Here is a 117367-nt window from a genome sequence, read left to right as displayed (position 1 = left end):
TGCCTGGCTTGGAACTGCAAGGTTCTCTGCTACAGAATTTCTTCTGTTAGGCTGGCGGTTTCCTCCCTTCCATATCCCTTTCCTCTTTCTCAAGGTCTGAGATCTCCGAATCGACCCAAGTGCAGCCTTGTGGACCAGCAGTAGCAGCAGCACCCCCCAGGGCTATGTAGGAAGTTGAGAACCTCAGGCCTTCCCCCAGACCCTGGAAGTCAGAATCTGCATTTTAAGAAGATGGCTTTTCTACAAGGAAGATCTGAGGAGGTTAGGGCCAACTCTCTACCAGGGCCTGACGAGAGCCTGCAACCACCTGGTGGGTCAGGCACCCTGAGGCAGGCCCAGAACCTGCCCCTTGAAGCAGCCCTCCGGGGTGGGCACCTGCACTCAGCTGTGACAGCGTGGTGACATCTCTGCACTTGGGTCCTTGGGACTCCACCCGTTGCCTGGTAACCGGTTGTGCAGGGAGGGATGCGCGAGGGCATCTCTGGAACTACCTACAGAACGGTGGGTGTGGGACGTGTGAACTGAGCAATATCGACTAGGTTTCCATCACCAAAAAAGATTTATTTGGGGAAAGGAAAAGGGCTGCAACCCAGCACCAGCCTGAGCAGACCCAGCCGGCTACGTGCACATCTTTGCTTGTGTGTGAAGATGGAGGGTATTTAAGGCAGGGAGACAGGAAGTTAGAACCACAGGGTTTTATGAAAAGGAAGAGAGTCTTGTTTTTCCTTACTTGTTAGCAGACCATGGGAGTCAGAAATGACAGAATGATAGATCATAGTAGTGGGTCATTTACTGGGGTTTTTTGGTCACTTATCAGTGGTCAGACAAAACCTGATTCTCACAGAAGCTAAAAGGAAAACAGCTCTCAGGAACACACACCCAAGATGGAGTAAGAAGTCCCAGGAAGGTTTTGAGATGGTGACTGGGGCAAAAGACGGGTCTGAGAAGAAACCTGGCGAGTTTCTTAGCTCTGGAGGTAAGCTTGAGGACAGACTGACAAGCAACATCCGACACGTCAGAAAGCAGACAGACAGACGACACATTAGAGAATCAGATGTTCGAAGCCAGAAAATAGTTTCACCAAATTAAAATACAGCTCTAATCGTGTAGCCACAGCCCCAGAGGTCTTATTCTTAGGAACATACACACACACACACACACACACACACAATGCTGAGGGTGTCAGTGAAACACCAGAACTCCATGAAGTGTGAACTTGCTTCCCACTCACAGGCAGGCGGTACCGTGGCGGGCAGGGCAGCAGGGGTCTCAGGTGCCCCCCAGTACCGTGGTGAGGGGCCCATTCCAAGACAGTGAACTTCCAGCTCCATCATGGCCCTTCAGCCAAACACAACTGCCCTTAACAAGTGGGTTTCTTACTCTGCATGGCACCTGGGGGCCTGCAATGTCTTAGGATGGGGCTGTCCGGAAGAACTATTATAGGACTTGAGCTTCGGTTTGGGGAAGACTGCCCCAGACTGGACACTGGCAGAACACGGGGTAACTGCATGACCGAGGTCCCTTTTGGGTGGCAGGGTGACCTTGTCTGTGTTAGACGAGACCATGAAATGGCCTTGTCTTATTGTAGCACGGTCTCTGAGAAACCTGGTCCGTCGCTGGGTTCTGTGAGTGACATCCTGCGGGGAATGTCACCGGCTGCTGTTCTTCCCAAGAAACGAGCTCCGGAGGGGTTTCTGCTCAGTGGGGTGACTGGTAACAGTGAGGGCCTCCCAGGAACCTGGTGGGGGGCTGGCCACCCCAACCATCTGGCGCCCCTCCCCGACCCCACTCCGAAGACCCTGCCCCATGGGCCCTTTCTGCTACTTAAGTTTTCTTCACATTGTTGATTGCCCCAAATTTCAATCACAGAAATTGGACCTTGACCTCATTTCAACAAAATGTGTCCACTGAAGTCAGTGTGGTCCTGTTACAAGACCTAGTGGGTCAGGAGTGCCTTGGGGACAATGACCATAGTCGGTTTGTTCTCACACTGCTTTGCAGTAAGTGGTTCATCCCACTCAAGGAACTTGTACATATCGAGGGGCACCAAATGTATTCATTGCTATTACAGTAAATGATACTTCTTCAAATGCACTCTATGTTCTCCTAGGCTACTCCTCACACAGGCATCAGGGTTACTTACTGCACAGTAACAGCCATGTATTCAGAATAATTGGTAGAGATTTCCATATTTTTAAATTCCTATCCCTCCAAGAAATCACACTTCCTTAAAAAGAATAGTCAGAAATTTCCAAAATCACACAAGTATAGGCTATTAAGAAAACTTCCAGCTAGGACAACTGGTTGCCTCTTCACCCATACTTTGAGCTACAGGTTCCACAGCGGGAACAAAGCAACTGGAGAACGGGGTTCAGAATTGTCTCTGACCCTAGCAGTCACCAACGGCGCCACTGCTCTAAAAGCCCAATAAAGCAGTCTGAATCCATGAGCCAGAGCTGTCACTGAAAACCCCACAGTCCTTGATTTCCTCTTAGCTGACCAAGGACACATGTTGGCCATCATAGAAATTTCTTGTTAAACCTGTGCAAATGCTACAGAGAAACTACGGATCTGTGATCAAGCTCAAAAGGGGTGCAGTGAGGACGAAGCTACCTAATTCTGGATCGTGGGACTGAGTGTCATGGCCTGATCTCAGATCTGGGTTCTGGGCTGCAAGACCTATTACCATCAGGGAGCAAGAATCAGTTTCTCTCTGAGTTGCCTGTGTGACAGTTAGTCGATGTCCTGCGTGTCAGTGCTGCCTGGCCACTGTTGGGACAAGCGGGTCACTGGCTCCTCCTCCAGTGGAAGAAGAAGGAAGACACACCCTGACTCAACCACACACACCTGCGGCTGAACCCACAAAATCCCAGCCCTGGGGAAATTTTGATGAGAGGTCAAGTCCCGGGGCCTGACTTCATCTGACCTTGGCCACAAGGGGGACTGAGAAAGAAAGTGCGAGACAGTTGCTTCCTAAGGCCCTGTATTGAGACACTAGAGGTTCCTGGTTGTGAGTTCTCCACGGCTGCCACGAGCTCAGCACCGCCGGCTTAACGGCCGGTATGCTCCTGCTGCTCTCGGGCCGCACGCCGTCCCCACGCGACATCTGGGCGGACGCCATACCCAGCCGGGGCCTGAGCCCCAACACACGGATGGCGGGCTCTCTCTCCTCCGCCCGTGGACTGGACAGAAGTGGTGTCCCTGTCTGTATCCACGCTCCTCTCACGTGTACTGGTGCATTAGCTAGTCACGTGGGGCCCGGGCCCAGCCTGTCACCCCCACGGACAGGCAAAGCCACAGGACTCCACACGGGACCTTCCGAATTACTCATTGTCCTCACCCAGTTTGTTACAGTTGAAGAGCTTTCCAGGCCTGTTCTTTCCAGTAAACAGAGTCACTCCGTCCCTCCCACAGAAATGGAAGCAGCTGTCGCGACTACAGCGGAACGTGATTCTCCTGGTGCTGGCGTTCCTGGGCCTTGGTGGACTCCTGTCCTACATCAGCGTGGCGGACCAGTGGAAAGGTATCAGCTCCGCGAGCGCCTAGACGACACGTCTTGTCACCTCACTGGCAGAACGGTCTTGCCGTGGACCTCACAGCTCCAGGGGACGTAAAGGGCAATGATCTGGCCGGAAATCCAGGGCAGAAGAGGCGTTTTTAGCCACCTTGCTAGACCACGACGTCCGTGTGACGACGTGACGGCCTCCTGAGTGGTGGAGGGCTGGCCTCGCTGTCCTCCATCCTGAGGTGGCACACTTCCTCTCAGTGCATCCCGTGAATGTCAACACACGTGGCCGTGTGGGGCCGCGACCGGCAGAGTCCCAGAGAGGACGCAGAGTCCTCCTGAATTCTTCTCAGGTTGCTAATTTTAGGAGGGAAGCTAACGAGCTGCTGCAGGTCGCCAAGTAATCTGCCTGTCGGCCACCATTTGTACTTCCTGGGTGGGAAATACTTGGGGTTGTGGGTTGGGGATAAGGACAGAAGCTGCCAAGCGCTTCGAGAAAGGGTCGGTTCTCTTTGGCCGTTCTTGAACTCAGGTCAGCGGCTTTCCCGAGGTGACCTGGTGTCCTTCGATGTCTAGCTGTGGTCTGTGAAGCACTTGGAGTCTCCTGAAAGCCTTGTGGCATATGTGAGGTGACACGTGTTCTCTGTTCAGCTCCGAACGGCAGGTCGGCGGACGAGCAGAAGATGAGGCCGGCAAACCCACCCGTCCTGCCAGCTCCCCAGAAGGCAGAGGCTAACCCAGAAAACGTCGCGGGAGTGCTACCTCAGGTACTTCCAGTGAGCTGTAGGTGCACAGGAGCAGGCAGGTGGCCGCATGTGTGTCCTACAAGGAGAAGAGAGAGAACCTGGGCCCGGCCCTTGGGTCAGGGAGGGACACTGAACTGCAGTCTGAAGGCTGAGGATGGGGAGCTGGGATTCACAAGGGCCTGCATGGGGCAGGGCGCAGGGGGCAGCGCAGGCAGCCCTGGAGGCTCCGTCAGCCAGCGGGGGCAGGATGTCCGACATTCACTGTGAAGACGCTCTGGGCGCTGGGTGGACATGGCGGCAGAGTCAGGAGTGGACGGCAGGAGGCGGCAGAGCACAGCTGTCTGGACTGGGAGAGCCTGCGCTTGGAGAAGTCTGGGCAGGACGGGGCCTGTGAGGGGAGGGAGCGCCCCTGGGGGAGGGGCCAATGGAGGCTGAGAGGGGCCCGGTTGGGAACATCGGGAGCTCCTTTCTGGACCTGCCCCACCTGTGTGAGGTGCCTGGGGCCTCAGGAGACGTGGGTGGTGGTGTCAAGGTCAGAGTCAGGTGTGGGAGCCCCCAGGGACCGGTGTCTTCTAGAGGGTGGAGGAGGAGCCAGGCCTAGTCCTAGGTGGGATGAAGGAGGCGAGGGGCCCGCAGGGGACCAGAAAGCATGCCCTCTGCAGAGAGGGGTCCCGGGAGATGGCCTCTGAGACCGGGGTGCTCTACGCCTAGGGACGCCCTGTGTCGCTCCTCAGGTGTGTGGGTGGGCGCCGCTGCTGGAGAGGATGCTGGGCCAGCGCTGGCCTCACACCCTGCGGGGCTGCCCCCGCTGCCTCTCTCCAGCATCTGTGTGCAAGAGAGCGAATTTCCTCTTCGTGAAGCCGACTGGCGTTCCCTTGGCTTCTTTCGGCCGCTCTCTGACACACGGACTCATAACCGTGGGAAAGCAGAATGCGGCATGTCCCCCCAGAAAGTCGCGGGCCCACGCTCATGACGTCCACGGTCCCGTCTGGCGTCCAGGGAAGGCCTGCACGGTCAGGGGTGAACGTCCCCATCCCTTTGGTGCAAGAATCAGGGGTCCCTTTGGTGCAAGAATCGGGGGTGAGGCCCTTCCACTTGTCCCCTGGACACGTCTCCCACTCAGTGCTGGTCCCCAAGATGTTTTTGCGACGGTGCTTTGTTTTGGCCGGACCCGAATCTCTTGACCCCCGCCCCCCCTTGAGTCGTTCGAATCTGTCTAAGGAATGTGTTTGCGGCTTCTATGGACGTTGAAAAGCAGAGATTGCACCTCGCGGGTCGGCCTCCTTCCTGTCCTCGGGGGTGCTGTCCCTGGGCACACCCACCGTGGAGGACTGGCTGAGAGGTCGAGGACGAGCGCTGCGTCCACGTTGTCGCTGAGTCTGGCGCCTTTGCCATAAGTGCTGAGGATAAGGAGGGCGGCCGGGGCCAGGCCTGCAGCAGTGTTCTCAGGGCTGTGTTCTTGGGACGTGGTTTTAACTCTTTCGTGCTCCCGTCGGGCCTATGACACGCACCCTTGCCCCCTGGACATGAGTGTGGGGCACTCCAGCATTTTCCCTTTGCTTCAGGGTTTTGGTGGGGGTTCTAGTCCTCTCCCCTGCAGTTCAATTGCATGTTTCTGGGCCTGGCACCTCGCAGCCAGCAGGGGACCTGTTCCCAGATCACTGAGCCCAGCTCACTGCTGCGGCCATGAGCGTCGGGCCATGTGAAGCCAGCCAGCTCACGTCTGTCCTCATGCAGTGATTCACCACAGACAAAAGGCAGAAGCTACTCACATGTCCACGAATGGGTGAATGCATAAGGAAATCATGGTATCTACATGCAATGGGATGTTATGATGTCCAGATACCTGCCATGACCTGGATGGCCTGAGGTCATTGTGCCAAGTGAAACGAGCCTGTCAAAACAGTCACATCCATGATGTCTCTATAGTGGGCGGACCAGGTTAGCAGCGGCTGCAGAAGGGGAGTGGGTGTTTCTAGTTAGTGGGTAAAGTTTTTTGGATGATGAGCTAGTTTGGGAAATGGATAATGATATTGCACAATGTTGCGGATGTCCTTAAAGCCAGTGATTTTCAAACCGGCTGCTAGGGTATAATTTCACACACACACGAGCGTGGCCATACCCAGGTGCAGCGTGGGTCAGAGCTGAGAGCACAGGGCCTACGTAAGGGTTCCCCGGCCCCCATTGTCACCCCTGTTGCTGGCAGCTTTGAGGTGTAAAAGGGGCAGAGCAGGTGGTAGTGGAGACCAGGCCTGGCTCCCCAAATCTGTGGACTGTGGAGGGGGACCAGGCCCCAGCCTTGTCCCCAAAGTTACTTGCCCCATGCAGTTGGAAGGAGCACTTCTGGAGCCCCCTACGTACCTGCATGCTCAGGGCCACCAGGTGAGGCAGGACAGTCGGAGAGGAGATGGACATGCACCTCTGGGCCTCTCTGGTGCCCCCCAGGCCTGGAGGTGCCGCCTGCAGGATCTGGAGGGGGTGACACGGTGGGTCTGCGGGGGGGCTTGGCGCCAGGCTCCTGAGCTGAGGGGACAGTGTGGGATCAGCCTGCCATCCGGGGAAAAGGGGTTGCAAGTCTTGTCTCTGGTCCCAGCCCCACCCTGCAGAGGCCATGGGGGCCCTCAGAGGGCAGCTCTCTACTTAACACAGGCAGCCCTGGGTGGTACGGGGACACAGGAACAGGGACAAAGGGACACGGGGACATTGGAACCTGGAGACACAGAGACAGGATGGGGACATGGGGACACAGGGACAAGGACATGGGGACATGGGGGCACGGGGACAGGGACACAGGAATGGGGATATGGAGATGGGGACACGGGGACGGGGACACAGGGACATGGGGACACAGGGATGGGGATATGGGGACATGGAGACACGGGGAAGGGGATACGAGGGTAGGTACAAAGGGACGGGGACACGGGGACATGGGGGACACTGGGACACAGGGAAGGAGACACAGGGACGGGGACACAGGTCCATGGGGACAGGGACAGAGGAACATGGGGACATAGTGACACAGGGACAGGGACACCGGGACATGGGGTCACAGGGATGGGGGAACATCACATAGGATGGGGACAGGGCCTGTGGTGTGGTACTGAGTGACCACAGGGTGACCACACCCATGGTGTGACATGATGGACAGTCATTGTCACCACTGGTTGCCTCAGTGACAGTCTTGGGACCATGTGAGGCATAGCCAAAGGGCTGACTCAAGTGGCCCATCCTCCCACTGAGCCCCAACCTGGCCAGGGGCCTTGGTCCCCCAGCTGCAGCGAGAGCCCAGCACCCCAGCCCAGGTCAGGGCTGGGCAGAGACTGGGGGGTCACACTGGCCAGGGACAGTCTTGGGAGTGAGGACCAGGGACGCCCCATCCCTCTGCAGCCTGGGGCAGGGGTGGCTCTGCCTGTCTGGTCCCCTCACCCAGGTTCTAGACTGGATGCCAGGTGCAAGGTGGCTCTTCTGTACTTGGCATTGGCAGGTCCTGGGGCCCCTGCGTCACTGAGGAGCCAGTGAAGGGACTGGCCAGACAGGGAGAGGGGAGGGGCCAAGCTCCCAGCCGAGGCCTTGGCCGAGCCTCTTGGCCGCCTGAACCGGACTGGGCTCCAGACCCCCCATCGACCCCCCATGCAGACCCTTGGTGTCACTTGGACTAGCTCCTTTCTCAGGGCCACTGCCCTATGAGTGGGATATTCTTCCATCTTCCCAAGGCTCCCTCCATCCCTCTCTGCTCTGGAGGCTTTCCCAGACCTGACTCTCAGAGCTGCCCCTCCCCCGTGGCAGAGGGCCTGGGCAGTGGGGCAGGTCACTTCCCACCCAAGTGTGTGCTGGTAACCTGTCCACCTGGCACCCTGCTCGAGGAGGACCAGCCTGGGCAACCAGCAGGGAGGTGTGGGGAAGGCCAGGCCCTCAGCCATGGTCACTGGAACACAGGTTGGCTGGGCACATGTTTCCTGCCCCAGTGCCAGATCCTCGAGAGATCGCCCTGTGTAATGTGTCCCCATGGCAACTGTCTCCGTGGTGACACAGTGGCTGCCAGGAAGCTTGAGCAATGAACAGAAAAACAGAAGCTGCCAGTGGGAGGGAAGGGCCAGCCCTGCGCAAGCTGTCACATGATTGCGATCCTCGGTCGTCATGTGACCTGCTCACGCCGGTCAAAGCAGACATGAACCCCCAGGCGCGGTCGGCGCTGCCCTGGGCCCTCGCCCTGCTGCTGGTGCTGGGGCTGCTCGGCCTGGAGGCCGGGGGTAAGTGCTGCCCCGCGGGTCCTCCCCTACCGCCCCTGGGGTCACGTCCGCTGAGCATCGCCCCTCCAGCCCACAGAGCCCCAGACCCTGACTTCCGGGAAGACTACTTTGAGCAGTTTCTGGACCATTTCAACTTTGAGAGGTTTGGCAACAAGACCTTCCGCCAGAGGTTCCTGGTGTCAGGTGAGGTTGCCCAGGGATGCCTGGCTCTGGGGTGTTCTGTCCCACACCTCACCCCGCTCTTCTTCACCCGACAGACAAGTTCTGGAAAAGGAGCGAGGGGCCCCTGTTCTTCTACACGGGCAACGAGGGCGACGTGTGGTCCTTTGCCAACAACTCAGGGTTCATCCTGGAGCTGGCAGCGCAGCAGGCAGCCCTGGTCGTGTTTGCAGAGCACGTGGGTACCCCGCGGGTACTCAGCAGCGCGGTGGGCCAGGGGCAGGCCGGTGGGTGCGCGGGCGTGGGGTCAGTGTCTGCCCATCGCACGCCCACAGCGCTACTACGGAAAGTCGCTGCCGTTTGGTGAGCAGTCCACATGGCGTGGGCACACAGAGCTGCTGACCGTGGAGCAGGCCCTGGCCGATTTCGCCAGGCTGATCGGAGCGCTGCGGCGTGACCTCGGGGCCCAGGACTCCCCAGTCATTGCCTTCGGCGGGAGGTGGGTCCTCTATCTCCTTTCCGAGGAACAAATGTGCACCTGGCCCCAGGGCCAGAACACTGTGGTGTTCTGGTCCTTCTTGGGGGCGCTGGGGGCTGAGGAGGGCAAGGGGAAGGGGGGGTTGGCGGCGTGGGCCCAGCTGGTGACAGGTTGCTGCCTGAGTTGCTGCGGCCCTGGGGCTGGCGGGTGCGCTGGCGGGAGGGCCGCAGCCTTGACCCTGCACCCCAACAGCTATGGTGGGGTGCTCAGCGCCTACATGAGGATGAAGTACCCCTACCTCGTGGCGGGGGCGCTGGCGGCCAGTGCCCCCATGGTGTCGGTGGCGGGCGTTGGTGACCCCCACCAGTTCTTCCGAGCCGTCTCTGTGGTGAGTGAGGGCATGGGGTGGGGGCGCGGCATGGTCCGCCCAGGCACGGGGGCTGCTGCCACAATTGGTCTGTTCTCCAGGACTTTGAGGACCAGAGTCCCAAGTGTGCCCAGGCCGTGCAGGATGCGTTCCGGCAGATCAAGGACTTGTTCCTCCAGGGAGGTGAGGAGGCTGTCCCCCCTCCCCCACCCCTCACATGCCAGCAGCCTCCAAAGGCCCTTGTCCTACCCACTCCTGGCAGCCTACAAGGTGGTCAGCCAGGAGCTTGGGACCTGCCAACCACTCACGGGCCAGAAGGACCTGGCCCAGCTGTTCGGGTTTGCCCGGAACGCCTTCACCGTGCTGGCCATGATGGACTACCCGTACCCCACCGACTTCATGGGGAGCCTCCCTGCCAACCCCATCCAGGTGAGGCACCTCTTCCCATGCCCAGGGAAGGGCCAGCCCCAGGGCCACCTCCCACTCTGCAGCCTGGGACCAGGGGCTAGCTGGGGAGTGGGCTGCAGGCCGCGAGGGGGTGTCTCATGCTGAGGTGCCGCACTGCTCCCCTAGGTCGGTTGCGACCGGCTGCTGAATGAGAGCCAGAGGATCCAGGGTCTCCGAGCACTGGCGGGTGCGTCTGTCCGTCAGCCCTGGGCCGGGTGCCGAGTGTGGGGGCAGATGGCCTGAGGAGCAGGCAAGGGCTGTGGGGGGGGGGGAATCCCAAGGGGACCTCAGGGCCCAGGATACCCTGCCATTGTTTTTAGGTAGGAAATGGCCATCCCCCTCCTGGCCCAGCCTGGGGGTCACTGCTCCAAGGGGCTCTAGGAGGTCCAGCATGGATGGCAGATGACAGTGCACACCCCAGAGCCCCTGACGCCTGCAGGACCCCTTGAGGGGGCAGGGTGGGTGTCCAGGCGCTTGGCCTTAGCACCCCTCTCCCTGCAGGGCTGGTGTACAACTCCTCGGGTACCGAGCCCTGTTATGACATCTACCGGCTGTACCAGGCCTGTGCGGACCCCACAGGCTGTGGCTTGGGCCCCGACGCCAAGGCCTGGGACTACCAGGTATAGAAGGCGGGGGGCCGGGAACTGCCAGGAATGGGGTGAGGGCTGAGACTACCAGGTATGGAGGGGAGGGCCTGGAACTGCCTGAAATGGGGAGGGGGCCTGGGGCTGCCCAGGCTGCTTGTTGAGTGAGGTACCCTACCTCGGCGGCCTGATCCAGCGTGGGGGGGGGGGGTCCTGCAGGCCTGCACTGAGATCAGCTTGACGTTCTCCAGTAACAACGTGACAGACATCTTTCCCGACCTGCCATTCACTGAGGTGCTCCGCCAGCAGTACTGCCTGGACACGTGGGGCGTGTGGCCCCGGCGGGACTGGCTGCAGACCAGCTTTGGGGGGGCTGGTGAGGTTCAGGTTGGGGTCAGGGGTAGTGTCTTTCCCTCTACACTGAGCAAGCTCTGCTCTCCCCACTCCCAAGGTCAAAACTGTGGTCTGATCTGCCCCATGGCTCCCAGATCTGAGGGCTGTGCCGGTCCCCGCATCACCACTTGCTCTGTCCCTTTCAGATCTCAGAGCTGCCAGCAACATCATCTTCTCCAATGGTGACCTGGACCCCTGGGCAGGGGGTGGGGTGAGTTGCTCAGGGCCGACCCACTGGAGCCTCGTTAGATGGTAGCAGTGTCCTGTGCAGAGTTGTCCTTGTGGGTTCACAGAATCTTCTCCAGGAACCCACTTTGCCTTTGCCGATGTCCACACCTTCATTATTTCATCCTTTCCCCTTTCTGATTCTTTTCCTGACTTAATGGGACCTGGCCTCTGGCTCACCTATCCCTTATGATGGGGCCAATCCTGGCTATATAGTTGCCCCGTGCTACTGCTTTAGCTGCACCCCACAGCTGGGGCATGCAGGAGGGCTGGGGGACTGACTGGCCTGGGGCTTGCCTCCACATGGAATGTCCCTTGACTGACACAGATCCAGAGTAACCTGAGTGCATCGGTCCTCGCCATCACCATCCGTGGGGGAGCACATCACCTGGACCTCAGGTATGGTCCTGCCCTGGGAGGGGGCATTGCACCCAGCCTGGGCCCATGGCTGGCTATGGGCTGGGGTGGGGGTGAGCCTCGGGTCTGCCTGCCATGCTGAGTGACTCCCCCAACCCGTGCCTGCTCCCCAGAGCGTCCCACCCATTAGACCCCACGTCTGTCCGGGAGGCACGTGAGCTGGAGGCCAGCATCATCCACGAGTGGGTTGCGGCAGCCAGACGTGAGCAGCGGTTGCAGCACGCATGGCACAGAGACTAAGGGGCACTCCCCCAGCTAGGACCAGGACTCACAGGGGAGCATCTCCAAGGGACTCCAGGGTGAGGAGCCCAGGCCCATCTTCCTGAACCCACTGGGCCACAAGGCTCAGTAGGGCCTTGCCCAAGGTTAGGGGCTCAATAAACATCTGGTGGCCCAGCCAAGCCTCTTGTCTCAGCTGTGGTCCCTGCAGGGGAGGAGGGAGTGTGACATGGTGAATACACTGCCCAACCTCCCCAAACCAGCCACATGTTTAATAAAACAGAATCCTCAACTCTAAGTTTGCTGTTTGGGGGGGGTCGCCTTTCCCGTGGCCAGCTGAGCTGTTACACCAAGAAATGAGAGGCTGCCAAGACTTACCCACTGATCTTCCCTGCCCTTAGCTTTGCAAAGTCACCACCTTGCGAGCATCCCTGGGGAGCCCCGCGGAGTGGCTCTGCCTCAGCACGCGGCCACCCCCAGCCCACCTGCTGGGAGTCCAGGGGCAGGGAGTCTGCCTTTTGGGTTGCCTCGGCCCTGTGTCCCAGCGGACCTGAGGTGGACTGTCAGTCCTGCTACACAGCTGCCGAGAGCCCCTGGCCAGGAGGGGCCAGCGGGAAGCATGCCACGCTCTCCAGCTGTGGGGGCTGTGCAGGCGGGCAGCCAGCAGCCATGAGGCTGGGACAAGAGGCCACACCCGGGGCAGGACCTGCACATCTGTCCAAGCATAGGACGTGTGGGGTTGGGAGCCGGGCCTGGGGTGATCGTTGGAGAGCGAGGAGCGGCCACCAGGGCACCTGCACATGGGGAGCAGCAGGGAACACATCCGAGAACCCTGGCCCTGCCTGACATGGAGGCTGGACCTCTAGAGACCTGTCTGGCGCTTGGAGAGGCCCTGGCTTTTGACGGACACGAATCTTCTAGAGATGATGAGGGCAGTGGGCTCCTAGCTTAACACGAGAGAAGAGTTGGGCCTGTCCTACAAGATCATCCGGTCCTAGGGGGCAGGGGACCCCCCTGCCAGGGCCCAGGTTTGTCTTCTCCAGAAACTGCCCCAGGTCAGTCCTAAGGGATGGACTCTGCAGATTACACTGTAGGGAGAGAGGACTCCCCCACATGCGGGAAGAAGGCAGAGCAGGTGCAAGGCCAGGCCCACTGTGCCACTCACACCTAGGCACCTTCCTGTCCCCTGCACCAGGCCAGGCACTCACCTCACCGTGCTGACACTTTCCATTCTACCACCTGCAGGTGATGGCAGGACGCAGACCTCAGTGGACAGAGTGAGGGGCCCAGACCACTGCCCCCAATTCCGAAACCCAGACATTTCAGGAAACAAGACTCCTGCACACACGGGAGACACCAATTAGAGCAAATCTTTTATCCCGACTGAAAAGTCCATTCCATCCGGGTGGCCTGGGAGCGGGGTGAACTTGCCACCCACCCCTCAGCCCTCCCCGCCCTGGCAGGGTGAGGAGGGTCCCTGAGTCCAACACGTAAACACCACAGCCAGCCAGGAGCCTGGATCCCCATGCCCTCCGGTCAGCGGTGTCCAAAGACACCCCCCCAGGCCTCGGGTCAGCACATGTTCACAGGCCACGATCCTGGGGGAGTGGCATCACCATGTCTGCTCGGCTCTTGTCTCGGAACACAACACAATGGCCCCGGGGTCCCCAGGAAGCCCTGGTACCAACTGACAGGAGGATGTCCAGTTTCAGGAATGTAGGTCACGATTTGAGTTTTCTCAGGGGGTACGAGGCAAAGGGAGGCTGGATCCCCTGAACCACAGCACTGGCTCCTCCTCCTCGTCCCTAACGATGTCCGTGTGGGAACCATAGACAAGGAGCCCAGGGACAGCGACCACCCCAGCAGCTCACGGGCCCTATGACATCCTGACCCAGCTGCCTGCTGCCCTGTCACAAGCCTGGCCTGGAGCACGTCCAGCCAGCTAGGTGGGTACTGCACAGCTAAGGTCAAGGAGGGCGGACCTGGCCAGGGCGAGGGTCCTGCTGACAGGGTGTGGCCGACAGGCCCCAGGCAGTGCCCACTCCTAGGCAGGGGTCCAGATGGGTAGTGGGTGAGCTTCGGTGTTGAACACATAGGCGTCCAGGCTGAGCAGGTCCGCGTCGTCGGAGAAGAGCAGGTACAGGTACTTGAGCGTCTCCCCCAGGAAGAAGCTCTCCATCTTGTCCCTGGGCTGGGGGTTGTGGGGATCCTGGACGTTGCTGATGGAAGAATAGCCGCCCGAGGGGACCTGCAAAGGCCGAGGCGTCACGGCTGCAGGCACAGCCCACCCCACACCCAGGACTGGCTGTTGGCCAGAGGCGCCCCCTCACAGGAGCAGCATGGTCCCAGGGCAAGGTCTGGGGTGGAGGGAACAAGGGGACTGGCTGCCCCGGGGGTCTGCCACAGCTCCTCCAGACGCCCCGGGCGATACCAGCTGCCCTCAAGTGACCATGCGCTCTGCCTGCAGAGTCCTCGCAAAGGCCCTGAGGTCGCCTGATGGTTCCAGAACCCGGTGCCTCATACACCACAGGGCAAAGGTCAACTGTCAGCTGTGCTGAGCGGCCGGGCCGGAGAGCAGTGGCCCTAGGTCGTCCCAGCTGGGACAGAGCTGCCCAGGCCATGAGGAGGACTCAGGAGGGACGCATTCTGTGGACATTGGGCCCCCCCCACCTGGCTGGTAACCTCGAGACCTGACCGAGGGATGCCCGGCCCAAGACCCTGGGTCCCAGGGGCCCTGAACCCTGAGGAATGTCCGCTCAGCCACCGCGGGGGAGGAGCAGCGAGGAGGCGGGCCTCACCCGTGTGTAGGTGTTGAAGCTTTGCAGGAGGGCCCAGCCCCAGTCTTGGTACTTGGGGTCCCCGGTCAGGCGGTGCAGGTAGAACAGGCTCTCCGCCGTCTCGGGGCGCAGCAGGTTGTGCCTGTCGGCTGGCTGGGGGCACAGGCTCCGTGAGGCCCCACAGCACTGCCCTGCCCCGCCCCCGCCCCCGCCCGCCCGCCTGCTCACCTTGACCTGCACGTCCTTCTGGGCTTTCTGTGGGTGCAGGTTGAAGTGCACGATCTCGGGGCTCAGCCCCGTCTCCATCTGCCTGTTCATCTGGTAGCAAGTGTCCATGAGCTCCCGTGCCAGCTCCATGTGGTCGGCAGGCAGGCCATGGTGGGCGCCCAGAGCCAGCGTCCCTGGCAGGAAGCACACCAGGTGGTCCTGGAATTGGAATGCTCTCCTCACCACTGAGCCAGCGCGGGAGTCACAGGCCTGAGCCGTGTCCGCCTCTGGACCGGCCACTACACTACAGGCCGAGCACCAGGGGCTCAACAGGGGCAGACAAGCTGGTGGAAGGTCACCCACGTCCTGGGTACGCCAACACTGACTCGAGCCTCCCCCAACCCCTCAAACACCAATGGAGCACCAGCTGCAGGGGGAAGGAGGTAGGGAAGGGGAACAGACCCTGGAGCACGAAGGGGGGTCCTTCTTGGGGTGAGGGAAGCGATGGGGGGAGGCGAGCTGGGCCCTGGCAGGAGGGGAGGGAAGGGGAGAGGAGAAGACAGCCCAGCCTGCGTCTACCCGTGACACCTCACACTCCTTGGCCGCACCCACTGTTCTCTCGTCGCCCTGACTCAGAGCCCGGGCATCAAGGCAGTGCCCCGACCGCACCTGCACCACGCGCCTGCTCACCATCTTGGCGCTGAAGCGGCCATGGGCAAGCTCCCCAACGAAGGTGAGTTTGCTGGGCTCCGATTTGCGCAGCAGGTGCTTTCGGATTCCCTCCACGGCTTCCAGGTAGTCGTCCCGTAACCTAAGAGACCAGCAAGTCTTGTATGCTCAGGCCAGGCAGGCGCATGGCCCTGAGTGGTCATTTACGCACTGTGGGCGCCAGGCCTGGCCTTGTCTGGGGGGCACCACACCAGCCTGGGGAGAGGCCTGCGGTGGCTCATCCCACAGGGCTGAGGGTACTGCCTTCTGCTCCCTGAACAGAGACATTTCCTTCAACCAGCCCCCAGACGCCCGGGAAGGCGGGCTCCCTGGTGGTGATGCCCTCATCTCCACCCTGGGGTCGGCCTGGAGCTGCACCCCCCTCCCAGGGACCCGGGTTACAATCAGCCCTGGGCTGGAGACATCAGGCCGTTCCAGGTCCCTCATGAGGGTTTATGCGCACTTCCAAGTGAGTGGGCCACCGCAGTCCAGCTGGGACCGTGGACGTGCTGAAGCAGCCAAGTGAAGGCAGAGCGAGGCCCGGAGGTCCGGCCGCCTCCACGTCCCCGTGAGGGGGAGGGCAGAGCTGCCTCCCTGAGCCCAGAAGCCACCTCGGCGGGGAGCTGGGGCCCCGCCCGGCACCGAGGAGCGTGCAGCTCAGCGAACGGCCAGGCCCCACCTAGGCACAGTGGCTGTGCTGAGAAGCAGGTCCCCGTGGCGGGGCCTGACCGAGAGCCCGGGGGCGGAGCCCCAGGGACGCGCCCAGGCGGTAGAAGCGGGCCTCACTGCGTGTCCTGCTTGCCGCCCTGGATCCACTGCTTCAGCAGGTACTCATAGTAGCTGTCGGCCCGGGCGCCCAAGGTGAACACGCCCAGGTGGGTGAAGAGGCCGCTGTGGGTGCTGATGAACATGGGCACCAGCCCGTCCTTCTTGCCGGACAGGGCGTGGACGCGCCTCGTCACCTCCTCCGCGGCTTCCTGAGCAGACAGGGGAGAGTGCGCTGAGCGAGGGCTGCCCGTGCGCCGCCCGTCACCGATCCACGCCCAGTGGCGTCCTGGCAGCACTCCTCTGCCCACTGCTCCCTACAGGTCCCTGGAGAATGGCAGCCCACGCCACGGGCCCTGACCACTGGGCGGCCCTTGTCGTCCTGGCAGTTCTCAGCCCCACTCCGGGGGGGCTGTGTCCTCAGGACCCCCGCCCCACCTGGCCGTCTGCTCCTCTTCCTGAGGAAAGGCAGGCACATCTGCTCTGAGCCCAGGTTGCTGCTAGCGGCCACCTGTCAACTCCTCGTCACCCTTCAAGACCCCAGCAGCCTCGGCTGCTCCAGGCTCGCCAGCCTAGTCGGGCAGCGCGCCACGGCTGTGCCCCTGCAGCTGTGCACACTTCATCAGAGCACGGGGGCGCTTTCCAGGCTCTGGCCACACCCCCACACCGACTGACCACCCCTCGGAGGGCCACGGTACTGCTCCCTCTTCCAGCCCCAGCGACTGCAAAGCCCTAGCAGCATGGGACACTGCAAGCGCCTCCTGAGTAACTGGCCAAGTGCTGGGTTTTCACTCCACCTTGACAATGCCAAGACAGCTACTCTCATCGGCCACCGGGCGAGGGGCCTGACACCCCTCTACACAGGTAGACAGGTGGCCGTAAGCCCTGAGAAGAGGCTGCACGTCTTTAACACAGACACCAAACCCATAGCAAGATGTCCCTGCACACCCCCGAGCCTGCTCAGAACCAAGGACGATGACTGGTGAAACTGGCCCCTGTGCTGCAGGGCCCCACTATGGCGGTGCTGCCCTGGCGCCCCACGCCAGGACCCAGCCAGTGTTCACACGCTGGCGGACGTCAGGCACCAGGGGCTGACCACACAACAGGCCCCGGCCTGGCCACGAAAGGGCTGCTGCTGACCCACACGGCACCTGGGATGCACTTTGAAAGCATGGTGCTGTGACAGAAAGCAGACACACGTACCCCTCCCACGGTGTGCGGTTTCAGTTATACGGTGGGGACCGCTAACAGCGCTGTCTTACTTGCTGTAGGGACAAAACGTGAGGACACGGCAACATACACGAGAAAAGGCAAAATTTCTCGATATGTGAATTTTCTCAATTTAGCAGAAAGACAGAAACCCAAAGGAATGGAAGCCCCAGCCCAGAAGTACCCCCATGTCCTAGGAGTTCACCCACGAGAAGAACGACACTGCCAACAGGGGACAGGAACTACGTGACAGACACTTGAACACTAGGGTAACAAGTTAGCGAACGACAAATGAGAACACCCTTTTCATGCCCTGTACCACGTCCCGACCCCATCACACAGCAGGTGGCCACATGCCCGCGATGCCACCCCAGCAGTCCACCCAGGACAGATGCCCACATGGGCACTGGGGCCCGAGCCACGTGCACCAGTCAGGACAACCACGATGTCGCCAGCACAGAACTGCCTACAAAACGCCAGCATCTCGACAGCACACAGCCATGACCAGAGGCCCCGGGGCACAGAGCTCTGCCAGGGCCCTAAGGACACGTCACTGCATAGGGCAGGGTCAGGGCAGAGGGCTCGGCCTCCAGTCCCTGCCAATAATCAGTGAGGAAACGGGGTTCTCTAAGGAAAAAGGCGGCAGCGGTCTCCAGCCAAGGGTCAGTGTCCACGCACTGGCACTTACTGTGATGAGCCAGAGACCCCGCGAGAAGCCCCCAGAAACCCCAGCCCCATACCTGAAATTTCTTAACTCCCGTGAGACGAGAGAGCTCTCGGAACTCCAGCTGAATGCTCGTCACCTCGGCCACTGTGCTGTCAGACGTCCACCGGGGTGGGTGGGCAACGCCAGTGCCAATGTTGACGTCAGAGTACGGGATTTTGGAGGGCGTCTGGAACGCAGGCATCAGCCGATTCCCGAAGTCCTCCTGACACAGTGCGGGGAGATCACCACGTGCTGCCAAAGACGCCCGCCCCGCCCCCTTCATCCAAGTACGAAGGCAGATGTGAGCTAGCTGGCTTCACATGGCCTGACGCTCACGGCCGCAGCAGTGAGCTGGTCCCCTGCCGGCTGCGGGGGGCCAGGCAGTGTGCTCAGCTCAATACAGGCCCCGAAACAGGCAAATGAACAGCAGGGGAGAGAAGTGGATGCCCCACCTTGTCCCTGTAGCAAAGGGGAGACGTGGGGTGCCTGACTCTCCTATCCCGGGGTGCAGGACACTCACGGCTCTCTGCAGGAAGAGCGCATCCCCAGACAGGTGGTAAGCACTCAGGAGGCCCCCCAGGACCCGGATGGTACTCTCAAACAGGTTGACGTCCACGTCTTTCTCAAACCGTAACTTCTTGGACACCCACCGCCTGGCCTCCCCAAACTCTAGGACACAAAACGGGAGAGTACAGGACATGGCCACGGTTCCAGCACCCCATGGCCTGTTGCTCTGGGGCTATGTGCATTCTGTCCTGTCCAGCTTGGTCCCCGAGGGGTCGACCTCATTTCCTAGTGCAAGGGCGAGCCCCGCCTCTTGAAGCCTGCAGATGAAATGCGCCAGCGTGCGGCTGGAGAGAGCCCACGCAGCAAAGGGGTCAGCCATTGCAGGCCACCGCACAAAGGACCACGTGAGGACCGCAGAGGGTCTCCAACCTGCCCAGGAAATTTACAACAGATGTTTAAACTATCAGTTAAAAGTAACTGATGACGCGTGACCCCGTCTGCACCAATCTGTGTGGCACGAGGACATTAGAGACAGATCCGGGGTGCTGGCAGCTACATCAGATCACGTGCCACCTCCTGTCACAGGGCCCTCTCCCGACTGACAGGAATGCAGGCTGGAAATGCCCTGGGACACCCGCCAGCACGTACACTCGGCTCTCGGCAGGGTGTTCAGCTGAGTGTCCCCGGTCGCCTGGACGAAAGGTGACAAAGGAAGTGCCTATGCCCTGCATGTCTACTCCTGTCACCCAGGAGAAGGGAACCCGTCCACGGCCACAGCAGCCGGGGACCCTGGCGGGCAGGGCTCGCCCACTTGCCCGCATGTCACACAGTGCTGGGGAGTGACAGGTACCTTTCTTCAGACCCAAAATCCACATGGTGTCCAGGGAATCGATGAGTGTGAGGCCGAGACCGAACCACTCACTGAAGGACCTGGACACCGGCTTCAGCTCGTCGTGGCCCCAGGCGAACTTGCGGTACCCAGCCCAGGCATGGCGGAAGGCATCTACCACGGCCTTTTGGCGCTCGTTTGGGGAAGCTGGAAGGAGAGAAGCGGGTCATGGTGACCTGGACCTGGTTGGAGCTGACCGACCCTGCTGCAGCCCCAAAGTAGGGACGCTGATGACCTGGGACACTGTCCAGGCCACAGGGCAGCAGTGGACAACAGTGAGGGTCGGGGCTCAGTGCCAGAGGTAGGACCCTTGGAGCTGGACACGGCCGCCAAGGTGGCAAGACCCCAGGGCCTCACATGACAGCTTGGACTCGCACCCGCCTGGCTCATCACATCCACTGCCAGTAGCAGCTGGCAGGTACCCCCGGGGGCCGCAGGGAGCACTCAGCCAGCAAACAACCTGGAGGCAGCAGACCAGCAGCAGCCAGAGTACTGCACTGGGCCACTGGGGTTTGGGAATGTCAACTGTGACAGCTGCTGGTGACGTGGACAAGCCTCTGGGTCTGTCAGAACCCATGTTCGGGTGCCTATAGAGGAAACGCCTGGAACACACACGCCGAGGCCCCTCTGCAGCCTACGCATCTAGGAGTGTGTTCTCTCCACACATGGCAGGGCACACACACAGGGGCACGGTATACAGGACAGCACGTGTCCCCTCTGTGTAGACTGAGGCCTACTCGTGTGACCCCCAGGGCTCTGCCATCCCTTCTTCAGGTCACACCACTGCTCTGTCCACACGGGCCTGGGGTGCCGCTCCCAGCTCTGGGCTCCCTCGTCCTCCTTCCACGAGGTGTCAGCAGCAGGACCGGAGGGTGACAGCCGGGGCCCCGGACTCAGCTGACCTGGTGCGAGTCCCCACACACCAAGCCCATGGCCTTGGTGGCTCCTGACCTAATCTCAGTTCTCCTGTTTAGGGAACAGAGCTACGCCTGACTGATGACCTCAAAGGGAGCCGTGAGATCAAGGCAGACGAGCTGCACAGGGCCCACAAAGCACCAGCAGGCGCCGAACCACTGGTGGCCGAAGACAGGGAGCCTCCCAGCCGCCGACCCCTCTCACCAGGGGTAGACGCGGAAGGGCAGCTCTGTCTCTACGTCCCCAGGCCCCTCGTGGACCAGACACAGGCAAGAAAAGGAGCCTGCTGCACACGCATGCCTCTTGTGTCTGTGGCCTGGACTCGGGACAATGGCCCACAAGGAGCCGCATGTTCTGACAAATGTGACCCCAAGGACCTGGGGCCCACCTGGGTATCCAAAGATGACCAGTATCACAGGGACAGCAGGGCTGCACTGCGCACCCTGAAGGCTCATCCGCGAGTCCAGGTGGGGAGGTCCGAAGGGCGCGGGTGGGGCCTTACCTCGTTGGTTCTGAGTCCTGGTGGGCACCTCGGCCTTTCTCAAGGGGACGTCAGTGCCCTGCTCCGGCTCAATCATGGCCCCCCTCCAGCTACCGGGAGGGAAGGGGGAGCAGTCAGCCAGTGCGGGACAGAAACGCAGGTGCCCATGTGGCCACCCAGCAGCAGCTAGGCTGCGCCCCCACGCTGGACCAGGAGGCAGCAGCCCCCGCCTCCACCCTCGGCCCCACACATGATGGAGAACACAAGTCTGCTTCGGGAGGCAACGTAGTGAGACACCCACAGGACCCTGCTGCTTCTCAGACACGCCACCTACACCAGCCCACTGGTGCCCCCAGTACCTGACGAGGGTTCTCTGGGGGTGCTCTTCCTGCTGAGTCGCATCCGCTGTCCCTTCCCGCCTCTGGGTGGCACCCAGCCTCCTGTCCTCTGAGGCTTTCTTTGGGGCTCTGATCTGCAGGTGGGGAGGTCCCCGACGGACATGCCTTCGAGTTGCCTAGACAAACACAAGAATCACTCGTGAGAACTCAAGCGGCATACGAGCTCCTATTCCGTTCCCACCTAGAACACTCGCTCGTTCCAATCAGACACAATCCCAGACAGGGCTGTGCACAGACAGATTATTTGTGTTTTTCACGATACACAGGATGGAGGACTTCCGTCCTTCCACACGACCTACTGCCCTGCTGGACGCAGACACACAGTCCACCCCATCTAAGCCCGAGGAGGTTAGGCCAGACCCGGGATACTCCAGACTGTCACAGGCCTGACGGGAGCACGAAAGGGTTAGAACACTGCTGCAGGCCTGGCCCCGGCCGCCCTCCTTATCCTCAGCACTTATGGCAAAGGCGCCAGACTCAGCGACAACGTGGACGCAGCGCTCGTCCTCGACCTCTCAGCCAGTCCTCCACGGTGGGTGTGCCCAGGGACAGCACCCCCGAGGACAGGAAGGAGGCCGACCCGCGAGGTGCAATCTCTGCTTTTCAACGTCCATAGAAGCCGCAAACATGTTCCTTAGACAGATTCGAACGACTCAAGGGGGGGAGGGGGTCAAGAGATTCGGGTCCAGCCAAAACAAAGCACCGTCGCAAAAACATCGTGGGGACCAGCACTGAGTGGGAGACGTGTCCAGGGGACAAGTGGAAGGGCCTCACCCCCGATTCTTGCACCAAAGGGATGGGGACGTTCACCCCTGACCATGCAGGCCTTCCCTGGACGCCAGACGGGACCGTGGACGTCATGAGCGTGGGCCCGCGACTTTCTGGGGGGACATGCCGCATTCTGCTTTCCCACGGTTATGAGTCCGTGTGTCAGAGAGCGGCCGAAAGAAGCCAAGGGAACGCCAGTCGGCTTCACGAAGAGGAAATTCGCTCTCTTGCACACAGACGCTGGAGAGAGGCAGCGGGGGCGGCCCCGCAGGGTGTGAGGCCAGCGCTGGCCCAGCATCCTCTCCAGCAGCGGCGCCCACCCACACACCTGAGGAGCGACACAGGGCGTCCCTAGGCGTAGAGCACCCCGGTCTCAGAGGCCATCTCCCGGGACCCCTCTCTGCAGAGGGCATGCTTTCTGGTCCCCTGCGGGCCCCTCGCCTCCTTCATCCCACCTAGGACTAGGCCTGGCTCCTCCTCCACCCTCTAGAAGACACCGGTCCCTGGGGGCTCCCACACCTGACTCTGACCTTGACACCACCACCCACGTCTCCTGAGGCCCCAGGCACCTCACACAGGTGGGGCAGGTCCAGAAAGGAGCTCCCGATGTTCCCAACCGGGCCCCTCTCAGCCTCCATTGGCCCCTCCCCCAGGGGCGCTCCCTCCCCTCACAGGCCCCGTCCTGCCCAGACTTCTCCAAGCGCAGGCTCTCCCAGTCCAGACAGCTGTGCTCTGCCGCCTCCTGCCGTCCACTCCTGACTCTGCCGCCATGTCCACCCAGCGCCCAGAGCGTCTTCACAGTGAATGTCGGACATCCTGCCCCCGCTGGCTGACGGAGCCTCCAGGGCTGCCTGCGCTGCCCCCTGCGCCCTGCCCCATGCAGGCCCTTGTGAATCCCAGCTCCCCATCCTCAGCCTTCAGACTGCAGTTCAGTGTCCCTCCCTGACCCAAGGGCCGGGCCCAGGTTCTCTCTCTTCTCCTTGTAGGACACACATGCGGCCACCTGCCTGCTCCTGTGCACCTACAGCTCACTGGAAGTACCTGAGGTAGCACTCCCGCGACGTTTTCTGGGTTAGCCTCTGCCTTCTGGGGAGCTGGCAGGACGGGTGGGTTTGCCGGCCTCATCTTCTGCTCGTCCGCCGACCTGCCGTTCGGAGCTGAACAGAGAACACGTGTCACCTCACATATGCCACAAGGCTTTCAGGAGACTCCAAGTGCTTCACAGACCACAGCTAGACATCGAAGGACACCAGGTCACCTCGGGAAAGCCGCTGACCTGAGTTCAAGAACGGCCAAAGAGAACCGACCCTTTCTCGAAGCACTTGGCAGCTTCTGTCCTTATCCCCAACCCACAACCCCAAGTATTTCCCACCCAGGAAGTACAAATGGTGGCCGACAGGCAGATTACTTGGCGACCTGCAGCAGCTCGTTAGCTTCCCTCCTAAAATTAGCAACCTGAGAAGAATTCAGGAGGACTCTGCGTCCTCTCTGGGACTCTGCCGGTCGCGGCCCCACACGGCCACGTGTGTTGACATTCACGGGATGCACTGAGAGGAAGTGTGCCACCTCAGGATGGAGGACAGCGAGGCCAGCCCTCCACCACTCAGGAGGCCGTCACGTCGTCACGCGGACGTCGTGGTCTAGCAAGGTGGCTAAAAACTCCTCTTCTGCCCTGGATTTCCGGCCAGATCATTGCCCTTTACGTCCTCTGGAGCTGTGAGGTCCACGGCAAGACCGTTCTGCCAGTGAGGTGACAAGACGTGTCGTCTAGGCGCTCGCGGAGCTGATACCTTTCCACTGGTCCGCCACGCTGATGTAGGACAGGAGTCCACCAAGGCCCAGAAACGCCAGCACCAGGAGAATCACGTTCCGCTGTAGTCGCGACAGCTGCTTCCATTTCTGTGGGAGGGACGGAGTGACTCTGTTTACTGGAAAGAACAGGCCTGGAAAGCTCTTCAACTGTAACAAACTGGGTGAGGACAATGAGTAATTCGGAAGGTCCCGTGTGGAGTCCTGTGGCTTTGCCTGTCCGTGGGGGTGACAGGCTGGGCCCGGGCCCCACGTGACTAGCTAATGCACCAGTACACGCGAGAGGAGCGTGGATACAGACAGGGACACCACTTCTGTCCAGTCCACGGGCGGAGGAGAGAGAGCCCGCCATCCGTGTGTTGGGGCTCAGGCCCCGGCTGGGTATGGCGTCCGCCCAGATGTCGCGTGGGGACGGCGTGCGGCCCGAGAGCAGCAGGAGCATACCGGCCGTTAAGCCGGCGGTGCTGAGCTCGTGGCAGCCGTGGAGAACTCACAACCGGGACACCTCACCGCGCGAGGGCCGCCAGGAAACCCACGGGGGAGCAGCCACCCCGCCGCGCGACCCCCGCAGGGCCCGGCCCACGAGCACCGCACGCCGGGACGAGCGTTTGCGTCTCAGGCCTGGGCGGCGGGCGCGGGCGGAAACGACGGGACCCCGCGACCCGACCCTCACCCTCCAGCACGAGCGGCGCCGCCGGCTTTTGCTGCCATCGTAGCTCTGGCCAAAGTTCAGCGTCACTGAGATGAAGTCCCGATGCGGCGCCGGCGGCGCGGGCGGATACATGACAGAGGCGGAAGCTGCCCGGTGGACACCGCCCACTGGCGGCGTCAAGTGGCCGGGCTCCGAGCTGGGCCGGAGGCTCGGTTATTCGGACACCCGCGGGCAGCCATCGCAGCGCCGGCAACACCCCGCCCATCGCGGTCGCCGCCAATGCGCCTGTGCCGCGCGCTCCAACGCCAGTGCGCGTGCGCCCTCCGTGCCGCGCCTACGAGCGCGTGTACGCCCTACGGCGCCTGCGTCTGCGCTCGCCTGCACCTGCGCAGTGAGCTCACACGCACGGCGCTGGCACCGACCCGCGCCTGCGTACATCTCGCCCGCGTGTAGGCGGGGCGTGCGCTGGTCTCCGCGGGTTCCGCTGTCTTGGATCCCCGCTGTCTTGGATCACGTGGTTCGTGAGGACCGGCCGGGTCGCTGGCCCGCGTCTGCACCGATGCCCGGTCCACGGGGAGTGGACGCAGGTCCGGGGCGGCCAGCTCCATCCCCCACCGTCAGGGCGACCCCGCCCCGCCTGTACGGCGGAGTCGGGGGCAGGGCGGCCGGCGAAGTTCGCGTCCGCCCCGCCCGATGGTCTTCGGGTGCCCCGAGGGTCACCGCACTTTCCCGGCGCCTGCTTTGTCCCAGCGGCAGAGCAGCCTAGGGTTACGGCGGACCTGCTCAGCTCAGCACCCTCCCGGGTGCTTTCCAGGCGGGCGAGCCACTGCTCCCCGCGGCGCCGGCCGTAACACGGCAGGGTGTCTGCAGGCTCCCCGTTATGCGCGCCTCCTGCTCAGCACCTGGCTGGGCTGAGACCCAGAAAGCTCCTGCCGCCCTCCTGTCCCTTCCCTTCTAGGGGCCACCTCTCAGGTCTCGTCCCACACCCACCGTTCTGCAGGTAGTTCCAGAGACGCCCTCGGGCATCCCTCCCTGCACAACCGGTTACCAGGCAACGGGGTGGAGTCCCGAGAACCCAAGTGCAGGGACGTCACCACGCTGTCACAGCTGAGTGCAGGTGCCCACCCCGGAGGGCTGCTTCAAGGGGCAGGTTCTGGGGCTGCCCCGGGGTGCCTGACCCACCAGGTGATCGCAGGCTCTGTCAGGCCCTGGTAGAGCTGGCAGAGCAAGCGTGAGGGGATTCCTGGTGCTGGCTCGGCTGTCGGCCCTCGTTCCCAAAGGGCCTCCAGCCCTTGGATAGACACAGCTGTAAACCTGTTGTTGCTGTTCCCACCGCCCATGCTCTTCAGAGACTGCACTGTCAGGCCAGGGGTCAATCACGGCACATGGGGTTTATTGGCAATGCCCCACCTTATGGGGAGAATCACGACGTTGGCAATCTTTCAAAACTCAGTTCCTTAATTGGCAGTTGTCTGGAGTTGGAGATGGGGGATGGCTACAAAGATCGCATGGAGGAGGTTTTGGTGGTGATGGGCCCATCCTGCCTCCCGAGTGCAGTGAGGACCCAGGGACCCACACCTGTGACAGTGACTGAGCACCAGCGTGCTGGTGTGGGGCTGTGTCCTGAAATCACATAAGCTGCAAACATCACAGGAAACAGTGAAGGGGACGCAGGGCATTTCTGTGCTGTTTGAAACTTTATGTGAAAGTATAATTATTTGAATAATAGTTTTTTAAAAAGCAAGCTGTTTTTAAAAATAGCTGTTGCTTTTTAAGTGAACTCAGAAAAGCGTGCGCAGCTGATGCAGTCACAGAAGTGAGCAGCCCTGGGCAGGCCATCCTCGCCTTGGGCCACTGCTCGCCTGTGGCGCAGCCGAGCGGGGTATCCTTGGGCACATGGTTTGATTCTGAGGTTTGCACAGGACTGGGAGACGCAGGCACAGCCCTGCCTTCACGCCCAGGTCGGGACGCGTGGATGTAACCACCGTCCACCCCAAGCCTCTGGAGGACTCCGCGGCACCTGAACCCAGCACCCAGATAATGTGCTTCCTCTGGGGAAGCCAGTGGGTTCCCTGCAGGATGTGGGCTGTGGGGACGGGCGTGGGGGACAGGTGACCCAACTTAACAGCAGGCTGCATTTTATGCTGCTCCATCACACCAGCGGGGATAGGTAGATGTTATTGCATTGTATCCATAGGAGAAAGGAGGCACGGGCGCCCAGAGCAGCAAAGTCAGGACAAGGGACCAGGGCCAGCTGGCTTCCCCCAGCCTCGGCCAGGCTGCAGGGAAGCAGGGAGGAGGCCATGACCCCAAATATGGAGGCTGTGCCTCTCCCTCCATAGAGCAGGGGGGATGTGAGCACCAAGATCAGAAGTTGCTGGCAGGCTGGGTGAGAGTGGTGCTCCCTATCTGGTTAAATTCCAGATTAACCGACCACCATTATAGGAAGCCATCTACACTGGTCCCATAGTCCTTGTAGGAAGTACGTAAGTAAAACTCAGCTGCCTAAATCAGCCGCCGAGGTGACTGAGGGGCTGAGGCCTGGGAGACAGAAAATTCAGTCTCAGGTGTGCAGACCCAGCTTCTCCAAGAGCCATCTCTCGTCAGCACAGCCAGCCCTTCACGGTGGGGAGTCGGACCCTTTCTGGTATCGGCCTCAGCTGGGCAGGCTGGGCTCCGAGCCCCCAGCCTGATCCCAGTCACTGGTTCATCTGCCAGGGAGGGAGGGGCAGCCCACTCTAAACAAGTCATCCTGTGAGGGAAGGATGCCGTCCCCCTCCTCTCATTTCCTCAGCTGCACATCTACAGAAGAGCTGGGCATGGCTGGCACTCCTCCCCAACACTGGGATCTTCTTGTGGGACAGGGAAGCAGCCGTCCAGTCCTGCGTCAGCTCAGACAGAGGCAGGGCTGAGCTGACGCCACACCTCCCTCAGCCTCACTGTCCAAAGTCCTAAGTCCCTCTACCTCCCCCGCCGGCCCCCACAACCAAGAATGGACCCACAGAGACCTCACTGGCCCACAGAAGGCCTATGGGAACCGGTGACAGGATAGGGTCCACCCCCATGGAGTAGTAAACCAGCTCTCTTCCTTCTGTGGTCCATGGACTGAAAACACACAGCAGCCTGCTTTCCTCCCCAGAGCCCCAGGTGGGGGCCATGTCCTCACCCCTGCAGACTCCAGAGTTGGCAGGTCAGGGCCGCAGCACCCTGACCTGGTTTTCATCCAAGATGAGTGGGGACTGGAACTCCCGGCCTCGCAGGTACACCTCCAGACCCTGGAAACAAGCCAAGTGTCCATCTCTTGGCCCCGGGCAGCATCCCAGTTCTGCCTGGAGCTGTGGAGGGGCTTCTGGGAAAAAGGGTTGGGTACCACCTCAAGATGACAGGCCAGCATGCGCCCTCCTGGCAAGCTCACACTTACCCAGAGGGCAGGAGCCAGCCAGCATTCCTCCTTCTGCAGGGCTCCCACAAAAGACGATGGGCCTGAGCCAAACCGGAGCTGGCTCGTCCTCCCTGCCCCTCCCAGGACCTGCAAGGGCCTCAGTCCTCACCCCACCCCACGGCCCGGAAGGTCCTCTGCAACTTAGGACGTACTTACCCTATTGGTAAAATGAGGCAGAGCTGTGGCTTTCTACCCAAGCACCCACCTCTCCCCAGACTGTCTTGCTCTGATCATACAGGCCTGACCCCAGAAAAGCGCCAAACAGCCAGGCAGCTCTCACCTCTCCAGAGTAAGACACCAACGGCGAGATCTCACAGATGGCGGGAGGCTCTCCACTGCCGGGCATGCTGAGGAAGCCCAGGTGTTAGCATGTGCTCAGGGCTGTGTCCCCCCACAGCACCCATCACAGGAGCTGGTCCAGTCCCTCCCTGGCCTAGCAGGCTGACCACCACACACCCAGCTCCCACAGCCCTTTTCTCAGTAATCTCTTCCTCTGGACCCCAGAACCATGAACAAACTGCTCCTGCCCAAGTGACAGGTCCTGATTTGGGCTGGAAGTCCCCCTGCCCCCACAGGCATCCTGCAGAGAGCCTGGGCTGACAGACTTAAGTGGTGGCTGCGGACAATCAGGAGAGATAAAAACCTAATGTCCCTTTCGTTCCCGGCCCTGAAAAGTGACCTGCCTTGCTATTGTCACACAGCAGCCTAGCTGACAGTCCCTCCATCTCTCCTTGAGGAAAGAAAAGTCTGTGAGATTGTGTCTTTTGGGGACTTTGCTTTTCTCAATGTTTTACACCTTATGTCTCTGTCTGGTCCCCAAAAGATGGTTTGCAGCCAAAGATGGGTAAGCTATCTCACGTGATATACAACCTAAGACAGGCGGAACCAAGTGGGGACCCCCAATGAGCTGCCTTAGAAAATCGGGAAGGAGCCTTGCCTGCCCTTCCCCCCTGCCTGGGAAAAGCTGACTCTGGCTTTCCTCTCTCACCTGATTGTGAGAGAAGTCATGAGGGCAATAAAGATCAGTTCTCTCCACTTATCTCAACGGAACTATTACCACATGAGAGCCTTGCCCCACAGGGAGGTGCATACCTCACCTAAGTCATCACAAGACTTTCTGCTCCAGCTGCTTGGGGACAAAGATAATTGGTTTGATTCACTTTTGTGACATGATGTATGAGATTCACAGACTGTGGAATAGATAATACTACTTCCTTGCATGATTATCAATAAAAGCTACCAGTCGGCCTCGGGGCTCCAGTCTCTAGTGACTGTGAGACCCCCTGGCCTTCTGAGATTTAACTGCATTAAGTTTCTGTTTCTTTCTTTGTTAAAACCTAACCCAACACCGCCCCTTCTCGCACCCTCACTGCCCGTGTTGTGCTGGATGCAGACATTTTCTGAATATCCTACCTGGTGTTGGTTTCAAAGTTTGGAATGACCAGTGAAAGCTGCAGCCCCCTGCCTCCCCCAGGGCCCTGAGCAGACCTCCAGGGGTCAGGCCAAAAGGCTGCAGCAGCGGTCATTGTGTGGCCGGGCTGGGCACATGGCCACCTGCATTCAGTGCACGGCCATGGCAGAAGCCCCCAGCCCAGCTCAGACATGGCAGAATTGGCAGCGCTCCAGGGCCCACACTCACCTGGGCAGCTCGGGGAGCCGGGCCCCGTGGGAATCCAGGAAGTGGGCCCCTGCCTGCAGGGCCCAGCGGTAGTGCTGACACAGCAGGGCCCGCCGGGCCGTGGTGGGGTTGTCCTTGCTCGCTGAGTCAGCATTCTTCAGCGGCGAGAACTCGTCCTCCCGTAGCACCTCAAAGGCCACGAAGTTCCTGGTGGGGAAAGAGCTGGTGCTCGACATCCCAGGCTGGGGAAGGCCAGGCCAGGGGCAGTGCCTGAGCAGGCTCTGTTCCATGAGCCTGGAAGGACCCCGCAGGCACTGCTTCAAGTCCTCCCTCCCACTCCCCCCTGCCAAACCCCCCGGCCGCGGGACCCCAGAGCCAGGGCCAAACACCCTGGGAGCCCCCCCGCACAACATGACCCAGAAACAGCAGATAAAGGATTCAGGAGGGACCTGGGTGTCCCCTCAAAGTCCACAGCCCCTGGTGTACCCAATGCTCCCACCCAGAGGGGCTGCTTCCTCTGGCCTCCCCCCCAAGACCTGGCAGCAGCCCCCACCTCCCATTGTGTTCCCCCACTTCAGCCTGCCACATCCCTGCCCAACTGGGTCTCAGAACCCACCACCAAAACAGGAGAGAAGGAAAAAATAAATGACTTGTGCCACTAACTCCGCAAACTGGAACACATCAAACACAAACTTCTCCATCTTTATCCCATTCGGTTTTAGCGGCTTTACGGGGTTTCCCTCCTCGTCCACGTACGGGACCTTCTTCACAGCCACGTGTGGCTTCAGCAAGGACTCATACTCCCTAGAGGGGCACAGGAAGGCAAGGGGAGGAAAGATGCAGTTCAGACAGGACACCTGAGAGAGCCCCATCCCGCCTCTCAGCTGGTGGGGCCAGGTGGGGCAGGTGGCAGATGGGCCTGGCAGGGCACCAAGTGGTAGGAGCTGACCCTGGCCTCTGGAAGGGCATAAACATCCTCCTGCACACTGCCCGGGAGCCAAGCACCATCGGCCACAACCCTGCCCAGGTGAAATAGCAACTTGGGCAGAGGTGGTGCCACGAGAGGGGCGGGCCAACCTGGCCACAGAGCTTTATACCAGCGGCCGGGCTCTCTGGTGCCTCTCGCTTCTTTAGACACGTGAACCTTTCTCTACCCAACCCACCTGCAAGCTCCTAACCACAGCCCCACCAGCTCAGGTCGTCTCTAGTCACTGTGGCCACCACCTGGCGGCTGCTGCACACACCTGGTGACTACCTGGAGGAAGCCCCGAGTGAAGAAGTGGTTGCACATGTTGCCTGTGTTGTACAGCAGGCCTCCGTCGGGCGTGCGAAGATGTGTGGTCTCAGGGCTGATCTCGCTGTACTCCACCACCTGCGGGACGCCGTCCACCTGGCACACCAGGCCCACAGGCTCCTCGGGGTAAGCCTTTTCCACCACCTGCAGCCGGGACAGAAGGGTGGGACGGGTGGGGGGACGGAGGCGGGGCAGTGCCCCCGGGCGGGGCAGAGGCAGGCGGCCCACCTTGGCTCCACAGTCAGCACCTCGCAGCACACAGAAGCCGATGAAGACGGGGTCTGCCAGCCGCACCAAGATGTTGTCCACACAGTACACGTGCACGAACTCCACTCCTCGGCGCTCCATGTCCTCTAAAATCTGGTGGTCCGCTAGCGCGCAGTACAGGCCCCCATTGCCGTCTGCACAGGGAGCAAGGGGTGGGCCTCGTGAGGGCTCCCGGCTAGCCTCAGCCAGCTAGTCCAGGCAAGCTGGAGGCAGAGGAGGCCCCTGCGGGCTGAGGCAGCCATCTCATTATCCAAGTAGCCCTGTGGTTTCACATGACAGATGGAAATCAAGGCCCAGATGGGTAGGCCACTCTCCCAAAACCACACTGCCTCCGGCAGCGCATTCCGGCCTCTGTGCCAGGCCTCCTGACCCCTACCTAGTTACTGGTTCTAGGCCACACAGTCTCAGGGATGGGGCGTACCTGGGGCCATGGCAACCTTATCTTTCCGCTCCAGGATGGCCCTGCCATCGAAGGTCACAGCAGGCAGCATGCGCTGCTCAAACATGACCACACTGTCCGGGTCCAGGTGAAAGAAATCATGCTCCTTGAAAAACTCAGCCGTGGGCCCCAGCGTGAACTCACTTGTCATGATGTACCTGCAAGGGACGGCAAGGCTGTCATGTCAGCCTTCAGGGGGGCGTGGCTCTTCTGACAGACGGGACTCTCTCAGGGGCTGGCATCAGGGTCCAGTCTGGTGGATGCTGGGCTCTGTCCAGGGCTGTGCTGGGGTTGGGGTTCAAGTCCTGGTGTGGGGCAGGGCTGGGGCTACAGGGGCAGGGATCACTCTGAGGCCAAGATAATGCAGAGAGGGCACACCAGGGCACCGTGCAGCGGGTCCCGTGGCGCTCGTCAGCCAGCTGTTGCACCCGCCGAATCCGCTCTGCCTGCAGCTGGTACAGGGTCTTCTGGCTGGGCAGACCCACCTGATACATGCCCTTGGGGTAGGTCACACCCAGGCGAGTGCCCTGCCCGCCAGCCAGCAGCAGCACGGCCACTTTGTTCAGGGCAATCTGATGGAAACCTGAGGGCATGGGGTACCATCAGGAGACGCCTGGAACTGCCACACAACCACCCTTTCATTTTAGAGCAAGCCAAACTGTGTTCGGACTGAGACTTGACAGCCAGGGAATGGAAATTTCTAGATAACATTCTGATCTTATCTGGGCCAGGACACTTCAAAGGATGACGTCCTTCTGGGTTCATTCCCAACCTGGGTCCTTCAGAGGAACACTGGGTCTGACTGGTCCGCTTTGAGAGTGCCCCCCCACCCTAGCCCGGCCCCTCCAGCTGTATGGGGGTGGGGGTGGGGGAGAGCCTGGCAGGCTCTCCTCCAGGAGCATCTGCCCAACCTCCGGGCCAAGAGGCCCGGCGTGTACCTGCGCCAGGGCTGGGGTGAAAAGGAGCAGATAAAAGTGCACAAGGGGTCCCCCGCTGTCAGTACTCCTGTGGGCTGGGCACTGGCCATCCAGATGTGAGCTGCCTGGGGGCGCCTGCCAGCTCCACAGCGTTTGCGGGGATCCCCACCCCAGTTGCTAGATGGTGCGTGTGAGAGGGCAGGAGACTTCACAAAGTAATAAAGCAAACTAAAGTTTTACAAGGACAACCTCTCCCCTGTCCGCAGTTATAGGCAGGGCCCCTTCCGGCCGGATAGCAGCGCCCGGCTACTGGGACCCTCGCCCCGCCCGGGCCTCCCGCCCCGCCTACCTTCCTCCTCCCAGAGCCGCCGCGTCTCGGGGTCGCTTTGGCTCGCGCTGCCCACGCGCTCCGGGGGCAGGGGCCTCAGGCGCGCGGCCACGTCGGGCGGCGGATCCGGGGGGCGCGCGCAGGCCGCGGCCGCGCGCTGGCAGTGCTCGCGCAGCGCCTCGGGCTCCAGCGACTCCAGCTGGGCCAGCAGCGCGGCGCGTGGCCCGGGCGCCAGCTCCGCACAGAAGCGCAGGAGGTGCTCCTGGCCGGCACGCTGCAGCCGGGCGCGCACGTCCTGCTCCGAAGCCATGTCGCCGCCAACGCCGCTCTCGGCCGCTTTGGCACTCGTGACCCCCGCGCTCGGACCCCGGTCACAGGACCCGGCGGGCCCCGCCCCGGCTCCGCCTCGACTCCGCCCCGGCCCCACCCCCGAGCTCGCGGGCCAGCGCAGCCCGACCTCGGGGGTTGCTACCGCCGCAGTGGATGGAGTAGCCCAACCTCTTCGTCAGGAACGCCTGAGACAGAGGGTCCGGGGCGCCTAGGACAGGGAGCCCTTCCCAGCAGGTTCTGCGATCTCCCTAGTCGGGGAGCATGAGGGCTGACTCCACTTCTAATACAGCCCCTCTACCCACAGCCTGGAGAGGTAGGGGTGCCCGAGGGGGAGGCTAGGGTCTGCGGTTGCACGTGGCCATATTTGCGCTTACCAAGACGCCTGGTGGCAGGCACCATAGTCACGTGAGAGGCCAGACTCAGGGCTGGGCTGGGCTGGGCTGGGCTGGGGAGGGTGGATGTCTCACGGCCAGGAGTCTGGATGTCGCCAAGGTCAAGAAGACCACCCTGCATGCTTGGGGGCTCCCTCCTTCACACCCTCCCGTTGCCCTGTGACCAGAACCCCCCAGGAGTGGCCCCTGGCCCTTCCTTGTTTTAACCATCAGGTTTTAAAATATGTTGCTGTTCATGAACTTCCTTGTGAAGAATGTGAAAGTAGTTTCGGCCATTTTGGTACAAAACTTTGTTTTAGAAATCAGTTTTATTAAGTCTAAAACTAATGCATGCACATGGTTAAAACTAATTTAGATAGTGCTTTACAACCCAAAATGAAAAATAACCTGTCCCATAGGTGGGCACCCGCTAAGTCTTGTTAATGTAATTGTGTTCGCCTGTAGGCAGGCTCTGCACAGAGCCCCCTCCCCCACATACACCCTTCCTGGCTTAGGATGGGGAGCTTCACAGCCCCCTGGGGGCCCACTGTAAGTTCTGTGGACCTGAAAATAGTTCTCTTTCCAAGGATGGTCTTAAACCTGCCTCAGGGCCTTTGCACTTGCTGTTCCTACTATCTGGACAATTGCTCTTTTCCAGAAAGTTACATGACTCTCTGCCCCACTTTGCTAGGCCTCTGCTTATATGTCAAATCCTTGGGGCGACCCTCCCAGGTCATATCAGCTCCCTTTCTACATTCTGTACTGCCCAAATCCACCCCCCCCCATGAGAAGTAAACTCCATAAGAGATGTTATTGGTTCACCGCTCTGCCCATCACCATGGATCAATGCCCAGCACGCAGGAGGCAGTCAGTTAATGCTTGTTGACTGAATAAATGAGTGTTGGATCCCAAGCCCAACTGGGCCGCAGTGATTGGGCCATGGCAAGTGTTCAGAGAGTGTTGCTGATGAATGAATGAACGAATAGTCTGCTTCAATAGTTTGTGGCAGTTGAAGGCCAGTTTGGGGCAGCTATGTGTGGGAGGTAGGGAATCAGGGAAAAAAGTGGGTTCCACACCCCAGGACAAAGTCCATGGAAACCCTATCACCCCTGTATATACACTTGAAGGCAGGTGTCAGAATATGAACTCAGGGTGACCCCTGAATCCTGCCTCAAGGTGGGGGTGGACTTGACATCAGAAGGGTTTGGACAATCGGGGCTGCGTAGCCAGAGGCAACTACAGGGCCAAGAGAGTGAAGCTGACCCACCTGGGCAGACGGATACAGACAGGTGAGTGCCAGTGAGGCAGAGATGGGTGACAACTTCCTGGATCACCTGCCAAGGGCAGGCTTGTGGCCAAGGAGTCATCTTCCCTTTGCCCAAGGACCTCATCCAAAGCGTTCAGAGGAGCAGGGCCCAGAAGCCATCATGGGTCCCTCGTTGTCACTGCAGAAGTGTAGACCAGAGAACCCTGGGACAGGCTCAGGGACTGGGAGGCAGTTGCCCACCCTTCACTCAATGCCCAGTGCTAGGCAGGGGACAGAAGGGCCCGATCCCCCTGCCTACCTCCAGGGAGCTCCAGGCTGGCACAGTGAGAATGTAATTACAATTGGGATGAGTGCTTCAAAAAGTACAGGGTCCATAGGGGACTCACCCAGCAAAGTTGAAAGCTACAGCATTGGGAAAGTGTTGAGCCAGACTGGGAAGTAGACTGGAAGGAGGAAGTGATCAGAATTCAGGACATGAAAGCCACACCTTAGTCCCATGCCTAGAGATGGCACCAATTCCAGTTTCTCTAGCACCTAGCCAGAGGCCATGGGGAAGCCCACAGACCAAGGGGCAGTGTGGGGGGGCGGCCTCCTCCACAGCTTCACACTTTGAGGAGCCATTGTTTCCTCTGCATGGTGAGCTCAGGGTCACAGGCGCCCTGGCCCAGCCTGGGCACTGCTGGCCATGCTGTCCTGAGCAGCAGTAGTGTCACGTGCTGTCGGCCACCGGCCTCCACACCCACACTAACCCCCACAGAGCTCTCCCTAGCCCCCCCCCGTCCCATCCCACAGGCCTCACCATGGCTTGGTGTCCCACCCAAGGATGGTGTTCCTGTGGTGACCTGAAGGATGAGATATCCTGCGTGCTGGCCATCCACTGAGCACCCACTGTGGGCCAAGCCAACGCCAGGCCTTCCCAAAGAGCACAGGGAATGGTAGGGGGACAACCACCTTAGCTAGGAGAAAGCAGCCTGATGCTTTGATGGACGGGGCAGCTCCCCAGACTTCCGGAGGTGGGTCAGGTCCTTGAGCGGCGTTTTGAAGGACGCACAGTGATCAGCTAGGAGCAGACCGGACAGGGCGTTTCCAGCAGGAGGGCCAGCAGTGCAGAGGCCGAAGTTCAGGAGTGCCCAAGCAGGGGGGCCAGGGAGGGGATGCCGGGAGCAGAGTGTGTGGGACGAAGGGGGAGGTGAACTACAGGACAAATGGCTTGAATGTGGTCCTGGGACTTTGGCTGGCCCTGTCACTAAATGGGGAAGTCAGGGAGAGACCAGGCTTCATATGGTGACTCCAAGCTCACAGCTTTCTAGGTCCCCCCAAATTCCTTATCACTAAGGGAGCCCTGACTTTGAGGCGTAACCCCAGGGGAGAAGTGGACCCAGCACACACTCTGGCCAGGGCAACTGCCCTTGCTGCCTGAGATACAGACACCAATGCCTTGGGGCCCAAGGACACAGAGGCCCGGTCCGCAGACCACTCAAAAGGGGCTCGAGGGAGGCCAGCCAGAAGGCCAAGGTGAACCCTGTACTGGGGGCCGGTCTGAAGGTGTCTGGCAACTCTGCTGATTTACCCCTGCAGATGGATAGTCTACCCAGAAAGCAGCAGGCGACGCATAGTCAGTGCTCAATGGCAAGGTGCTGGTGGGAATACTGTGGGGGGAGAAATGGCGCCTGGAGCAGGGCCTAGAGGACAGGCAATGGTGAAGGCAGGGGTTCCAGGCAGATAGTATCTTGGGCAGCTCCCTGGCTTCAGGAGGGTCCCACCAGTCAGTCCTGTCATGGGCTCCCAGAGCCAGACAGTAGGCTGTAGGCTGGGGCCCTCCCAGACTGACCAGAAAGAGTGACTGGACGGGGGCTGGAAAGGAAGCAGGGACCCCAGAGGGAAACAGTGCTGCCTGACTGGCCTGAGGAGGTGGGGAGAGCCAGAAGAGCAGCTGGAGGAGATGTCCAGCCAGAGGAAGAGGCTGGAGCAGAGGACCTTGGGAGCCAAGGAGAACTGGTCACCAGATGGGGATCTGGGGACACAGGAAAAAGTAGCTTTGTCCTGCAGCAGGCAGGAAAGGCCAGGCTGTCTCCAGGGGCCAGGCGAGGAGCTAGCAGCAGTAGGGACAGAGAGGCCTCTATGAGGGAAGCGCCCAGCTGGCTGGAGCCCGCAATCCTCTTGGGGCCTGCCTGGCGCAAGAGAAAGGGGCCCAGGGTTGGCGGTTTCTGTGCCCGTGGACCCTCAGCGAAGAGCGTTCAGGGAAACTAGAGGGGAACGATGGGTCCCTGGAGGGGGTGTGCTCCCCATCCCACGAGGCCACCTGGGGACAGATTTTGGGTTGGGCGCCAGGCCCCGCCCCTCGGAGAGGTGTGCCGAAGGCTCAGCCGAGAAAAGGGCTGAGCCGCAGTGAGAGGATTGGTGTGGTGGACCTGGGGAAGTAGGAGGGGGGTCCGCTTGGGGCTCCTTACCCCACCCTGCAAGTCCAGGAGGGAGGTACAGTGGGATACCCCTGCTAGCCCTGGGTCTCTGCTCGCCACCAGCCCCTCCCCGCACCGAGGCAGGAGCGTCCAGGGCGCTGGCCCCTCGGCCGGAAAAATCAAACCGCCTCTCAGCCAATCGGAGAGGAGATGGGCCAGCCTTGGCCAATGGCCGCCGCGAATGCTAATGAGCGCTGACGCCACGAGGAGGCCCATTCAAAAAGTAGCAGCTATTGTCGAGATCGGTTGCGTGTTTCGGCCGGGCCCCGCGGTCGGGCCGCTAGGGGACTGAGGCAGGGCGCGGGCGGGGACCCAGCCCAGGACGGAGCCCGGCCGGTGGGCTCATGGCCGGAGCCGCGATGGCCGAGCCCAGCCGCGGGCTGCCTGCGGCGCCCAGCACCGAGGGGCTGCCGCGCGCCTTCCTGCAGAGCCTGCGCACCCTCTTCGACATCCTGGACGACCGACGGCGCGGCTACGTACACCTGCGCGAGATCGAGTCCCGCTGGCAGGGCGCCGACGCTCGCGAGCTGCCCTGCGGCGTGCTCGAGGGCCTGCGCCAGGTGGCCCCGGCCAGCGGCTACCTGACCTTCGAGCGCTTCGTGGCCGGCCTGCGCACCTCGTTGCTGAACGCGGACAGCGGCCCGCGGGGCCCGGCGCGCGCCCCGACCCGGGTAGGCGTTCCGGCGCGGACAGGGAGCCAGCCGCCGCCGCCGCCGCCACAGCGCCTGGTGTTCGCGCCTGCAGACGAGCTGCCGACGGTCCTGGAGAGAAAATCCCTGCCCCTGGGCGCGCGCCCCCCGGCGGCCGGCCCCAGTGGCGCGGCCCGGAGCTTAGACAAGCTGTGCGGCCCCGCGGAGGCGGCGCCCGGCCTCGCGGAGCCCGAGCGGCCACAAGGAGCGGCGCTGGAGCGGAGCCCGAGCGCGGACTCTGGTGAGTGCGGGGCGGCTAGCCTCGTAGCATTCCTTCTCCTGCGCCTGCGGCCGGAGCCCGAGAAGTGCCGCCCGTGCTTCTCCCACCGTACCCGGGGGCGGGCAGCTCTTGGTCGGCTCATGAGCCTGGGACGCGCCTCCAGGAAAAAGGCCTCTTACACCTGTCCCAGTGTGCTCAGGGGCCAGGAGGCAGGCCAGCCCTTCCCACACCATAGCGTGAGGCCACCAGGGCCAAGGGGTGACTCCGCAAACCCTAACCCTAACCCTAACCAGGAACCCACTCTATACCAAACATGAGCTGGGCACTGGGGACACCTGCCTGGTGTGAGAGGGCTCTCCACCTCCAATACTGGCGTCACACCTGGCGACACCTGGCCCAACGGTCTCATCGCTAGTCACTGCTTAGGCAGAGGCATTTCCCACCAGTGCAGATGAGAGAGAGTCCCCTAGACTGGTGAGGGGCCCTCGCTGGCTTCTGGGTCCTTCTTAGTCTGACAGCTGGGCTAAGAGGGTTGGGCCCATTGTTCCCCACTGAGGCCAGGGCAGGCAGGAGGAACCAGCTGGGTTGCCAGGAAGAGCAGAAGAGTGGGTGGGTCTTCGAGGCCTATGGGGCTAAGCTGCCACTGACACTAGAGAGGAACCTAGACCACAGCCCCTGGCAATGGCCAGCAGGCTGCCCACCTGGCTTCTGGTCCACTTGGCAGGGACAGAAGGTGGCTGAATGGCCCCCTTGCCTGCCCTGGGAATAGGACTTGCCTATGGCTGGTGTGGAGCCTTCCACCCATGGCAGCTTCCAACCCTTTTTGTGCCGGCCTCCACTCTGCCAGCCTCGCTGGACCCCAGCCTCTGCCATATGCCCCAGCCCCATGACCCATCTTGGGGCAGCATTAGCCTCAGGCCAGGGTTCTCACTATCACCTATGATGGCAGAGGCCCAGACACAGAGCATGACAGGCTCTTGGGGTGCCAAATCTGGAGCTCTGAGACCCCCGTCAGCTCCCCAGGAAGAGAAAGCCATACACACAGAGTCCCCCTCACCCCCAGAGATTCAGGCCCTCCTTCTTTGTCCCCTGTCGGGGCTCAGTGTGTACCCTAGCCTGGCCCAGGCCTGGTAAGTACAGGCTGCTAACTCAGGCCCTGATGGGGGCAGTGCTGTCTGCCTGCTGGTCATGCAGCTGGACGTCCAGTGTACGGTCATCCGGGGACCCAGGAGCTGCTCTGCAGGCTTGGTAGTGAAGACTGTGCAGCTGTTCTGGTGTGTGTGTGTCCCCCCCCAACCTCCCTCTGCCTGTACCTTCTCTGCTGGCCACACGACAGGTAGGAATGTGAATTCTGCAGCCCACAGAGCACCTTGTGCCATCCCTCTGAACATGTCCCTACCAAGCACACCTGTACTCCTGCTGCAGGACCCGCCCACTCCCATTGCCCGATGCTAGGAGCATGGCCTCTGAAGATGAGTGTAGTGTGGTGGGTAAGGCTAGGAAGCCAGGGGAGGGTGCCCTGCAGACATGCGCCCCACTCCTCCCCTCCCGGGGCGGTCCTACAACGTCCCCCCATTCTCCAAGGAAGCTGGCTGGCCCTCCAGGAGGCTGTCAGACAGAAGCCCTGGCCATCCGGCTGCAGGTGGATATGTGAGCTGCAGAAACTCCTTGGTCACCTGCTGAGTGCACTAGGTCTGCACGTAGGCCTAGGGCTAACCATACTGCGATCACCTGCCTGGGAAAAGTTAGGTCTCCACCACCCACACCCCCACGTTGTGCCTGCGTGAACTCACCTTAAAGGCCAGGCTACAAGAAGAAGAGCAGGGAAGACCAGAGGCCCTACTCGCTCACTCCCTACAGCCTTTGAGCCCAAGGTGGGCACTAGGCGTGCAGAGGCATGCTGGGTAATAAGCTCGTGGCCTCACACACCTCACGCCCAGCACAAGTGTGTGCACATGTGTGTGGTGTGTGCAGACCTGCAGCTACACGGCCCTCCCCCAAGGCAGATATGAGGGAGCAGGTGGGGACCCAAGTGGAGCCAGATCTCAGCCACGCACAGAGGCAAGGTATGGGCCAGGCTAGGCCGCTGCCCGACTCCGGAGCTGGACTGAGATGGGGAGGGGCCAAGAGAGGCTGAGTTGCTGATGGCCACAGTCGCATGCAGGCCTGAACTAAGGCTTTGCATTGCCAGGGGTGGTGAGAGGGTTGTCCAGGACAGGCCTGGAAGCCAGGCTGCGGGGGTTGAACTTGACTGGGCAGGCCTGGAGGTGAGCCAGCCCCTCGCCTGTGCTGCAGGTGCAGTGGCCTGCAGGGCCTGGGAACTAGGTGTGGGAAATGCCCGGCGGGCCCCCCGTGCCCGAGGGGAACGGCGGAGGCACACCATCACCAATGGCGTGGACTGTGACCTGGTGAGTGGGGGTCCTGGGGGGCCATGAGGGGGCTCTCCATCTTGCCTAGGATTGGACTTGGCCCTCACGCTTGGCCTCCTGGACTACCGGAGGGAGCAGCCAGACCTGGGTTCTGGGGGTGGCCTACGGCAGGAACATGGGTCACTTCTAAACCTGCTCCCCACCTGGGCTTGTATCTACCTTAGGAGTGGCCCAGGGTCAGGTCAGGTTGAAGGGGGCCTGGATGGGCCCTGGTGACGTGCGTGGCTCCTCCGCAGCCCACTTCCGAAGGCTTGCTTCTGCTAAGTTGGCCTCAGGAGGGGTGCTGAGGTCCCAGTGCCTGCGTCCCTGGGGAAACCCGGGGGTAGGGGGCTAAGGGAGGCCGGGACCCCCACAGGGGGAAAGGCTGTGCTCCCTCTACAAGAACGTGAGGGCTCGCGTGCATGGCTGTGTGCGTGTGGTGGGTGCACGTGGCCCACACTGTGGGCGTGCTCACCTGCACATACACGTGGTCCTTGCATGTGGCAGCTGGAGCAGGTGACACAGCTGGAGCAGGAGGAGGAGGTGCTGCTACAGGGCCTGCGGGTGATGACGAGGGGCCGCGATTGGTGCCGGCAGCAGCTGCAGCGCGTGCGGGAGCGCCAGCGGCTGGGCCAGAGCAGGGCCAGCACCGTGAGTGACCTGTCCACCCCTCCCCCACAGCACTCTGTTTTTGGGCAGTGGCTGTCCCTCCACCCAGGGTGTGGGGACCATCCCCCCCACCCTGTGATGCCCTGCCTCCTGACTGAGCACTAACTTCCAGAGGCAGGAGTGCCACCTGTGGGGACTCCATCAAGGCACAGTGGCTGAGCCTGGGCTGGCCCTGCTCTCTAACCACCCCTCCCCTGCTTTCCTTATAGGACTTTGGGGCTGACGGGAGCCCCCCCCCACTGGGGCGACTGCTGCCCAAGGTACAGGAGGTGGCCCGGTGCCTGGGGGAGCTGCTGGCTGCAGCCTGTGCCGGCAGGGTGAGTGCCCCAGGCCACCCCACACCTATACTGGGGTCCAGGCCCCGCTTGGTGCCACCCCCCCCCACGCTTGTCCTGGAGGCTCAGCTGGGGAATGCCAGGCCTGCCTGACGGTACCCTCCTGCAGGCTCTGCCCTCATCCTCCTTGGGGCTCCCAGGCCCTGCCCTGGACCCTGGCTGGCAGCAGCAGACCATCCTCATGCTGAAAGAACAGAACCGGCTTCTCACCCAGGTGAGGCGCAGGAGGGGTGTAGGGGGTAGCTGGCAGCATGGCAAGCCCTGACTGCACTCCGCCTGCCAGGAGGTGACCGACAAAAGTGAACGGATCACGCAGCTGGAGCAGGAGAAATCTGCCCTCATCAAGCAGCTGTTTGAGGCCCGTGCCTTCAGCCAGCAGGATGCCGGGCCTCTGGACTCCACCTTCATCTAGCTGGCCAGCTGGCCACAGGCATGGACATGGGCCTCTCAGCCTGGCCTGGCGCTAGCCCGGGCTGGGCACCCCCTGATCCCCACCTCTCTGGCTGAAGGCCACCTGGCTGGCCTGGACATAGCCCTCCCTCCTCTCAATATGGGCTCCCCCAGATTGCCCCAACCCCAGGTGGAACCAGCAGGTGGGCTGCTCCCCCAGGATGTTCCTTCGTCCTGGCAGGGGCAAGTGGGAGGCCAACCTGGGGGAGGGCTCCATTGTGCAGGCACAGCCTGAAGCTGCTACTGCCACAGTCAGTGGACAGTGTAGGACCGGTCCTGTTTACCAGATCTCAGGCATCCCTGGGTTTGTGGCACAGCTGACCTGTCTCCCCTCCCACCTGGAGTCTCCAATAAACTGTGCTGGTCACACTAGGTTGCACTTCCAGTTGTGGCCAGCAGAGGGTGGTGCGTGCACACTGGTCATGGGCCCTGGAGCGTCCCCACTGTGGTGTCTCACATGGGAATTGGGAGTAGGGGACCCTGGGTGTGCTGAGACACCTGAGTGTCCTGCAGGTGGTTGGGCCTGGGCGCTCAAGGACATCTTCCCTCAACCCATGGCGCCGAGCTAGGGGGCTGTCCACCAGGAGAAGATGGAGGGGATGGGGATGGCTCTAAGGGGGGTGTCTACCTGTGCCTTGTTCCGCGGGGGACCCCAGGGGATGGTGGTCAGGGTGCACACCTGGGCCAAGGCTGAAAGTTCCTGGAGTGGGGCTGGTACGACGGCCTGCTTGCCCCCTCCGTAGACTTCAAACCCTAAACCAACTGGGGTTAGCCATCATCCTTCCTAGCCAAGACACCCAGACCGAGCCCCACAGAGCAATCTGTGACCCAGGCTCAGGACCTTGGGCCCACCAGGCCACCTGGCCAGGGCAGGCTATGGTCACTGGTATGGCTCAGGTGAGTGTCGGGCTGGGCCTCCCACACAAGCCCAAGGTGCCTTGTAGGCTGAGCATGCCTAGCAGGGCCCACTGTGTAGGGTCCCCAGGTATGAGGACCTGTCACTCCCTCCATCCCCTACCTCAGCTTGGCCCCAGGTCTGGGCTGGGAGAGAACACTTCTGCTCTGAAAAGAGCAACTGCAGGAATCAGGAAGAGAAGGGTGAGAGGCAGGGGGTCCCTATCGGGTCAGTCCCCCACCCCCGCCAGGCCAGACTGGCTAACAGATACCTTGATCCCAAGAGGGGCCTGGTGCCATCTCCATGGAGACTCCCACGCTGAGGGTGCAATGACAGGTGGGTTGTGCAGTTGAGAGCTCCAAAAGTGGGGTGTGGGTATGTATGGAGCTCAAGGACCCCCACACCTGGAGAGGTTCAGTGCACAGCCTCCTGGGGCCCCAGAGAGCACCGCAGCCACAGAGGAGGGGTCCTGGGTGCAGATTGGCGGCTCTCTCCCAGCCCCAGCTCTGTGCTAACCCCCCAGCATCAACCTGGACTGAGCCACACCCTTCATCGTGCTCAGGGCTGGCGGGTGGGGGGTGGCAGTGAGTGTCCCAGGCCAGCCTCAAATCATCCCATCGTGCAAGCTGCCCTGCTTGGATGATGGGGGTAGGTTCTCCTGGGAGAGGGGCAGGTCCTGAAGGGCAAGGTGCAGCCCCAACCAGGTGGACTTGCCATGCAGTCATTAGACCAGTGCCAGGCAAGGAGAGAACCTGGTCATCAGGTTGAGGCCTGCCCAGCAGGACCTCCCCAAGTCAGCAATCTGCCCCTCCCCCCTCCCCCCATGCCCAACCCCCCAACCCAACCCAGGCTCTGAGCCCGCCCTCCTAGGTGTCTCTCTGCTCCCAAGTCCTCCAAATGCAGCCCTTGACGTGTCCAGAACTGAAAAGTGCATCGTCTCCTGCTCCCAATCTTTCTATGACCCCATCCCTCGGGACAGACCCAAACCCCAAACGGTGTGGGGGTGCGCCTGCAGTCGGCCTCCTGCCTTGGCTTTGCAGTGCCATTCCGCCTGGACCCCCACCCCTACTTCACCTAGCTTGCTCCTGCCCAGCCCTCCAAATGTTTCCAATGAAGGACCTGCAGGGGCCGAAGCAGCCAGGGCACAGCCCCCGGGAGGCGTGCCGCCACGCCTGTGGGCTCTGCGATGTCCGCACGCTCCCAGACCTGTGAGGACACCTTCCACAGGAAACTCACCCTTCAGGTACAAGTACAGCCCAGCTACGCAAAGGCGGCTCAGGGAAAGTGGCCTCCCTTGGCCCTGGTGTTCCGTGAAGGGTGACAGCCAGCTGCCTGTGTGGCCCTAGGGGCCTCAAGGGCAGGATTTCAATTGTTCCCAGGTTGGCAAGCCAGGTGACAGGCAGAAGCAAACATCTCGGGACCAGGGCCCAGCCGTGCACCGTGATGTTTGTGAGGCCGGGTAAATCAGCTCAGTCCAATACGCTGACCAGCACTCTGGCCTCTGCACTAGATGCCCGCAGCGCACACAGCCCCAAAATGTCTCCAGACTGTGTGTGTGGGGTGGGGGGGTTGCCTCCGTTGGGAACCACTGCTCCTGAGGAATGCAATTTAAGGCCTCAGGGTTTGGTGTAGATCAAATTTCAAGGAAAATGAGCATCTCCGGGTGAACAAATTTTCACAAATCACAAGGAAAGAATCCACCAGAGCCAGCAGACTAGACATTTCAAATATGGAATTGTCAGAGACTATAAACTTGTATATGTCTAAGGAAATAAAAGGGCCTTGAAAACATGAACAAGAAATAGTCTTTGTGGTTTCTTATGCTATAAAAAATATAATCTTTTATTCTATAAAGGTGACTGATAAAGTATAAAAACGGGACTTCTAGAAATAAAGATATATAACAATTAAAATTAAAACCTCAAGTGGACCAAACTGCGGATGAAATATTCGGCACAGCTGCAGAGACTTCGAGAACTGCAAGACAGGAAATAGCAAAGTGAGTTGGGCAGGGAGGACCGTCCACCTGGTGGTATTTCTTCAAAGGAGATGGGGGGAAGGCGGTATCTGAAGATAAGGCTTACGTTTTCCCAGAACTGTCTGAAAACATCAATTCTTGGATCCAGGAATCCCAACAAATCCCAGCCAGGATGGATAAAAAGAAATGCACATTTTCTCTTACAAGATCATAAAAGGGTCCAGAGGCGGAAAACCGTTACCCGCAAAGGGACTGCTCCACCCCAAAGCACCCAGAGGAAGCGCCATCAACCCAGAGGCCATTCCCAGAGAAACAACCTTTCAACAATGAGGGCAAAATAAAAATGTTTCAAACAAAATCTGAGTTTACCAGCAATGCAACTTCATTATTAGGAATTCCAGAGGAAGGACTGCAGAAAGAAGGGAAAGTTCAAAGAGCCATAAATAAGGATGAGTTTGGGGCTGAGCAGCCCGGGGGCTCAGGTGGTTGGATGAGCTGCACCCTCTACAGCTAAGCTTGTGAACAACAGCTCTCCCTGTAGCTGGGCTGCTGTGAGCATCTGGAGGTGGGCATGGGCTGTCATGGGCTACTGTGTGCCGCTGTGAGTAGCCAGCGTGGGCTGCCGTGTGCTGCCATGAGTGGCCGGCAGCCATCGTGAGCTGCTGTGTGCTGTTGTGGGCTACTGTGGGCTACTTTGTGTGGCTGGTAGCCAACGTGAGTGGCCGACAGCTGGTGAGAGCTGCCGTGAGCTGCTGTGAACGGCCGACCGACGTCTGGTGACCGACGGCCTCAGCTGAGGGGAGCGCTAGGCTCATAATACCAGCATGGGCCAGGGAGCTGTATCCTACACAACTAGACTGAGAAACAACAGCTTAAACAGGAGTGAGGGGAGGGAAGAGGCAGGAAAGGGGGGGAATAAGAATGAGTTCATTTTCTCTTGCTGCAAAACGAATGAACTTGAAGCTCAGTGACTTAAAGCAACAATGGCTTTCTTGTGGTTTCCGTGCGTTTTGGAGCCACTGGGCATCTCTGGAGGCTGCATGCAGGTCTCTAAAAAAGCTGTTTGCACTTCCACGATAGCACACTCACATGGCTGTTGGCAAAGCATCTCGGTTTCTTGTCCGTACAGTGTCCTCACAGCGTGGTGCCTGCTCTCTGGAGCAAACGATCCAACAGAAACAGGCAGGAGGAAGCCATGTGCCTATTAGGACCCAGTCACTGAGTGAGTCACAGGGTCGCTGCTGCTGCCTGACTCTATTCATTAGGAGCCAGTCCTTTCTCAAGGGGCGTAGGGGAATTAGAGGTATAGGGGGAATTAGGCTGTATCTTTTCAAGGGAAGAGAAGCAAATAATCTGTAGACATTTTATTTTTATTTTAAATTTTTTATTGGGGAATATTCGGGGACAGTGTGTTTTTCCAGGGCCCAATAGCTCTAAGTCAAGTCGTTATCCTTCAGTCTAGTTATGGAGGGCGCAGCTCAGCTCCAAGTCCAGTCGCCGTTTTCAATCTTTAGTTGCAGGGGGCACAGCCCACCATCCTGTATGGGAGTCGAACTGGCAACCTTGTTGAGAGCTCACGCTCTAACCAACTGAGCCATCAGTCTGCCCCTCTGGAAGCTCAGTGGCAGCTCCTTGTCCTTCAATCTAGTTGCAGGGGGCGCAGCTCACTGGCCCATGTGGGAATCAAACAGGCAACCCTGTTCAGAGTTCATGCTGTAACCAACTGAGCCATCCGGTTGCCCCAATCTGTAGACATATTTTAAAACCAGCCCAAATAGATCATTAAATGTGCAGGGAATTCTAAGCGGACATAGCAGGCAAATATTTATAATAATAATCACAGTGCTAATCTATGTGTGTGGCACTGGGATAGAACTGGAGTAATAGCAGTCATGCCATGTAAGCAGGCATGGGGGTTGGAGGTAAGGGATTCTTAGGGTCTTTATTGTTCACAGGAGGAGAAAGATGTTAGCTTTATCAAGTATGTGCAGTAAAGTACGTTCGTTGTATATGTTCCAAAGAAGGGAAGGGCAGGGAGTGGGGATGAGAAAAGGAAGAAGTTCCACCTGAAGAAGAAAAGACAAAAAATCCAGGAAACACATAATAAGACGGTAGATATACACCAATAATCACAAGTACGTGAGTGGATTAAACTAGTTAAAGACAAAGTTGTCAGACTGGATTTTTAGAATTTCTGATCCAAAGCCGTTTTAGGAGACACACCTAAAATATAATGATACCAAAAAAACAAACAAAAAGCTTCAGTAGCTGTATTAACATAAAACAAAATAGATTTTGAGAGAAGAGATATTATTAGTGGTGAAAAGAGTAACTACCTAATAATAAAAAGTTTAACTTACCAGAAAACTGTAACAACCCTCAACTTGTAATCACCCAATAACATAGCCTCAAAATATATAAATCACAAAAGATACACAGACATTTCGCCGAAGAGGGTATACAGGTGGCAGATAAGCATGTGAAAAGATGTCCAATAGCATTAGCCACTGGAAAAATGCAAATTAAAACTACAGTGAGATATAGCTACACCCCCATCAGACTGGTTACAATAAAAAATAGTGATAACACCATATGTTGGTGAGGATGTGGAGAAACAATCACTCATACATTATTGGCAGGACTGTCAAATGATACAGCCGCTCTGGAAAAGAGTTCCATAGTTCCTTTTAAGACTGAAATTGATTTACCATGTGTGATGGTTAATTTTATGTGTCCCCTGGCCAGGATGGTGCCCAGTCATTTGATTAAATACCCATGTAAGTGCTGCTGTGAAGGTGTTTTTTAGATGAGATTAACATTTTACATCAGTAGACTTTGAGTAAAGCAGATTAAACCACCATTCCATGGGTGGGCCTCGTCCAATCAGTTGAAGGCCTTAAGAGAAAAGACTAAGGTCTCCCAAAGGGGAAGGAATTCTGCCTGCAGACTGCCTTTGGATTCAAGGCTGCGACACAAGCTGAGTCACCTGCCTGCCAATTGCTCTGCAGACTTCAGCCTCGCCACCTCCCACAGTTGCATGGGTCAATCGCTGAAGAGACATCTCCTCCTTCCCTCCCCGTCTCTCTGTCTGTATATATTCCTATCAGTTCTCTTTCTGGAGCCCCCTGCCTGACATATCACAACCTAGCAATTACATTCATGAGCATTTACCTGGAGAAATGAAGACACACGCAGGAACATGGACACGAATGCCATAGCGACTTTACAGGAAATAACCCCAAACTCAAAACCGCCAGCATCGTTCTGTGGGTCATTGTATAAGCAGACTGTGGTCCATCCCATATCATAGGGCATGACTCAGCAACCATGTGGACGAACCTCCAGGAAGTTATGCTGAGTGCGAAGGCTTGTCTCAGAAGGGTGCGTTATGCGTGATTCATGTACACAACACGTGTGAGCCAGCATAATGACAGCGATGAGAGTGGTGGGGGTGTGGCTAGAAGGGGGCCGTGTAAGGAGTCTCAGGATGGTTCAGGATGGTGGTAAAGTGAGGCTACACGTGTGGAAATCGTGGATAGCTGCACACACATATGCACATCCACAAGTGCGTGTAAGAGTGGGGAAGAGTCAGTAAGCTCTCCGTGCTCTCAGAGGCAGCGTCTTCCTCGGCTACTGCACCACCAGTGAGGAAGATCTCAGCATGGGGGCGCTGGGAATATGGCACAGCACATCTGTGCACCTTGCTTTGCAGCCTCTCTTGAATCTATAATTATTTCAAAGCAAAAAAGTAAAGCACAAATACTTTAAAAAACAAATTTTATATATATACATATGTAAAGAAAAACTGAGAGACCCGCCATCACAGTGGGAAATTTTGACATGTCTCTTAATGAGAGATAGACTGTGGCACACCTGAGCATTATCGCCAACGGTCAGCTAACGGATACATTTAGACCAGTGCACTCACCCACTCGAGGACACAACCTTCCCCAGCACGGATGGCACATTGGTGACTGTTCATGACTCCACTAGGCCAGGAAGCCAGTCCCACAAACCACAAAGGTCAGCAGATCACTCTCATTCACAGAACAATCCAACCATGATTCAAGTTAGAAAACAACGTCAACAAGAGAACTGAGAAAGCCCAGACTTTGGGATATTAAAACCCACACATCTAAACAACTCTTGGGACAAATAAGAATTCACAAGGAAAACGAACCACGTTACCTCAATGGGAACAAAAAGAGCAAGTACTGACAGCAGTGATGAGAGGGACACAAACATTTACAAGGGGAACAAAGAAAGCCTTGAAGGAGGACCTAAGTCAGCATTGAACTTCAGAAGTGGGACAAGAAATAGCAGAATAAAGACAAAGAATATGGAAGAAATTATAATAAAGGATATTAGGATGTATTTACTGAGCACATACTACATACTTGAGACAGGGTACAGCTAAACAAAACAGACACAAAAGTCCTGCTCGCATAGAGTTACGTTCGAGAAAGAACAATAAAGATTAGAGAGTAAGCAGTGAACCAGAAAACAAACATGCATCACAGAAATCACTGATAACGGCCAAACCTTGGAGAGAAACTAACAAAGCACATAAACATCTGGCTGGATTAATCCTCACAAATTAAATCGAATTAAAGTGATAAAGGCCGAAATAAATGACCTTAGGAACAAAAAAAAGAAATGATGGCATATGCTGCAGGAGTGAAGCAGCCGCTAACAGGATATTTTAAACAAGATGATGCCCATCCATTGGAAGGGAAAAATTCCCAGGAAAATACAGAATGAACTCAAGAGGCAGAAGAAATTCCTACCTAATAACCCTCTAACTGCGGAAGAAATCAAAGTAGTGGTTAGAACCTTACCGCAAGCATGCCAGGCCCAACTGCTCTCGCCTGCAAGTTGTCTGTGATTCCAGGCACAGGTAATCCAGATACTCTGCAACATTTTCAGAGAAAAATGTTATGCCCTTGACTTTATCACCTTAAATTCAAAACCAAACTGAGATTTTTACAAGAATGGAAAAATACAGATTAATCCCATTCTAGCATTAATCCATTCTAGCAGCGTGTAAAGTGAGACATTTATCCAACTTGGGTGAATCCCAAGGCAACATTACTTTAATATTTTTAAAATTTGGTGTAATTCATGACATTAACAGATTAAAGAAGGAAGCTGACTGCAAGAGATGCAGAAATGCATTCAATAATACTCAATGTTAATTCATGTTTAAGAAATTTTAGTTAACTAAAAATTCACAAAGAAGTCTTCAGCAAACATGGTTAATGATGAAATGTTGAAAGTACTTTTTTTATGATCGAGACGAAAACAATAATGCCTGTTATGGGCAATGCTATTCAAAATTTTACTGACAAAGTATTAGAATTATTAAGCGTTTAACAAGGTTGTGATTATAAAAAGAATATGAAAACAAATCCATTGAATTTCTTTATGGGCTGGCAAACAAAAAAAAACTCCTTAAAAATGTAATTTAAAACTGTCAAATATTATGCACCAAGTATTAAATCTAAGAAAAAATACGCAAGACCTTTAAGGAGAAAATTATCTAAAAAGTTTTTGAAAGACCTACAAGAAAGCCTAAGCAAATAGAGAAGTAAAGCACGGTTTTGGATAAAAGTCTCGATGTTTTAAAGATGCTCGCTGTCTCCAATTGGTGTATAAATTCAATGTAACCATATTAAATTCCCAACAGAGTGTTTCAAGGAATTTGGGAAGCTTGTTCTAAAATTTCCGTGGAAGACCAAAGAGCTCCAGGGAAAGAAGCAGGGAGAGGGGGACTTTCTTCCCTGGACTGAAGACAGACCCCAGTGCTCTCGGATGCATGTCGTGGCTGGGTGAACAGAGATGCCCGCTGTGACATCAGGGCAGGGGGCCCCATGTGACACACGGCATTGGCCAGCCCCTTCTCCACAAGGGAACATGGAACTAGAATCAATCCTTCCTTCAAATCCTCCAGAAAGCCTTCGCAGGTGGCCTGAAGGCTTGCAACCAGCAGTAAAACCTTTAGAAAACGACACAGGGGACTATTTTAAGACCTCATGGTACGTTCCTCATCCAAGAGTCAAAAGAGCAAACAATGGCAGGGAAGTGACACATTTGGACTGACTGAGAGCTTCCATGGTTTCAGTGCCAGAGGACTATGTCCAGGGTATAGTGGACCCTTGAACAGCACCGGGGTTGCGGCCCTGCACCCCAGCACAGTCGGAAATCCATGAATAATGTTTGACTCACCCCAGAGGTAAGACTTATAGCTGGCTATTGGCCAGAAGCCTTTCTGATAACATGAATAGTCGATCAACATGTATTTGTATGTTGTGTGTATTTATGTTGTATTCTTACAGTATGTAAGCTAGTGTGGACAAAAAGGGGCCACGTGTTAAACCTGACAAGCTCAGGGAAGGCCAATACAATGGGCCTTACAAACTCAGAGACCGAAAGTAACCACAGAGGATGGTCCAAACATAAAAATTCCTAAGTACAGTAAAGGTGGGCCATGGTGGGAAGTCACATCCTTGGCCTGTAGATTCCTTGATAAAGGTAAGTCTTTACCTGAAGTGAGCCTGTCTGTTGTCTTTTTGCACCTAAGATAATATACCCTTGGAATGTCAGAGTAACCCCTGGACCCCTGAGGGCACCCACCATTAGAGCAGGAGACTACAGAACCCCTAGCTATTATCTTGTTCCCCAAATACCACCTTTATGTGCTGTAAAATGTTAATTATTCACAGTCCTGTAACCACCAATGAAAAAAAAAGAAGTGTGTGTCTCCCTCTTTGCTTTTTATCCAATCCCAGAGAATTTCCCGCTTTACTTTCTCCTGCCCTCTTAACCTGCCAACCACGGATTTCATGTAACCCTCCTTATGCCTCCTCCTTTGATCCTAATGTATAAAATAAGCTGCAAACTGTTATTCTCCAAAGCAATTTCTCAAACTGTTGAGATTTTGTTTGCCGGCAATTGTCAACAGTTTGGCTCAAATAAACTCTTACAAGCTTTCTCTTAGACTAGATGCTCTTTCTATTACACTAGAGAAAAGAAAACGTTATTTTAAAAATCATAAGGAAAGTACATTTACAGTATTTGTTGGGAAAAAAACAACCCACGTGTAAGTGGCCCCGAGCTGCTCAAGCCCGTGTTCTTCAAGGGTCAGCTGTCCACTTACAGAATGCCTGCAAGTCAGTAAGACATAGATGGAGGCCCCCTAGAAAACAGACTGAAGAGTTGAACAGATGTGTCATGGAAAACATGCAAATGCTCACGCCAGAAAACCATCCCGCAACCAGAGCGAACGGGCCACAGCTTGGAGGGTCAACTCAAAGGATGCAGTTCAAAGATGGACTCTGAGTGATAGAAGCCAGTTACGATAGCAGGTCCAGGGAACAAAATATGGTGGGAAAACCAGGAAAACAGCACACTACAACACAGACGTCCCGGCTGGTGGGAAACTGTAAAGCAAAGCGAGACAGTGACAAACACAGAATCCAAGAGCGTGGACACCTGTTAGGGCCACCGTGGTCTCTGACCTACTCCTGCGTTGTCACTCGCTACCTGACCTTCTGTGCGTCTGTGTCATCTCACAGGTAGCACAGGTCCCCCATCCTGGGAACCTTTGACAAGACAGCTCCCCGCAGGACAGGCGGTGGCTGGGCCTCCCCACGCCCACATGTGGGGTTTGCACACCCCTTGCTCACTGTGCACCCACAGAGCCTAACGGTGCCTCGGGCCCACAGGGGTGCTCAGCAAGCATTTGTTGAATGACCCTCAGCGACTAATGATCACACGAAGAAAGGCTTTTACCCGTCATTGTTCAGATACAAGACACTGTGGCTTCCAGTGAGGAGACTGAGGCAGAGGCAGCCAAGGTGGAGCGAATGTTCTCACCCTGGGAGAGAGGTCTGGGTCCTGTAGGGGCAGGGGGACTCTAGGCCCTCTCTCCCCTAGCTCCTCTCCCAGCACACCCCTTACAGCTGCATTCCTGCCTGGGGCCAGGGCCAAGCACATCTGGAGCCCCACCCCCACTGAGTTTCTGGGAGGGTAGGGGTGGGGGAGTGGGCCAGCCCCACCCAGGAGGCTCCTGCCAGGGCTGGCCTCCCATCTCACACCCCCCAGCCGCCTTCCAGAGCCCTGGCTCCAGCCAAGAAGGGGCGTTCCTGTGCTGGTTCTCGGGACAGACAGAAGTCCCTCCCAGCCTTGTCCTGGCTGTTCCCTGCTCCCTGCCTCCTTCCCCTCTTCTTTTCCCAGGCTGATCTGGGCCTGCGGCCAGGAGCTCAGCTCTCCTGAGGACAGGGTCCAGGCCCCATCCTCAGGCCTGGCGGGGCTCCATCCAAGAACAGTCCAGGACATTGGGGAGCCCTGCTAGGGCCTAGTGGGGCTAGTGGGGGTTCTGGGAGGTCAGTTCAATGAGGGGGCAGGCCTTCAGCATGGCTGCTTTTCATGCCCTTTCATGCACTGGGCTCCCTCTGGGCTGCCTTTGTCTCTTCCTTTTCAGCCTAATCTGCAGGCCTCTCCCTCCTTTGGGCTTTCTGGGGTGGAAGAAAGGACTTGGGGGGGGAAGGGAGGAGTGGTGGCGGGAAACTGGGGCCTGGAGTCCGGTACAGGGCCCCACCCAGAGGCTCTCTGCTGGGGCCAGAGGCTTTCTGCTGGGGCCCAGCCAACGGGGCTTTGAAGAGGCTGAGCGACCTCCCAGGGTTCCCACCCTTCCCGTCGGGGTCCTCAACTGGAAGAAAGGCTCCTTTGCTGGGCCTGTGACACCAGACCCTCAGCCTGGGCAGCAATCCCAGCCCCATTGTCCCTGCCAGTTCTAACCGGCGTGTTACCCAGACCCTGCCCCCATCAAATGCTGCTCTTTTTGCCCCACCCGTCGCTAGCACTCCCGGGTGGTCTTGCCACATGGCTCCCCTGCTGTCCCGCTGGGTTCTTGGTACTAGAATTCTCATTCTGCCAGGTCATGAAGTGGGCATGGCCAGTGGTCAGGGAAAGGGGTGATGCTTGGCCAAGTTGGCACACAGGGCACGTGGGGGGAGGAGCCAGACATTTTGTGGGATGGAGGGGCAGAGCTGGGGTCTGGAGCCAGCTGACCACTTGCCCACCCCAGGCAGCGTCCAGGGACCTGTGTGCTGACAAGCCTGGCCTGGGGGACCCTCTCGCTTATCTCCAGCATGAGGCCTTGTGCACAGAGGACCCTCTTCCTGCTCCCCTCCTTGGGAAGCTTCTGCCTCCCGACCGCAGTAAAGGAGGCAGCAGGGATGGTGCAGGCCCTGAGCCAGGTTTCTGGGCTCGGTGTGACTGTGGCCATGCTGCGCTTCTCTGCCTGTCACCTCGGTACTGGGGCTGTGTGACATAAGTTTGGCTTCAATGCTGCTTGGTTGCTCAGCTTTGAACTCCCAGCACCTCAACGGCAGGCCCAGCCTGGGCCAGCTCTGTGTCCGGGGCCTGCCCTGTAAGGTACTCTGCCATGCAGCCCGGGGCCGGGTCAGCCCAGCAGGCTGGCTAGCCCTTTCTTTCAGGGAGGGTATGACAGGGACCCAGCCCAGAAACCACATTGTTCCTGTAGTTGGCAGTGTCTCCTATCCTCAGGAGCAGGCAGGAGAAGGGCTCTCCAGCCACATGACCCTCTGAACAAGCCTGCCCCAGAGCCGGCCCAGCCCAGCTCAGCCCACACCTATGCCAGGCCACCTGCCTTCTCCCCCAAAGCCACACCACGACCCCTCCTGGAGTGGGCTGGGGGTTCTCTAGGCCCTACCCTAATGGAACCCCCAGTGTCCAGACGCTAGTAGGTCAGCCCTTTGGGTCAAAGGAACAGGTCAGAGAGGATGAGTCTTGGGGGTGAGTGAACAGGAAGGAGAGTACATAGGCAACTGTCTCAGGGTGCCCGGGCCGCGACCTGGGAGCCGGGAGGGCAGAGTGAGTCACCCCTGCGTCTCTCACCTGCGCTCCCAGAAGCCGGCCCTGGAGGGCTGTGGGCGGGGCGGCCGCCAGTGGGCGTGGCCGGTGCCGGTTCGTGCCCCGCCCCGGGAGCCTATCCCGCAGCCCGGGACCTCGGCCGCCAGGCTCCCCGCCACCCCTCGGTCAGCGCCTCGTCTGTCCGCGCGCCACCGATGGCCAGGAAGGTGCTGTCGCTGCTGCTGCCGTTGCTGCTGGCTGCGGCCGGCCTCACCGGCCTCCTGCTGCTGTGTATCCCCACGCGCGACATCCGGGAGCCGCCCGCCTTCAAGGTGCATGCTCCGGCACTCAGCGCGGTCTGGGGAGGACCGGGCCGGGCCGGAAGGTTTGGAACCCGCGCAGGGCCAGGCTGCGCCGGAGTGACTACCCCAGACCCCCACCCGCGCTCCGCGCCCGGCCGGGCAAGGTGGAGTCCCGGCCCGCGTGCTCAGCACTCGGCCGGCAGGGTGGAGTCGGGCCACACGAGTTCTTCTCCCGTCCCCGTCTACCCGGCGGCGGCGCTTCCGGGGCGACGCTGAGCTGGAAGCAGAAGTCCCGGGAACTCCTCCGCTCGCGGAGCCTGTCATGGGTGCGGCCGAGGGGCTGTCTACGGCTCTGGCTGGAGCCGCGCCGTCCCCAGGGGCGCATTGGCTCGGCTTCGGACCAGACGGGATCCAGGGCCCAGGGGACCCTTCCCACCTCCCCGTGGTCCAGACAGTACAGGCACTGCCCTCGAGGGAGAACTGGCTGAGTGGGTAGAGGGTGGGGTTTGGGGGGCAGAGCTGGCTGGTCCTAAAGGGGTTGGGGTGGGCTAGGCCAGGCACGGCTTCCAGGAGTCCAGTTGGCTCCCTTAACCATTTATTGGACTTGCGGGGGTGGGGGGAGGTTTGGTGTGTGTGCCTGGGTGCTCTAAGTCCCAAGAGCCCAGGATGGGAGTTTGCAGGGGTGGGTGCTCTGTAGCCAAGGGTGACCACCTGGCAGGGGTCCGGCAAGTGGATGGGCTGGAGTTCCCTGGTGGGGGCAGGACTGGAGTGGCCCCCATCCAGGGGCTCAGGAGGGCTTGTTCTCCAGCGTGGCTCTTCCTGTTAGAATCCAGACCCTGGGTGGCAGGTGCTAGAGAATGGCACTTGCAAACTGGGTGCTGATCTCACCCAACCTGCAAGGAAGGCCTGCCTGGCCAATGCCCCAGCTCTGCAGGACAGAGCTCACTCTGGCCCTGGCTCTGAGGCCTAGGGAGGGGGTGTCTTCAAGCAGGGCCCCATGGACCAGAGGTCCACACTCAGCCTCTCCCAGCCTACTCCCAAGGTCCTGACTCCACTTCCTCAGGTTGGGCTGAGGTCGGAGAGCCTGGGACGGGGTAGGAAGGAAGAGCTGGCCGCAGAGGATGCCTGCAGCTGGGCGCCACTCCCGGAGCATGGTTCCAAGGGTGATCCTGGGACCCTCTGACCCTGCCACAGCCCTCAGTTGTCCTTGCCAGGAAGGCTCCTGCCCTCAGAGCAGGAGAGGTTCCTGCCATCTACCCCTGTCCCCATTCTCCCCCTAACCAAGGTGTGTCACTGTGGCTGTCCCTCGCCTTCTCTGAGCCTCAGAACTTCCAACCTTGCCATAAGGTGGGATGGGGACCGGAGGGGGAAGGGACAAAGGGCATGGCCTTCATGCCCCACCCCCGCCTCCACCCCCAGTATGGCATCGTCCTGGACGCTGGCTCTTCCCACACATCCATGTTCATTTACAAGTGGCCGGCGGACAAGGAGAATGACACTGGCATTGTGGGCCAGCACAGCACCTGTGACGTACGCGGTGAGTGCTCCCTCAAGCACTAGGTGCTTCCTGACTGAACACACACTCACTGTAGGGCCTCAGGGGCCCCAGGCCAAGCAGTCAGGCCCCTCTGCTTGCTGCCCGGTGGGGCCTCCTCCAAGCAGGAGCTGCAGGAGCCCCCAAAAGAGAGGCTGGGTCCCTGGGCCTCGGCGGGGCTGTAGGCACTTCCATTCTAGAAAGGAAGACCCAGGTATTGGCTGGGAGGTTTGGGTCTCGCTTGGCCCAAGACTGGCCTCTACACCCCAGACAGGGCAGGAGACTCCTGCCATCTACCCTTGTCCCCATTCTCCCCCAACCAAGCTGTGTCACTAGCTGTCCCTCACCTTCTCTGAGCCTCGGAACTCGGAGGAGCTGGTAGGCACACCCACGCAGGCCTCCTGGGAGGTTAGGCCAGGTTGACAGTGCCCAGTGCTTTGTCCTGGTACCTGTGTACACACCCACTATGCAGGCAGCAGCCTCAGAGACTCTGAGTGGCATGTGGGTGGGCCCCTTTGTCTGTCACCGAACTGGGTGTCTCTGAGGGCTTAAGCTGGGAAGGTGTGTCTAAGCTGCCACCTGGTTTGGGAGCCAAAGTGCTCCAGCCCTACTGGTCTGTGGCCCGCCTAGGGGCTGCCCGCAGGCTTGGGTCCATCTCGCTGCCTCCCTCTAGGTGGGGGCATTTCCAGCTATGCAGACAACCCTTCCGGGGCTGGTCAGAGTCTTGCTGAATGCCTGGACCAGGCGCTCCGGGACGTGCCCAGGGACAGACACATGGGCACGCCCCTCTACCTGGGAGCCACTGCGGGCATGCGCCTGCTCAAGTGAGTGTGCCTGTGCCCTGACCTGGCTGGCCCTGGGTCCCCACAGCAGCCTCAGCACAGGGCGGGGCCCACACGCCCTCAGCAGCAAGCAGCCCTGGGCTGGGACGGTCCTGGCTGGCCAGGCAGTCACCATGTACCTCAGCGGCAGGATCATAGCCACCTGGGAAGATCCCCTCAGAGTCCACCCTGTATCACAGCCTCACCAGTCCCGAGGCCTCCGCCAGCGTGCTCGCAGCTGTGACGCAGAAGCTGACCCAGTACCCCTTTGACTTCCGTGGTGCCCGCATCCTCTCAGGCCAGGACGAGGGAGTATTTGGCTGGGTGACTGCCAACTACCTGCTGGAGAACTTCATCAAGGTGGGCCTGCTGGCCAGCCCTGTGAACCAGGGGGCATGGGCACCCACCCACCGGCTCATTCTAACCTCCACTCCTCACAGTACGACTGGGTGGGCCGGTGGTTCCGGCCAAGGAAGGGGACGCTGGGGGCCATGGACCTGGGGGGCGCCTCCACACAGATCACCTTCGAGACGGCCAGCCCAGCTGAGGATCCAGCCAATGAGGTCCAGCTGTGGCTCTACGGTCAGCAGTACCGCGTCTACACCCACAGCTTCCTCTGCTATGGCCGTGACCAGGTCCTCCAGAGGCTGATGGCCAGTGCACTGCAGGTGCCCCAGCACCCCCAGCCCACCCATACCACTGTGCCCCTGGAGGGAGGGGTTAAGAAGGGATGGGGCCAAGGGCACAGAGCAGAGCCTGGACGGCAGGCAGCCAGACTGAGGAGGGCTTTTCCAGGCAGTAGGAACCAAAGTTGGCTTTAATCAGCTGAAAGGACAGGTGGGGAGGAATCCAGTGTGGGCAAAGGCTCAGTAGCTGGGGGTGGACCTGGTGAGTGCCAAGCTGGGAGAAAGGGGGACAAGGGGCAGATCTCAGTGAGCCTGGAGTGCCCAGCAGGCAATGGGGAGCCATGGATTGCTCCTGAGCACAGAAGTAATGTCACCAAGTGGGACTTGTGGGAGATTCATCAGGCTGGTCCTCTGGGGAGGCCCTTCTAGGGTCTTAGGGTGGGGATGGTGCAACCCATACCCTCATTATTGCCCCAGGCCCACAGCGAGCCCCACAGCTTCCACCCCTGCTGGCCAAGGGGCTATTCCACCCAAGTGCTGCTCCGAGACGTGTATCAGTCACCATGCACCGTGGCCCAGAGGCCCCAGACCTTCAACAGCAGCAGCAGGGTCCACCTGTCGGGGAGCAGCAACCCTGCCCTCTGCCGCAGCCTGGTCTTGGGGCTCTTCAATTTCTCCTCCTGCCGCTTCTCCCAATGCTCCTTCAACAGCATCTTCCAGCCCCCTGTGTCTGGGGACTTTATTGTGAGTCAGGGGCGAGGTGGGGGCCGCTGCCCTGCAGCGCCTGGGGTCTGGACACAGTGTGACTACCCCCCTTGCAGGGCTTCTCTGCTTTCTTCTACACCGTGGACTTCCTGAGGACTGTGATGGGGTTGCCCGTGGCAACCATGAAGCAACTGGAGGATGCCACGCTCACCCTCTGCAACCAGACATGGAGTGAGGTAAGGCCTGCTCCCCTCCTCCAGCGCTTTGCAGGAGGGCTTAGCCAGCCGCTCACGCCTCCCAGTCACTCATCTGTTCTACAAGTAGAAAGAACCTGGCGCCCACTGCAAGTAGAAAGAACCTCTCAGAGCACCCACTGCAGCGAGGGTGGGGGATGGGATAGACACCAGAAGTCAAGACTTGAAAAGTGGCCGGGCTGCAGCAGAGACTGGGAGCCTGACGAGACGGGGCTGCAGAAGCCTCCCTGAGGCCTGACCCTAGAAGCAAGAGCTAGAGGCAGGGGAACGGCCAGTGCAACACCTCTGTGACTGTGGGGAGCGGGTAACAGACAGGTGGGGAGGGTGGAGAAATAGAAGGACTCAGGATTTAGCAGGTAGAATTGGTAGGGCCCTGGGGGGTGGAAGAGTGAGGACTTAATGAGAAGCTGCAGAATTCTGGCTTCTGCCACTAGCAAGCACTGGTGCCAAATAAAGGCAGATGCAGGATTTATGGCCCATAGAGAGTGAGGTGCCCACCAGAGACTGTGGGAGAAACACGCATGTCTGTGGGCTCGGGTGGTGATGCAGGCCCTTGTCCCGTCTGTGTCTAGTAGCAGGCAGACCTGGAGGTGGGGGGCAGGAAGCAAGCCGAGCGGCTGAAGCTCAGACCTGGAGCTTCTCCTGTTCCCTGACGGGGCCAAGGTTGCTGCAGCCCTCTGCTCCCTGGGTGGCCATCCCTGCGGACCCCTCCAAGTCCACCTCCCAGGCACAGGTGCTCCTTGCATCCTAGAGGAACAGCCCTGCCTGGTGGTGGCCCCCTCGGCCCCAGTCTTTCTACCCCACATTGCCCGTGTGTTTGTTGAGGGGGAGGGGAGAGGGGGGAGGAGCACACCGCTGGCCACCCCTCGGGGTGAGGCCAAGACCTCCTGGTAGCCGCAGGCCCAACATTCTCCCACCTGCATCCCAGCTGCAGGCTCGGGCGCCGAAGGAGGGAGCCCGCCTGCCCGACTACTGCGCCGGGGCCATGTTCGTGCAGCAGCTGCTGAGTCGGGGCTATGGCTTCGACGAGCGCGCCTTTGGCGGGGTGACCTTCCAGAAGAAGGTGGGAGCTGGCTGGTGGGCCCAGTGCGGAGAGGGGCGGGGCCCGGTGCGGAGGGGCGGGGCCTCCAGGATTTCGCGGAGGCTGAGGCCATGCCCCTCACCTGCAGGCAGGGGACACTGCGGTCGGCTGGGCGCTCGGCTACATGCTGAACCTGACCAACCTGATCCCCGCCGAGCCGCCGAAGCTGCGCAAGGGCACCGACTTCGGCTCCTGGGTCGTCCTCCTCCTGCTCTTCGCCGTCTTGCTCCTGGCCGCGCTTGTCCTGCTGCTGCGCCAGGCGCGCTCCGCCAAGTCGCCGAGCACCATCTAGGGACTGGCTTGGGGCAGATGCCCCAGCCCCATCTACCCCCATCCCTCACCTCCCCAAACCCTCAGCATCTCTGTCCCGAATGCAGCCCCCAAATCGAGACCGGAATTTAGCGCCCATGCCCATAGAGGGCAAGAAGTGGGCAAAGGGAACAGAAAACAGCCGCTTCAGCCCCCCCCCCCCCAGCCTGGGCTCCGTTTCAAGGCCTCGTGCTCCTCCTCTTCCTACTGGGGGTGGGCGATTCAGACACCCCGCAGTCCTTAGCCTGTGACTGCAGGACTGGGTCTCCAGGAAGTGAAGCCTTTATTCTGATAATTGGGGCCCTCAGAGACGCCCACCACCATCCGGGTCTGTGTTAGGGAGCTGGCCAGAGCCCACACACAGGCTGAGAGCAAGCCCAGCGCCTACTTGTAAAATTTTGTAATAAAAAGTTTTTCCTAGAGCGGTGGAGACAATGTTCATGGGGTGGGGCACCTTTACTGTTGCCTGTCCTCCCTCCCCACAACTCTGTTGGTCATGCAGGCCCGCGTCCAGACCTGGGGCGGTGCAGACCCCACTTCCCTGCCCCACCCACCTTCGTGGCCTGAGAGTCTCTGAGTCGCTTGAGTCTTCTCGAGCTGGCACAACCCCTGCAGCACCCCTAGATCTGCCTCAGTGTCCTAGGCCAGCCTGGATGCTGGTCCCTCGTCTGGAGTTGGCCTGGGGCCAGGAAGAGCAGAGGTCGTGGGCTCCGGAGGTGCTAGGGTCCAGTCAGTGCTCCAAGAGACTGGTGGAGGGGCAAACCCTCAACAGGAGGTGTGTGGGCAGTGTTGATATCAGGGGCCAGGAGGGAGGCTGGGCCCCTTTGCTCCGTCAGATGAACCTTGTGCAAAACCTGGCTGTGAGCCATGCCTAGCCAGCGCACAGGGACAGCGCTCGTCTCTTGGCTGGGTGTTTTTCTACATCCCCCAAAAACATCAGCCGGCCCTCACCTGCTGTTCCTGCAGCCCCTCCCCTATGCACTGTTTTCTGCAGCGTGGGAAGATGGGAAGGCGTGGTCTTGGCTGCTTCTCCCGCTGGCCCCAACCATTCTGGGAAGTGAGCTCAGACACTTTCTGCCTGGTCAGTGGCCTGTTGGGGAGGATGGCGTTCCTGTTCTGCTCACCACCACCGCGCACCCCACCACCTCTGCAGGTTTGCGAGTCACTTCACAAACCTGAGGGTAGTCAGCCTATCTTCTGAGTTCAAAACACAAAGTTCTGAGAGGCAGCACCTGCTTGGGTGCTCATCCTTGTTCTTTTAATGACCTGAGCTGGAGGGAGGTTTCTAGGTGGGAGGGGTGGGTGTGCTCTTAGGAGGCAACAGGTGGAGTGTACTGGGATGCATCATAGCTGCTTTGTTGTCGTGGGGCCCCAGGGAGCTAGGAGGCTGTCACCCGGGGACCGTGGACAGCTCCCAACTGACTCGCATCCACGGCTCCAGGCTACTCTTGCCCCCTGCTGGCCTCACTTGAGAGCGGCTGCCCCATTCCAACCGTAGTGCTCACCAACGCCGGCTTAGTTCTGTGCGTGTGTGCTTTTACCCGTGTGTCTCTGAGTACCCAGTGCATCTCTGGGCACACCTGTGCACCTTGTTCCGTGTGCGCCTGGTGTTCCTGTGTTCCTCGTGCTCGCTCCTCCAGACCCGGGCAGATCCTCTGCTCCAGCCGGGTGGGTGGGGGTGAGGTGGAAATTGGCAGCCCCGCAGGGAGGGGCCGGGAGAATGGCCTCCCGGGAAACCCACCCTCTGTCAGTCCCTAGCCGGATTTGTGGAGAACAGAGAAGGTTCTCGGCTGCAGAGGTTGCGGCAGCCTGAGGCCCCCAGAAGGGGGATGGGGGGTCGGTCAGAACTGGACAGGGGGGAGGGGCGCAGAATGGAGGCGCCGTCCCGCCCCCGCAGGTGGAGCGCGCAGGCGCACTCCCTGCGCGTTCCCTTTCGCCTCGGCGCCTCCATCCCTGATCCTTTGCCGCAGCGTCAGAGCCTCCGCCTCTCTTCCTCCAGGTTCTCTTCCTCCTCCGCCTCCTTTGCTCCCTCCGCCTCCGCCGACGCGGCGCCGGGAGCCCGCGCAGAGCCCCGGGCCACACGGTGCCATGCTGCCCCGGCGGCGGCGCTGAAGGATGGCAACGCCCGTCCCTCCGCCCTCCCCGCGGCACCTGCGGCTGCTGCGGCTGCTGCTCTCCGGCCTCATCCTCGGCGCGGCCCTGCGCGGTGCCGCCGCCGGCCGCCCGGGTGAGCGAGAGCGCTGGGCGCAGGCCGCGGGGCGCCCAGGGCGGGGTTCAGGCCGCGCGGCGCCGCCGTCACTCTCTCCCGGGCCCGCAGGCCCCGCAGGCCTGGTTCGCCTCGCGCGGGCTGCGGTAAACATCCATCGGGCCGCCGAAGGCCTCCGCTAGATGGGGCTTCTCCCGGGCTCCTGGCGGCGAACCCCGAGTTCAGGCGCTTCTCGTTTTGTCTTAGTCCGTGAGCCCATCTGTGTCCGTGTCTCTGGAGGGCTCTCTGCGGGCACCCGCGCCAGCAGTCCGTCCTGTGCGCGTTCCTATTGTGAGGGCCTGGCCCTGGGTGCCTGTCTACCTACCCGTGTCTGTCCTGGGGTTGGGGTCGCAGTGCTGATATGCCTATCCCCATACCCCAGAGGTGTTGGTCACATGCCTTGCTTGGTTGCCATGGCAGGGTCTGAAGGTTCCTGGGGTACTTGACAGCTTGTCCCAGGCTTAGGGTCTTGTTCTGGCTTCCGTGGGGGCAGGAGATGCTTCCTGTCTCAAGCTTCCTCCCATACCCTCTTCCCTGGAGGATCCGGCCATCCTGTTTTCTGTGCTAGGGGCTGAGGGGCACCTCCCAGGGTAGGCTCGGGGAGAGCATGAGCCTGGGTCCTCAGAGACCTGTCTTTTTCCCAGACGGGCACCGAGGTTTCAGGCAATGAAGGTCTGCAGGGACCCGGGGCTCCCAGAGGGCTGAGCCGGGACACTGTGCCCATACGTTTACTCAGTTCTCCTGGCAACTCCACAGGGAGGTACTGTTCTTAGGCTGTTTTACAGACAAGGAAGTTGAGGCACAGAGAAGTTAAGTGACTGGTATGTGGTGCTACTGGGATGCTGACCTGGGCAGTGTGGTTCTGTATGTGTGGCCAGAGCAGAGCAGGCTTCGTCCTGGGCACAGCACCCCTGCGTGAGAGGCTGGCATGACCAGGAGAGGTGCCCAAGGAAGCCTGAGGGCCGGAGCCTGGCTTGCCAGGGACAGCAGAGGCTGCCCACTGAGAGCCTGGCTCCAGGGCCTGCAGGGTGGGGCCTCTTGAGGAAATGGACTGTCGCCGCAGTGCTCAGCCCCTGGGGTATGCAGGTGCTGGGTCAGGTGTTCAATGGCTTTATGATCACCCAGATGTAGGCTGGGGTGCCAGCCACTCTCCAGCTGCCACTGTTCCTGGAACCTCCTCCTGCACACTGAGGCTGGAGTGGGGACTTTCCCAGGACTAAACAGGCAGCAGCCACATCTTCCTGGGCTGGGGGTGGCGCAGGAGGGGGGAGTGTAGGGAGGCCCCTGCCACCCAGACGCTGGAGCCAGCTTTGGACCTCAGGCCCCCACCCGTGACCTGGGTGCATTCTGGGTTCTCAGCACCACGGGCAGGGAGTACCTGGCTCCCCAGGCACCCAGCTGGTGGGTGGGGTCCAGACAGACCTGCTGGCATAAGCTGAATGTTTAACTAGCCCAAGCCCCAGGCTCAGCTCACTGATACTGGCACCTGCTGACCCAGGATGGGCGCCTCTGCCCACCTGCCACAGGGGCTGCTGGTACTTCCCGTAGGGGATGCCTGCAGCAAGGATGCTGTGTCAGGTTACCACGGAAACCAAGCCCGGCCAGTCAAGGTCTGGAGAAGGACAGAGCTGGGCATTCTTAGATCCTCCATGTCACCCTGGGCCCCAGTGGCCCTTCTGCAGTGCGTGTGGGGGCTGGGCTGACAGGAAGGCTCCTGGTCCTCCAGAGACACCCCTAACACAGCCTCCGCAAGTAGAATTGACCAGCCTGCTGGGTACCCCCCCTGGATCTGCTGCCCACTGACTGGGACCAGTGTCCCAGGCCTCTAGACATTCCTTAGCTTTGAGGTAATTCACCTTCTGCAGCCGAGGGGAATCTGAGGCAGGGAGGGCTACTGCCCTCCACCCCCAGCATCAGGATAGGAGCCATTGGCTGTGTGTATAGGACACTGCAGTCTGGGCCCCAAATTAAGAGCTAGGCCTCGCCAGAGTCCCAGGTGCTCCCCAGGCCCTGGCCATGGTGGTTGCCAAAGTGACCCCAGCTTGGTTTCTGTATCCAAAGCAAATGAAACAGGCCAGTTCCATCCCAGGTCTCCCTAGCCCCAGCAGCCCCTCTGTGTCCTGGGACACAAGCCAGAGGTTAGACCTGCGGGGAGAGACTTCCAGGCTGGGCCCTTGCTCTGTCATGTCTTCCAGCTCTGCTCTCTAGGGTGGTAGGACGGCATGTCGGGGTTTGGAAGGACAGCCATTATGTGTGTGTGTGTGTGGGGGGGGTTAGGTAGTGAGCATTCTTTGCTGCCCGAGCCAGAGAGAGAAACCTGAGCCCCACCCTCTGGGGCTCCCAGTCTGGACAGAGGCTTCTTTGGGGCATGGTGAGACCAGGGCCTGCACTTGGAGGGCTGCACGGCCCTGCCCAGGAGAGCTCGGTGCTGCCGCACAGTGAGAGTCAGTTTCCGTGCAGAGGGCTGGCCCAGGCCTGGAGAGTGGACTCTTGGGAGTGGGTGGGGCAGGGGCGTTCCGATAAGTCTTTGGACTGTTTGTCTTCCTGGTCCTGATTCCTGGCTTTTGGGAGGAAGGGCCTGCCCAGAACAATGGCCAGAGCCAGGCCTGGCCAGCTCTGGCGGGGAGGGGCCGGGTGGCTGCGACAGTACTGCCTCTGTGCAGGCCTGTGACCTTGCTCTGTCTCTGCTTCCTTCCCAGATGTGGCCGCCTGTCCTGGGAGCCTGGACTGTGCCTTGAAGAGACGGGCACGGTGCCCCCCAGGTGCACATGTCTGTGGGCCCTGCCTTCAGCCCTTCCAGGAGGACCACCAAGGGCTCTGTGTGCCCAGGATGCGCCAGCCTCCGGGTACATCTGAGAGAACAGGATAGCCTTCCTCTCTTCCCTGCCCTGATGCATTTGACTCCCAGCCTCAGCTCCCAGGTCCTCTGAGCTCTGCGGGATGCCAGGGACGTTTATGTCACTCTCCAGGTGGCCTGGTGATCCTTTCCAGATGGCACTGGCCCAGAGCCTGGTGGTGGGCTGAGGTCCAGGGCAAAGGATGTCGGGAATGAAATGTTGGGGTGATCCTGGAAGAGGCAGGGTCAGAGTTCCCCAGGCCTGGGTCCCCAGAAGGTCTGCCCCAAACCCCTCAGTCATCCACTTCCCCACTCCCTGGGCTGCCCTTGCTCTTTGCCCAGCATGCCCTCTCTCCATTGCTCACTCGTCCACTCCATGTGCACCTGGGGTGCCCCACCCGCTGACCAGAGCCCAGATGCTGAGTGACTTTAAGTGTGATGGGTGGAGCATTACGGAGGTCTGCGGGGCTGCTGTGAGTCTGGTCCAGCGGGCAGGGCTTCCTGGAGGACCATGTTCCTGGCAGTGAGCCGGGGGGCACAGAGAAGTGCAGGCCTGCTGCAGAGGCAGCGCTCAGCTCTTTCCGTGCTGTGTGCAGGTGTCTTCTTGGAGCCTGGCTGGCCTGTGGAGCTCACTGCAGGGACAAGGGGGGACCCAGCCACTAGCCCTACCCGGACAACTGCCCGCCCTCCTCATGACCTGGTAGAGGTGGGGGGGGGACAGAATGGGGCTTCTCCCCACTGCACCTCTTGACAGAGAAGGTGATGGGGTGAGGTGATATGTTGTCCCAATGCTCTGCCCACCCCTTTGTTGGTAAGTGGGGTAAGGGGCACCCTTGCCTTTCTCCTGGCCTTTGAATGTGCTCCTAGCGTCACCCCCACTTTTCCTGGGTATGCTGCTACTCACACTGAGGGCCCTCATGTGTCACCATGGCAACCCAGGATGTCCAGGGGCTGCAGGCTGGTACCTGGTCCTCAGGCCACCAGTGCCTGGGAGGAGCCTGGACGGAGGAGTGAGGCCCAGGCCCAGGGACTGGCTCCAGGATGGGTCTCTCTGTCTCTGGAGGCCACCTGCAGCTGTTGTTGCCAGGGAGCGGCTGGGGGGGCCACTCCACCTTATGGCCCCTCATCGTCCACAGGGCACGGCCCACCCCAGCCCAGACTGGAAGATGAGATTGACTTCCTGGCCCAGGAGCTAGCCGGGCAGGAGGCAGGGCGCTGGGGGGTCACGGCCCTGCCCCAGCCTGAGGCGCCCCATCAACTCCTGGAGCCTGGTGAGACCCGGCCCCATTTCCCTGCCTGATCTGTCTCCCCACCTCCCTGACCCCCGCCTGGTCCTACTCTTATAACTTGCCTTCTTTCTGCAGCAGCCACCCTGGGGCTCTCAGAGCGAGGCCAGGGCCCGGACCTGAGCCTCCACTCCACTCAGGGAGTCCCTGCGCCCACGCCCCGCACCACCTTGGGCTCCCTGGTGTCGTCTGGGCCCGTGCACATGTCCCCCCTGAAGGCCCAGGGCGGGCACGGTGACGGCCTCGCCCTCGGTAGGTCTGAGCGGGCGGAGCGGTAGGGTCCTGCCTGGAAGCCCGCCCTCACCGCGCCCCTCCCCGCAGTGTTCATCGTGGCCTGCTCCGTGGCTGGCGTGGCCGCCCTCGCTGTGGCCGCTCTCTGCTGGTACAGGTGAGCGTGGGGCCAGCAGGAGGGTGGGCGGTCGAGCCCGCGGCCACCACGCGGGTCTCAGGCTCTGCTCCTGCAGGCTGCAGCGAGACATCCGCCTGACCCAGAAGGCCGACTACGCAGCCCCGCAGGCGCCGGGCTCCCCGGCAACTCCCGGGATCTCGGTGCGTAGCCCCGCCCCTGCCCAGCGCACCCTCCGTAGCGCTGTCCCCCGCCACGCCTTGACCCTCCCTCCCGCTCCCCCAGCAGCCCGGGGACCAGCGGCTGGCGCACAGCGCCGAGATGTACCACTACCAGCACCAGAGACAGCAGATGCGGTGCCTGGAGCGGTGAGCTGCCCCACCGGACGGCCCACCCACTCGGGCCCCTTCGCCTCCTCCCCAGGCCCCTTCGCCCCCACTCCTGGGCCCCACCGAACCCATCCTGGCTCAGGTGGAAGTGTGCTGAGCTCCTACTTCTAGTCTGGGCTCCTGGCACCTGGAAGGTGTAGGAGGACCCAGCGATCTTGCCCTGCCCCCCCCACCAGGCATAAAGAGCCGCCCAAGGAGCTGGACTCAGCCTCCTCGGATGAAGAGAACGAAGATGGCGACTTCACGGTGTACGAGTGCCCGGGCCTGGCACCGGTGAGTGCCATGGGGGGTGGGGGCTTACCAGCTCCTGGGGGATTTCTCCCCAGGTGGGCGCACTGCCCCCACCTGGCCGCCCTGCTGCCTGTCCCTCCGCCTGGGCTTGCCTCACACCTGCCTTCGCAGACCGGAGAGATGGAGGTGCGGAACCCGCTGTTCGACCATTCCTCGCTGTCGGCGCCTCTGCCACCCCCACCGCAGTGACCCAAAGGCCGACGCCCCTCTTGAGGACCCTGCGGCCCCCCGGGTGGGAGGGCAGGTACTGGCTTTTCCCAATAAAGACACCGTGTTCTGACACTGGGCTGTGCTTGTGGCTGGGCCCTGGCGCCAGCCAGGAAGCTGGGAACCCCTTTGTGGTGGACAGGGGACCTTGTGTTTCTCCTTGAACCTGTGCTCTTGAGTCTTGACTCCCAAAAGAGGGAATAGGGGAGAATCCTAGAGACCAGGCATGAAGGGGGATGCTGGAGAAAAGCCAATTAAAGTATGTTTCAAACCTGGGCCCTGGTGTGCTGGAGACTGGCCCACGAGCCCAGTTTTTGGACACTAGCGGGGACCTGAGGCTACCAACCGCAACCCCAGAGAGAGGGGGCACCTCTGCCCTGTTTGGAAAAACCCTCCCCGCCTTGTGGGCAAGGGAGGCTTTAGTCTCCTGCAGATAGAGCAGACCACCCTCTACCCTCCTCCTCCAGGCCTCACCCCTACCCACACTGCCCCAAGTGGGGTAGAGGAGGGGTGCAGTGCAGGGCCAGGCTGGTCTGGAGTTGATGCCACCTCCTGAAAGACCCATCCCATATGTGGTAAAAGGGTGGGGTGCCCACAGACACCTGGCATTGGGCACCCAATGCCTCTATCCTTCCTGTTACCACTTGGGCCAGAAGGCAGGGAGAAACAGGTTGCAGGCCATGGACGTGGCTGTTCCAGGGACCAGACAGGGCCCTGGGCCCCTGCGCCCCTACAGCATACATGGGGTGGGCTGCCAGGCAGAGGGACCTGAGGGGCACAGGCAGGTACACCAGGGTGGGCTGGGGCAAGAGAGGTGGTGGGGACCCCAAATGTCAGGAGCAGGGTCTTGGCCCACCCCAACCCCCTCCCCACTGAGGAGCAAGAGGGTTAGAGAAGGTGACCTTCAGCTCAAAGCCAGGTGTGGGGGGTCATGCTCCGTGGTCAAAGGTGCTGCGACAGCCTGGGAAAGGGGTTTCTGGGGGTGAGGGGTCAGACCCATGTGCCCTACCAAGGCTGGGGACGGGGAAGCACTGGGTTCAGAAGCCCCTCAGTGGTCCAGAGAATGCTGGATCTCTGGCTCTCAGATGATGGGACAGCCCTGAATGGGACAGTTACCTGAGGAGAGACGGGGCAGGGCTGGGCTGGGCTGGGCTGGGCATCAGGATTGGCCCTTGCTTGCATCTAATGACTTGTCCTAAAGCAGCACATTTCTGGGGCCAGAGCCCACCCAGGCTGGAAAGTCACTCCTCCTGCCTGCCTGGACTCCTGCTCTGTGGCCTTGGGCTGGCTGGCTGCTGGGAGCCTGTCTCCCTTTGCACATGGGTGCATGAGGTGGAAGGTGGAAAGGGGTGGGTGCAGGCAGCTGGGAACCTGTGTGAGATGAGGGGAGGCTGATGAGGGTCACGTACCCACTGTCATTTCATCCGAGCCATTCGGAGACAGCCACAGAGAAAACAGGTGCAGACACTAAGTCCTCGCTCGTGGGCAAAGGAGGCCTGGCACCCAACTGGGTCTGTTCAGGCCAGTCTACCTCACTTGACCCTGCAGACCCAGGGCCAGGAGGTTCCCCTGGAGCTCTGGGCTCAGTCCCTGGGATCCTGACAACTGCCTTTCCAACCTCCTGCTGGCCTGACTGAGGCAGAGAGTGATCACCAGTGGACCCTCTTTTCCACCTTCTCGGGAGTCCATAACCTGTCCCTGCCCTGTTTCCATTCCCCAGGGCCCCAGTGAAAAGGGTCCCCCTTCCAGTAGCAGCTGCAGTGAGAGGGGAGCCAGCAGGCCTAGGTCAAGGAAGAGAGGGCAGGGAACTGGGATTGTCTGGGGAGTGGGGCCTCTCTTAGCTCACTTGCCTGACACAGTGCCCTGAGTAGTTCAGCTGCCTGCACCACCCCATTCCGCCTTCCACCTTCCACCTCATGCACCCATGTGCAAAGGGAGACAGGCTCCCCTGCTGCCCACCTGGCTTTCATGGTTTCTGTTGGCCCCAAGCTTGCTCAGACAGAGCCAGCCCCTGCTTTTGTCCGAATTCCTACAACCCTCTTTCTCTAAGTGTGGGGCTTAGGGCCCAGGGAGGCCCTGGCTTCATAGGCTCTCTGGAGACCCCAATCCTGGGCAAGTCTGATCCTGAGTCTCCCAGGTGTACAGCACAGAGGAGTGGGTCTTGGGTCTCAGTGCAGAACAGAAGGGGTGATTCAAATGTGGGAATGGTGCATAGGTCCCTGGAGGAGCCACCAGGAGATCCTGGAGCACCTCCCGGACCAGATGTGGGTGTGCCCCCAGCCTAGGCAGGAAGGGAAAGGAGTAGGAGAGGGGAGCTAGCCGGCTGCAGGCGTACCTGTGCCCTTGAGGCAGTCCAACTCACCGCCCCTCCTACTGCCTTCTTCAACTAGCTCCCAACACTACCCACTACTGCCCCCTCGACTGCTTCCCAGCCTGGGGGCCCCCTGGCCACCTGCGACCTTCTTTGCACCCATCTTCCCAAAGGGATACCCTGAACTACTATCCCCACCCTCCCGTTGAGAATAAATTGCGCTCTGGCTCCCTCTGCTGCCTTCACTCCCTGGCAGCCACGTGCTCTGCAGCACCACCACCAGGCGGCCTTTGGGTCTCATGTCTGGGCTCTGCCCTGCTTTGGCCAACACTTGGAGTGGGCCGGTGGGCAGCTAGGTTCTGGCCCTCTCTCCCTGAGGCACCCCTTGGTCTGGGGCTCGGTGGCCTCCCTCCTGCTGCCCAAGGTGCTGTCATCTGCAGGGGCCAGTGGTTGGGAGGCTTGCCACCTGCCCTTTGACCTGGCACAGCCCCTGGTTTTGGTTTTAATTGGTGCCCATTGGGAGGCTGGCCTGGAGCAGGCCCAAGGGCTCAGCTACGGGAGTGACAGCGTGTTCCTGATTCTGAGATGCTCACGGGCTGTGGAAGTGGACTTGGGTGCCTGCCTGCGTCCCACTGAGTCACAAGGCCTGGGAGGAGATGGCAGGATGAGGCCCCCAACTTTTCCTTTGACTCATGTTCTCTCACCTTCTTTCCTCCAAGAGCCTCTCATTCTGACCCATTTCTGGGCCAAACCTCAGAGCCCCATTTCCCAGCCAGCAGTTTCTCACAACTGGGGCCCTGTGGCTGCCAACACGAGCTGGTGGGCTGTGCTGGGGGATCCACCGAGCGAGGGCGGAGGTGGGGAGACTCCTTCGAATCCACCCAGGAAGGGAGCAGGCGGTGCGTGTGGGTGAGGCCTTTAGCAGGGGCCCAGGCCAGCCTGGCAGTGCAAACAGGAAGAGCAGAGGTGCTGGCAGCCAGAAGCCAGGTCGCTAACAGGCTGCGGCAGGATCAGCTCCTTCCTGCGTCCCCCACCGTCTGCTGGGTGTCTGCCATAGGGACAGAGGAAGAGGTGGGCTGAAGCGAGGCCTGAAGCAGTCTGTGGCTTCTCTGGGACCCCCCTGCCAGGAAAGAGATGCCAGCGTGGGACCAAAGACCCAGTGCCACTGTGGTCATCTCCCAAAACATTGGGGTGGCTGGAAGGGTTGGGGGCTGGTGACAGTCACCCACTCTTGTCAGGCCCTGATGATGGCCGGTGGGATCCAGGCAGGCCTGGCTGTTGCTTCCACTCCTTGGGTCTGCCAGATGGTTTCCAACAGATCCCACAGCCCTCCCTCCCCTCCTTCGGTATTGCACAAGGCCCCACCGCAGCTCGGAGGTTTTGCAGGGGGTGGGGAGCCTCAGAGGGGCCAAACTGCCCCCTCTCCTGGACTTGCCTCTGTGTCCCCCATGGGCTTGCTGCCAGCTCCCCGGTTCCCGCCCTGATGGCATTCTGGTCCCCACTGGGGGACAGGAGCCGGAGGAGGCCAGCATCCCTGACGAGAGCAGGGTAGGGATGGCAGGGCACAGGGAGACCCACAGGATGGCACAGGTGGCAGACCTGGCTAACGGTTTCTGGTTTCTATTCCTGTTACGACATCTGGCCCATAGCCTCCAAGAACCTGACCATCCTGAGGCCTCCCTGACGCTGAGCAGGAAGGCTTGGATTTGCCCTGCCATATCCAGGACCAAGCAAGAGTCCGGCTGGGTGAAGGAAGCGAATGAAGCACCACCTTGGCTGAGAGTGGGGTGCAGGCCGGAGATAAGGGAAGTGCTAGCTGGCCACATCTCCAACTCAGTGAAACCAGATCAAAAGGGGAAGGAACTGGACCTCTAGGCCCTGGCCTGCAGGTTGGCCGGAGGGTGGGGGAGGAGAGGGACTCTGGACTTTAGCCTTCCTTTTCCTGGAGCGGGCGCCAGCCCCCTGCCCTCCTGCGTCAGGGACACAACGACTCCTTCCCTTTCCAGCTTGGAAAGCCCCCTCCCTGCCGCCACCCTCATCCTGGGCTGTGGGGCCTGGAGGAAGAGACCTGGAGCCCCCAAGGGCAGCCCTCCCACCTCGCGGTCCTGCTCATCAACAGCTCTTCCCAGCCTGGCCAAGACCCCAGGCCTACCCCCAGCTTGGGACTTGTATGGACATGTGGCCTGGGACAGGGAAAGAAGGCCCTGCCGCTGCCTCGTGTGCCAGAGCCTCGTGTGGACAGACACTCCTAGGACCCCGGGAATCTGGGTTCTGGGACATGGTGTCCTAGAGGGCAGGGGTAGGGTGGGGTGGGGTGGCCCAGTTAGAAGCAGTGGGAGAAAGCTCAGCCTCCTGGCAAAGAGCTGAGCACAGCACATCTGCAGCACCAAGGGCTGGGAGCCGATGGAGGAGGTGACAGGCGAGCAGACAGGCGGTGAGCAGGGGAAGTGGGTGATGCCATAGGGGGAGGGGGTGGCGCTGGCCTGCAGCTCAGTGTGGTACGGCGTCCAAGGGAAGCATGTTTGCTTTCCAGGGCCCTAGGTCTGGGTCCTCGATGTCCGGAGCCCTCTGGGGAGGGGCTGGCTCCAGCCAGGATGGCCTCCCTTTCCCTGAGGCCCAGCAGGCCCTCTCCCGCTCCTGTCTCCTATGCCTGCCCAGAGACCAGCAGGGGTAGGGGGCATGGAAGTGGTCCCAGCTTTGGTGCCCCTCCTGTAACTCCCTCCCCCAGCAGCCAAAGGACTAGAGGGAGGCGGAGTGAGGGTGGTGGTACATGCCAAAGGCCTCCAGGGCGGGGGCAGAGGCGGGGCGGGGGCAGGAAGGTACCCCCGGTTTCCCTCATCGTGGGCAGATAAAAGGACTGTGTCTCCAGGTGGGGCCGGGTGCAACGCGCAACTGTGATTTCAGGGCACCTCTGCCTGGTGGCTGCCGTGATTTGAAAGCGTGGGGCTTCTTGGGTGACTAATTCTGGGAGCTGTAGATGAATAATGCCGGTGAGTGTCTGGAATTCAGGGTGGCTCAGGCTGGGAGGATGGGCTGTGGGTGAGCCCCAGGGAGACAGCCTCTCTTCCTGTGTCCTGCATAGGGCGTGTCTCCATCCAGAAGCTTCGAGCCCTGGGGGGCCTGGCCGGGGTGGTCCTGCTCACAGTCCTCTGGCTGTTGTGGCTACTCCGCTGGGCCCCTGGGGCAGTCCCGGCACCCCAGCCCACACTCACCATCCTCATCTGGCACTGGCCCTTTGCCAACCGGCCTCCAGAGCTGCCCAGCAACACCTGCAGCAGCTACGGCGTGACCCACTGCCACCTGAGCACCAACCGCAGCCTGCTGGCCAGCGCGGATGCCGTGGTTTTCCACCATCGCGAGCTGCAGGCCAGGGGGGCCCGCCTGCCCCTGGCTGAGCGGCCACATGGGCAGCCCTGGGTGTGGGCCTCCATGGAGTCGCCCAGCCACACTCGCGGCCTTGGCCGTCTCCAGGGTATCTTCAACTGGGTGCTCAGCTACCGCCGTGACTCAGACATCTTCGTGCCCTACGGCCGCCTGGAGCCCCGCGAGGGGCCCGCACCACCACTACCAGCCAAGAACGGAGTGGCTGCCTGGGTGGTCAGCAACTTCCAGACGCGGCAGCAGCGCGTGCAGCTGTACCAGCAGCTGGCACCTCACCTGCCGGTGGACGTGTTTGGCCGGGCCAACAGGCGGCCACTGTGCAGCGACTGCCTGCTGCCCACTGTGGCCCGCTACCTCTTCTACCTGGCCTTTGAGAACTCTCAACACCCAGACTACATCACTGAGAAGTTCTGGCGCAACGCACTGGCAGCTGGCACCGTGCCGGTGGTGCTGGGGCCCCCCAGGGCCACCTACGAGGCCTTCGCACCGCCTGATGCCTTCGTGCATGTGGACGACTTCGGCTCGGCCCGAGAGCTGGCTGCCTTCCTCACTGGCATGAACGAGAGTCAGTATCGGCGCTATCTTGCCTGGCGACACCGGCTCCGTGTGCGGCTGTTAGGTGACTGGCGGGAGCGCTTCTGTGCCATCTGTGCCCGCTACCCCCACCTCCCCCGGGACCAGGTCTACCAGGACCTCCAAGGCTGGTTCCAGGCCTGAACTCTGCGAGCAGAGGAGGCAAGGCCGACTGGGAGCAGGCAGTGTGGGTGGACAGCTGGGTGTTGAAATCAAACCACCAGACATCCGGCCCCCCAGGAAACCATCATGCTAATGTGGAGGCTGGGGTGGGAGACCAGTGAGCAAGGATGCGGGAGGAGTCGGCAGGTCTGGCAAGCTGCCTAGAGGAAGAGGCTGGTGGGCATTGGAGCAGGCATTCGGGGGCAGAAGTGAGAGCAGGGAGGGAGTTAGTGGAGGTACGTGTTGCTGAGGCCCTTTGAAGACCAGAGGCTGCTAAGGCCCTCCCTCCACACCAAGATCATATCTTGGGTGGGTCAAGGCTGAACTCTTGACATGGGCATGTGATGATGTGGGGCTGAGACAGGCTGGAGGCAGGGCCCTTGGGGCTGAAGACATGTCACCCTGTGGTTTGTGGGGATGAAACCTGGATCCCCTGAACCTCCTCTGTATCCAAGGTCCCCAGGATGTGCAGGCACGTCGTGTGCCCCGCTCACAATTCTGGAGCCCCAAAGTGTGGACCTGTGTAGGGTGGGGCACTGGGCTGAGCGAGCCAGGTGGTTCTGGGCTTTTTGCAGCCTGTAGTCCACTCGGGGAGGGGCCATTAATCAATAAAAAAACAAAGGACAAGAGTGGCATGTGTCAAGTCTGCTAGGCACAGGGCTTCACATATCCACTCCCCCTTCCTCTCCCCTGCCCACTGCCATTTCATTCTTCTGCCTTCCTGGCAACACTGGCCTCCTTGTCCTGATGGGACCTGCCTGCTCCACCTCAGGGCCTTGTACTTCATCTGCCTGAGATGCCCTCCCCCGCAATGCTCTGCCCACTCCCCCCTCCACTAAATCGCACTGCATCAGAGAGCCTTCCCTGACGCCCAAAAGAGCCTTCCCTGAGCCTTTCCCGAGGGGGTGGACCTAGCAGGCTGCAAGATCAGAAACCTGGCTGGGGGGTCGAACGTGCCCCTTCCTGAAGGCCCTGGGATTTCATTCTCAGGCTAGATCAACGCTTTGTGATGTGGGGCTCCTTCTGAGGGGTGGCGGGTGGCAGTGTGGGCAGTGAGGGGGCACTGAGGAGGGTGCTGCTGCCAGGAAGCCCCTTATGTTTGGCGGCCTGTGGGGCAAGAAGAAAGGCTGATGGTGAGTCTCTGGGGCTTGCTGACAGGGGCCCCAAAATGCTGAGCACATGTGACAGGAGCTTGGGACTTGTTCCTGCCCTATGTGGGGGTGGGCAGCAGGTCGAGGCAGGAAGCTGCCTTCCCTCTTGGCAGTGGCTTGTGGGAAAGGCCTACCAGTGACTTCCTGCCCTGACCTAGCCCCACGTACCGGTGCTGACCGAGGAGAAGGAAATGTACTCCTGCTGAATGGTAGGGTGGGTGGGCAATTGTGCCCCGCTTATCTGCCCAGGCCACCCCTCCTCCCACTTCAAAGAAAGGGGGGGAGCTGCGGCCCTCAAGGGTGCACCCCAGACACTGGACATCATACTTCCAACCGCTCCTATTCACAAGTGGGGAAGCAGGCTGGGAGGAGGTATGAGAGCCGCCCTGTTAGTGCAAGGGGCCGGCCAGCCCTCTGCTGCCCTCTGTTGGCCACCTCGGAATCCACCCTGCAAGCTCCCCATCCAACTAAGGCCGCGCCTCCCGGGGGGCCAGCAGCAGCCTCGCTCTAGGAGGCACGAAATCACCTCTGCGGAATTCACTCGACCCCAAACTCCCTGTGCACAGGCCAGACTCGCCCTCGGATATGGGGAGAAAAATGAGCCACACACAGAGGGGGCAACCTCAGTCTCCCCAAGCACGCTGCCTGCCCAGGGTGCAGTGGGACGGCCAGCAGGTCCCTTCCCCTCCTCCTGATGCAGAGAGTGCAGCCCCGGCAGAGCCCAGCCAGTCCCACCCTGCCATGTGGTTTACCAAGCCGCTCATTCACAAGGGGCACAGGAAACTCCTACAGATGTGACACAGGCCACCTGCAGCCCCTCTCACCAGCCCCACCCCGTTAAGGGGCGCAGGGCAGGACGCTTCCAGGTGGGCGGAATGTTGACTCGGAGCCTTGAGGGTGGTGGCCGCGCTGCACAGGTGGGATGTCCAGCCAGGGCTAAGATCTCCCCAAGCCAAGTGTGGCGGCTGCCCCTCCAGCTCTCAGGGACTGGGACCTGGCTCTTATGTCCAGATGAAATTCCTGCCACCAGTACTGAGAGAGAGGTGGGCGTAGGTGGTGACCTGGTAGGAGCCGAACTTCCCGCAGCATCCCCTCAGGGCGCCCTCGGGGCCAGTAACCACCTTGGGGCGCCTCTGCGGCAGGATTCCAGTGGGGTGAGGGCGGCGCTCAGGCCTGGTGACCCTGGGACAAGAGTGCCCTGGAAGGGGTGAGTCGGCCGTCTGGGTTTAGATGTGGGCTCTTGGGCACATCACTTCAACGCCTGGAGAGATGGGGGTGACCAGGAAGTCTCCGGTGGAGGGCTAGAGCTCCAGGATCCGCCGGGGCCGCGGCGGCGTGGGGCGAGTGGGGTTCCGGGCGGGGTTCCCGGGCCGGGGGCGGGGCGTCGGACGTAGCGCGGCGCCTTTAAGCCGGGGCGGTGCGGGCGGGGAGCAGGCGCGAGTGGCTGTTGCTGCGGCCGCCGGGGCGGAGCCAGCGTGCAGCCGGTCCCGGCGCCGAGACCCCGCCCCCCGCGCGGGCGATGCCGAACAGCGCGGCGGGCGGCGGGCGGCGGGTCCGGCGGGGCGCGCAGACGAGCGGGCCGCGGCGCGGAGGCGGCCGGAGCGCGGCCCCGTCATGGGCTTCCTGCATCAGCTGCAGCTGCTGCTCTGGAAGAACGTGACGCTGAAGCGTCGGAGCCCGGTGAGCGACCCCGCGCCGCGGGCCTGCCGGCCGCCGAGGCCGCGCACAACTGGACCAGCGGCCCGTTCTCCGCGCGCACGTGCGGCGGGCCGGGTCAGGCGCGCGCAGACCCCAGGCGGGCGCGGGGGGCGGCGGGCCCGAGACCCTCCCAGCCGGGCCCCGCCTGCCCCTGCCCTCTCTCCCGCCTCTGGCGAGCGGGCTCGGCCGTGCCCAGCCGAGCTGACTGCCGCGCCCGCTGACATTCGCGGTGCTCGGCTGAGTCACGGGCGCCCTCCGCAGCGCGCTCTTCAGGGCCAACTTCGGGGAAGGGGCGGGGGCGAGGGGGTAGGTGGCCCTGGGGACCCTGGGGTCGAGGGAGGCCCTGGTTCCCACGACAGGGGCCTGGCCTGGGGACTTGATCCAGCTCAGAGGCTCTATGGTCTCTTGGCCCAGCCCTTCTGGAGCCCCTGCGGGGACCCTGACTCTTCCCTCCCTGCACCACCCTTCTGTCCTTGGGCAGCCTCCCCTGTCAACTAGTCCTGGCCATTGCTTTCTCACCATTGGAAATGTCCTTGCTGTGCCAGCCTCGGCCAGCCTGAGTCCCCGCACCCTTTTGTCCTTTGGGGCAGTCCTCCCCAAGGCTGATCCACTGTCTGATCCCCCTGACAGCCTCCTCTGGGGGCCAGATTGTGCTGTTTGGAGCTGTGACCAGCAGGCTCTCCAGTCCTCTGCCCTGTGCTTGGGGCAACCAGGGGTCTGAGAGCTCAGGGCACAGCAGCTGTCAGGGACAGAAGCCTTGGTGAGAAGAGGGCTGGGGCGGTGTGGATGTCGTCATGCTGGCCCTCACTGCTCTGGCCCCAGGAAGGGCAGCAGCACACGCATCGGAGGCCTGGGCAGCTTGGGTTTCTGAATGGGCCCTGGGGATTTTCCAGGATGGGGCCCGGAGCAGGCCAGGGTCTGAGTGGGGGCCTGAGAAGGAGGCATCCTCTTGCCCACCTGGGGCCCAGGCAGCTCCTGTCCCACCTATTCCTGGGACCCCTTGGGCCGACTAGCTTCTGCCTGGGTCTCTCCTTGAGAAGGGCTTTGAAGTGCACAGGGCAGGGTGGCTGTCATCGCCATGGCCTGCCAGGATCTCTCTGGGCACCTGGCCCTGGCGGGGAGCCAGGGTTGGGTACACTCCCTGCCCAGGGCACCGGGGGCTGGCTGGCGCTGGGTCAGGCCTGCAGCCCCAAGCAGCCTCTGATGCCGCTTTCTCCACCCCAGGTTTTGGGTCACTGGGGACAGCAGGGTGGGGCTCGGGAGAAGAAGGGGGATTGGCATATGGACATACATGAGTATCAGCCCCAGGGTTCTTGGCTGGAAGGGGCCCATGGGGGGCTGGGAGCAGAGGCTGGAATGATGCCCCCTGAATCTACTGGGGACCCCAAGGCTCAGGAAAAGGAGTAGTGACTTGCAGGGCACCTGGCAAGCAGGAGGGTTGCCCACTGTCCGACACCCAGGAGTGGCTCCCACTTGCCGGGTTGGGCCTCCCCCAGACCTTCCTGTGCCCCTGCCCCATGGTGGTCCTGGGGCCTGGGTAGGACACCGGAACTTCTTCCTCAGGGTGGACAAGGCCTTGCAGCTGGCACTATGGTGCTGGGGCTGCCCAGAGGCAGGGCGCGCTCCTGCTGGGCCCCCACCTTCCTGGAAGTATCTTGGGCTTCAGAGCTGGGCCCCTGGGCTTGGTCGACATTAGTTTTGCCCTGTGTGCTGTGCACCTCCCTGGGGGAATGGGGTACATCCAGTGGGAATCTTGGTCCGGAGTGTAGGAACCAAGGACCTCTGTGGCTGCTCACTCTCCCTCCCTCTGTGCCTCAGTTTCTCCATCTGTGGGTGTGGCCTATCATAGTTATCTGGACACGGGTCTACCGTGGGGCCACTGGCTGCTCCTGGGGGAGTGACTGGATTACTGTCATCAAATCACCCAGGTGGGAGGCAGTAACTCCATCCTTAGGTTCACCTGTGCCGCCCTTGATACAGCAGGAGGGGGCTCAGGCCCAGGGCGGGCACCCATGCCCCAGGGACAACGTGGGGCACTGAGCTGCTCGCAAGGGACAGGGTGTGAGCACCTTGCCGGCCAGGTGGGGCTGAACCTGTGCTGCCTGCCTGTAACCAGATGCCCCTCTGGCTGCCCGCCTGCCTGCCCAGCAGGCCTCTCCTCCTCCCGCTCCTAGCAGCTCGTGTGCAGCCGTTGCTATAGCAATGAGGAGGCAGTGAGGCCTGTTGCTGCAGTTACGCAGTGGAGGTGCCCAGTGGCGGGGGGTGTGGGTGAGGTTGGCACCACTGCCATGACCTCGGCCTCCTGGGTCGCCGCTTGCAAGCAGCCACCCTCGCCCTGTGGCATGCATACATGTGGCATGCCCCTGTCCCCAGCCTTGTGGGTGCCCGTGACACCTCCTGGGCCAGCCCAGGGCTGGAGCCTGGCTCGGGGAGGGGGTGGAGGCTGGCACAGGCTGGGGCGGGTGTAGGGTGTTCCAGACCACAGAGCACTCTTGTCCAAGCACAGTAAACATAGCAGCAGCTGCCCCAACCCAGGGGAGAGAGGCTCACGCCCTGGGTCAGACAGAGTGCCGCTGGGATGGGGGCTCTGAAGTCTGTTTTGGGGTGGGGGGTGAGGATGCAGGAAACCTGATGCACCTGAGAAGAGCTGGGTGGGGGTGGGGTCAGGACACACCCTTGGGCTGGGCAGGCCCCCCCAGCAGCAGCTGGCCTGGGGACCTCCTCCTCCTCCCACACCCCCTCCCCAAGCTAGAAGAGGTGGGGGTGAGAGTAGTGAAGTCCTTCCGTCCTCCCAGTGAAACAGAGGAAGCCTGCGCCTGCCTTTCCCCCCCCACAGCTCCTTCCCACACAGCAGGTCCCTACAGGGCTCAGCCTGGTGCCCAGCCTGGCGTGGCAGGAGCCCTCCTAGGAACACTGAGCCACCTGGGGTGAGGGAGGGGCCGTGGCAGAAGGAGGTGCTTGTGTGTTGGGACTGGGGACTGTCAGACCCCTGACCAGGCCTCCTCCAGTCAGGCCTCATCTCCCTAGGCCCTGCTGGCGAAGATGGGCGGGGCATGTGCATGGAGCAGAGTGGATGGCAAGCTGGCTGACTGGTCCCTGCTGGCCCTCGGCGTGGCGAGTGGGACCTGGGCTGTGGGGTAGGAGGACTGATTCTCACTTGAGCCAGACAACACTTGCCTTCTTGCCCTTCAAAAAGGCCGTTGAAGGAAGGGCCTGGGTTGACCTTCTGTGGCCCCTGGGGGAGCGCGTGGGGGCTGGGCCAGGCTGGACTGGGCCTGCGAGGAGGGCGTCTGTCTGGCAGGGAGAGGAGGGCTGGGGTCTGTCCTGTCCTGTCCAGCCCTGGGCAGGTGGCCTCACTCCGCCCGCCCTTTCCAGTGGGTCTTGGCTTTCGAGATCTTCATCCCTCTGGTTCTCTTCTTCATCCTGCTGGGGCTGCGGCAGAAGAAACCCACCATCTCTGTGAAGGAAGGTGAGGGTCCTTGGGGTGGGCCCAGGGCACATCTGCGAGGGTGGGGTGAGGCGGGGCAGGCAGCCCTCACTGCATCATGCACGCATGTCGTGTGTGCACGTGACCACATATGTGTGTCCCAGCTCCCACTGGCCCCTCCCCGCCCCCCCCCCTCTGCTCCTGGGCAGTCCATGTTTCTGTGCCCCGCGTGGTCCCTTGCCATGCCTCCTGGCGGGGCTGGAGGATGTGGCTGGCTGTGGTGGCTGGCTGGTGACCACAAGTGACTGAGACGTCCGTTCCTCACTGTTCTCCTCTGTTTTGTTTTGCCCCTCCCCTGCATGGTCTCTTGTCCTCCGCTGCCCGCATGCAGTCTGTAAGTGAGCGGCCGTCTCCTCCTTGCTGGCCCAGGCACAGCGGCAGGATGGCCCTGGGGGGCCTCCTGGTGTGGCTTGAGCACCCCTACCCTCCCTGCTTGCATTAACAGCCTTTCTGGGCCCCGCTGGAGCCTGCAGAGCCCTTGCCCACTGTCAGCAAGGGCTGGCTCTCGGGAGTGGGTAGTGGGTGGTGGGAGTGAAGGGCCACAGAGACTCAGACTCCCAGAGTGTCTCTCTGTGGGGTCGCCTGGTCCTCCTTGCAGGGCTGGGGCACCTGGGCTGGGGCTGGGGCACCTGGCTGCTCTCCCCTGAGACCCTGGTAGGCTCCTGCATTTACTCTGCTAACCAGTTGGCCAGAGAGGTCAGAGGTCACTTCCCAGCAGGGGACCCCATGCGCTCCCCTGGGCTATGTGGGCAGAGACACGCCTGTGGTCCTGGGAGAGGGGTGTCAGGTCACTTTGGCCTTGGCTGGCTGAGGGAAGAGGGGTGCTCTGAGAGTTGTAGGGACTGGATGGGAAGACGCCATTCGACCTCTGACCTGCTGGGGTCATTTGCACCAGAACTCTTGGCCCGGTATTTCCTGTCTGCTGCCTGAAGCTGCTTTTCCTTCCTGACTTTCTCTCGATTTCTCTTCTCGGCCTCTGTCTTCCTTCCCCTCCCCCTCCCCCTTCGTGGTTCCTCCTTTCTCTTCCCTCCTTCCTTGGGCCCTCTCACCCACCCTGTCCCCCCCAGCTTTCTACACGGCTGCGCCCCTCACCTCCGCTGGCATCCTGCCTGTGATGCAGTCACTGTGCCCAGATGGCCAGCGGGATGAGTTTGGCTTCCTGCAGTACGCCAACTCCACGTGAGTGCCACTCCCGAGCCCAGCCACCCGTTCCCCACCCCACCCCAGGGCCTGGTGGCCAGCGGGTGACATCTGATGGTGGTGCAGGGTCACTCAGCTGCTGGAGCGCCTCAACCGTGTGGTGGAGGAGGGCAACCTTTTCGACCCGGAGCGGCCCAGCCTGGGCTCAGGGCTCGAGGCCCTGCACCAGCAGTTGGAGGCCCTCAGCTTGGGCCCCGCCACCAGGGAGAGCCACTTGGACAGGCCCGCAGGTATGTGTAGGGTAGGCTGGGCAGTACGTGTGTGTGTGTGTAGGGGGCCCGAGCTACAGGGTCAGCTGAGTTGGAAATCTGGCTTGGTGACCCTGCCACACCTGGGTTCATCCATCTAAAACGTTGCTCTGAGTTCCCAGGGCACGAGCTCATGGGCCTGGCTGAGCTGCCTGCCACAGTGCTGAGCTGTCGTGCCTGGGATCTGGGCTCTGAGTCTGTTCAGGGCTTGCCCTCAGCTGTCCTCCTGCCTGTCCAGTGTCCTTCTCTCTGGACTCGGTGGCCAGGGACCCGAGGGAGCTGTGGCGTTTCCTGTCTCAAAACCTGTCGCTGCCTAACAGCACGGCCCGGGCTCTCCTGGCTGCTCAGGTGGACCTGCCCGAGGTGAGGTGGGCCAAACACCGGCAGTGAGTGTGTGTCTGCTCTTGGGGGTGGCTCCCAGCCCTGGCTACTCTGCTCTGTCTTCTCCTGCTTGAGGGGAGTGGGGCATGCAGGGCTCTGAGGCAGCTCTGGGGCCAGGTTCGGCAACCCCCTGCCTGAGCCATGGCCCCCTCACACCCCAGGTCTATCGCCTGCTCTTTGGCCCTTCACCTGTCCTGGATGTGGACTCAGGACTCCCCAGGGGTCAGGAGCCCTGGGACCGCCTGAGTGCCAGTTCCCTATTCCAGTTGGAGGTGAGGGGTCTGTTACTGGGACGGGAGGCTGCTGCCTGCCTCTGGGTGGATGTTTCTGCCTGGTGGGTGCAGAAAGGGGCCCCCTGGATCATTCTGAGCCCCTTCTGGGGTGAGGGAGTGTCCTGGGAGTTTGTGGCTGGCATGGTGGGGGAAAGGCAGGATGGTGATGTGTGTCTCCCCCTCACCCCACTGGAGACCCTGGGCAGTCTCAGACCTGGCACAATGGGTAGGACAGGTGAGGCTCTGGCCTCCTTCTAGTTGGGGCTCCTCCCAGCCATTTCCCTGCATTCCGCCCCCAGGAGCTGCTGTTTGCCCCCGCCCTCCTGGAGCAGCTCACGTGTGCACCAGGCTCCAGGGAACTAGGCCGCATACTCACTGTGCCCCAAGGGCAGCAGCCAGCGCTGCAGGGCTACCGGGATACTGTCTGCAGTGGGCAGGCTGCAGCCCGCACCCGGCGCTTTTCTGGGCTGGCCGCTGAGCTCCGGAATCAGCTGGATGTGGCCAAGGTCGCCCAGCAGGTGAGCAGGTCTGCTGTGTGGCTGGAGGAGGTGCCAGCACTCCTGGGGGCCTCCTGGACCTGAGGCTGTGAGTGGGGTGTGCCTGTGGTTGGGTGTCCAGCACCCTCGCGCCCCCACCCTGCCCCGTGTCCTCACCTCAGTCTGTGTCTCCCAGCCCACGGCCAGTGCACCCCTTACCTCCAGGCTGCAGACGCTCACTCAGCCCCGCAGTCTATGGCCCTTTGCTAGGATGCTCCCCGTTCCACCTGACACGCCACACACCTGTAGATCAGTCCCCAGCCTGTCCCCTTCCCTGAGCCTGCATTTCTCCACATGCCCCATTTCCCCTCAGCTGGGCCTGGATGCCGGCAACGGTTCAGCCCCACGGCAGCAGCCACCTCCCCCACGGCGCCTGCAGGCGCTGCTAGAAGACCTGCTGGATGCCCAAAAAGTTCTGCAGGACGTGGACGTTCTCTCGGCCCTGGCTCTGCTGCTGCCACAGGGCGCGTGCGCCGGCCGTGCTCCTGGGTCCCCAGCCAGCAGCCCTGCCGGGACGGCCAACAGCACAGGGGCCGGGGTGGGTACGAGCTCCAACACCACGGTCGAGGAGGGTGCCCCATCTGCTGTGTCCCCAGCCTCTGACACACAGCAGGGCCAGTGCTCCGCCTTCGTGCAGCTCTGGGCTGCCCTACAGCCCATCCTGTGTGGCAACAACCGGTAGGTGGGAGGTAGGGAACCGGTAGGGGTGGGAGCAAACAAGGCAGATGGGGCCAGGCTGACCCCAAGGCCTGGTAGTGACTCCCCAACGTGTCCCCTGGGTACTGGCGCACCGCCCCAACTCCACGCCTCATAGGGCACCCACTCTGAAGTCCCGCCCCCTCCTGTAGTTCTATTCCCACCCTTGAGGTCCCGCCCCACCCCAGGCCTCTCCTGGAAAGCCCCACCTCCACCCCTAACAGTCCGCCCCATCCCCACAGCACCATTGAGCCTGAGGCACTGAGGCGAGGCAACATGAGCTCCCTGGGCTTCACGAGCAAGGAGCAGCGGAACCTGGGCCTTCTCGTGCACCTCATGACCAGCAACCCCAAGATCCTATACGCACCGGCGGGCTCTGAGGCAGACCGCGTCATCCTCAAGGTGTGTGAGTCTGTGCTTCCGGGGCTGGAGCTGCATATGTCCTTTGGGGCCTGAGCTGGAGGAGAGTCTACCGACCCCTGGGCAGAGGAGTCAGTAGAACTGACATAGGAAGGCTGCAGCCAGGCCACGGAGCTTCTTCTATATGGTCATGTGGGGCCGTGGGCGGGTTCAAGGTGCAGGACCACATGGGGGCTGCAGTGTGGGGCACCCATGGGCTGCTGTGGTACAGGGTTCTGGCCTGGCTGGGTGTGGCCAGGGCCAGTCAGTGCTGGTGAGGAAGGAGGATGGGCCGCGTGCAGAAACCTTCCAGAGCAGTGTCCAGTAGGCGAGATGTGGGCCAGGCTGCTTGGTAGTTTGGGGCTGGCTAAGGGCAAGGTGTTCATGGCCATCCTAGGAGAGAGGTCCTGGAACAAGTAGAAACAAGAGCTGGAAATGGCCCAGGCAGGGGAGAGGCTGTGGCGGGGGTCCCTAGGTTGAGTGTGGGCAAGATGAGGGCCAAGTGTCGGTGCTGCTCGAAGGATGCTTGAGAACGGGTCTGAGAAAGGAGCGGGGAGCGCACAGCAGGTGAGCAGGGGAAGTGGGGCAGCATGCTGCCCTGGGAGGGGTCAGCAAGTTTCAGGGGGCCCTGCAGAAAGGTGGGATGGGGAGGGCTCGAAGCTTCCAGGTGGAAGCAAGGCCAGAGCAAGAGTGGCTGTTGCTGGGGGAGGCGAGGGACCTCGCTGGCTGGGGTCCTCGAGTGAGCCCCATGCTCCGTGCCCTCAACCTCTGCAGGCCAACGAGACCTTTGCCTTCGTGGGCAACGTGACCCACTATGCCCAGGTCTGGCTCAACATCTCGGCTGAGATCCGGAGCTTCCTGGAGCAGGGCAGGCTGCAGCAGCACCTACTCTGGCTGCAGCAGGTGCCAGGGGGCCCGTGCTATGGGTGGTGGGGAGCCCACTGTGCCTTGGGTGGGGGCCAGCACAGGCCACCCTCTGAGCTAGCCTTCTGCCCCCAGTATGTGGCGGAGCTGCGGCTGCATCCTGAGGCACTGAACCTCTCGCTGGAGGAGCTGCCGCCCGCCCTGCGCCAGGACAACTTCTCGCTGCCTAATGGCTCTGCCCTCCTGCAGCAGCTGGACACCATTGACAATGCAGCCTGCGGCTGGATCCAGTTCATGTCCAAGGTGGGGTGGGCCAGCCCTACGTGGCTCTGCTGGTGCCCAGAGCCGGTGCCAACGATGCCCCTCCCCCCAGGTGAGCGTGGACATCTTCAAGGGTTTCCCGGATGAGGAGAGCATCGTCAACTACACCCTCAACCAGGCCTACCAGGACAACGTCACAGTGTTCGCCAGTGAGCCGCGGCCCCCAGCCCCTTCTGCAGCCCCTTACCATCCCGGCCCTTGTCGCCCTGCCCCTTCCTCTTCAGCTCCACCTCACCCAGCTCCTGTCCCTGCCTGCTCTCTGCAAGTCCCCATCCCCCGTCTTGGTCACTTCACCCCCCCCATCCTGCCCCTTGTCCTGTCCCAGGCGTGATCTTCCAGACACGCAAGGATGGCTCCTTGCCGCCCCACGTGCACTACAAGATTCGCCAAAACTCGAGCTTCACCGAGAAAACCAACGAGATCCGCCGAGCCTATTGGCGGCCGGGGCCCAACACCGGGGGCCGCTTCTACTTCCTGTACGGCTTCGTCTGGATCCAGGGTGAGGCCCGGCCCTGGGTTCGTGGGGGGCGGGGCCACCGCACCTGCTGACGGCCAACCCCGCCCACAGATATGATGGAGCGCGCCATCATCAACACCTTTGTGGGGCACGATGTGGTGGAGCCGGGCAGCTATGTGCAGATGTTCCCCTACCCCTGCTACACGCGGGATGAGTGAGTTCGGGGCACCTGGGGGTGGGGGCAGGGCCGAGCCCACCCCTCACGCCCCTGTTCCCACCCCAGTTTCCTGTTTGTCATCGAGCACATGATGCCACTCTGCATGGTGATTTCCTGGGTCTACTCCGTGGCCATGACCATCCAGCACATTGTGGCAGAAAAGGAGCACCGGCTGAAGGAGGTGGGGTGGGGGCAGAGGGGGGTGTGGGGGTGGGGGCAGCTGCGGGCCTTCTCCCACCCTGCCCTGCCCCAAAGCTCCCTACTGTACTGCCCGCCTGGCCATAGGTGATGAAGACCATGGGCCTCAATAATGCCGTGCACTGGGTGGCCTGGTTCATCACGGGCTTTGTGCAGCTGTCCATCTCGGTGACGGCGCTCACCGCCATCCTCAAGTACGGCCAAGTCCTCATGCACAGCCACGTGCTTATCATCTGGCTCTTTCTGGCCGTCTACGCCGTGGCCACCATCATGTTCTGGTGAGCGTTGTGTGACTGGTGGGCTGGGAGGGGGTGTCCCTCAGGGTTACCCAGAAAACACAGACAGCCCGGCTTGGAGCCCCTCTGTGCCCCAGCAAGGGGCAGGAGGAGGCATTGGCTGTGGCTGATGGCCTATGGCCCCACCTGCCCCAGCTTCCTGGTGTCCGTGCTATACTCCAAGGCCAAGCTGGCCTCGGCCTGCGGAGGCATCATCTACTTCCTGAGCTATGTGCCTTACATGTACGTGGCCATCCGCGAGGAGGTGGCCCACGATAAGATCACTGCCTTCGAGAAGTGCATTGCGGTAAGGACTGTGGTGAGCAGGGTGGGGTGGGGCGTGGCAGCGGTCCCCTTTCCCCCACTGACCCCACTATCTCCTCAGTCCCTGATGTCCACAACAGCCTTTGGCCTGGGCTCCAAGTACTTTGCCCTGTACGAGGTGGCGGGCGTGGGCATTCAGTGGCACACGTTCAGCCAGTCCCCTGTGGAAGGGGACGACTTCAACTTGCTCCTGGCTGTCACGATGCTGATGGTGGATGCGGTGGTCTATGGCGTGCTCACGTGGTACATTGAAGCTGTGCACCCAGGTACTGGCCAGCCCTTTGGTGGGGTGAAGATGGGGGAGGCTGCAGCTCCCTGGGGGGCACATGGCCAGTAACACCAGGCCCTGGCTCAGTCTCCCCCCCACCCAACCCCCAGGCATGTACGGGCTGCCCCGGCCCTGGTACTTCCCACTGCAGAAGTCCTACTGGCTGGGCAGTGGGCGGACAGAGGCGTGGGAATGGAGCTGGCCGTGGGCTCGTGCCCCGCGCCTTAGCGTCATGGAGGAGGACCAGGCCTGTGCCATGGAGAGTCGGCGCTTGGGTGAGGCGGGAGCCAGGGTGGAGGCTGGGGCAGTCGCTGGGTTTCGGGGACCTGGGGCAGCCTTAGCGCTGACCCGTGGCTGTGATACAGAGGAGACTCGCGGCATGGAGGAGGAGCCCACCCACCTGCCTCTAGTCGTCTGCGTGGACAAGCTCACCAAGGTCTACAAGAACGACAAGAAGTTGGCCTTGAATAAGCTGAGCCTGAACCTCTATGAGAATCAGGTGGTGTCCTTTCTGGGCCACAATGGGGCTGGCAAGACCACCACCATGTGAGTGTCAGGGCTGGGTGGGAAGTCCCTGACCAAGTGGGCGGCTGGGTGGGCTTCCTGCAGGAGGCGGGGATTGTGACCCTGCCCATCCGCCCAGGTCTATCCTCACTGGTCTGTTCCCGCCCACTTCGGGTTCAGCCACCATCTATGGGCATGACATCCGCACGGAGATGGATGAGATCCGCAAGAACCTGGGCATGTGTCCACAGCATAACGTGCTCTTTGACCGACTCACAGTGGAGGAGCATCTGTGGTTCTACTCCCGGCTCAAGAGCATGGCTCAGGGGGAGATCCGAAAGGAGATGGACAAGTGGGTGGGGTGGGGCGGGGTTCTGGGTGTAAGGGGAGGGTCCGTGGGGCAGAGGTGGGGCCCAGGGGTGGGGCGGGGCCCAGGGGCTGTGGCTGAGGTTCCCATGGTCCTGGTCCCACGTGCTCTGTCTGGCCTAAAGGATGATTGAAGACCTGGAGCTCTCCAACAAGCGGCACTCACTGGTGCAGACGCTATCGGGTGGCATGAAGCGCAAGCTCTCTGTGGCCATTGCCTTTGTGGGTGGCTCCCGCGCCATCATACTCGATGAGCCCACAGCTGGTGTGGACCCCTATGCGCGCCGTGCCATCTGGGACCTCATCCTGAAGTATAAGCCTGGTGAGCGGGGCGCTGGGTGGGTGTGGGTACCCTTGGCTGGCCCCACCCGGCCCCGCCCCCACCCTCTAACCCTGATCCTACATCCCCCAGGCCGCACCATCCTCCTGTCCACCCATCACATGGACGAGGCTGACCTGCTCGGGGATCGCATTGCCATAATCTCCCACGGGAAGCTGAAATGCTGTGGCTCCCCGCTGTTCCTCAAGGGCGCCTATGGGGACGGCTACCGCCTCACGCTGGTTAAGCGTCCTGCTGAGCCAGGGGTCCCCCAAGGTCTGTGCTGAGATCGCTGAGCTGGTCTGGGGCCTGCTGCCCCAGGAATATGTTCCCAAGACCAGTGAGGTAGAGGGGCTACGCCCTTGCCATTTCCCCAGTGGGCCCAGGACGCCTGCTCAGGCCTGGCTCACCCTGTCCCCAGGCCCCCACCTGGACCTGGCTGTGCTCTCATAGGGGTGCCTGTTCCCTAGCCCCTGGGTGAAGCTTCTCCTTACTCCCCTATCCTAGAGCCAGGGCTGATGTCTAGCCCCCCAGGTCGGGCCCAGCTGAGCAGCTGCTCGGAGCCCCAGGTTTCCCAGTTCATCCGCAAGCATGTGGCTTCCTGCCTGCTGGTCTCTGACACGAGCACGGAGCTCTCCTACATCCTGCCCAGCGAGGCCGCCAAGAAGGGGGCCTTCGAGCGTCTTTTCCAGGTGTGGAAGCAGGGAGGGGTTCAGGTGGCGCTTGAGGAGTTGGAGGAGGCCCGGTACAGGGGTGGAAGAGCTGGCGCCAGTGGAGGGGCGGGGCTGGTGGAGGGGCGGGGCTGATGGAGGGGCAGGGCGCAGCCCGCCCTCTGGCCCACTCTGCTGTGGGCCTCACCCAGCCCTTTCACAGCATCTGGAGTGCAGTCTGGACGCATTACACCTGAGCAGCTTCGGGCTCATGGACACGACGCTAGAGGAGGTGTTTCTCAAGGTGTCAGAGGAAGACCAGTCGCTGGAGAACAGTGAGGCTGGTGAGAGGCTCCTGAGCTGCTGTCCTGCCCTGCTCCACCCCACCCCACCAGGCTGAAACTCAGGGCTAGGCTGCTCACTCTTCCTGTTTCTGGTGGCCAAGGATCCTGATTGAGAGCAAAGGCCTAGGACTCCCCAAGGTCATCCTGGGGCTGGGGGGTCCCAGGTGGGTGGATGAGAGTGGCGCAGGCGTGGAGGTGGCAGGCAGTCCCGAGCCTCCTCCTCTCTCCCCTCTCCCTGGCTCCTGTTGCATGGCAGATGTGAAGGAGTCCAGGAAGGACATGCTGCCGGGGACAGAGGGCCTGGCCTCCTTGGGGGAGGCGCACGCAGGGAACCTGGCCCGGTGTGCGGAGCTGGCCCAGTCACAGGCCTCACTGCAGTCGTCAGTGGGCTCTGCCCGTGGGGATGAGGGAGCTGGCTATGCTGACGTGTACGGCGACTACCGCCCCCTCTTCAACAACCTGCAGGACCCCGACAACGTCAGCTTGCAAGGTGGGGGGCAGCTGGGTGGGGCTGGGTAGGGTCCCTGGAGGGTGGCGTTGGGCCGCCTGCTCAGCCCTGCCTCCCTGTGCAGAGGCCGAGGCGGAGGCCCTTACGCGGGTTGGCCAGGGTAGCCGCAAACTGGAAGGCTGGTGGCTGAAGCTGCGCCAGTTCCACGGGCTCTTGGTGAAGCGCTTCCACTGTGCCCGCCGCAACTCCAAGGCACTGTCCTCGCAGATCCTGCTCCCCGCCTTCTTTGTCTGTGTGGCCATGACCGTGGCGCTCTCCGTCCCTGAGATCGGTACATCCGCTTCACTGCGCAGAGGGGCTTCCCGGACTAGTATCCTACCTGGGTGGGACTGTGGCTCTGCCTTGCTCCTGAGCCACTTCGGGGTCCTCCCAGCTCAGGGCCTGGGCACTGCATCTGAGATGGGTGGACACCCCGCAGGATTCATGCCTTCTTGGAGCCCTGGCCTCGAGCTGGGGCCTCATGGGATTGGAATTAAGGGACCTGGGCCTGGGGCTGCTGGCAAGTGCTCAGGACTCACTTGGGCTGCCCCACACACCCTGCCAGGTGACCTGCCCCCGTTGGTCCTGTCACCCTCCCAGTACCACAACTACACCCAGCCCCGCGGCAATTTCATCCCTTACGCCAACGAGGAACGCCGGGAGTACCGGTGAGGCCACCCACCAGGTAGCTGCGGTGGGCAGAGACGAAATTCGAGAGCTGGGGCAGGTGGGCACCCATGTCCCCACCTAGACTCATGCTGTGGGTTCCCCCAGATTTCAGCTCTCGCCTGACGCCAGTCCCCAGCAGCTCATGAGCACATTCCGGCTGCCATCGGGTGTGGGCGCCACTTGTGTGCTCAAGTCTCCAGCCAACGGCTCCCTGGGCTCCACGCTGAACTTGAGCAGCGGCGAGTCACGCCTGCTGGCCGCGCGGTTCTTCGACAGCATGTGCCTGGAATCCTTCACACAGGGGCTACCTCTGTCCAACTTTGTGCCACCCCCACCCTCGCCCGCTCCATCCGACTCCCCAGTGTCCCAGGATGAGGACCCACTGCAGGCCTGGAACACCTCCCTGCCTCCCACCTCCGGGCCAGGTACTGGCTCTCGGGGCTTCCTGGGGATGTGGGGTGGAGCAGGCCCGACTGACTGCCCGCTGTGCCCACAGAGAACTGGACATCAGCGCCCTCCCTGCCACGCCTGGTGCGGGAGCCTGTCCGCTGCACCTGCTCCACACAGGGCACTGGCTTCTCCTGCCCCAGTGGTGTGGGCGGGCACCCGCCCCAGATGCGTGTGGTCACAGGCGACATCCTGACCGACATCACCGGCCACAACGTCTCCGAGTACCTGCTGTTCACCTCTGACCGCTTCCGGTTGCACCGGTGAGCTGGGATGGAGGCACATGCTGGCTGTGGGCTAGGGACAGCCACCCACTGCCCACCTGGCCTCACTGCCCCTCGATCTGCCTGTCCAGGTATGGGGCCATCACCTTCGGCAACGTGCAGAAGTCCATCCCGGCCTCGTTTGGCGCCCGGGCCCCAGCCATGGTGCGGAAGATGGCTGTGCGCCGGGCAGCCCAGGTGAGCACCGCCTGGCCCCAGGCGCCACGGGGTCCGGCCCTCGCCTAGGTCTGCAGGGACCCACAGGCTCTTGGGGTCTTCCTGTGCCCCCCCAGGTTTTCTACAACAATAAGGGTTACCACAGCATGCCCACCTACCTCAACAGCCTCAACAACGCCATCCTGCGTGCCAACCTGCCCAAGAACAAGGGCCACCCAGCGGCCTATGGTGAGTCGGGGCGAGACAGGTGAGGGTGGGTGGTGTGGAGTAGGTACCTGAGGCTGTCCTTCATTGTGCCACAGGCATCACTGTCACCAACCACCCCATGAACAAGACGAGCGCCAGCCTCTCCCTGGATTACCTGTACGTGTGGGGGCAGGGGCAGGGGCACCCCAGTGAGACTGGGCCAGGGCAGGGCTGAAGGCTACCTCACCCCCAGGCTGCAGGGCACAGATGTGGTCATCGCCATCTTCATCATCGTGGCCATGTCCTTCGTGCCGGCTAGCTTCGTGGTCTTCCTGGTGGCCGAGAAGTCCACCAAGGCCAAGCACCTACAGTTTGTCAGCGGCTGCAACCCCGTCATCTACTGGCTGGCGAACTACGTGTGGGACATGGTGCGCCACTCCCCAGGGCCTTGACCCCCAGAGCCCTGGCCATCCTGTCAGCCTGTCCGCTGCCAGGCCCGTCTGTCCTGCCCCTAGCCCCTCACTCCTGCCCCCAGGCCCTCACCCTTGCCCCTCACCAGTCATCCCTGCTCTGACAGCTAAACTACCTGGTCCCAGCAACCTGCTGCGTCATCATCCTGTTTGTGTTCGACTTGCCGGCCTATACGTCACCCACCAACTTCCCTGCCGTGCTCTCCCTCTTCCTGCTGTATGGGTAAGGGGGATCGGGTAGGGGGAGTGAGTGCAGGGTGGGCTCAGGCGCCTGCTGACTGCCACCCACCTGCCCACCTACAGGTGGTCCATCACCCCCATCATGTACCCGGCTTCCTTCTGGTTTGAGGTCCCCAGCTCGGCCTATGTGTTTCTTATCGTCATCAATCTCTTCATTGGCATCACGGCCACTGTGGCCACCTTTCTGCTGCAGCTCTTTGAGCATGACAAGGTATGGCCAGCAGGGTGTCAGGGCGAGGGGGGCAGCAGGGCTGAGGCTGTGCCTGTGACCCACTGTGACCCTCCAGGACCTGAAGGTTGTCAACAGTTACCTGAAAAGCTGCTTTCTCATTTTCCCCAACTACAATCTGGGCCATGGGCTCATGGAGATGGCCTACAACGAGTACATCAACGAGTATTATGCCAAGATCGGTGAGGCGGGCAGGCGGGCCCAGGGCAGGCGGGCAGTAGGGACCCACAAGGTTTTGTCACAGGGCGGGGGGTGGGAGGGTTGCAGGGGACCTTGGGGTGGGGGTCAGGGCGGGCAGGGGCAGTTGGGGCCCTTGGGTGGGGGGGTGGACAGCATGCGCCTCTGGGTGGGGAGGACAGAGAGGGTCATACTTGGCTCCAGAGATCAGGGAGTTCCAGGAGTGGGGGGCAAATGGGGGCTCTCAAGGTCCCAGGCACAGGCCCTGAGTCGCCTGCCCCACAGGCCAATTTGACAAGATGAAGTCCCCATTCGAGTGGGATATTGTCACCCGGGGACTGGTGGCCATGACGGTAGAGGGCGTCGTGGGCTTCTTCCTCACCATCATGTGCCAGTATAACTTCCTGCGGCAGCCACAGTGAGTGCGGGCCGACGGCGCGTGGGCGAGCGCGTGGTGGTGTCGGGGCAGGTGGCTTGGCTGGACTCTGCCCTGTTCCCGCAGGCGCATGCCGGTTTCCACCAAACCTGTGGAGGACGATGTCGATGTGGCCAGCGAGCGGCAGCGAGTGCTGCGGGGGGACGCCGACAATGACATGGTCAAGATTGAGAACCTGACCAAGGTGGGCCTCGGGCACGGGAAGGGGGCTGCCTCCAGTGTCGGGCGAGGCTCGGTGTGGGCGTGGGGCCCATGTGGGGACGTGGCTAAGGGAGAGGTAGGGCAGGTGCCAGATGTAGCTCTAGGACAAGGCAGGACTCCGTGGGACATGGTTGAGGGGCCGGTGGGGCTCAGCGGGGCCGGTTGCGGGGAGTACTCTGGGCAGGGGCAGGACCCCGGGGGGGCATGCGGTTTAGGGTGAGGTGGGCCAGTGGCACCTTGCTGCCCCTCTGAGTGGACAGCCCCTCACCTCTGCCAGGTGTACAAGTCTCGGAAGATTGGCAGCATCCTGGCTGTGGACCGACTGTGCCTGGGCGTGCGTCCTGGCGAATGCTTCGGCCTCCTTGGTGTCAACGGTGCAGGCAAGACCAGCACCTTCAAGATGCTGACGGGTGACGAGAGCACGACGGGGGGCGAGGCCTTTGTCAACGGGCACAGGTGAGGGCGTGCGGGCCTGGGTGGGCACCCCGGCTGGTGGGGTGACTTCACCCGGTGCTGACCACATTGTGTCCCCAGTGTGCTCAAGGAGCTACTCCAGGTCCAGCAGAGCCTGGGGTACTGCCCGCAGTTTGATGCCCTGTTCGACGAGCTCACAGCCCGGGAGCACCTGCAGTTGTACACGCGGCTCCGCGGCATCCCCTGGAAGGACGAGGCCCAGGTAAGGGTCGCCCAGGCGGGGCAGGGGTCGGCGGGGAGGGTGAGCCCCTGACTCCTGTTCTCCCCCCAGGTGGTGAAGTGGGCACTGGAGAAGCTGGAGCTGACCAAATATGCCGACAAGCCAGCTGGTACCTACAGTGGAGGCAACAAGAGAAAGCTGTCTACGGCCATTGCCCTCATCGGGTACCCTGCCTTTGTCTTCCTGGTGAGCCTGGGGCAGTCAAGTACCCCACTTTTGTGTTCCTGGTGAGCCCAGGCGGGAGGTGGCTGGGTTGGGGAACTGGGCGGAGTAAGGGAGGTGCAGGAGCTAAGCCTGGCACGACCCCCAGGACGAGCCCACCACAGGTATGGACCCCAAGGCCCGACGCTTCCTCTGGAATCTCATCCTCGACCTTATCAAGACAGGACGCTCAGTGGTGCTGACGTCACACAGGTGTGTGTGGACCCCTCCACCCCCTGCCCCTGCCCCACCCACCCCGTGCAAGCCCATGTGTCTCCATCTGCAGCATGGAGGAATGTGAGGCACTGTGCACGCGGCTGGCCATCATGGTGAACGGACGCCTGCGCTGTCTGGGCAGCATCCAGCACCTGAAGAATCGGTGAGAGGAGGGAGCCCGTGTGGGTCTGGGGCCGCTGGGTGGCTCCCTGGGGTGACTGGAGCTCTGGCCATGGGCCTATCTGGCAGGTTTGGGGATGGCTACATGATCACGGTGAGGACCAAGAGCAGCCAGCACGTGAAGGATGTGGTGCGGTTCTTCAACCGGAACTTCCCGGAGGCTGTGCTCAAGGTGGGCAGGGACGCCGTGGTGGGGGTGGGGCATGGCCCAAGCGGCCTCTGACCTCCTGACCTCTGCATCCCCAGGAGCGGCACCACACGAAGGTGCAGTACCAGCTGAAGTCGGAGCACATCTCGCTGGCTCAGGTGTTCAGTAAGATGGAGCAGGTGGTGGGCGTGCTGGGCATTGAGGACTACTCTGTCAGCCAGACCACCCTGGACAACGTAAGTGCCACCCGCCCACCCCACGCCCCACCTCCGCCAGTCCCGCCCATCCCCTCTCTGCCTGCCCCACCCCCACAGACCTTTCCCCCTCTCTGTCCACCAGGTATTTGTGAACTTCGCCAAGAAACAGAGCGACAACTTGGAGCAGCAGGAGACAGAACCACCTTCAGCCCTGCAGTCCCCACTGGGCCGCCTGCTCAGCCTGTTCCGGACACGGCCCACGCCCACCGAGCTGCGGGCGCTTGTGACCGACGAGCCTGAGGACCTGGACACAGAGGACGAGGGCCTCATCAGCTTTGAGGAGGAACGGGTGAGCCGGGTGCAGGCTCCGGGCGCCAGGCTGGCCAGAGGCTCCGCGATCCGGGTGACTGGCCACAGGGACTCCTGCTGTCTGCAGCTCAGGGACAGAGGACCCACCTGATGCTCAGGGATAAAGGGGACGTGGGAAGCACAGGCACAGGCAGAGGGCACACACCCACTGTGACCCTTCAGCACGTGGCAGTTGGAGGGGCCTCGGAGATAGGTAGAGCAGAGGTGGACAGGGGCCAGAAGAGCTGTGGATGCAGTGGCCCCCAGACTGGGAGATGGAGGTGGGAGACACCGTGTCCAGTCTGGGGTGGGGGAGTGCTGGGTGCCACGTGCCTCCCTGAGCCTGGCCCGCCTGCTGTCTACCAGGCCCAGCTCTCCTTCAACACGGACACGCTCTGCTGACCACCAGGAGCTGGCTCGACACGGCTGAGGGAGAGAAGTCAGGCAGTGGCCCAGGCCCCACCTGTGCCCCCAATGCCATCTGCGGGGCCCTGGAGTGGGAGGTCCAGGACCAAGGGCCCCAGCCCCTCCAGCCCCCTGCCCATCCTCAGCCCTGCCCGTGGCCACTGTGCCACCCTCCTTTCATTGTGCCAAAGGCTGGCCTGGCCCTGGGCTGTGACACCCTCACCCTGCTCTGCCTTAAAGCCTTGGGGCGAGAGCACCTCGCCTCTGCCCCTGCCCAGCTCTGCCCACCACCCCCAGGGCCACTGGGGTGACACCTGATTTTAGGTACCACACATCCCTCTGCTGGCCAGGCCTGGGCCTGGCTTCCTGAACCGGCTTTTCTCTTACATACAATTTGGAAGTTGGCTGTCGCATGCCTGGGGCACAGTGTGGGTGGGTTAGGTCCCACCTGCAGGCACCTATTTGTTTTGCTATGGGAAGAGGCTTCCTCACCCTGGTTTCATGCTGGGAGCTCATCACCGAGGGGCTGCCACAGGGCAGCGGCTGGGTAGCAGGAGTGGAGAAGCCGGCCACACTGGCCAGGCCAAGATCCAGACCCCTCCCCACCCCCTTCAGCTGCCACTGCTCTCCCACCCAACTTGGCACCCTGCCCGCCCGCCCACCCAGGAGCCGGACCTGTACATAACGCACAGATGTTTGTTTTAAATAAATAAACAAAAAGTCCATGTAGGCCTGCGTGTGTGTGTGGGGGGGTGTGTTGGGATGCAGATGGCCCCTGCCCTGCAGGCTTGCCTGCAGTTTCCTGGAGTCGTGGGCTCAGCATGGGAGCAGGGCAGTGGGGTCAGCCTGGAGGAGGGGTGGGCTTCTCATGCCTCTCATGCCCCGCTGCTACAGGTAGGGAGACTGAGGCAGGGGCCATCTGTCACTCCCCTCCCTCTGCACCTCCACAGCCTGGACTCCCTGTGCTCAGGGCACCAATGGACAATGGGGTTTTCATGGTGAGGGCCTGGTGGCAGGTCCTAAGTGGGCTTTGCTGTGTCAGTGTTGTCCTATGTGCTCTGCTGCTTTCTCCAGGGGCCTGGTGCCCATGCAGGGCCTGTGGGTGGTGTGTGCTGGGTTATCTGCATCTCATCTAGGCCGTGGGAGGGCTTCCTGGAGGAGGTGATCTCTAGGCTGAGACTAAAGTCCAGGTAAGACTGTGTACAAAGTTTGAAGGTGCTGTGGAGGCTCCCAGGGCCTGGGGGTTCCATGGTGATGGAGCCTGGAGACAGGGTGGTCAGAAGGAAGGCTCCCAGAGCCCCGCCCCGTGAGCTTGGCCATAGTCAGTCGCCCACCTTAGACCACTTCAAGGGGACTGGAAGGGACACAGAACACCTCTGAGGAAGTTGGAGGGTCATATGGCCAGCTTACACCCCAAATGTTCTTACCTTGATGGGGGCTGCAAAATGGTGATTTTCTACTTCATTTTTCCTCTGCATTTATTAGCTGTCATTTTTTCTCACAACGATCTCCTCTGCTTTTAGAAATAGTCATTGTGGACTCATGGGTTTCAAAAAACATGTTCTCATTCATTATTGTCATCTTTAAAATTTTTTTTTATTGTGGTAAAATACACAAACTACCGGGGGTGCCAAAAAAATGTGTACAAGTGAACACTTTGGTCAATGTTGTTCAAGCAGTTGTTCGCCGTCATCAGAAGTGTCTGGACGCTGATGGTAACCACTTTGAGAACCTCTTGTAATTGCAGAAGTCAAACATGAGTTGTATTCATCTTTTGTTATCGGTATATATTCGGTATTACAATTTAATAGTTTTTCTTAAAATATCCATACATTTTTTGGCACCCTCTGTAATTATTGTTTCAAACATTTGTGAATGTATAGCTCTAGTATCACTCTTACACTCAGATGGCCCCAAATTTGGCCAGTGGCAGCCCCTTGACAGTGGCTTCTGTGTCCCTTTGCCTAGTCCCAGACGTGTTTTAGGGCAGTCTCTTACTTTGTGGTACAATTCCCAGGCCAGCTTGGAACCCCCGCCCATGTCTGCATCCAGCCTTTCTCCGCGGCAGTGGGTGTGCTCGCTGCGTCTCAGCCCCCTGGCGCAGAGCTAGGAAGCACCAGCACACGTTCCTGGGGAGACCCCTGTGCTACCCCACTGTCTCCCTTGAGCACAGAGCCTTTAAGATGATGCTGGGAAGGGCCCACAAAGGGGGCTCAGGACTGGAGTTTCTAACATGGGTGAGGCCCCCCATCTGTCACTGCAGGGACCCCTCCAGGGCTGCGCCGTGGATGTGGCAGGAGAGCATAGACACACCCATGCCTGGGTAGGTCGTTGGTCCAATCATGGCTGGTGACCATGCGTTTCTGGTCTTCTTAAAAACAATTGATGATGGCAAGTTGGCAGAAGATGCAAATGGTGCTGATGGAGAGGAGGCGCTAGCTAGATGTCCACGCCTCAGGTCATCATTCTACAGGAGGTACCTTCCGTCCGTTCCCACATGTATCCGAGCAATGACTCGGAATGACACATACTGATGCTTTCTGTTGTTTCCATCGACCGGGTGTTTTTCTCCCACCTGTATTGGTCTGCTAGGTCTGCCATGACAAATGACCACAAAGTGGGTAGCATAAAACAACAGACATTTCCTCTCTGTCTGGAGGCTGAGGGACCACCTGTCCCAGCTCTGTCCTGGCTCACAGTGGTTTCTGGCCATCTCTGGTGTCCCTTGGCTTGGAGAAGCACCACCCCAATCTCTGCCTCCATGTACACAGTGTTTTCCCCGTGCACATGTCTGTCCAAATCTCCTGTTTGTGAGGGTAGTCATGACCTCGTTTTAACCTAATCACATATTTAAAGACCCCATCTCCAAATACAGCCATATTCTGAGGGACTGGGGGCTAGGATTTCAACGTGAACTGGAGAGCACAATTCAGCCCATCACACCACTAAACCGACCCGGGAGACACACCAGCACACCCCTGTTTATATATCCCTCGCATATTTACAAGAATATCTCCGGGCTAATTCCCAGATGGGTGACTCATCTTGGCGGTTGCTGACACTTGGGTCCCCTACATCTTTGCCACAAATATGACCACCACATGTCTTCCCGTTGCACCCATGAACTTTTTCTGGTTTGTTTCTTGCAAACCAGTGAGGTGAAACCCGCTCACATGCATTTGGCTGGCGTTTATTTCCTTTTCTCTGAACCACCTGTTCACTGTCTAGTTCACCGTTTTTCTTACAGATACATAAGGGTATTTTTATATACATAGAAACACGCAGGACATCTGGCAAGCATGCACGTGGAGGGGCCTTCTCCACGACGCAGTTTGTGTGCAGGCAAAGCAGGAAAAGGGCCCCTAAAATCTGGCTTGTGGAATAGAGGTGGGCAGAAGGGAGGTCCAAACCCCAGAGGGGAGCCGGGCACCAAACTCCACAGTATATCCAAGCCAACCGCCAGGCTCTCGGAGTGGCCTATGCTCAGGAGCCCTGGCCCGGGTGGAGTCCGGGAAGGAGAGGTCAGGCTGGGGTTCCCGCGGAGGCCGCAACCTTGGGCGAGGAGGCAAAAGCGCCGCGCTGATCCCGCTCTCGGCCACTTGGCGGCGCTAAGCCTCTGTGGGTTCCTCCCTCGGGGTGCTCCCTAGGGTGGACTGCGGGAGGTGCGGCGGGCCACCCTACGGGGGCGAGCAGGGGCACACCTGTGGGGTCGCAGGCTCCCCGACCTCCCCTGGCCTTCCAGCTGAGGGCGGGGTGGGCGGATCCTGTGCGCCAAGAGGCAGTGGCTCCAAATCCCCTCTTGGTTCTTCCTCTTAAAGGTTAAGAGGGGAAAAAAAGCTGCCCTGAGCCGTCGTGGGAGGGGCAGGGCTGAGGGGTCAGCTGGGCTGACGCTGGAGCCAGGCCTGTTGCCCAAGGGCACGTCTGGAATGTGGGCCCCGCCCTGGGGAGCGGGAGCGCCGCCTGACAGAGCTCTGTGGGTGGGAGGAGACACCCCTTCTAAGTGGGCTTATCACTGTTGTAATGCCCTGGTAGGCAGATAGAGAAACTGAGGCTGGGGCCAAGCTGTTCATTTCTTCTATCCACTCCCCAGCTTTCTGGACTGGGGGGCCCTACACATAATGGGGTGTTCACTGCAGGGAGGGCAGTGGGGTTCATGGTGGGGGTGATCTGATGCGGAGCTGCCGCTCCCAGGCTGGAGGGCGCCTCTCTTCTTGCCTCCCAATCCACTGGTCTTGGCCTCCATCTCACCGTGCCGCCCGCCCCCCCATGGGGTGCTCAGGTCCCCTGCCTCAGACGGCCAGCCCTGCCTACTCAGTTCCCCCCATAGTCACACCCTCATGCTCGGACAGTGAGCCCCACCAGCCTCGTGCGCCTGCCTGCCCGCCCGCCCGCTTAGGTGACTCTGGGGGCGGGCCCTGGGCGGGGGAGGGCGGGAGCCCAGGGAGCCTTAAAGAGCTCCCCAGGTCCCCGCCCTTGCTGCTGCAGCTCCTCACCATGGCCGAGACCGCCAAGCTCCAGCTGTTTGTCAAGGTGCCGGGGTCAGGCTGGGCTGGGGAAGGCCTCGGGGAGGGGTGCTCTGCGGGGCTCCACTCTCCAGGGTGGGCTGAGGGGTGGGTCTCCACAGCAGTATCTGCACCCCTTCCCATGGTGGGTGGGCTCAGGCAGCCCTACGGAGGCTGAGTAAAGTGGGGTTAACCTGGGGGTGAAGGGTCAATGAGTCATCTCCAAAGGGGTTGAGGGTGGCCCTGTCCCAACTCCCAGCCTGGGCTCCTGGACCCAGTCCAGCAATCCTGGAGAAAAAGCCCCCCTCCAGGGGGAGGTGACAACCAGGCAGCCAGTGGCAGATGCCCAAGTAGAGCTTGGGGGAGACGCCGGAGGTGGGGTGTGTGTGGCTGGCCCAGGCAGCTCCATTGGTGCCAGATCTGCGGGGCCCAGTGTAGGGACTGCCAGGCCTTGGACCCTTCCCCACCCTCAGGGCTTGGGGCAGCAAGTGTGCTGCCAGCCTCAGTGCCCAGTTGGCGTGTGAATCACTCAGAAAACAGCTCACTCGGCCCACCCCACCCTTGAGAGCAGCCCGTGGGGCCTGGAGCCCAGGGCCCTGGCCTCTGCCCAGGGTCTGAAGATAAGGGTCAAGGGGCCAAGCCTCTGAGCCCTCACCCAGCCTCCAGGCTTCCAGCAGCTCTGTGCCCCTCCCCACCTCCTAGAGACCAAGTCAAGGGCTCTCACCGGCCACTTGCTGAGGCCGTGCCGGCCCTAGCTGGAGCCCTGGCATCGCTCCTGTCCCTTGGCAGTGGCAGACCAGGTCCCACCCAGCCTGGTGGCAGGATTCTTGGGTCTGCTCCCTGCCCTGACCTGACACCCCTCAACTCCACCCTCCATAGGCAAGTGAGGACTGTGAGAGCGTGGGACACTGCCCTTCCTGTCAGAGGCTCTTCATGATCCTGCTGCTCAAGGGTGTGCCCTTCACGCTCACCACGGTGGACATGCGCAGGTGAGCCCGCGCCTGAGGGACCCCTCAGGGTCCTCTGTCCCCTCAGGCTAGCCACTTCCCCTCCCTCGTGCCCACAGGTCCCCAGATGTCCTGAAGGACTTCGCCCCCGGCTCACAACTGCCCATCTTGCTGTATGATGGCGACGCCAAAACCGACACGCTGCAGATCGAGGAGTTTCTGGAGGAGACGCTGGGGCCGCCAGAGTGAGGGCCGGGGCACGGCAGGAGGGGCCCACAGGGAGGACCCCCCAGGACAGAGCCCAGGAAGGGAGCTGTGGTGCCTGCGGCGCGAGGGTCTGACACGAGTTCCTTCTCCACCCCAGATTCCCCAGCCTGGCGCCCCGCTACAGGGAGTCCACGACCGCGGGCAACGACGTCTTTCACAAGTTCTCCGCGTTCATCAAGAACCCAGTGCCCGAGCAGGATGATGGTGAGGAGGGTTGGTAGCCGCGGTGACGATGGGGGGAGTTGTGTCCCAGACCGGGCGTTCACCGAACCCCCTGCCCCCGCCCCAGCCCTGTACCAGCTGCTGCTGCGCGCCCTCGTCAGGTTGGACAGATATCTGCGCGCGCCCCTGGAGCACGAGCTGGCTCGGGAGCCGCAGCTGCGCGAGTCGCGCCGCCGCTTCCTGGACGGTGACCAGCTCACGCTGGCCGACTGCGGCCTGCTGCCCAAGCTGCACATCGTGGACGTGAGCGCGGGCCGGGTGCGGGAGGGGGCGGGGCGCGCCCTCTAGGAGGCCCTGACCCCGCCCACGCCCTTGTCCGCAGACTGTGTGCGCGCACTTCCGCCAGGCGCCCATCCCCGCGGAGCTGCGCGGCGTCCGCCGCTACCTGGACTGCGCGCTGCAGGAGAAGGAGTTCAAGTACACTTGTCCGCACAGTTCCGAGATCCTGGCGGCCTACGGGCCCGCCGTCCAACCCCGTTAGTGACCCCGCCTCTGCCAGCCCCGCTCTTTCGTCTGCAGCCCCATAAAGCCATCTGTGCTCCAGTGAGCGTGTCCGCACATCCCAGGGACCAGAGGGCCACGATTTTTGCCACCCTCAAACCCCGACCGTGGGACGCTCAGTTTCAGATGACAGCCCAGAATGACAAGAGGCAGAGAGCCCGTTGGGCGGGGCGCAGCCCATCCCCCTCACACTCGACAGGGACGGCGGGGACTGGATTGGGCTCCCAAACCAGTCAGTCCAGGACAGGGAGGCAGGATGGCCAAGGAGGGTGGGGAGCAGAGCCCTGCCTGGGCACCTCGGGGCTCCTGGCTAGTGGGCGGGGTGGCCCGCATTCCTCGGCCTTGCCCCCAGGGGGCAGGCCACTCCCCCGTCTCCCGCAGGACCTACTGTGTGCATCTTGTCGGGTACTGGAGGCTAGGCCCTGCTGGGTGGGGTCTGGAAGAGTGAGGTGTGTGCCCCGTGGGGTGGAACAGAGTTCCAGCCTTGGGAAGCCCTGGCAGGGCCCTGCACGGCCCTCAGTTCCTGGGCTGGCCAGACAGGAGCAGGTGGGCAGTCGGGGGAGCTTGGCAGCTCCTCCACCAGGGAGCGAGCGCCTCATCCATCCGTTTACATCCTGTGGTCCCATGTCCAGATCGTAGGCTGAGGGGAATCCCTGATCCCTCTCCCCAAGCCATCCCCCAGGAGCCAGAGCCAGGCCATGACGTCTGCCTGAGGAAGCCATTTATTTGATGGGGAAGGGGCTCAAGGTCTGTTGCCGCTGGACAGCAGGATGGGCAGGTGGACGTTGTGAGGTCTCAGGGGCTGCCCGTCCCCTCATTCCAACTCCCAGCAGGATCACTTTTTGCTGCATGTCATAGATCATCAAAATCTACACCACTGGCTGGTTTCTTACTGGGAAAGAAGAGGGGGGACGTCATGGAGGTGTGGAGGGAGGGACAGGGTCCAGGGCTGGAGCCTGGGCACAGGAGAGAGGGGCAGTGGGTGGGCACCTCTTGAAGCCAGGGTTGATGAGGGACTCTCCAGGACACCGCCTCCTGACGCCAGGCCCAGGGTTGCCTTTCTGAGGATCCGGGTCTGGGGGAAACCGGATGGGGGAGCACCTGAATCCAGGAGGATGCCAGGGCCACACCCCCCTCTCCACAGAAGAACCAGGCTCTGGAGCCTGAGTCTTGTTTGGGGGAATTGAGTCACAGAGGAATGAGCACAGCCCCAACCGGTCACAGGGGACAGGCCTTACCTGGTAAGAATTGCTGAGGCCCCACCAGCCGAGCGCTCTTCCTGGGGCTGGCAGCTGTCTCCTCTGCAGGTGGGAAAACAGCCAAGAATGGAGGCACGGAAAGGGGGCCCCCGGTGAGGCTGCGGGGTGCCCACCCCCATTCCACCTGTTAGCCACCGCTCCAAGCTGCACACGCGCTCTGCCAGGCCCAGTGTCAGTGCCTGCAACTTGGTGGCTGCCTCTGGGCCTGGCACCTTGGAGAGGCTCAAGTCCAGTGCCAAGGGCCCCCCTGCAACGGTCAGGGAGGCTCCGTCTTCCTGCAGGGTGAAAGCCACAGCTTGCTGCTCACAGGCTGCCCTGGGAAAGGAGGGGTACTGAGTGCGGTGGCCAGACCCACCCACTCCCCACCCACCCTTCTTCCTGGCTCAGAGCTCACCTGAACCTGCGGGTGATGTCCTCAGCTGTACTCAGGCCAAAACGGGCTTTCTACAGGGCACAGAGGCTAGTAGTTACCATCTGTCCAAGAGCCTAGAACCACTGAGGACACCCCAAACCTGCCCAAGAGCTACCTGGGACCCCAAGGCAATCAGCACTACAGCTACAGAGCCAGGGGAAGGGTGCCCAGACCGCCCCCTACCGCCCATAGGTGGCCCGCACTGCAGGTATGGGGTGCTGGGGGCTGCCAGGCACGCCCAGGAGCCCCGTTACCCACGAGGGCCGCCAGGCTCTCCGGCGTGAAGCAGGTGCTCCAAAGCTCCGCGGCGTCTGTCACACTGTGGGGGAGGGGCTGTCAGGCAGGACCGCCCGCAGAGCTGCCCACTCCCCGCCACGGACCCCGCCACTCACTAGAGGTTGAAGCCGCTTTGGCCTTTGGCCCCAACTCCTTCCCCCTCGCAGTAGCACACGAAGCGCGCGGGCCCGGGGCCCGGCGGCAGCGTGCAGAGAGGCGGCGACAGCAGCGGCGGCGGCGGCACCGGCACCATGGCACCTCAGCGAGCTGAGGCGCTGGGACAAGGCGCCTGCGCTGGCGGCCGGCCGCGGGAACCGGGGGCGGGGCCTGCACCGGGGAGCGGACCTGGGGCGGGGCAGAGCAAAGCTGGGCCCACGTGGGGCGGGGCTTAGGGTCCAGGCCCGGCCGGGAAATCAGTCGACCCGCGCCAGGAAGGCGGAGCCGGGAGGGTGGAGCCTAGGGTGAGAAGTCCGGCCGGCATTGCTGAGGGCGGGGCTATCTGCTCGGTGCTCGGTCAAGGGGCGGGGCCTCGGGGCGGAGTTCAATTGTGGGGCGGACCCCATGTCTTCTGGGCGGAACTTAGTGCGTGGGCCGTGGCTCCCCGAATGGCCTGTCTCCAGCTTGGACCCCGCGGGCACCATGAGCTGCTTGCACAGAGCAGTCGGGGCTCCAGCCCTGGCGCCCTGAGAGATGCCCCTTCCAGCCTGATAAAAGTGAACCGGCATCTTAGGATGACTAACCATAGAGCTGGGAGGACTGTCGGACGAGCTGGGCCCCTTGTTAACTCTTTAGTCCTGACTTCCTGTTTAAACTTTGTGGTAACTTCCGGGGAGGGATGCGTGTATATTGAGGCTGAGTCGGGAAGGCTTGTTGTTGTTTTGCAAGTGGGCCCCTGGGTGTGCTCTTCCTCTCACTGCTGTGGTGGCTTTTGCTTTTTATTTTTCCCGAATAAACGCTCCTTTTGGCGGACTATCTAAAAGGCTATTTTTTTAACTTTTTTTTTTTTTTATTGGGGAAGGGGAACAGGACTTCATTGGGGAACAGTGTGTACTTCCAGGACTTTTCCAAGTCAAGTTGTCCTTTCAGTCTTAGTTGCAGGGGGCGCTGCCCACCATCCCTTGGGGGACTCGAGGAATTGAACTGGCAACCTCGTGGTTGAGAGCCCCCTGGCCCACGTGGGAATCGAACCCGCAGCCTTCGGAGTTAGGGACATGGAGCTCCAACCGCCTGAGCACCGGCCCAGAAAGGGTATTTTGTCCAAGTAACATTTTTTGGGTCCACTTTGGGATCCAGAGAAGAACGAATTCTGGCGGCTTGTGGGTTTGGGAACTCACTGAGCTGTTTGGACGCGGTGCTTGTGCTCCTTGTCTTGGAAGCCTCCTGGATCTGAGCCAAAGGGCTTTTGCGTCTGGCGCTCTCCAGGTTTTACTTGGGAGTTATTTAAAACATTTTCTGTTTGTTGCTGTGTGTGTGTGTGTGAATGCGTTAAAGGCCTATTTGTTTATGCCGTGTGAGTATTCGTTGTGGCACGTCGGCTTGAATTCTTCAGAAAGCAAGCCGTCCTCTTAGACAAAAACTGGCCTTCGCCTAATATCCCTTTGGGGATACGGGTTATTTGTACCGAAATCGGTCAGTTGTAGCTGGTATTGGAGCATGCTGCCTCACTGAGAAAGTTAACAGAGTGCCACTCGGCCCAGCTGGTGACCGTGAACCCCCTGAGAGTTGGGTTATTTCCCGGACCTGGCTCTAGCCTTCCATCTAGTTCCCAGTGATCAGACTGTTCCAGAGAGAGAGTGGGGCGGGTGGAGTGTATTTTACCATTAGTCTTAACGGGGTGCTTGAGTTGTGGGCTGATTTTGGCGACAGGGCACCCTTCTTCTCTTAGTCCATGTGGAAACTGAAAGACAACCGCTCGATCTACCAGTGCATCAAGCAGCTGATGTATCGCCTGGAGCTCAGACAGGCCGTGTCAGCAGCCGCCTTCCGAGGGGGGCAGGCGGCGCCTCATCCAAGCATCGGAGGATGGGAGGGCGAGCTCACAGGGCACAGGTAGGGGCGGGGCTGGCTATTTGAGCTTTCCCACACTCCTGGCCCCTCCCCCGGGGCTTCAAGTCCAGACTGGTGTCAGACGGAAGGAAAAGTACTGATGAGCCATCACCCAGATGGAACAATTATCAATACTTGGAAGTATTTGCATCTGGTATTATTTTTTTCTGAACTATTTACATTACAGATTGTTGTCCTAAAAGACAAAACAAAAAAACAAAAAAAACAGTCAGTTACATACCAGCAGAAATGGGAAACAACAAAGAGTTGGAATTTGAGACATGCAAGCTATGAGAAAACCATGAGCAAGTCGGGAGAACAAAACAGGGGAACCTTCTTTTATAGAGGAAAGGAGGGAGTTGGGAAGGACTTTTAAAAAGCGTATTGGAGGGAACGGAGTTGGAAGTGTCTTGGTTACTCATTGGCTGGTTTGTGACAGTCTCTCGTTAGCTGGGCTGCTCGCAGGCAGGGCGAAGAATCTTCCACCTGCTGGGGTAGTAACCTAGAAAACACCTGTTGGAGATGCAGGTGTCTCGTCCTGTTTGGGGTAATTGAGAATGAGTGGCAGGGCAGGAGAGCTAGCTTCCCCGACAGGCCCTCCCACTACAATTCTGGCAGAGGTTTCCTTTGTTAATTTTCATAAGATACTATCCCATTTTACCCTCAAATTCTTTAGGACGTGTCTTTAAAGAACAGTGACATGGCATCAAAGTTGGCCTGGATGGGGACCTGGGCCTGGCCTGTGGACACCCCAAGCAGGGCGAGGATAGAGCCGACCAGCAGTGTCATCAGCGTTGTGGAGGACGGTCCCGGTGACTGCATGGATTGGGGAGCAGGCCTTGATGCCCCCAAGATGCTCCTGGGAAGCTGGCCTGCCCGCCAGGACACCCACTGAGATGGGATCCTGATGAGGTTTCCCCTGAAGCACCCTGGCCCATCCCGTGTTTCCTCCTGCGGAGGCCGCCGGATGGCCCAAAGCAGGTCCTCTGGGCTGTTGGCTCCCAGCCTTCAGCTCAGGCACAACCCCCAATCCACCTCCTTCCCAGAAGCTCACAGTCCTTGGTGTCTCAGCAGGGCCTGGATGAAGTCTGCCCAGGTGGGAACCTGGTGGACCCAGGACAAGGGCCTGGAAATGGCCCAGCAGGAGGCAAGGGGCAGGTCTGCAAGGGAGACCACACTCTGGCAGGGTTCTGTGCTCTTGGGGGACAGCAAGAGGCCAGTGGGCTGGGGGCCGCTCAGCTAGCCAGAGGGGATGTGAGATTGGTCTGACTCCAGCCCGCTCGGTCAGTCTGTCCCAGTTGGGGAAGTGGGGTCCAGACACTCCAGCCACCCCCTTCTTTGTCTCTAGAAACCCTTATCTCTGCCCAATCCGAGTGTACTAATCCTGCAGCTTCAAAACCCACCAGGGTGCAAGCTCCCCTGGGCCTTGGGCCTCTCCTGGCTGGTAAGGGTCAGACTGCAGCTGGAGGGACTGAGGGGAGGTCAGAGTCGCGCATGGAGTGGATGGGGTCTGATGGCACGTCCCCTTAGCAGTCCTTACTTCTGACCCGGCCCCCCCACCCCACCCCACCCGAAGCAAACACTATTGAGCCCTGGCCCACCCCTCCGAGATGTTATGCAGAACAAATGGATGGTCAGGTCCCCAGGGAGCCAGCCAGAGCCAGGCCCAGGGCAGTGACGGGTGACTATAGGACAGACAGATCGCAGCCAGGCTGCTGACTTGCTTCCAGTTTATTCTCAGAGGCAGGATAAAGCCGAGGGGCAGAGGCGGTGGTGGGAAGAGCCAGGGCTGGGGTCTTGGAGCAGAAGCGAGCAGGGCGGACTGGCCAGGTCCTGAGGGCTGGGGTCACCTGGCCGAGAGAGCAGGGCTACAGCTGGAGCAGGCAGTATGGCCCTCCCTGCGCCAGGGTCTCCAGACTCCTTGGGGCTCCACGCGGCCGGGGAGTGAACCCCCCCTCCCAGGGCCTCGTCCCCTGACTCAGCAAAGGGCACCAGCCTCCTCTGACCTCCCCACACGTTCCTGTCCCATCCTCCAGCTACTCCTATCCTGAGCAACCCTCTGAACCCCAGTGGAGACCTCTTCCCCTTGGACGGGCCCCTGTCTGCCTGGGACCACCCTTGCATGGTGGAGTGTGTATGTTTTGAATGAATGATGAGAGAATGAATGAATCGGGACTGTTGGGTGAAGCCAGGCCACAGCCTACCCACTCACCTATTTGTGCTACTCCAGGCACTTATCTGCCAAGAAAGAAGGAGGGCACAGTCATCGCCCTGGGCCAGGGCCACTTTCCCTACCAGGGCTGCCTGCATTTACCCCACCCACAGCCCTGGAGACTTGGTCTTGGTTGACCCCCAAAACTGCTGAGTCCATCACTCCACCCCTACCTCAGGCACTGCCTCTCCAGACAGAGGGGGTTCTGTCCCCACCTGTCTCAGAGTGGGCTGCCTGCCCCTGCTGAGGCCTCAGGGAGCCCCAATGTGCTCGTGTCCTGTGTGTCCACAGCGCCTGTATTCCCATAGGCACCCCCACCCCATGGGTTGCATTTCTAGTGCCCACACCCCACCAGGCTGGGGACCGACCCCGGTATCCTGGGGACTGACTGAGGCCTGGCATACACGTTGGGTACTTGGTGAATCTGGGGAGGGGGTTTCTGGGAGAAGAGGCATATTCCATGTCCTACCCCCCCCCCCAGGGGCTGTAGATCAAGGTTACCTGGTGAGAACAGACTGCCCCCCTCTAGAGGCCACATGCTGCTCAGTGGCCGTGTGGCCAGGTGAACTCCACCCCTGCCCTCCCCTCAGGAGATGGTCTGCCTCTAATCAGACCTAATCTCTTCCCCATCAGACTAGCAGCCTGCTCACCCATTTGGGGCAGGAAGACAATGGTGTCCTCGGTGAAGCCCTGGGCCTTGGCGAAGGTAGTGAATTTCTCCTTCACTTCGGCCCTGGGGGTCTGGGTGCGGCCTGGGGCATGAAGGAGAAGCAGGGAAGGTCTCTGCTCTGCTCCCCCCTGCCATGGGTGCCCCTCTGGGTCCCGGGCTGGGGGGGCACGTACTGTAGAGAAAGGCCACGTGGGTGTCCTGGCCGAGGTCTCTGGAACCCACGGTGTACAGCAGGGCGTAGTCCTCGTAATCTGTGTCCACCACCCACACGGCACGCGTGCTGCCCCAGCCTGGGGACCCCAGACCACCCGGTCGGTCGGGCAGTCGGGGACCTGCCCCAAACCTCTGGCCCAGCTCAGGGTGGGAGAGGGGTGCCCTCCACGGGCTGGCTGTGGGAGCGGACAGGATGCTCTCCCTTGGGCTGGCTGCCTTCTCCATCCCTTCCCCCATTTGGGCAGGTGGCCAGCCGCCTGCTTTCTGCCTGCACAACCCATGAACTCTGCAGGGCCCCGTGTTCCCAAAGCAGGAGTCCTGGGGGCCGCAAACACGCAGGCATCTCAGAGGACGAAAGATTTCCCAACGGGGGAGCCATCCCTGGGGGGAGTAAGGAGGCCGTGTGCGCGCAGCAGGAGCTGCCTGTGTTGGCCTGCCTGGTCAGCAGGAAGCGGGCAGCAGAGATTTGGGGAAGTTACATCCTGGGGCAGGGAGGGGCCCTGCAGGACATGGCTCCGAAGTGGGTCCTGAGCTGGAGAGACAGGGTCCCTGGGCCACCATCCTGAGCTGGGCACACCCAGGCCAGGCCTTGGACTCGCTGACCTTGGTGGAGTGGCTCTCATCCCACTCATGCACTGCTGAGGCAGGGGGTTGGCCAGCAAGTGTTGCCCAGGGCTGAGCCCAGGGGTCCGGAAGGGGGTCCCCACTCACGGGGACTCCTGTAGCTGTAGTAGCCCGGCGTGCCCGCTGGCTGCAGCAGTAGAGTCCGGGTATCACACTGGTCTTTCCTGTGGGCAAGTGACCCTTGGATCAGGATCAAGTCCTGGTTGTCCCTAGGGCACCACCGCGGGGAGGGGCGCTCTCGGCCCCGGAAGCCCGCCCGGCTGTCCCACCTGAGGAAGGTATTGGTGAAGTTGAGGCCACCGTCCGCCATCGGGACCACCACCGACTTGCACACGTACAGATGCTCCTTTTTCTCCAGCAACCAGCTCGAGTTGGAGGCGAAGCCCGAAGTGAACCAGCGCCCCAGGAACTGCGACGAACAGTCCCCACCCGGTCTGCCAGGACCCTCGCGGGCCCACGGGCGTGGCACCCCTGCCCCTCCGCGTCCAGCCTCCAGCCCGGCCCCGCCCCCGTTTTGCCCGCCCCCTCCCAGGACAGGCCGGGGCCCAATCCCCTGCGCCCAGGCCCGCCCAGCCCTCCGGTGGAGCGGGCGGCAGACGGCGGGGAGGGCTCGGCTGGCTGCCCTGGGCCTGCCGCTGGACGTCTGCGACGGTGGGGGCGGGGCGGGGGCGGGCGGACAGGCACCGCCGCGTCCCGGCGCAGACCCCGAGCGTGCGCGAGCCCCCGGCTGTGTGTATGCAGGGCGTGCACCCACGCACCCTGAGGTTTCTGTGGCCATCCGCTGCGCCATCCCCCTGCGTCATCTCCATCTGCGCGCTCGCGCACGGAGACCTGTCCTGGGACCCTGGTGTGGAACGTATGCCTGTTTCCTCTGGATGTCATGAGCTCACGGGGGTGACTTTGTTTGGATGGCGAAGGCACGCAGGTGGCCCGCGTGTCTGCATGTGCCATGTGCATACTCATGGACACATGTCCTTCGGGTGGCCCTTGGAGGTCAGCCTTCTCCTTCCACTCAGCTCCTTTCTTCCCAGGGAGACATCTCAGCTCCACAGAGCACCCCCCTCCCACCTTGGGGACGTGGCAGGGGAGCATCTCACCTTGTCCTGTTGGAAGTTGGGCTGTGGGGAGACCTGGGCTTCTGCCCTGGTCTGCAGGATTCCCAGGGCCCCCAGCAGGCCCAGCCCCATCCACAGCGTGTGCAGAACAGCCATTCTCCCCGAGCTGAGCAGGTGTCTGGGGTCTGGTGGCAGCAGTTGGGCAGTCAGAGAGGCGGACAGGACAGGCAGTGGCCACTGGGGATATCCCTATTTATGGGCCTGGCTTGGCCTTCAGACCGCCCACTGGAGGCTCTTGATGGGGGGGGGGGCGGTGAGACGCATTGGCAAAGCCCAGCTGCAGCTTTACCCCCCACAGGGCTACTTATGTAAGAGGTTCTAACCAAGACAGGCTGGGCCCTGTCACTGGTGGTTGGGCGGGAGAGGGGCAAGGGGACTTCTCACGGCTGGTCCCTTCTTCCTGGTCCCTTCTTCCGTCTGAGACTGGCCCTGGCCCCCGGGGGCAAGGGGAATGTGCCTTGGTGCTACCCTGCCTCTGGGGCCACTGGTCACTTCCCACTTGAGACTGCAACCCCTCTCTGACAAGCACCATCATTGCTCCCTTCTAAGCTTGGTGACCCTGGGAGGGGGTGCCAGTCCCCACTTATACCTGGTCCTGGAAGACCCAGCCGGCCCCAGGGGCTGATGGGAGACAGGCCAGGATACAGAGACTGGGCCTGTCGGTGAAATGCAGCCAGAGCGCCAGGCGTGCGGGGCACAGCTTCCCCACAGTCAGCCCGTGAGGCTCTGGCTGCAGGTGCCCCTTCTCAGCCTAGGGTCACTCTGGCCTTGGGCACATGCGCCTCCTTAGCTTGTGGCCCCAGCTGCACTGGCTCTGCCCACAAGTCTGGCCCAGCAGCACCCTGTGGGATTCAGAACTGTCCTGTCACCTGGGGCGCCCAGGCCAGGACTGTTCACAGCTGAGCTGTCCTCCCCGCAGCCCACAGGGCATCTGAGAGGGTACCCACCCACCTGACAGAGAGGGCTGCCTTCCTCCAAAGGCCTCCCTAGATTGACAGGCTGTGGTCACCAGCGGGTCACTGGGGTGCTCCATCGATTTGGTACAGGATGAAGCAGCCCATGCAGGGTGGGCAGCTGCCGGGGGGCTTATCCACAAGGGTCTACAAGGCGGCCTCACATGCCTCCTCACAGGCCAGGGAATGGGGTCCTAGGGATCCCTGGTGGGGGGGAAGGGCTGACCTCACCAGGGCTCTGAAGACCCAGAACCAGGCCTGTGACAAGTGCCTGAGCAGCTCCCACCACAGCCAGACTTGGAGAAGCACACGGGGAGGGTGGCAGTGGGTGCATGGCACAGATAGTTTCTGCAATGGCAGGGTGAGCACTGTCCAGAGAGGCCAGCCATGGCCAAGGTCACTGTCCCCACTAGACCCAGGCCTCTCAGCCTCTGGCTCTAGCAGGCAGTGCAGGCCCAGCCTGGGGCCTGCTGCCGAGGATGAGGATGGTACTCCTAGGCCCAGGCTCCCCAGGGCAGGGCGGGAGGGGGCTCTGCCCACCCCCGGCCCCCTGCGGTTCCAAGGGCAGTGGTTTATCCTCAGTGTGGCGATCAGCACTCACAGGAAGGCTGAGAGAGGTTCACAATGTCTCTGGCACTTACGAGCTGAGCAGAGACCGTGGCCTCTTGGGAGGGTGACAGCAGCACCGCTGGGGACTGGTGTTTCTCTGAACCCAGGCGAAGGGAGCCCCTCATCTCTGCGGAGACAGCCTGCAGGGCTGGGGGACTGGTCCGTCCTTCCCTTTTCACGGGTTGCGAACCAAGTCCGGACCAGTCCCCTTCCCCTACCTAGGTGTGGCCCATGAGCCCATTCCTGGGGACACACTGTATGAACACACCCACAGGCATGCATGCACGTGTACACACCTGATCACCTACATACACCTGCACGTCTACACACCTGCACACCCACCAATGGGTGTGCATACACATCCTCACACACACACACACCTGAACACATGCCTACACACTTACAGACACACCTGTGCACCTGCACACACATCTATGATCCATGCACACCTGCACACGCACACCTCTGCACACACACACCTGCACAAATACACTCACACCTATGTGCACACGTGGCCACTCTGTCTTCCACAGAGAACTGTGCAGGACTACCTGGGTCTGCATGGAGTCTGGGGGCCCACACAGGCTTCCTGAGGAGCCTGGGCTGGGGGTAGGGCAACACCTGGGGCATGGCCCTCAGCCCCTCCCTAGGCTCCCCCACCCTAGCCCCTGTCCCCCCAGAGCAGCTGCAGCCCCCTTTCTCCCTCCGTGCACAGCCTCCTCCCCTCCCTCTCCTGGAAGCTGCATCTGTCTCATTCTCTTTTACCACCCTCCACTCTTCCTGTAAGTCTCTCCTCCATCCTCATCCAAGTCCAAACCAGGTTGGTCCTCTGTCTGGGAAGCTGTTGAAGGATGAAGGGGCTCCTCCCCTAGCCAGGTAAGGAAAATGTGGGAGTAGGAGGGGTGTCTCTGCTTCATGGTGCACCTCCCCCTCCCCAGAAATAAGCAGGTCTACCAGGAGTTGGGGCTCTGACCATCTTTATCAGCAGTCCAGGGCGAGATGGAGAAACCACGACCTCCAATGCCATGCCCAGCTCTGTCCCATGCCCCTCCGCTCCCCCACAGCTGTGAGCTCTGCACAGACTTGCCTGTCCCCAGACGACTCTAGGAAGGTCCTCTTGGGTACCCCTGGCTCCGAAATGGGGGCAGCTCCCTGCACTTGGAGCCACCCTGCCCACTCTGCCCTGGGAAAGGGCCAGGCCACTGGGAGGTACGCAGGGAGCTGTGGGCATGCTCTGGAGGATGCCATTAGCATGGTGCTGTGGGACCTGGGGGCCACTAGGTACCAGCCTCCCGAGCCCCTGAGGTCTTTCTGACAGGTGAGACCAGAAGCAGGCCCCTGGATGTGGGGGTGGGGACCAGAGACAAGGCCTGTCATCCGCCTCCCCCTGCAGTTGGGGTGTACTTCCAGGGACAGCCCCATGCCTTCCTGCAGTCTCCCCCACTGCCAGCCCCAGGGCAGCCTGTGTGGCTTGCCCAGCCCTCCGGGTGGGGACGGAGCCAAGCCCCCTCGCTAAAGTGCACAGGTGCTTCGGGGGACATCTGCTGTCCAGGGTCTCGAGTCCTGGCAACTGATAGGGTGGAAAAAACCCAGCTTCCAGTTAATCCGCACAAACCTAAGAAATAAGATAGCTTCCTTCAAAACAAAAGAGCGTTCTGCCAGAGCATTGCTCCCTGACAGGGGCAGCCCTCACAGAGCTTTCCAAAGACACAGAGTGCGTCACACAGCAGGGGCGTGGCGGTGCACGACTGAGCGCGTGTGTGCGTGTGCATGTGTGTGTGTCTGTGTGTGTCCATGTGAAGTCTGTGTGCACAAACACAGTGAAGACAATGTTTCAACGTCCGCCATCAGCCTGGGAAACCAGCTTTCTCACCAGGGAAGGGAGGTGGGCAGTCAGACACCTTCCCAGGGTCCCTGCTGGTGCCCACACCTCTCTGTCCGCAAGCCAGTCCCAGTGGCCAGAGGCCACGGCTCTCCCTGTCTGAGCCCCTCTCCTGGCATCCACTCCCATTTCCAATCTGCCTGGAGGACACCAGAGGTGGACCCCAGCATGGACGGCTGGGGGAGGCCCTGTGCACGCCCCTTGTCTTGTGGTCAGCCATGGGTGGTAGGTGACGCTGGACAGCCACCATCCAGCCTTGGGGCAGCACAGGTGGAGTTCTGGCCACCGGCACCCTGGCCTCATAAGCCTTCAGCAGGCATGTGATGGCTCTGGGGGCTCCGAGGTACTAGGGTGGGGAAGGCCTCGCCTGCTCAGTTGATGGGGGGCCTCTTCATTCTCCCTCCAGCTCCCAAGAACCTGTCAGCTGGGGTGGGGGGAGCCTGCCCTGTCAGCCACCACACTTCCCTCCATGCTGGGGTCCCGGTCCCTCCCGCCTGCTCCCTGGTCAGGTCAGAGAACATGCAGAAGTGGGCAGCTCCGTAAGGGCCCCTTCCCAGATGAAGCCCGCCCTGGCTCCCATCTGGGCTGTGCTCCCTTCACAAGGTTCACTCCCCTTCGCTTCCCTGCAGAGGGGTCTCAAACACACAGAAAGCCCTGGAAACGGGACAGATCTGCTGGTCCACCCCGCCCCACAGGATGAGGGACTCCCCTCACACCACACCCTCCCCACCGTCACCCTGTCACCCCCCAACCGAGGTGGCCCCAGACAGCCTGTGCAACCCCAGGCCTGGCAGCACCGTCCCCCTTGGAGCCTGTGTCCTCCTTATGTGTGTGTGCTGGGGGGTCCGTGGGGTGACTCTTGGGGAACTGGGAAACCAGGCCCAAATTACCCACTGTGGGGAGGGGCTTTGGGGAAACGATGATTCACCAGGGGCCGAGTGGGTGTGGCCCTGGGATGGGGCAGTGGGCGGGGTGGCACGGGGCAGGGATGGGCAGGAAGGGCTGCAGCTCAGCTGTGCACCCACTCAGACCCCCACACCAGGCCCGGATCACCCCAGCCCCCCTGCTCCCTCCCTTCCTCCTCAGGAAACAGGCAGTCGGCTCTGGAAGCCCCCAGGGGCCGGTCCTGGGCCCAGCAGGCCCAGATGGTGACAGGGCTCTTGGGCCAAGATAAAGAGACTTGACCTTGCCACCACTGCGCAGAGGGCAGGTGGCCAACGCTCAGGGCTGGAGGCGGGGCAGCCGCACAGTTCCAGCCAGCAGTCCTCCCAGGTCCCATTGCCACCCCCTCACAGGACAAGTTTCCAGGACAGGTCCTGCCTTGTCTCCACACTGTTACCTCACAGCCCGTCCTTGTGGGGTCTGAGGCAGGAGGGAGGGCCCCAGGTCCTCACTGCCCAGGCCCTCTCCTCGATGACTCCAGTCCAGCCGGTGTCCCTCTCCCCCACTCCAGCGTCCCCACATGGCCAGAGCCTGGTGCGCCTGGGCCTGGTCACAGGGTGGGTACCTGGGTCCTGGCCTCTCCTGGCCCCACTTGTGTCTCATGGTCCGGCCGTCATGAACCCCCGAGGCCTCGTCCTGGTCTCTAAGCCCACTGCTGAGAATGGAAGCATGCACAGTGGGTCCCCCACCCGCTGCGGAGGTCCCCATCCTCACGCAGCCCATCTCCAGCTCCCAGCTGTGGGCTGCCTCCTGAAGACCAGTCACGCTGACGGGGGCAGTACCCCAGAGGACGGGCTCTGTCTCCTGGGACACAGCATGTTTTCAACCTGAGAATATGCGTGTGTGTGGGAGTGCGGTGCTGTCTCCCCCAGAGCCAGTCCTGGGGAGCTAGGAACCGAGGGGTGAGGCGGGAGGGCTCTCTCACCAAGTACCCAGGGACCTCCTCCTGTCCCGAGGAGACATAATACCTGAACCGGAACATGTGACGTCCACCCGGCTTCCACTGGCAGTTTCGGGTGTTGTGCCACTGACCTGACAAGCCGGGAAAGGGACTGTCCCTCTGGCTGGAGTGAGTGACCCGGTCAGCAAGGGTCAGGCTCTGTGAGGAAGGAGGCCGTGTGGGAGCAGGGACCCCCAGGGCCACTCGTGCATTTGTGCCTGCAGCAGAGGCTGGGAAAGGACAGCCATCAAACTAGACTTCTACGGAAAATGCAGACCCTGGGGACCAAGACGTGGGCATCACCATCAGACGGTGGGGAACGCGGGATGGGACCAGGGAAGGGACACCTGGATGTCACCACCCCGGCACGACCAGTCCAGGGAGGAGGACTGGGGCGTGTGGCAGCCGTCCCTTGGCTGGGCTGTCACTGGCACAGCCAGCCTTCCCCACTCTTTTCCCTGTCCCTGTTGTGGTTGGGAGCCACGGCTGGGTGATGCTTGGGACCATGCGTCCTCATTTTAGGGAGAGGGCGACAGCTTCTTCTGTTCCAGGGACCACTGTGTCTCCTTCTTGTCTGGAAGGTCCCTTGTGCGTGGGAAAGAGTGGAAGGGACCAGAGCGGCCAGAGGGCAGCGGTCATCTTCATCTGTGTGGTGCCCCTCTCACCCCTGCCTGCCCACAGCCTTCCTTCTCCCCTGGGTCCCTGTGCTCATCCCACACAGGGGCGGGCGTGTGTGT

General features: G+C 61.0%; 11 protein-coding genes across 16 annotated transcripts; 7 read left to right on the top strand and 4 right to left on the bottom strand.

Moving 5' to 3' along the window:
* Nucleotides 1-8338: 8338 nt before the first annotated feature.
* On the top strand, nt 8339-12082 carry DPP7 (dipeptidyl peptidase 7). Of its 2 annotated transcripts, XM_081066662.1 has the most exons (13): nt 8339-8501; nt 8571-8684; nt 8759-8898; nt 8996-9159; nt 9391-9526; nt 9607-9688; nt 9768-9934; nt 10079-10139; nt 10454-10572; nt 10756-10912; nt 11076-11140; nt 11483-11553; nt 11685-12082. In XM_081066662.1, the coding sequence occupies exons 1-13, from the start codon at nt 8420-8422 to the stop codon at nt 11809-11811; spliced, it is 1485 nt and encodes a 494-aa protein (XP_080922788.1). In that variant the 5' UTR covers nt 8339-8419; the 3' UTR covers nt 11812-12082. The 2 variants fall into 2 exon arrangements, with proteins under 2 accessions (XP_080922788.1, XP_080922787.1); XM_081066661.1 differs by having other exon boundaries at nt 8366-8684.
* A 1045-nt stretch (nt 12083-13127) lies between these two features.
* On the bottom strand, nt 13128-24864 carry MAN1B1 (mannosidase alpha class 1B member 1). Of its 2 annotated transcripts, none has more exons than XM_081065395.1 (13): nt 24603-24864; nt 23911-24019; nt 23162-23277; nt 21314-21468; nt 20976-21064; nt 19520-19705; nt 18683-18831; nt 18197-18385; nt 16269-16459; nt 15465-15585; nt 14796-14993; nt 14589-14720; nt 13128-14038 (listed from the first exon to the last, which is right to left on the bottom strand). In XM_081065395.1, exons 1-13 carry the CDS (start codon nt 24711-24713, stop codon nt 13835-13837), a joined length of 1950 nt encoding a protein of 649 aa, XP_080921521.1. In that variant the 5' UTR covers nt 24714-24864; the 3' UTR covers nt 13128-13834. The 2 variants fall into 2 exon arrangements, 1 of the variants encoding a protein (XP_080921521.1); XR_013994393.1 differs by having other exon boundaries at nt 13153-14038; nt 14589-14716.
* A 1089-nt stretch (nt 24865-25953) lies between these two features.
* Nucleotides 25954-33227, bottom strand: UAP1L1 (UDP-N-acetylglucosamine pyrophosphorylase 1 like 1). Its single transcript, XM_081065394.1, has 10 exons — nt 32908-33227; nt 32020-32224; nt 31624-31799; nt 31164-31336; nt 30886-31079; nt 30305-30445; nt 29663-29848; nt 28304-28370; nt 27748-27856; nt 25954-27292 (listed from the first exon to the last, which is right to left on the bottom strand). Exons 1-9 carry the CDS (start codon nt 33194-33196, stop codon nt 27773-27775), a joined length of 1515 nt encoding a protein of 504 aa, XP_080921520.1. The 5' UTR covers nt 33197-33227; the 3' UTR covers nt 25954-27292; nt 27748-27772.
* A 4430-nt stretch (nt 33228-37657) lies between these two features.
* Nucleotides 37658-42046, top strand: SAPCD2 (suppressor APC domain containing 2; the record flags this gene model as incomplete). Its single annotated transcript, XM_081066468.1, has 6 exons — nt 37658-38243; nt 40518-40630; nt 41138-41281; nt 41509-41616; nt 41744-41848; nt 41918-42046. 6 exons carry the CDS (start codon nt 37658-37660, stop codon nt 42044-42046), a joined length of 1185 nt encoding a protein of 394 aa, XP_080922594.1.
* A 12797-nt stretch (nt 42047-54843) lies between these two features.
* Nucleotides 54844-60886, top strand: ENTPD2 (ectonucleoside triphosphate diphosphohydrolase 2). The gene is made up of 9 exons (XM_081065947.1): nt 54844-55165; nt 56555-56672; nt 57343-57493; nt 57691-57850; nt 57931-58158; nt 58594-58860; nt 58938-59057; nt 60004-60138; nt 60245-60886. The coding sequence occupies exons 1-9, from the start codon at nt 55049-55051 to the stop codon at nt 60446-60448; spliced, it is 1500 nt and encodes a 499-aa protein (XP_080922073.1). The 5' UTR covers nt 54844-55048; the 3' UTR covers nt 60449-60886.
* Nucleotides 60887-62408: 1522 nt separating this feature from the next.
* On the top strand, nt 62409-68138 carry NPDC1 (neural proliferation, differentiation and control 1). 2 transcript variants are annotated; one of them, XM_081065205.1, is made up of 9 exons: nt 62409-62692; nt 65410-65556; nt 66683-66817; nt 66911-67084; nt 67154-67220; nt 67297-67381; nt 67467-67546; nt 67744-67840; nt 67970-68138. In XM_081065205.1, the coding sequence occupies exons 1-9, from the start codon at nt 62581-62583 to the stop codon at nt 68045-68047; spliced, it is 975 nt and encodes a 324-aa protein (XP_080921331.1). In that variant the 5' UTR covers nt 62409-62580; the 3' UTR covers nt 68048-68138. The 2 variants fall into 2 exon arrangements, with proteins under 2 accessions (XP_080921331.1, XP_080921330.1); XM_081065204.1 differs by having other exon boundaries at nt 62449-62692; nt 67464-67546.
* Nucleotides 68139-72871: 4733 nt separating this feature from the next.
* On the top strand, nt 72872-75099 carry FUT7 (fucosyltransferase 7). The gene is made up of 2 exons (XM_081065962.1): nt 72872-73366; nt 73459-75099. The coding sequence occupies exons 1-2, from the start codon at nt 73354-73356 to the stop codon at nt 74472-74474; spliced, it is 1029 nt and encodes a 342-aa protein (XP_080922088.1). The 5' UTR covers nt 72872-73353; the 3' UTR covers nt 74475-75099.
* Nucleotides 75100-77154: 2055 nt separating this feature from the next.
* ABCA2 (ATP binding cassette subfamily A member 2) lies at nt 77155-96767 on the top strand. The gene is made up of 48 exons (XM_081067618.1): nt 77155-77323; nt 80717-80810; nt 81896-82007; nt 82095-82258; nt 82515-82639; nt 82819-82929; nt 83229-83447; nt 83779-84143; nt 84404-84563; nt 85335-85463; nt 85560-85727; nt 85798-85894; nt 86071-86244; nt 86314-86416; nt 86486-86600; nt 86705-86895; nt 87049-87199; nt 87278-87482; nt 87595-87759; nt 87850-88030; nt 88128-88340; nt 88480-88676; nt 88767-88949; nt 89181-89365; nt 89547-89667; nt 89924-90157; nt 90240-90446; nt 90720-90822; nt 90929-91248; nt 91320-91533; nt 91626-91731; nt 91827-91938; nt 92013-92073; nt 92150-92324; nt 92474-92589; nt 92670-92817; nt 92894-93017; nt 93298-93430; nt 93515-93632; nt 93927-94105; nt 94184-94325; nt 94395-94529; nt 94654-94757; nt 94831-94923; nt 95010-95112; nt 95187-95324; nt 95428-95634; nt 96000-96767. The coding sequence occupies exons 1-48, from the start codon at nt 77258-77260 to the stop codon at nt 96033-96035; spliced, it is 7302 nt and encodes a 2433-aa protein (XP_080923744.1). The 5' UTR covers nt 77155-77257; the 3' UTR covers nt 96036-96767.
* Nucleotides 96768-100465: 3698 nt separating this feature from the next.
* CLIC3 (chloride intracellular channel 3) lies at nt 100466-103352 on the top strand. Its single transcript, XM_081067552.1, has 6 exons — nt 100466-100568; nt 101420-101529; nt 101607-101732; nt 101852-101958; nt 102044-102219; nt 102299-103352. Exons 1-6 carry the CDS (start codon nt 100533-100535, stop codon nt 102455-102457), a joined length of 714 nt encoding a protein of 237 aa, XP_080923678.1. The 5' UTR covers nt 100466-100532; the 3' UTR covers nt 102458-103352.
* Nucleotides 103231-104677, bottom strand: PAXX (PAXX non-homologous end joining factor; the record flags this gene model as incomplete). 3 transcript variants are annotated; one of them, XM_081067554.1, is made up of 7 exons in its annotated part: nt 103231-103369; nt 103468-103552; nt 103716-103778; nt 103861-104051; nt 104131-104180; nt 104407-104467; nt 104541-104677. In XM_081067554.1, 7 exons carry the CDS (start codon nt 104675-104677, stop codon nt 103330-103332), a joined length of 627 nt encoding a protein of 208 aa, XP_080923680.1. In that variant the 3' UTR covers nt 103231-103329. The 3 variants fall into 3 exon arrangements, with proteins under 3 accessions (XP_080923680.1, XP_080923681.1, XP_080923679.1); XM_081067555.1 differs by having other exon boundaries at nt 103247-103365; XM_081067553.1 differs by having other exon boundaries at nt 103247-103365; nt 103716-104051.
* A 3506-nt stretch (nt 104678-108183) lies between these two features.
* PTGDS (prostaglandin D2 synthase) lies at nt 108184-111484 on the bottom strand. Its single transcript, XM_081067557.1, has 7 exons — nt 111287-111484; nt 110459-110598; nt 110277-110353; nt 109526-109642; nt 109333-109434; nt 108683-108708; nt 108184-108320 (listed from the first exon to the last, which is right to left on the bottom strand). Exons 1-6 carry the CDS (start codon nt 111398-111400, stop codon nt 108692-108694), a joined length of 567 nt encoding a protein of 188 aa, XP_080923683.1. The 5' UTR covers nt 111401-111484; the 3' UTR covers nt 108184-108320; nt 108683-108691.
* Between the last annotated feature and the right edge of the window lie 5883 nt (nt 111485-117367).

Source organism: Rhinolophus hipposideros (genome assembly GCF_964194185.1).
Source record: "Rhinolophus hipposideros genome assembly, chromosome: 11".
NCBI lineage: Eukaryota > Metazoa > Chordata > Mammalia > Chiroptera > Rhinolophidae > Rhinolophus > Rhinolophus hipposideros.
The sequence above is the reverse complement of the archived record's forward strand: the minus strand, read 5'-3'. Positions and strand labels throughout refer to the sequence as shown.

What these genes read in the sequence shown, in the direction of transcription:
- NPDC1 (XM_081065204.1), top strand. Translation starts at nt 62,581, where the DNA reads ATGGCAACGCCCGTCCCTCCGCCCTCCCCGCGGCACCTGCGGCTGCTG. An exon ending in CAGGATGCGCCAGCCTCCGG is followed by an intron (nt 65,557 to 66,682) that starts GTACATCTGAGA and finishes CATCGTCCACAG; the next exon opens with GGCACGGCCCACCCCAGCCC. An exon ending in GCCGCTCTCTGCTGGTACAG is followed by an intron (nt 67,221 to 67,296) that starts GTGAGCGTGGGG and finishes CTGCTCCTGCAG; the next exon opens with GCTGCAGCGAGACATCCGCC.
- UAP1L1 (XM_081065394.1), bottom strand. Translation starts at nt 33,196, where the DNA reads ATGGCTTCGGAGCAGGACGTGCGCGCCCGGCTGCAGCGTGCCGGCCAG. An exon ending in TTCCTCCAGGTAGTCACCAG is followed by an intron (nt 30,446 to 30,885) that starts GTGTGTGCAGCA and finishes GTGCCCCTCTAG; the next exon opens with GGAGTATGAGTCCTTGCTGA. An exon ending in CGGCTCCCCGAGCTGCCCAG is followed by an intron (nt 28,371 to 29,662) that starts GTGAGTGTGGGC and finishes GGGCTTCCTCAG; the next exon opens with CATGCCCGGCAGTGGAGAGC.
- ABCA2 (XM_081067618.1), top strand. Translation starts at nt 77,258, where the DNA reads ATGGGCTTCCTGCATCAGCTGCAGCTGCTGCTCTGGAAGAACGTGACG. An exon ending in ATCCAGCACCTGAAGAATCG is followed by an intron (nt 94,924 to 95,009) that starts GTGAGAGGAGGG and finishes CCTATCTGGCAG; the next exon opens with GTTTGGGGATGGCTACATGA. An exon ending in TCAGCTTTGAGGAGGAACGG is followed by an intron (nt 95,635 to 95,999) that starts GTGAGCCGGGTG and finishes GCTGTCTACCAG; the next exon opens with GCCCAGCTCTCCTTCAACAC.
- DPP7 (XM_081066661.1), top strand. Translation starts at nt 8,420, where the DNA reads ATGAACCCCCAGGCGCGGTCGGCGCTGCCCTGGGCCCTCGCCCTGCTG. An exon ending in TCCCTGCCAACCCCATCCAG is followed by an intron (nt 9,935 to 10,078) that starts GTGAGGCACCTC and finishes CTGCTCCCCTAG; the next exon opens with GTCGGTTGCGACCGGCTGCT. An exon ending in GACCAGCTTTGGGGGGGCTG is followed by an intron (nt 10,913 to 11,075) that starts GTGAGGTTCAGG and finishes TGTCCCTTTCAG; the next exon opens with ATCTCAGAGCTGCCAGCAAC.
- PTGDS (XM_081067557.1), bottom strand. Translation starts at nt 111,400, where the DNA reads ATGGCTGTTCTGCACACGCTGTGGATGGGGCTGGGCCTGCTGGGGGCC. An exon ending in CCAACTTCCAACAGGACAAG is followed by an intron (nt 110,599 to 111,286) that starts GTGAGATGCTCC and finishes TGTTCGTCGCAG; the next exon opens with TTCCTGGGGCGCTGGTTCAC. An exon ending in CCACGTGGCCTTTCTCTACA is followed by an intron (nt 109,435 to 109,525) that starts GTACGTGCCCCC and finishes TTCATGCCCCAG; the next exon opens with GCCGCACCCAGACCCCCAGG.
- CLIC3 (XM_081067552.1), top strand. Translation starts at nt 100,533, where the DNA reads ATGGCCGAGACCGCCAAGCTCCAGCTGTTTGTCAAG. An exon ending in AGCTCCAGCTGTTTGTCAAG is followed by an intron (nt 100,569 to 101,419) that starts GTGCCGGGGTCA and finishes CACCCTCCATAG; the next exon opens with GCAAGTGAGGACTGTGAGAG. An exon ending in ACCACGGTGGACATGCGCAG is followed by an intron (nt 101,530 to 101,606) that starts GTGAGCCCGCGC and finishes TCGTGCCCACAG; the next exon opens with GTCCCCAGATGTCCTGAAGG.
- MAN1B1 (XM_081065395.1), bottom strand. Translation starts at nt 24,713, where the DNA reads ATGTATCCGCCCGCGCCGCCGGCGCCGCATCGGGACTTCATCTCAGTG. An exon ending in TCGCGGGAGTGCTACCTCAG is followed by an intron (nt 21,469 to 23,161) that starts GTACTTCCAGTG and finishes GTGTTTGTCTAG; the next exon opens with GCAACTCGAAGGCATGTCCG. An exon ending in GATTTTGGGTCTGAAGAAAG is followed by an intron (nt 18,832 to 19,519) that starts GTACCTGTCACT and finishes TTTGTGTCCTAG; the next exon opens with AGTTTGGGGAGGCCAGGCGG.
- ENTPD2 (XM_081065947.1), top strand. Translation starts at nt 55,049, where the DNA reads ATGGCCAGGAAGGTGCTGTCGCTGCTGCTGCCGTTGCTGCTGGCTGCG. An exon ending in CAGCACCTGTGACGTACGCG is followed by an intron (nt 56,673 to 57,342) that starts GTGAGTGCTCCC and finishes GCCTCCCTCTAG; the next exon opens with GTGGGGGCATTTCCAGCTAT. An exon ending in TGATGGCCAGTGCACTGCAG is followed by an intron (nt 58,159 to 58,593) that starts GTGCCCCAGCAC and finishes TTATTGCCCCAG; the next exon opens with GCCCACAGCGAGCCCCACAG.